Source organism: Eucalyptus grandis, chromosome 9, assembly GCF_016545825.1.
Source record: "Eucalyptus grandis isolate ANBG69807.140 chromosome 9, ASM1654582v1, whole genome shotgun sequence".
Taxonomy (NCBI): domain Eukaryota; kingdom Viridiplantae; phylum Streptophyta; class Magnoliopsida; order Myrtales; family Myrtaceae; genus Eucalyptus; species Eucalyptus grandis.
In genome coordinates this window covers 24,767,291-24,909,086 of record NC_052620.1, presented here as the reverse complement: position 1 = coordinate 24,909,086, position 141,796 = coordinate 24,767,291, and the positions used below count along the sequence as shown (strand labels likewise).

The 141,796-nt window shown below is 41.3% G+C and overlaps 12 protein-coding genes, 1 long non-coding RNA gene and 4 pseudogenes across 17 annotated transcripts; 12 read left to right on the top strand and 5 right to left on the bottom strand.

The window, feature by feature from the left end:
* Nucleotides 1–9,399: 9,399 nt before the first annotated feature.
* LOC120288474 lies at nt 9,400–13,471 on the bottom strand. Its single transcript, XM_039302470.1, has 2 exons — nt 10,236–13,471; nt 9,400–9,808 (listed from the first exon to the last, which is right to left on the bottom strand). The coding sequence occupies exons 1-2, from the start codon at nt 13,469–13,471 to the stop codon at nt 9,400–9,402; spliced, it is 3,645 nt and encodes a 1,214-aa protein (XP_039158404.1).
* An 11,126-nt stretch (nt 13,472–24,597) lies between these two features.
* On the bottom strand, nt 24,598–26,642 carry LOC108956694. The gene is made up of 2 exons (XR_001982994.2): nt 26,346–26,642; nt 24,598–24,890 (listed from the first exon to the last, which is right to left on the bottom strand). It is a non-coding gene; the product is annotated as an uncharacterized LOC108956694 (long non-coding RNA).
* A 1,322-nt stretch (nt 26,643–27,964) lies between these two features.
* Nucleotides 27,965–29,426, top strand: LOC104429051 (annotated as a pseudogene).
* Nucleotides 29,427–37,514: 8,088 nt separating this feature from the next.
* LOC104418713 lies at nt 37,515–40,411 on the top strand (annotated as a pseudogene).
* Nucleotides 40,412–42,586: 2,175 nt separating this feature from the next.
* On the top strand, nt 42,587–62,292 carry LOC104418712 (protein IN CHLOROPLAST ATPASE BIOGENESIS, chloroplastic). The gene is given in 12 exon segments (XM_010030127.3): nt 42,587–42,801; nt 43,586–43,669; nt 44,121–44,156; nt 44,159–44,194; nt 44,308–44,350; nt 44,440–44,497; nt 44,702–44,866; nt 44,949–45,011; nt 45,109–45,203; nt 61,381–61,462; nt 61,540–61,650; nt 61,778–62,292. Coding segments are annotated over 12 exon segments (1,044 nt in total). The 5' UTR covers nt 42,587–42,671; the 3' UTR covers nt 61,919–62,292.
* On the top strand, nt 52,816–56,503 carry LOC104418711 (O-acyltransferase WSD1-like). 2 transcript variants are annotated; one of them, XM_039302040.1, is made up of 7 exons: nt 52,816–52,891; nt 53,142–53,896; nt 55,232–55,304; nt 55,402–55,469; nt 55,542–55,754; nt 55,845–55,982; nt 56,099–56,503. In XM_039302040.1, the coding sequence occupies exons 2-7, from the start codon at nt 53,144–53,146 to the stop codon at nt 56,252–56,254; spliced, it is 1,401 nt and encodes a 466-aa protein (XP_039157974.1). In that variant the 5' UTR covers nt 52,816–52,891; nt 53,142–53,143; the 3' UTR covers nt 56,255–56,503. The 2 variants fall into 2 exon arrangements, with proteins under 2 accessions (XP_039157974.1, XP_010028428.2); XM_010030126.3 differs by having other exon boundaries at nt 52,854–53,896.
* A 126-nt stretch (nt 62,293–62,418) lies between the features above and the next one.
* LOC104418710 (probable E3 ubiquitin ligase SUD1) lies at nt 62,419–69,691 on the top strand. Its single transcript, XM_010030125.3, is given in 11 exon segments — nt 62,419–62,507; nt 63,183–63,732; nt 64,840–65,532; nt 65,677–66,438; nt 66,553–66,697; nt 66,700–66,763; nt 66,853–67,182; nt 67,750–67,907; nt 68,000–68,163; nt 68,260–68,406; nt 68,955–69,691. Coding segments are annotated over 11 exon segments (3,600 nt in total). The 3' UTR covers nt 69,453–69,691.
* Nucleotides 69,692–71,052: 1,361 nt separating this feature from the next.
* LOC104418709 (polyadenylate-binding protein 2) lies at nt 71,053–75,717 on the bottom strand. The gene is made up of 9 exons (XM_010030122.3): nt 74,994–75,717; nt 73,694–73,812; nt 72,925–73,581; nt 72,717–72,794; nt 72,527–72,616; nt 72,289–72,426; nt 71,953–72,129; nt 71,666–71,869; nt 71,053–71,343 (listed from the first exon to the last, which is right to left on the bottom strand). Exons 1-9 carry the CDS (start codon nt 75,226–75,228, stop codon nt 71,101–71,103), a joined length of 1,941 nt encoding a protein of 646 aa, XP_010028424.1. The 5' UTR covers nt 75,229–75,717; the 3' UTR covers nt 71,053–71,100.
* A 6,778-nt stretch (nt 75,718–82,495) lies between these two features.
* LOC104418708 (CBS domain-containing protein CBSX2, chloroplastic) lies at nt 82,496–86,513 on the top strand. Its single transcript, XM_010030121.3, has 8 exons — nt 82,496–83,041; nt 83,403–83,490; nt 83,576–83,640; nt 84,323–84,371; nt 84,905–84,957; nt 85,085–85,200; nt 85,841–85,898; nt 85,975–86,513. Exons 1-8 carry the CDS (start codon nt 82,823–82,825, stop codon nt 86,047–86,049), a joined length of 723 nt encoding a protein of 240 aa, XP_010028423.2. The 5' UTR covers nt 82,496–82,822; the 3' UTR covers nt 86,050–86,513.
* A 6,669-nt stretch (nt 86,514–93,182) lies between these two features.
* LOC104418707 (abscisate beta-glucosyltransferase) lies at nt 93,183–95,499 on the top strand. Its single transcript, XM_010030120.3, has one exon. It carries the CDS (start codon nt 93,237–93,239, stop codon nt 94,662–94,664), a length of 1,428 nt encoding a protein of 475 aa, XP_010028422.1. The 5' UTR covers nt 93,183–93,236; the 3' UTR covers nt 94,665–95,499.
* Nucleotides 95,500–98,465: 2,966 nt separating this feature from the next.
* On the bottom strand, nt 98,466–103,099 carry LOC104418705 (annotated as a pseudogene). Its single transcript, XR_005546546.1, has 2 exons — nt 102,176–103,099; nt 98,466–100,934 (listed from the first exon to the last, which is right to left on the bottom strand). The product of XR_005546546.1 is annotated as a scopoletin glucosyltransferase-like (transcript).
* A 5,472-nt stretch (nt 103,100–108,571) lies between these two features.
* On the top strand, nt 108,572–117,310 carry LOC104420510 (scopoletin glucosyltransferase-like). The gene is made up of 2 exons (XM_039302469.1): nt 108,572–108,674; nt 115,959–117,310. The coding sequence occupies exons 1-2, from the start codon at nt 108,572–108,574 to the stop codon at nt 117,308–117,310; spliced, it is 1,455 nt and encodes a 484-aa protein (XP_039158403.1).
* Nucleotides 117,311–120,416: 3,106 nt separating this feature from the next.
* On the top strand, nt 120,417–121,416 carry LOC104420509 (annotated as a pseudogene).
* A 2,871-nt stretch (nt 121,417–124,287) lies between these two features.
* LOC120288473 (UDP-glycosyltransferase 73B4-like) lies at nt 124,288–124,773 on the top strand. The gene has a single exon (XM_039302468.1). The coding sequence runs from the start codon at nt 124,288–124,290 to the stop codon at nt 124,771–124,773; it is 486 nt and encodes a 161-aa protein (XP_039158402.1).
* Nucleotides 124,774–126,552: 1,779 nt separating this feature from the next.
* On the bottom strand, nt 126,553–128,284 carry LOC104418704 (scopoletin glucosyltransferase). The gene has a single exon (XM_010030119.3). It carries the CDS (start codon nt 128,269–128,271, stop codon nt 126,721–126,723), a length of 1,551 nt encoding a protein of 516 aa, XP_010028421.2. The 5' UTR covers nt 128,272–128,284; the 3' UTR covers nt 126,553–126,720.
* A 7,964-nt stretch (nt 128,285–136,248) lies between these two features.
* LOC108955418 (DNA repair protein RadA-like) lies at nt 136,249–140,694 on the top strand. 3 transcript variants are annotated; one of them, XM_039301698.1, is made up of 5 exons: nt 136,564–136,664; nt 136,729–136,787; nt 136,911–136,981; nt 139,776–139,836; nt 139,925–140,694. In XM_039301698.1, the coding sequence occupies exons 1-5, from the start codon at nt 136,598–136,600 to the stop codon at nt 139,973–139,975; spliced, it is 309 nt and encodes a 102-aa protein (XP_039157632.1). In that variant the 5' UTR covers nt 136,564–136,597; the 3' UTR covers nt 139,976–140,694. The 3 variants fall into 3 exon arrangements, 1 of the variants encoding a protein (XP_039157632.1); XR_005546505.1 differs by lacking the exons at nt 136,564–136,664; nt 139,776–139,836; nt 139,925–140,694 and adding exons at nt 136,249–136,475; nt 137,399–137,480 and having other exon boundaries at nt 136,665–136,787; XR_005546504.1 differs by lacking the exons at nt 139,776–139,836; nt 139,925–140,694 and adding an exon at nt 137,399–137,480 and having other exon boundaries at nt 136,564–136,787.
* LOC104420507 (scopoletin glucosyltransferase-like) lies at nt 140,061–140,510 on the top strand. Its single transcript, XM_039302467.1, has one exon. It carries the CDS (start codon nt 140,061–140,063, stop codon nt 140,508–140,510), a length of 450 nt encoding a protein of 149 aa, XP_039158401.1.
* Nucleotides 140,695–141,796: the final 1,102 nt, after the last annotated feature.

Genomic DNA, 141,796 nt, shown 5'->3' with positions numbered 1-141,796 from the left:
TTATGTCTTACTTGATCAATGAAATAAGTTAGGTATTCCTCGAGTTCAGGATCTACCCACTCGATATTGGGCTCTCGCGATTGAATAAGGCAATGAAGAGAACTGACTCAATTGTCTAGCAAATAAAGCTAGGTTCATTAATATTAATTTGATGGGACAAGCTTTTGTTATTTGAATGTCCACTTATGTCTATATTTGATCACATCACATTAACATACATTTATATATTGATCTTGCATACCTAACATAAAAAATTATTACCTATTGTTTTTTTTTTTGTTACAATAGTCGTGCATTGACGATAGATGCCTCAATCGCTCCACGAATATTTTAATTTCTTTTCCATATTTTTAACAAAACAAGGTTCGACTGCGTGTGGCTTCGGAAGGGACTTTAGGTCTTCAATGTCTTTCAGCGAAAATTGTAGTGTTTTGGTAACAAATTTATGGATCACTTTGACTCAAAGCTAGCATTGGCTAAGCTTAGAGTCCAAGGCAACTCGTCCTTTCTTTGGCTTCTCAGTGTTCTCGATAATTTTCTTTTGACCGACAAAAAAGTGTTCTCGAAAATTTCTCTTAGGATCAGTAGATAATATTTCAAATTCCAATCTTTCCCTCATTTCTAGTGTTCTTCGTCTCTCTCAATACTAGTCACTCCAGTTCCGGTCAACATGAGCCCAAAGTCAAAGGTTATCGAGAGATGGTCTATGATCGGGAGATGTTCTTCGTTTGCGGGATTTGGATTCATCTTCTCCCTATCTAAGGCTCTATTTATTTCGCAGAAAATGTGACATTTCTGAAAAATATTTTCCAAAAAGTCATTTTTCAAGAAAATGTAATTACTTTTTGGTGTTCGGTATTTTGCGCTGTTTAGTAAGGAAAATTTTTTATCTCATGCAGTCATTTTCAATATTTTTTATTATTTTATTTTTTAAAATATAATTTAATTATTTTTTATATTTAAAAATTGATTTTTAAACTATTTTATATTCTTATTCTTATTTTCTTTTTTCTTTTTCTTTTCTTGTCGCGACCTACCCTCGGGGGGAGGGAACAGGTTTAGGGGTATTGCCTAAAGGACGGGCCTAAGGCCCATGATTAGGCGCGGCTTCTCCCAAGCCCATACCCGCGTGACATTGGGATATTTTCTATGAATTTTGCACAAAGGAGTCGCCACTAGCCTATTGGGGTTGGCTTAGAAACCAAGTGAGGTATGGGAGTATACCTCACTTCCTACGCAACCAGAGAATCTAGGTTCGGGGACTTGATTACACTAATTAACCAATTAGTGCCCTTTCGGTACCTAATCTTGTTCATTTTAACAAAATGATTTTTGACAGGCAGTTTGGATTAATTTTATACTTATCCACTAACATACGAGGTGATCATGCGGGTGCGCAATCATTAAAGTAATAATCATAACTATCAAGATCCTAATTGCCATAAAATTAAACACATGCAATCAAATATAATTAGATATGCAAATTAAACATACAACGTAATCAAAATACGAGCACATAAAGGTCTAATTACGCTAAAATGGCAATACATGGCAAGTCCTAATCAAACCCCATCATTTTTGGATTTTCGAAATTTTTAATTTTTTTAATTAATTTTTAATTTTTTAAAGAAAAATAACTAATTTCTAATTTTTAAATATTTTTTGGATTTTCGAAATTTCTTTTAAATTTTTTAATATTTTTAAATTAATTTTTTTAATTTTTTAAAGAAAAATAACTAATTTCTAATTTTTAAATAGTTTTTGGATTTTCGAAATTGTTTTAAATTTTTTTAAATTTTTTAAAAAGAAAAATTACTAATTTCTAATTTTTAAATATTTATTATTATTTTTTATTTTCGAAATTTTTTTAGTTTTTTTTAAATTAATTTTTTTGATTTTTAAAGAAAATATTTTTAAAATTTTAAATTAATTCTTTATTTTAAAAGGTGAACCGGGTCGGGTCGGTTCGACCCGACCGGTCAACGGGATCGGATCCGGTCTCCGAGACCGGACCCGGTTCGGTCCAAATGGGGGGCCGGCCGAACCGGCCCGACTAGCCTTGGTCGGGCCTTTCTTCGATTCGGATTGGGCCCAACGAGCGGGCCTAATCTAGTCCAATCTCTTTTATTTAAAAAAAATGAAGCCCACAACTCCCTAAACCCACAAGCTCTTAAATCCCTAAGCCCGCAAGCAAAAACAAACCAAGCCCAAACCAAGCCCAAATCGTTTAAAAAAAGAAAAACCTACATTTCGCGACCTGCACCCGATTCATGCGACCCGGCTCGTGGCCGAAGTCCTAGGGGCTCCTTGGCGGCGACGGCAAGCAACGGACTTGACAGCGGCGGCGACGCGGCGGGTGACAGCGGAGACGTGGTGGGCGATGGCGAGCTGCTGCAGGGCTCACAAATTCTGCAGGTGGAGGCGCGGCGGAGTAGGGGCGGAGTAGGGGCGGAGACGCGGCGGTCCTCGCGGTTGCAGGCAAAGCGCGGCGAGTCACAGGCCGGCGCGGTCTAGCGAAGGCAACGAGCGCAGGGGTCGGCGGTGCCGGTTCGGATGGCGTCGGGTTGAGGCCGGCTACGCGGCGTCACGGCTCTAGGCAGCAACAACGGCACGGACGGGATCGCGGGCGGTAGTGGCTCGGGGCCGGCGTTCCGACGCGGCGAGCGGGTGGTGGCGGCAAGAACGGCACGAACGACGGCAGTCTTCTTCCCGAGCTCGCTCTCCTCTCTGCTCTCTTTGTGCCTCTCCCTCCGTTACTCTTCGCTCGATTGGCGTCGGGAGCTGCGGTGGCGGGTACTATGGGTCGACGCTTGGAGGGCAGCGGCGGCGCGGCAGCTTCGGGCTATAGGCGTCGCGGGGGTAGTGGTGGCACGGTGAGGGCTGCCACCACGACTCCTCCTCCCTATGTTTCTTTCTCTCGTTTTTTTTCTCTGCGTTTTTTTGTGCTCGGTTCCCTCCGTTCTTCTCTGCCGAGCTCCCTTTTGTCGATCCTTCGGCTCGCGCGCGTGCGAATCGGGTCTGACCTCTCTTCCCCTTCCAATGCTCCCCGCCCCCGCGAGATGATGCTGTCTCCTCCGGCCTCGCCCCTCGCTTTCGGCTTCGCCATTTCCCTAAGCGAACAGCTGCTTTACGCCATTTGGTTCCCGTGCGATAAGTGACCGAGGGGAGAAGACAACGAGGTGGGCCGGGCCAGAGGGAAAAAAAGGGTTGGGCTGCGCGAAGGGGAAGAAAAGAAAAAGAAAAAGTAAATGGGAGGGTTGGGCTTAAGCCCACGCAGGGAAAAAATAAAAGAAAAAAGGGGTCGGGTCAGGCCAAGGCCGGATCCGGCCCGACCCACCTCACAACTCTTTTTTTTTTTTTAAAGGAAAGTAATAGTTGAAATTTTTGATTTTGACTTTTTTTATATTTGATTTTGATTTTGAATTATTTTTTTATTATTTTTTATACTATTTGAAAGATAAAAAATAGGTGTCAATCACTGCCCTCTTTGAATGTAGCCTCGGAGAGGTTGCAATCAAAGACAGATGACACCTAAATTATTTTTTACAATAGAAAGACCCTAGGTGCATATGCATGTATTAGGTCGACGAAAAGAACTCATAACTATGGAAATGCGTCTTGTCAATAAGGTGAAGAAAGACTTCGGGCTGCGAAGCCCATCGAGTCATAAGAAGTGAGGAATACTCCGGGATACAAGGCTCTCGGGTCATGAGAAGGGTGGAAGACTCCGAGGATACAAAGCTCTCGGGTCATAATAAGTGAGGAAGACACCGGGATACAAGGCTCTCGGGTCATAAGAAGGTGGAAGACTCCAGGATACAAAACTCTCAGGGTCATAAGAAGTGAGGAAGACTCCAGGATACAAGGCTCTCCGGGTCATAAGAAGTGAGGAAGACTCCAGGATACAAGGCTCTCCGAGTCATAAGAAGTGAGGAAGACTCCAGGATACAAAGCTCTCCGGGTCATGAGAAGTGAGGAAGACTCTAGGATACAAAGCTCTCCGGGTCATGAGAAGTGAGGAAGACTCTAGGATACAAAGTTCTCCGGGTCATGAGAAGTGAGGAAGACTCCAGGATACAAAGCTCTCCGGGTCATAAGAAGTGAGGAAGACTCCAGGATACAAAGCTCTCCGGATCATAAGAAGTGAGGAAGACTCCGGGGATACAAGGCTCTCCGGGTAATAAGAAGTGAGGAAGACTCCAGGATACAAGGCTCTCTGGGCTCTCCGGGTCATAAGAAGTGAGGAAGACTCCAGGATACAAGGCTCTCCGGGTCATGAGAAGTGAGGAAGACTCCAGGATACAAAGCTCTTCGGGTCATAAGAAGTGAGGAAGACTAAAGTCTCATCGTGTAAAAACGAGTTTTGACCGAGTATGATAGTCTCACTTTGTGTACGAACGGGTTTTCGGCGGGAGGCGGACAAGCGTTGTTTACGGATGAACCCACCAATCTTGGAAATGACATGGTTTAAGGTTAACCATAAACCTTTGGAGATGACATGGTTTAAGGCTGATCATGAACCTTTGGTTTTTTAGGGAAGCACCCACTAACCCCTTAGAAAACTGCATGGCTTCACTGATGAATCCTATCAACTCAACTTGAGCAAATGTCATTAGAGACGCCATCAAGAGACGTATTGGCAATATTGTAACATTAATTGAACAAAATAATCAAGCTAAGTCCGATTGCTTTAGAAAAACATCCGATGTCCATTAGCATCATGTGGCACAAAACTGTCATCTTGCTTGTGGATATATCATTAATCATCAAATTTTCTAGGAGGCAAGTTCTCATTAGAACGGCTACGACTCGAGAAAAAAGGTTCATTAAGCATGCCAAACTAGAGCTTCTTAGTCAGAAAGGGTTTCTCACGCACTCTCAATAAAATGGCTACTTGATCCCATCCATTCGTGTGGGAGATAATTGGTTACTGAAGGTATCTCACATAACCTACGTCGAAGGCTTCCGGAAACATTCGCAATGAGCACAATCTGATCGATCAAAAAGGACTTTTGAAAGGACTGCAATACGGGCTCGGTTAGGGCTCGCACAAATGAATTGTTGCTTTGAGACCAATAAATGAACATTTGTCATTATCTTCATTGGGTTTATAAGTCGAGAGCTTAGAAGATAAGACAAGATAGAATTACTTCCACTCCTTCAAGCAGTAGCTTCTTGGTGGTATTCTCATTTTCACTCAAATTATCCCAATCAGAAGAGGCTTTGGAAAAGGGTTATAATGTCGACTCGGGAAAGGCTCGAAAGGCTTAAAACTTTCAATAGGGTCTTTAAGAGTTGGTGATCATCATGGCATCATGACCAGGTCACTTGATCTTTCCAAATCATTTGGCTTTTGAAATATAACGCATCTCGAAAGTCCCTTGATTAAGCATATCTGCATGAGAGCTTTGCTTCTTTCTCTAATTTCCTTTGCACTCGCAATGATTTTTTTTTTTTTCGCTAGTTTGTCGAACTTTTCGCTTTTTGAACTTCTGGAGCTCTTATGATTTTCGAGATACTTTTCACATTGTTCTTGTAATTGTCAATTGTTTTTGATCAATTCTTATGCTTTGCCCAGTGAAGGGAGATGATCACCACTCGGGGTTTAGAAATGAATAATCGGGCCCAAATTGGTTAAAGCAATGGGTATCAATGTTTGGGTGGAGAATGAAATGCTCTTCTTCATATTGGGATGAGTCAAGATCTAATGAGAATTCCTTTGAAGCTATCACCAGAAGATTGATGCAAGTGAAAGTAATAGGATCTTTCCCAATCATTCGCTTTACAACACGATCGCAACCTCCTATGCTATCCCAATGTCGGGTCGTCCTCGACCAGGGTATTTTGGAGGATCATCTCTATTTGGCCCGAAGGGCTAGCAATATATCAGCTTGGCGTTTGGGATTGATGAAGGAAATGCCTTTATCATTTCGATCTTCACGCTCAATGCGAATGGATCCTCCGTCCTAAGAGAGGTTGTTTTTCACTCAACTCTTGAAAGTGTTCGAAGGATGTGTTTGGAAATGACTTACCTTTCTTCATCCTAAGCACTCCTTGTTTGGCATGATTAATGTTTCAACATTTTATCCGAATAAAATCATTCTTACGAGCTCCCCTCTTCGAGAATTACCGACATGAAGCATACATAGTGGTACCAGAAAAAAATAAGTGGTAGGAATGACGCTATGCCCCCCGGGTTTTTTTTTTTTAAGAAAAAGAGATATTCAACCATTTGTGTGGAGACTTGATGGGTCTTTTGAATCGACTTTTCCCTCATCGAACGGTAAGGTGCCTGAAACACAAATAGATATGCGTGTATGTGATATATGTATGATATCTATGATGCTATGCATGATGCCATGTGACTCGGTTGCGCATGAAGTGGTTCTTCGACCTTGATTTCAATCATGGAAAGTATTTTTGACTGCATCGAGTTTACGGGTCTAGGCAATTCGGTGCCATCCATTTCAACTAAAATCATAGCACCACCAGGCAGAATCTTTTTAATGACATACGGCTCTTCATAGTTCGGGGTGAATTTGCCACGAGGGTGCAGTATAATCGGAAGCACTTTCCTCAGCACCAGGTCATTGACTTCAAAGTATCTAGGACGCACCCTTCGATTGAAGGCTTTTGCAACTCGTCTCTGATAGCATTGACCATGACACACAGCTTGCAATCTTTTCTCATCAATCAAGTTTAACTGCTCATGCCTCTGTTGCATCCACTCAGTCTCATCGAGCATAGATTGGGAAAGGACCCTTAGAGAAGGGACCTCAACTTCAACAGGTAAGACTGCCTCCATCCCATACACGAGTGAAAAGGGAGTTGCCCCTGTGGAGGTGCGGATAGAAGTTCGATACGCCATTAACGCGAAAGGGAGCCTATCGTGCCAATCCTGATAATTTTCAGCAGTCTTTGACAGGATTTTCTTTATGTTCTTGTTTGCCACCTCCACTGCTCCATTCATCTGAGGACGGTACGGTGACGAGTTCAAATGCTTAATTCGAAACTCGCTAAGCAAACCATCCACAACTTTGTTGTTCAAATTAGTGCCATTGTCGGTAATGATCGCCTCCGGCACCCCGTAACGAGTGACAATATCGCGACGAATGAACTTCGCCACATTCCTGGCAGTAACATTAACATATGAATTGGCCTCAATCCACTTGGTAAAATAGTCTATTGCTACCAAAATAAATCGGTGTCCATTTGAAGCTTTGGGGTTAATGGGCCCGATCACGTCAATTCCCCACATTGAAAAAGGCCAGGGCTGAGACATTTGGTGAAGTTCGTTTGGAGGGGCATTTATCCTATCTCCATAAATCTGGCACTGGTGACACCGTTGTACATGCTGAATGCAGTCGGACTCCATGGTTAGCCAATAATAACCGAGTCGCATGACCTTTCTCACCAAGAAGTGTCCATTCATATGGGGGCCACACTCCCCTTCATGTATCTCCTTCATCAGATGGTCAGCTTCTTTAGCGTCGACACACCTTAGCAATGTCGAGTCGAAGGACCTTTTGTAGAGGACATCTCCACGGCGAAGAATTTCGATGCTAACTTTATTAAATTTTTCTCTCTGCTGCTTCACTTCCTTCGGAAATTCACCACTCTGCGAGATACTTCAAGATGTCATGATACCAAGGCTGTCCGTCCGGTTCTTCTTCAATCGTCATGCAATAGGCGGGGATTTCAATTCTTAATGGTTCAATGTCCAAGCCTCCAACTACTTGTAACATTGAAGACAAGGTGGCTAGGGCATCAAAGCAAACTGATTTTGAGACCTTAGCAAGTATTCAAATTCTATTTCTTGGAATTCTTCCGTCAACTTCCCCGGGAACTCATGATACGGAATCAATTTAGAATCTGTGTTCGCCATTCGCCTTTAGTACGTAAGATGATAAGGGTTGAATCACCATAAACTTGCATCTTTCAGATCTTCATGTCAATAGCAGCTTGGAGGCCGAGAATGCACGCTTCATATTCGGCAATATTATTCGTGCAAGAGAACGTCAATTTAGCGGCAACAGGGTAGTGCTGACCATCTGGGGAGATAAGAACCGCCCCGGTACCCGACCCAACTAAATTAACTGCACCATCGAAGTACATCGTCCATTTGTCACTTGATACAAGTAAAATTTGTTCCCCTGCATCATTATCCTCATCAGATGTCCTGGACCTCTCGGGACTTTCTGCCAACATGTCTGCTATGGCGCGACCTTTAACGGACTTCTGCCCCAGGCTCTGAACGTCAAACTCTGAAATTAAGATTTGCCACTTGGCCAACTTGCTAACCAGTGCCGGCTTCTCCAGGAGGTATCTGATGGGATCATTTTCGGTCACCAACAGGATTCGGTGATGGAGCGTGTATTACCGCAGCCTGTGCAAAACCAAAATCAAGGCCACGCAAGTTCTCTCAACTTCTGTGTAGTTCATCTCGGAAATAGTAAACTTCTTGCTCAAGTAGTATATCGCGCATTCTCTCCCGTCATTTGGTCTTTTATGTGCTAACATGGTTCCCAACGATTCATCATGTATGGTCAAGTACAAAATTAAGGGAATTTTAGGGAGAGGGGGTACTAAAACTGGTGCGTGAGTGAGATAGTGTTTTATCTTCTCGAAGGCACCCTGGCACTCGATATCCCACTCAATCTTTGCGTTCTTTTTCAAGAGCTTGAAGAATGGCCTTGCTATTTCAGACAACTGACAGATGAACCTTGCCACATAATTGAGCCGCCCCATCAAGCTGCGGACCTCCTTGGTGGTGGTCGGGGCTCGTAAATCACAAATAGCCTTAACCTTTGACGGATCAATCTCTATGCCCTTGTTACTAACCATGAACCCTAACAGCTTCCCCAATCTCGTCCCAAAAACGCATTTTGTGGGATTAAGGCGTAGCTTGAATTTCCGAAGACGTTTGAACAGCTTTTGCAAGACTCCAACATGGTCCTCACCACGTCTTGACTTTGCAATCATATCATCCACGTATACCTCGATCTCCTTGTGCATCATGTCATGAAACAACGTGACCATGGCCCTTTGATACGTTGCCCCAGCATTCTTTAGACCAAAAGGCATCACTTTGTAGCAGAAAGTTCCCCAAGGAGTTATGAATGATGTTTTGCTCCTATCCTCCTTCTTCATACGGATTTGATTATATCCAGAAAAACCGTCCATGAAGGAGAATAACTCAAATCCTGCCGTGCTGTCAACCAAGACATTGATATGTGGGAGTGGAAAATCGTCTTTGGGGCTTGCTCGATTTAGATCACGCTAGTCAACACATACCCTGACTCGCCCATCTTTCTTCATTACAGGCACGATATTTGCTACCCAATCAAGATAACGTGTCACTTCGATAAAATCTACTTTCAGCAGCTTCATTACTTCTTCTTAGATCTTCTTGGACAATTCTGGTTTAGTTCTCCTGAGTCTTTGCTTCTTGGGTGGCATATCAGGATCTGTTGGTAGAGCATGTTCCACAATTTCGAGGTCCAATCCCGGCATGTCGGCATATGTCCAGGCGAACACATCTTGATATTCTTTCAAAAGATTAGTCGTCTTTTCCGCCTCTGACTCTGAAAGACATGCCCCGATCCTTACTTCCCTGACATTCTCTGCATCACCTAAATTTATGGTGATTGTTCGCTCTTCGGTCAACAGCTTCGATCCTTCATATCGATTCCATTCGCGTTCAATCCCCTTCTGATCATCATCGTCAGTGTCATCGGAACCTGAGAGACTTTCTTCATGCACGTCCGAGTCATATGCGTCCTTATTATGATTATGCATAATGTAATGCCTGAGATGCGATAAAATGAGTTAGAGCAATGTCGACAATAAAAATGATGCATGTCGTTTTTCGAAGAATTTTTGAAGTATTTTTGTAAAAGTTTCAAGAACTCATCCTCATATCCTCGGATTTCCTCGTCCTTGCAAGGCAGTCAAATAAGGGAGCATGTGGAGACCTATGCCTCAGTGACCATCATAGGACTAGTTTGATGTGCCTCCACATGTCCTTAATAAAACATGTGTCTATTTTATTGAATGAGGAAAGATAAGGCCGTTTTTTAACACACACCACCCACAACCAATGGCTCAAGATCGGGGTTGACCATAGTTCACATTACAAATGACATAAACGGGAAATAAAGAAAGAAAAACTACGAGATCCCACGTAGGGGAGAAGACATAAAACAAAAGACTAGGCTAGATGAGAACCGCCCTACTTTGAAGGGACAACCATGACTTCGGAGGACTCAGCCTCCTCGCATGCTAGGATGGCACATATGACGTTTTCCTCGAATAGCTCAGTCACACCATAGATGTCCCCCTCTTCCTCGAATAACATCCTTGGAGGTCCTGGAAACGTTTCTTCCAACAACGGATGAAACGGGCCTTGATCGCCATCACCCTCCTCGGTTTGGGCAATACGTTCACTCCAATCTCTATACCCACCTCGACCTCCTCGGGCATTCCGGCCTCTCTGCCTTCCATGGCCCCCTCGGTTGCCACGACCACCTTGCTCGCTACGATCTTCTCGCCCCTCAACGTATCCTAGGCCTCTCCTCTTCGAGTTTTTATGAGCTTCAATGGGCTTTCGCACACCCTGACCGTGTGATCCAAGGCCCTCTCCAGGATTATACCCATTTGCCAACATAATCTTTCCGGCAGCTATGGCCAGCTTAGACAAATTAGGAGCCTTTGTGAAGGACCCTACAGGCACATGGACCATGGATATCAGCTCGAGGGTTTGAAAGCTGGATTCCTCGGTACACTCTGGCTCCACATAGGGGATGGCTGTCTCGTGATAGATCTTGAAGTCGGATTCTCCATGGACCGTGATAAGCCTGTTGTCCACCACAAATCGTACTTTCTGATGGAGGTTGGAGGCAACAGCGCCTGCTGTGTGGATCCACGGCCTCCCTAGCAGAAAATTAAAAGCACTTGGTATATCTAACACCTGGAACACAGCTTGGAAAAGTACAGGGCCAATCAGCAGCTCAAGCTCAATTTCCCCTATCACATCCTTCTTCATCCCATCAAAAGCCCGCACAGTCGACTTGTCAGTATGGATTCTCCCAAGATCAATGCCAAGACAGTGGAGAGTAGCCAACGGGCATATATTGAGTGCCGAACCGTTATCAATCAATACTCTGCAAACAAGAGTACTTTCATGTTTCACCGAGATATGTAGCGCTTTGGTATGATTAGGACCATCGGGGGGGAGATCTTCATCAGTAAAGGAAATTTGGTTTTTTAATAGAACGGCCCCAACGAACTCCTCCAATTGGACTTCATCAATTGACTCTCGCACATGCACCTCGTTAAGGACTTTTAGCAAGATGTCCCTATGCTTCTCAAAAGATTTGAATAATTCCAGGAGGGAGATTTGAGCCGGCAACTTCCGCAATTGATCCACCACGTTGAACTCACTAGACTTTACTACAGCCAAAAATTGCTTTGCCTCCTCCTCGGTCACGACCTTCTTTTCTATTCCCTTATCAGGTGCGTAACAGCGGCCTGATCGCGTGACAGCATCTACCTCATTTGTTCCGTAACCCCAAGGTACAGCTTTGGAATCGAATTTGGGAGGATACTCCAGCATTACCATTCTGTCTTCCTCCTGGGGAGGCAATTCAATCGTGACCGGCATTGTGGGTCCTCCCGTGACTTCGATTGTTGACATCTCTTCGACCATAAGGTCGATCACTGTGGGTTCAACAATTTCCAGCCTGATATCGCCTGCGAGCTCCTCATCGGACAATTCAATCACCATCGGGGTAATCATAGCTATCAACCCTTCCTCGTATAAAGTTGGGGTCTTCGAAATTCCATGCATAACCTTCCTCGCCCGAGACATACCAACAAAGTTGAAGAAAGATGAGCGGAATGATGATGGCATTGTCACGGATACAACATTCTCTTCCTCTTCTCCGCGTCTGATTACTCCCATGGTTATCATCCTACGGACGCGGTTCAATTTCTCTTCTAGGGTCACATCCTCCTGGCCTTCATAGTATCCCGCTAGCACTAGGGATTCATACAACTCAAAAGCATCCAATACTAGAGGTTGCTGACTCGCCCGTGTGTCCTCGGAAATTGAGTTCACTCCCCCTACATGATTTGGTAGAGGGTTCTGTTGCACGTTGGGCTGAGCTTCCCTGAAAGTCAAAATGTTCTTGTCTAGAAGCTGTTGAACTTTGTATCTTTGCATGTGACAATTATCTACATCATGCCCCATTTCACCCATGTGGTATTCACAGGTCTTGGTTATATCGAAACCGGCGAACCTCGGGGGGTTATCTCTAGGCACCTCCTTTGCGACCATCCTCTTTTCAAGAAGCATGGGCAATAACTTTGACAGCGGGCGTGGTAGTGGAGAAAACCCCTTTCGAAACGGCCTCTTGCCATTATCGTATGCTTGTGATGAACTACCTGGAACCATCGTAGGCTTGTGCGCGGGTGTTGCGGTTGGCCGAGGGAAATGGGGCTCTTGCACAAGCGCTACTTCAATTGCGGCCTCCTTATCTTTTCTTGCTGGGAATTTCTTCGCGCCTCCGGTTGAAATCTTTCCCTCAACCATTGCCCATTCAACTCCTTCACCTACCTCAACTAGCTGTGAAAATGTTTGGCAACCCGAGAATACTAACCCTTGGAAGTATTCAAAGGGCAATGTCTTGAGGAACAACTGCTTCATCTCCCTCTCATTCAAGGCCGGCTTCACTTGCGAGGCCATGGTCCTCCACCTTTGCGCGAAGGCCTTGAATGACTCATTCCTCTTCTTCTCAACACGAGTTAACTCTTCCCTCGTGGGGGCAAGCTCGGTGTTAAACCGGTATTGCTGCAAGAACTCATTGGTTAAGTCGTCCCAACTAGTGAATTCTTCAATGTCTAGTGCAATGAACCATGTCAAGGCAATGCCTTCCAAACTATCTTGGAATGTGTGTATGAGGAATGGCACGTTGTCAGCGTAGCGAGCCATTTTTCTCATGTAATACCTAAGGTGGGTCCTTGGGCATCCCGTTCCGTCATACTTTCTTGTGAACTCAGGCTCCTGGAAATTCTCAGGAAAGCTCATCATGGTGTATGGAGATAACCTATCAGCTCCTTTCAACTCATAACCTTGCAAGACACATAGTCGCTCTTCCATCTTTGCCAAACGTTTTTCACTCTCGTCACTTAGGCGAGGTGTTGGGTTTTCCTTCGGAGGAGGATCCAAATTGACGATGATTGGCGTGGTAGAATGAGCTTCTCCGGCAATTTCTTTCTTAGGGAGATCAGCAACGTGCGTACCTCCCGTCGACGGGGAAGCATGTCCTGATAACGTAGGAGTGGATGTTCCAGTGACAGCTACAGCGGGGGGCTCCTTAAGCTTCTGGCTTATTTCAAGCATCATTGCGGTGAGTTGGGCCAGCTGGTCCTCCATCTTTGCCATGCGCACGTTGGTGTCATCGTTCTCCATTCTGACTTTTGCGCAAGTGCGAATTGGGGATCTCCGCTTGGCCGTGTCGACGATCAGTAGAAGACAATTGATTGGTTAGTACCTGAAGCAAAGGTAGATAAGCATATATAAGTACAAGTAATAATTAGGCGGTCGGTCCACGACAAAGATCTAATCGCCACAATTTGCTCGTTTCATTGAAAGCCAAGTTGCTACATAATACAAGAAAAAACGCAAAAGAAAACCCTTAAACAACAAAGCTATTTCAAAGACGAAAAGACATTCTCCTAACTCCCAATTTTCAACATCGAGACTCGAGACAAACTCCATAATATTGCAACGTATGCGAATATGGTCCCGCTACATATCGCGCTCGACTCAATCTAACTAATGAGGATGGCTTCTGCTTGTGGCAGCTCAACTAACTCGGGTTAACTTCGAAGCACGCTCCTCGGCTTCCTTGAGCTCCCTCTTGAGGCGCTTGATCTCGGCTCGGTGGGTGATCTTCAATGGCACTTCAAGAATCTTCGGGCGGACGCTCTCTGGAATCCTGTGTCTAAGGATGTATTCTTTCGAGGCATAGTAAGTCTTTTCTTGCCCCTCCAACTCTTCTTCGGGCCAAATTAACTTTCGGGGGTGGCACATATCCCACATCGACTTGACCAATGCAACAGAGTCCTCGTGATCTTGGCATCCGTCAGGGAAGTCTATCCTGAGCGGATCTTCCTGGATCGCCGACGGAAGCTGCTGAACCTCTTGAAATTGACGGGTGACTCGAGTCGGGCAATATTCGGCGACTCCAGTGATTCCCAACAAAGGAATAGGTCCAGAAAGTCCACACACGAACCGCGCTTTTTGAACTCAAAGCCATTTGGCATGCCATTGGAAATCCTCAGGTCCGGGGTTGGTCATGAAAACTAACCACTCAGAATAATGATAATCAGGGGCAAACATTTTCCTATCTCTAAACTTTAGGATAGGGTGGTTAGAGTCAGAAATGTCATTCACGGTCATCAAATTACCGAACCCCTTAATGTGAGAAAAAAACCAAATTTGCAAGAGTTCAGGGGGAGCATAGAAAGCTTTGTTTTTGTTTTCTTTAAAACGAGTAAGGGAGAGAAAGGTTTCAGTTAGGACGGCATTAACAAAACCCTTTCCCATACATACCTCACGAACTACCCATGCTACGGAAGGGTTAATAGCATTCCTACAATGTGGGAATACTACAAACCCGAAGAAAGCTAAGAGGAAAATCCTATTCTTTTGAAAAGATTTGGCATTTTGAAAAAGCTCATTTAAGAATGAAAACGAGCAAGTCTTGCGGTTGGCTTTTAAAACTTTCCTCACGTCCTCTTTTTTAATTTTAAGAAAATCAGATAAGGTTGATGCATGCTCGGTCCCTACAAGTGAGCTAACTAACTCCGACACCAAGGGTTTTCCAATGGCAACGCCGTATTCTTCCAAGGTTGGAGAGAGTTCGTGATCACCGAGTATGAACATGCAAGTTGCGGGGCACCAAAAATGCGCTAATGCTTGCACAACACCAGAATGAGTTTCTATCTCCAATAGGGGAAGTAAACGTCCAATATACGATCGCACCCAATCACGGCCTGCTGGATCTAATCTATCCCACCACGCACGAAGCTCGGCTTTCGGGACGGAGATGATGTGAAGGTCGGGTACCCCCCATCGTATGATCAACCTAATTTGTCATGGACCGGCCAAAATGAAAAAAAAATAAGTAAATTGCGATGAAAAGAATTCAAGAAAACTTACCATACTCATTGAGCAACGATGTAAAGGTCATAGACATGCGCATGGACAGTGGTTCAATTTCTACTCTAGATGGCTCAAAATGAAGCCATGGGATCACAGGACTGAACCAACAAGCTCGTGGCTAGGTCGTGTTACCCATGACTCCGGCTTCATCAAAGGACTGACCCGTGTCGCATGCTCACAGACCAAGGTGAGGACCTTTGACATCAAGAAAGAAATTTTGGGGTTGAGATGGGCGACTCGTACTACATGCTTGTAGTCGGAGTGGTACCCACCTCAACACCATCCTAAGTGATCCTATGCGGCCCAGGTCCGGCGGCAGGTTGTGTGTGCTAAAGTATAGTGCAATGCAGGAGATACAGGCATGACAATTCATAAGCAATCAACACTTCATACATGGACAATAAACCATACATTCCTTCACCTCCCTACAAAACAAAGGTGAGCAAACACTTCCCCTTATACCTCCCATTCTACAAAAACATTTAACACCTTTAATGTTAGGGACTAACCTGAAATCCTCGCTGCCAAACAAAAATATTTTTTGAACAAGATTAATTTTGGCGTAAGTCCTCTAAGGTTCAAAACCAAGTCCCCAGCGGAGTCGCCAAGCTGTCGCGACCTACCCTCGGGGGGAGGGAACAGATTTAGGGGTATTGCCTAAAGGACGAGCCTAAGGCCCATGATTAGGCGCGGCTTCTCCCAAGCCCATACCCCGCGTGACATTGGGATATTTTCTATGAATTTTTCACAAAAGGAGTTGCCACTAGCCTATTGGGGTTGGCTAGAAACCAAGTGAGGTATGGGAGTATACCTCACTTCCTACGCAACCAGAGAATCTAGGTTCGGGGACTTGATTACACTAGTTAACCAATTAGTGCATTTTCGGTACCTAATCTTGTTCATTTTAACAAAATGATTTTTGACAGGCAGTTTGGATTAATTTTATACTTATCCACTAACATACGAGGTGATCATGCGGGTGCGTAATCATTAAAGTAATAATCATAACTATCAAGATCATAATTGCCATAAAATTAAACACATGCAATCAAATATAATTAGATATGCAAATTAAACATGCAACGTAATCAAAATACGAGCACATAAAGGTCTAATTACGCTAAAATGGCAATACATGGCAAGTCCTAATCAAACCCCATCATTTTTGGATTTTCGAAATTTTTAATTTTTTAATTAATTTTTTTAATTTTTTAAAGAAAAATAACTAATTTCTAATTTTTAAATATTTTTTGGATTTTCGAAATTGTTTTAAATTTTTTAATAATTTTTTAATTAATTTTTTTAAATTTTTTTAAAGAAAAATAACTAATTTCTAATTTTTAAATATTTTTTGGATTTTCGAAATTGTTTTAAATTTTTTTAATTTTTTTAAAAGAAAAATTACTAATTTCTAATTTTTAAATATTTATTATTTTTTTTTATTTCCGAAATTTTTTTAGTTTTTTTAAATTAATTTCTTTGATTTTTTAAAGAAAATATTTTTAAAATTTAAAATTAATTCTTTATTTTAAAAGGTGAACCGGGTCGGGTCGGTTCGACCCGACCTTGGCAATGCGGATCGGGTCCGTCTCAGACCGGACCCAGTCCCAGGTCAAAGGGGGGGCGGGCCGAACCGGCCCGACTAGCCTTGGTCGGGCCTTTCTTCAGTTCGGATTGGGCCCAACCAGCGGGCCTAATCTAGTCCAATCTCTTTTATTTTAAAAAATGAAGCCCACAACTCCCTAAACCCACAAGCTCTTAAATCCCTAAGCCCGCAAGCAAAAACAAACCAAGCCCAAACCAAGCCCAAATCGTTTAAAAAAAGAAAAACCTACACTGTTTCGCGACTCGTGCCCGATTCGTGCGACCCGGCTCGTGGCCGAAGCCCTACGGCTCCTTGGCGGCGCTAACGACGGCGCGACGAACTTGACGGCGGCGGCGACGCGGGTGACAGCGAGACGCGGTGGGCGATGGCGAGCTCTTTGCGGGCTCGCGGATTCTGCGGTGGAGGCGCGGCGGAGTAGGGGCGGAGTAGGGCGAGAGACGCGCGGTCCTCGCGATTGCGGGCGGGCGCGGCGAGTCACGAGCCGGGCGGTCTGGCGAAGGCAACGAGCGCAGGGGTCGGCGGTGCCGGTTCGGATGGCGTCAAGTTGAGGCTGAAGCTGCAGCAGCGTCACGGCTCCTGGGCAGCAACAACGGCACGGACGGGATCGCGGGCGTAGTGGCTCGGGGTCGACGTTCCGGCGCGGCGGGCGGGTGGTGATGGCAAGAACGGCACGAACGGCGACGGCGAGTCTTCTTCCCCGAGCTCGCTCTGTTTCTTTCTCTCGTTTTTTTTTTTTTTTTTCTCTGCGTTTTTTTTGTGCTCGGTTCCCTCCGTTCTTCTCTCTGCCGAGCTCCCTTTTGTCGATCCTTCGGCTCGCGCGCGTGCGAGCGGGTCTGACCTCTCTTCCCCTTCCAATGCTCCCCGCCCGCGAGATGATGCTGTCTCCTCCGGCCTCTACCCCCGCTTTCGGCTTCGCCATTTCCCCAAGCGAACGGCTGCTTTCGCCTTCGCTTGGTTCCCCGTGCGAAGCGGGCCGAGGGAGAAGACAACGAGGTGGGCCGGGCCAGAGGGAAGAAGAGGGTTGGGCTGCGCGAAGGGGAAGAAAAGAAAAAGAAAAAGTAAATGGGAGGGTTCGGCTTAGGCCCACGCAAGGAAAAAATAAAAGAAAAAAGGGGTCGGGTCGAGGCCAAGGCTAGATCCGGCCCGACCCTGACCTCACAACTCTTTTTTTTTTAAAGGAAAGTAATAGTTAAAAATTTTTGATTTTGACTTTTTTATATTTGATTTTGATTTTGAATTATTTTTTTATTATTTTTTATACTATTTGAAAGATAAAAAATAGGTGTCAACATTTCTTTATTTTTGTCTTCCTCTTCTTCGGCCAATTGCTGACCACAATGACGATCGACAACCAATTGAAGGCGAGCTTGAGCTCACCCGACGTCGGCAAGCGAGCTAGAGCTCACCGCTCGCTAGATCTACAAGCCAAAGGCTCATGCTCGTGTCACGGGCTGAAAGAAGGTCGACCCGAGAGGTTCCCTGGAGTCAACCGTGGCTCATCCATGGTGGACCTCCTATGCTCACTCAGATTCCCAATGAGCCTTCTCCCCGAAGTTTCTAGAATACTCTAGCTTCATTTATGTCGGTGGCTAGTAGTTGGCATTTATGTCTAGTAGTTGAATACTTATGTCGGTAGTTGAGGCAGTGCGATCTCGTCCGCCGATAGAATTCTAGATCAATGGTTGTAATCCGAGGCCCTCAACTATAAAAGGGGTGTCCTCCTTCATTTGTAAGCATCCACTACTTTCGCAATACAATACAAAACATCTTTCCAGAGCTCTTCTCTCTAAATCCTTTCTCTCTATACGATCCGGGTAAGGCGAGCGAGTGAGCGTTCGTGTGGAGCAAGGCTTGACTTAGGTGCTTCGGCGATCCAATCCGATCCTAAAGTGCCCGAGTCGCCACGCGGTCATGATCCCAATCGATCGACCCGTGACAAGTGATATTAGAGCTAAAGAGAGATCCGTTTCCAAGAGATTGAAGAGTGCCAATTGTTCAAGAGAATATCAAGCCAAGAAGTGGCTATAGTTGGAGAGGCTGTGCAAGTCAAGGAGACTCGCAAAGTAAAGAAAAGAGATACCTCGGTGGATGCTGTGGCCACGTTCGATGAGAAGATCAGGAAGGTCCGGAGTGCCGTGCTCGAACTCATGGAAGGTCTTGACGATGTGCAAGACCGGATCATGGAGGTTGAGAGCTCGCTCCGCGAAGACTTCACGACCAGCATCAACCAAGCCACGGCTCCGTTGTTCGACAAGGATGAAGCTCTCGAAGCATCGATCGATGGTTTGAACGAGCGCGTCCAAATAATCGAAGAGGTAAGCCCGTGTAGGGAAGAGGTTGAAGCCATGAAGGCGGAGATCCAAGAGCTCAAGACCGAGCTCGCCCTATGAAAGTTAAGCATCACGAGCGGTGCGGTGCCTACTCAAGCGGTGCCCAAAATTGAGGTGCCGAAACCAAAGGAGTTCAAAGGCAACCGATCCGCCCAAGAGGTGGACAACTTCATGTGGAGCATGGAGCAATACTTTGGCGCCATCAACATCCGAGACAAGTCGATCAAGGTTAGAACGGTTTCCATGTTCCTTACTGATACGACTATGCTGTGGTAGCGCAATAGGTGCGATGAAATTAGACGCGGCGCCGATCCCGTAAGCACATGGGACGACTTCGTGAGGGAGTTTCACGACTACTTTTTCCCCGAGTTCGCTCAACAAGAAGCCCGTAGCATGCTCCATCTCCTCGAGCAAAGAGGCGCGATCCGAGAGTACGTGAAGGAGTTCACGGAACTCAAACTCCAAATTCGCAACCTAAGCGAAGAGGAGGCTTTCGGAGCGTTCATGGATGGATTGAAGCCATGGGCACAACTTGAGCTGAAGAGGCGGGACGTGAGTAGCCTTGCGAGAGCACTAAGCATGGCCGAGTCTCTCGTCGATCCCACCAAGGTTGAGCAGAGGAACAACCGAGCAAGAGATTGGAGGTCAGATCGACCCGAAGACGATGCAAGAAGCACTCCCCGAGGCACGCATGATCAAGGCGGCCAAGCCAAAACATGGGGAGAAGGAACTTCTAAGCCGTCCTTCCAAAGAGGTCGACCACAGACGGACTACACGAGTAAGTTCGATCAACCTCCGCCATCTCCTTACTTTATTTGCAAAGGTCCGCACTGGACCCAAAAGTGCCCAAAGAGGGGTCGCATCAACGCCCTCCTAGCCATCGACGAGGTGGAGGAGGAGCCCAAAGAAGAGAGGAGGCAAATCCGACTTGGAGGCATGAAGTCGATCAACTCCGTCCAAGCTCGATCACCGCCCGAGAAAGGAATCACACCGAACACAGACATGTTCTTCGTGGAAGTCAAAGTGTGTGGCCGAACGCTTTATGCTTTGGTCGACACCAGCGCATCGAACATGTTCATGTCGACCGAGGTCGCAAAGGCCTTGAAGCTTCATGTGGAGCCAACCGGGAATACCTTCAAGCAGATCAACTCAGATGGTCTCCATGGCACAAGGTCGACTCCCGACGTGAGCGTCCAAATCGGTGGTTGGAAGGGCAAGCTATCATTTGAGGTAATTCCTCTCAACAATTATGATCTCATCTTGGGATTACAATTTTTCCATAGCGTGGGAGCCATGATCGACATGAGGACCAAGTGCATCTTGATCCCCGACTCCAAATCCCCGTCGATGATCCCTATGATCAAAGGGGTGATTGATACAAAGACCATCGCGACAATCCGGCACTTCGACAAAAGCTTGAAGGCCGTGAAGCGCATGGAGAAGCCAAAGGAAGAGTTGGATCCTACTCCAATTCACGCCATGTCGATTCAAGCACTCTTCCCCGAGGTTGAGTACGCATCGCATGCTCCACCCAAGCCAAAGATGGTGCCGCAGGCCAACCCCGATGTGATCATAGAAGGTTGCGGTCCATCATACGTGAGTGTCCGCACCAAGCGAGGTCAAAACAAGAAAGCTCGTGCCAAAGTCCGTGCTCATACCAAGAAGGCTGCCCGCCAAGCTGTGAGCGACGAGGATGTCGCTCAATTGAGTGGGGGAGAATGTCACGAGCCGAAAGAAGGTCGACCCGAGAGGTTCCTCGAAGTCGACCGTGACTCGTCCGTGGTAGACCTCCTACGCTCACTCAAATTCCCAACGAGCCTTCTCCCCGAAGTTTCTAGAAGACTCTAGCTTCATTTATGTCGGTGGCTAGTAGTTGGCATTTATGTCTAGTAGTTGAATACTTATGTCGGTAGTTGAGGCGGTGCGATCTCGTCCGCTGATAGAATTCTAGATCAATGGTTGTAATCCGAGGCCCTTAACTATAAAAAGGGGTGTCCTCCTTCATTTGTAAGCATCTACTACTTCCGTAATACAAAGCAAAATTTCTTTCCAGAGCTCTTCTCTCTAGATCCTTTCTATCTCTACGATCCGGGTAAGGCGAGCGAGTGAGCGTTCGTGTGGAGCAAGGCTTGACTTAGGTGCTTCGGCGATCCAATCCGATCCTAAAGTGCCCAAGTCACCGCGCGGTCACGATCCCAATCAATCAGCCCATGACACTCGCCTATCTAAGGAGGCCCGAGCTCGCTACTCGCTTGGCTCGCCATCTATCAGGTAAGTGGCAAGCTAGGCTCAAGCTCAAGGCTCGCTTGTAGCCGGTCGCCAACGATCGTCGTGGCTGGTAAATGACCAAGACAGAACTTTAAAAAAAAAAAAAAAGGAAAGGAAAAAGAATTAAAAATTCAATTTTTTATTTAGAAAAAAAAAAGATAAAAAGGTTAACATGAGTATGAGATAAAAGCAAGTGATTGGGGAAAATGTTTTCAACTTTCCGCTATCTTAGAAGACTTTTTTCCCTTCATGAAAAATGGTTTCCCCAACTAATTCATTTTCCATTAAACGAACAACAGAAAATCCAGAAAATATTTTATGCAAAACAAATGGGGTTTAAGTTCCAAATCTGGTTGCTAGTCAGACAATTGTGCTTGTCTCGCTGACGGTTGCCCAAAGTTAATGAGGATGGCCGAGGGTCGTCAAGGGTCTAGGTTCAATTGTCCATTGTAGGTCTTGATCGTCGATAATATGGATTTGTGAGGATCTGGAATGTTGAGGTCGTGCGACCCTCGACGTTGTCTCGCTTGGCTTCTTCGACGGGTCAATCATTGCCAGGGTTAGATTTGCCTCAACCGGTCTGCTTCCACGATGGTTGCGAGCAATGAATACTCTCACAATGAATACCCTTATTCTCTAGTTCTAGTTCAACGAGTATTCCTCTCTTGTCCCTATTTTATTTTCGCTTCAAAGCTATTCCGCAATAAATATATATTTATTTATATTCATCGAACCAAACGGTATTTATTTTAAATTAATGAACCATAAATAATTATTTTTTTGGGAAAAGAATTCAAAACTCTTCCAAAATTGCACCCTTAACGAATCATATCATTTGATGAATAAGATGACAATTGTAACATATAAAGACCTTGAATAATTTCTTTAAAAAAAAAAAAAAAAGAACAAAGACATTCCGAGAAAGATGAAACGCTTCACAAGAATCACACCAATGGCTAAGTTAAAATACCAACCGGCGGTTCCCAAGGGAAAAAAAAAAAATAGAGAGGGAAACGAGGAGGGTGAGTGTCACGTGACTCGTGAGGGCGAGCGGAAGTCGAAAGATTCGAGAGCATCGCGGAATTGAATGACTCGGACCGTGTCGCCACCCGCCCGGGGGTCTCTTATCCACTTCGAGGAATTTAGAAATGGCGATGGACGCAGCCGCAGGTTCATGTCCGAGATTGCAGAGCCAAAGAGAAGAAGAAGAAGAAGAAGAAGAAGAAGAAGAAGAAGAAGAAGAAGAAGAAGAATAATGAAGGTGGGAGTGCTTCATGGAGCTCCTGGCGCGACCCTACTTCCCCTGCCACGCGCCAGAGCTGCCGTCAAATGCTCTTCCTCTTCTTCCGGTACTCTCTCCCCCTTTCTCTCTCTCTCGGTGAAATTTTCCTTTTCCCCACTTTTTCCCGGTTAAATTACTCGCGGATAAAAGACCCATTTCTCTGTTTCGTTAAGCTTTGGATGGTACTGAAGTAATCTCAATGCGTTGATTGAATTTGCCAGATCCCGACGACTTAGTCGTGAACCCCCCCCGATTTCTTTTGGGGGGGGGCAATGCGGATGTGGTGATGCCTTTCGAGATCGGATTGAGTTGAGCTTGTCTTTCTTTTGAGTGAGTGTATTGGAGTAGTAACGTCTAGGGAGCACGTGCGATTGAATAACAGCACCTTTCATTCAAGCTGGGCTTTATGCTTCGGCTGGCCGACAATGAATGATGGATTGTGGTTAACAGAATGACTTAATTTTATCTGAGGCGATGTTAATTTGTTCAATGCCGACAGAATAGCGGCATGAAGCTGAAGTTCTAATCACTATGGTTAAGCTTTCATTAGTTATAGCATGTATGATATGCTCGCTGATGGTTCCTTCTCGAGGCGGGGCTCAAATATTTTCTGAAAGATTTGGTTTAGGCGATTGCGTACTCAGAGCTAAACATCTTCCCTATTGGGTTTGAAAACTGACATGTTTGCGGTGACATCTCGATGCTTTAGAAAATGATAAGCTCGTGTTATGAAATTTTTTTCCCCTTCCCATCGTTGGTTTTTTATTTTCTGTATTATTGTTGTTCGGTCCTTTTCATCCTTAAGCTGAGTTGCTTGGGAATTTGTCAATCAAAATGCAGGCCATTTATTATTCATCAAGGATGTGGCTGCCACTGAGCCTCCTAAGCATCTTCATTATTTGCTAAAAGTGCTTCAAACGAGAGGTAGCTTTAAGTCAAACCTTGCTCCCTTGGATTGATGATGTGTTGCTCACTGTACATTATATTTTATGCTTTGTGGAGAGGATGATTTCAAATATAGGGCATGATTTGTCTGGAGTGAAACTTGTCATGGCTGTCTTCATTGGTATTGACCAACCTTTGAGCAAGAAATTGTTGATATCCTTTATGCCTAGCATCCTAGTTATATAAGGAAGAGGTACTCATAAAAAAAAGTCATATGAGGAAGGGACGATTACTCTTTTCTGTTGCCAGCCGCCCTGTGTTCTAAAGTTGGACAGAGTTCATCACTTATTAGGTTAACATTAAAAAAAAAAATGGATCAAGCGATGAATGTTTTGACTTTATGGAAGTTAGGACTTTTAACATGGAGTCTAATTCTCCACATGTCTCTAGCATCGAGAAACCCTAAAAGGACCACACCATGGCCTTCGAAAAAATTAAGTTTTTAGCTAACATTGTCTATTCATTCTACCATATAGTTTTCAATCCTTAATCAAAATCAATGGCTTGCAATTCAACCCGAATATAAGGCAGAACAAGCTTTGATGCTCTAAATAGAAAATAGACTCACCATGACATTAATCAATAAATGCAATTTTATAGGGATTGGAAACCAATTCCATTGACCCACTCAAGAACCAAACTGGACTGGTAGTCAGTTCTCAAGTAGATCCATAGAACTAATAGGCGGATCATTCGGAACCTATACTTAGTGGGCAGTTCTCATATCCAAGATGAGAGCCGCCCACTCGAACTATACTCACCTCTACTGATGAGCACTGCCAGGGTTTGTGTCACGCCCCGATCCTCAGGCACGCATACATCCTTCTACTTGGTCGATTTTAGAATGTGATATCCCAGGATTATGTATCGCCAACCCTTTCATTTATTAAGCACATGCGGAAGCATTTATGAATCCCCAGACAACAAAACAATGGGATAGAAAAGCAGGCCATATTTTTCATATTGAAATCTACAACCGAACCTTTATACATGGCATTAGACAGAGCACTTCACAAACTATTCACAACTTCGAAGTCTCACTCTATCTACACATATACAAAGGGTTCACCAAGAGATGGGATTTCAATCCTCATCCGATTCATACTCAGGATCATCCTGATCCTCTTCTGACTTCATCATTCTTCGCTGAGCTCACATCCTTCAAGCTCTTCATCATTTTCCGACTCATCGTCCTCTTATGGTTCCTCCTCCACAGGCTCATCTACAGGCCTGAATGTTGTCCCACAACCGGGATGAGACTACGTCTCAGCAAGTTCTACCCCACCAAGACTCGATTAGGAAACCAATACGCTAACCGGGTTGCCTATGCACACATGGGTCAGAGGACTTACCTTGGCCTCAGATTCCACATGTATATTAGCACAGTTCAATAGGTACTCAAGTAATCACATCACATATCGATATCTCAATCAATCGACCTAGTTGATTTCATGTCAATCTGATCATTCCTCGGTCATTTCAGTTCAATCAATCAGATTACGACATCAGATCAAAGCAATGATCAATCGACCTAGTCAATTACATATCAATTGGACCATTTCTAGGTCATCTCACTCCACACTATATAATCTCCAATAGTACACTCAGTCACAGAGCTACAGTAATGGTATCGAGCGTCTATTCGCCAAGGTGATGTACAATAAACACTTTATGTGCATGCTCTTAGGCATTCCAATTACCTTCAGCCACACGAGCACAATACTCGACACACAGAAATACGGCCACGCAGACACGATCTACGCCACACAGACATGTTCTACGCCACACAGGCATGATCAATTATCGCCACACAGGCCTAATATATTATCGCCACACAGGCCTGATATATATTCAGCAATTTACGTACATCCTCTAAGGCATCCTATATGCCAAAGCGATGTAATAGTCGCCGAGGCACGTCACACAGCATTTCTTCTCATCTTTTATCATACTCAATAAAATATCGTGCGTAGGCACACGGTTGGCCTTAGCGAAAATATAATATTTTCCTTTCTATAACTCCCACATTTTCTGTAGTCCCCTCAAATATTTTTGGCATGATCAACCAATGCCCGGTTATTTTTCAATTAATAACCAAAGATTATTCAATTAAAGAATAATTTTCAATTTCACAAATAATTCATTTCAACACAAAATAAAGCTCAATTAAATCAACGGACTACGCCACGACAATCAACATAAAATTCCGGTCGCTAGCCATCCAAGTTGAATTTCCGGAAAATAAATAATTAATTAATTAATTTCGAAAATTAATAATTAATTACAATAAATCCAATTTAGCTCAAATTGGCGTTCAATTAAATAAACGGACTTCACCACGATCATCAGCATAAAATTTTGACCACCGGCCATCCCGCTGAATTTCTGAAAATAATTAATTAATTAAATTAATTTCGAAAAATAATATTTAATTACTAAAAATTCCAATTACGCCCGAATTGCCAAATTGAAGTCCGATAAGGGTTGGAAAAATCTCGAGTTACCTTCAATAAATAGTAGACCACGTCTACTTGCTAAATGCACACTCAATTCATCTAATTCGCATCACAATTGACTAATAACCGTTAATCCATACTAATCTAACCACCTAAACCTAATTAATTAAAATTAATCAACCATTAAGCATCATTAATCTACTAAGCAAGAATTAGTGAGATTACTCACCAGAATCGCACACAAATCGGACCAATCCGGGGACGGCGCGAGGAACGATAAACTCCAAAGCACGGCTCGGGTTCGGGGCCCGGAACGGCCCAAAGCGGGCCTTGAACAGTGCTGGAAACCCACTTTTCCATCCACTGTTCTTGGCTGGACGAAGCTCGTCCGGTGGCTAAGCTGGCAAAGCGGGGCCTGCGGAGGGTGAGGGGAGCTCTGGTGAGGCCGAACGGTGGCCGGAGGGGATCGGGCTGCGGAAGGCTGGGCAGAGACAAAACAGGGCTAGGGTCGCACGGCAAGGACGGCAGGACGGTGGAGAGGGCAGGCGGTCGCGCGGCTGCACGCGTGTGCGCGCGAGGGAGGGCGACCGGCGACGATGGCAACTCCGACTCTAGGCAGCGTCAGCTGCTGCTTCTGTTTCTACTTCCGTCGGAGCTTCACACGAAACAGAGAGGAGGAGGAGAGCTTCGACGACGGCTAAAAGGAGTGAGGGAGAGGCGGAGGTGAACGGCGAGCGGTGGAGTGCACCGGCGACACGCGGGTGGTGGAGTGTGGGCGGCGACAACGAGCTGGTCCGGTCTTCATCTTCTCTCGGTGGCTTATGTTCTTCCTCTGCTTCTGTCTTCGTTCGAACGGAGGGGGAGAGAGAGAGAGTGTCGAGAGAGGGAGAGAGAAGAAGAGATAAGAGAGAGAAGAGAGAAAGGATAAGTGTTTGAAAAGTCAAAAGAAAAGAAAAAGGGGAAGCAAAGTGGAAGCCAGCTAGCATTCGGTGGAGGGGGGGCAATTCGCATGAGGGAAAAGAAAAAGAGAGAGAGGGAGAGAGAGAAAGAGAGAGAAGGGTTCGGCCAAAAAGGGAGGGGAGAAAAAGAAAAGAAAAGGGTGTTTGGCCCAAAAAGGAAAAGAAATGGGAAATGGGAAGAAAGTTAAGAGAATTTCTTAAAATAGAAAATTCTCATCCCAATTTCTTTTTAATAAGCTCAATTAATCCCACAAGAAATTCCAAACTAGAGTTCTTGATCCCCACTTGCATTTCTGCATCCAAATTCCCTCTTGAATCTCTCTTAATTAACTCTCACAAAAACCAATTGATATCTCCATTATCAAATTGATTATTTTCCTTATCCAAAAATCCCTTATGCTTCTCAATTCCACAACCAGAATTAATCCGCGGCTTCAACTGAACGAAAATGACCCTAACCTGACTTTTTCCCAAAAAGTCTCAGTTGTCGGAAAAATCTTCTGAGACTGAGTCGTGGATTCTAGAATTTATTGTGACATGACAGAATTTTCAATTTCTGAAATCGAACTTGAATTCGCAGTTAATTTCCATTTGGCACGTTTTTAGCGTAACTTAGGCTACTAGGTGGTTTTCAGAAATTTTTAAGGCAAATGACCCATGGTCGATTTTCTTTGAACCACTATGAACCCATTCAACTCAATGGTGACTCTCGATTGTCGTGAAAATCCCAATGATTCAATTACGGACATAGGGTACTAAAACGACAGTAAAATAAAATTAGTGTCGGTCGACGAGAATTTTTCAATTTAGTGGAGTCACCCACGATCGGCCATACATTTCAGTCAAACAGACCTATCTCGATCTTAAATCGATTTTTAACTGTGCCGCAATGGCCTCTAAAGATAAGCACAGTCGAGAAGTCAATTCTTGATCGAATTCTCAAGTTTATTACCTTAAAATTTATGAATTACTTATCCAGACAGTCTAGTTATCTCAAGAGTGATCAGCTTTGAGAATAGCCCTATAAACGCATCAACGAAATGCCCGATTAATTCAGAAGAAAACAGGTTGAGAAATTCAGGATGTCACAGTTTGTACAATTCTCAATAGCGCAACTAATACTACTTTTATCGGTCATTTATCTTGAAAAGAAGAATTCTACATGCTTTTCTTGTATTTCATGACTATCAGTGCATTTTGATTCCATGCTAATACCAAATGATGATGAATATCTTTAATTGCTTCAAAAGCACACCATTAATGATGTTCTCTTCGGGATCATATCGGCTGGCTTGGTCAAATACTTGGACCACCGATTTCCCAATGGTAAAAAGGGAATAGCATTTCCGACAATTCACACGATTTTTGTCAATTCAAAGGCGACGAATCTCGACTGACTAAAAAGCTCATTTTCCTTTGTCAGCCGTGCGGGAAGGACTTAAATAACCGGAGTGGCAATGGTTAATCTGCGAGAACAACCCGGATTGCAGGTGATTCTCTCCTTTTTTTGGCCATCTAACTGAAGTTGATTGAATTGAAGTGTGGTGCTGGTATTATTCAGGAACTATCCAATTTGATGAAACACAACCTGGGTCTGCAGTGGGGCAACAAGGTCGGGATGCTCCCTCCTTCCTGTTCACTACCACAGAAGCTGCGGCGACCCTCTCGAATACCTGAGAAAAGCCAAGTCGATGATTGACTGGAAGAAGAAATCCCTGGAGGATCACTTCTCGTACAAAATCAGGGAAATGGTCATGCCTTATCTAGGAGCACATGTAAGGATCAGTTCGCGCTTCTGCAATTTGGGAAACAGAACGACAGTAAGCTGACAAACGCACAACCTGTCTTTGTTTTTGCTGATGCAGGCTGCGACCCTGCTCAACTACAGGATCTTCTGCAACACCACGTTCACCATCTCGAACATGTTCGGCCTGCACAAGGAGATCGCAGCTGTCGGCAACCACATTACGTACATAAAGGTGAACGTTTTGGGTTTACCCCACGTAAGGCTCCAAAATACTCGCGCCTCATCATTTCGCTCTCTTCCTTCTTTTTCAGAGGTATCTAGAATGAAATCTTTGTCAGGACTGATGTGGGGCGTTTGAGAGGCGATGTATGCAGGCACTCACATTGCACATGGTGAGCTATGCGGGGAGGGCGGACATGCAGATTCAGGTGGCCAAGAACATCATCCCGGACCCTGAATTTCTGGCCAAGTGCTTTGAGGGTGCTCTACTCGAAATGAAAGCAGCAGCTTCTACTGCCTTGAATTCAAAGAAGTAAACAGGGAAACATTCCTGTGATGTTAGGAGGAGAAATCTGTATGTTATTCTTATATGTGTGGGATTAGACACGGGGATCAAAAGAATTGATCCCACTTATATGATGTTCTGTTGGGACAAGAAGAACCATTTTAGGCCATTAATCCGAACTTCATCTCATGTCTTACTTGATCGATGAAGTTAGTATGGCGTTCCTTGAGCTCGAGATCTATCCACTCGATGTTGAGCTCCATGCAATTGAAAGAGAAATGAAGAGAATAAAGTTGATTGTACGACAAATAAAGCTAGGTACATTAAATTTTAAAATGATGGGACTGGTCTTCACTATTTGAATGTCCACTTATGTCTACGTTTAATCACATCACTTTAACACAATTTATACATCAATCTTGCACAACTAACATCGAAAATTATTCCTCGTATTTAGTTGGTTTACAACAGTCATGCATTGATGATGGATGTCTCAATCGCTGCACGCAAATTTTATTTATTTTTTATGTGAACAAATGTAGACAGAAGTGGACATTCAAATAAAAGAAACCTGCCCCATTGTTTTAAAATTTAATGTACCCAGCTTTATCCGCCATGCAACAGTCGAAAATTATATATCAATCTTGCGCATCAAACATCAAAGATTATTGCTCGTTGTCTTTGATTGGTTTATAGCAATCATGCATTGATGATGGATGTCTCAACCGCTCTACGCATTTTTTTCCCATATTTTTGTCAAAATAAACTTAGGCTGTACGTGGCTTCGGGAGGGACTTTCGGTCTTCATTGTCTTTTGAGTGAAAACTGTAGTGTTTTGGTAAATTTTTTGTGGATCAATTCGACTCAAAGCTACCATTGCCTAAGCCTAGAGCCCGAGGCAACTCCTCCTTGTTTTGGCTTTGCAATGTTCTCGAATTTCTTTTTTAGGGTCAGCAGATAACATTTTCGAATTCCTATTTCCTATCTTTCCCTCGTTTCTACCGTTCTTCGTCTCTCTCAACACCAGTCACTTTGAATTCCGGTCGACGTGAGCCCAAAGTCAATGGTCATCGAGAGATGGTTGACGATTGCCGAGATTCGAGTTTGCGGGACTTGGGTTCATCTTCTCCCTCGCTGTTCATCTTCTTCCTATCTAAGTCCCAGATTCGGTCGCTGGTTTGACCGTTCACTTAACGGTTGTGCTCGGCTCGCCAATGGTTCCCAGCAGTTGACGAGCGTGGCTGAGGGTCGCCAAGGGTCTGGGTTCGAGCGTTTGGGTCATCGATCGTGGGTCATGGTTGCCAAGCATATGGGTTCACGAGAGTCTAGGTTGCTAAGGTCGTCCAACCCTCAGTGCTGTGGCTTCTTCGACAGCTCGATTGTTGTATGATGCCGATCCGGCCTCATATATGACTGCGGACCAAGCACAAATATAAGTACGGCCTTATGCGAGTTTCTTTTGCACACGTAATCATCATATGATAAGTTCATCTTCTAAAACACCATTAGTAAGTTCAAGAACAATGCAAAAAATTTGTCCTTGCGGTTATAATTGGATTTGTTATGAGCGAATTTGGGGATCGAGTCAATCAAATTGTTACAAATTGTTATTCTCATACTAACAATAGACCTAATTATTTCATGAACGGTTCGAAATGACTCAACTTTTTCAGTATACATATAGGTGGAGATTCGTAAGTTTTTCGAATTATTAATAGTAGAATAAGTGTCCTTACCAAAAAAAAAATATATATATATATATATATAGTAGAATTAGTGTGCCTAATTTCTTGTAGGTAAGATACAAGCATTAAGTTTTGCCCTTTCTAGCGGCCCAGCCTTATTTGCATTTCAGGACTCATTTCGATTGTGATATAACTAGTAAGACAATGTTTGTTAGTCTAGACAAAAGTCATGGTAAAATAAAATATATCTTATTAGACGTTTGAATCCTATCTAATACAAGATAAAGTTAGATAATAAGAGGGATATGACTAGATAAAAATATCCCACAAGAAGATGGGATAAATATGGATATGATTTCCTACATCTATGGTACAAAAACAATTTTTCTTGAATAAAAAATTATTATATTAATAAAATCAAAATAATACTTAAATATAAATAATATTTGATTTCTAATATAAAAATTCAAAATAACTAAAAAATTATTATAACTTTTTTTTTTTTTTGTTTCTATTCGTAATAGGTATTCGAAATCTTAGTTAAAATATGGATTTGTTATTTGCTTTTCATGGAAAGGTACCAATTGAAGTCGGGGTTTATTAAAATAACAAATAGTTGAGCCAACTATTCAATGAGACGATATTAAGTATATTTCCCATCGCTTCTTCAGAAACAAGTAGGATATTTCTTTATAAAATTGTTCTCAATTTCAAATGTGCAAATTCAACTTAGATCTCTTTGTTAGCTAGGGGAAGAATTCACCCAAATCAGACCTTTTTAGGAACATATCGGAAGAGAATTTGATTTTTACGTATAAATGTATTTATATTTATTGCATATTTTGAATATATTAGTATAATTTATTATTTAATAATTTTTATTAGGTAACGATGGAAGGGATTAAAAAATAAACAGAATAGAAAAAAATTTAAAAATGGACAAATAAAAAAAATAAGTAAATAATAATGAAGTAGAAGAATCCAAATTTACAATGTACAAATTCAAACTTGAAAATTACTTTTGCCTCAACTTTTGCCTTGCCTTCTCAACTTGCCTTAGGCCTTGGCTCTCGCTCTCACGTTGTAGGCCTCGCGCTCTCACCTCGCCTCTCTGATTTCACCTTCATTGTGTCATCGTTGACCCTTGTGACACCCTAGATACGTCAAGCACTACATGTATCACATTACTTTCTTTCTTACTAATTTATTCACAAGCAAAGGCACAACAAAATAATTAAACAAGTCATATAATGACCTCACATACTTATTAACGTACAATGCATCACTTACAAATACCTCATAATATATAACACCCAGGAAGGGTTCAGTAACTCCTATCTCCACCACCAAACCCTTGCCCTCAAAAGCCTACTTGTACAACATCAATCCAACATCCAATGATCGATAACCTCCCCCAACATCAGCTCCTTGGCAATTTAACCAAGAGGACCATCAAAGCCTCTAAGCAATCCCAACCAATCACCATCGAAGATCATGTACCGTGTTACATACTAATGAGGAACCCATTTAGCAAGTTCTACGTCAACCCATACCGTAGTAGTACACTTGATATATATAAAACCATATTAGACAATACAACCTCCTCATAATCATACTCAATGTGTGATGGGACTCCAAAAAGCAGTGATGGGGCAATGGCCATCTTACATGTCTAAAAAGTAAATGAATGAGTCGAAGTCCAGCAAGTGAAATCTCTAAGTCTAAAATAGAAGTTCACTTTCACACCAACTCTACCATAACAATCATAAACATTTGGAGCAACGTAATGAAGGCAAGAACATACACCCTACCTTCTTTGCAGTACCTCACACGAATGCATGGTTATTACCTATTCAATGCACACGTATGGCATATAATTTCTTGATACATCGATATCATTTGGTTTTTTATTAACATGTATATATGTATATTCATGAGCATGCATCATCTTATTTACTCCAGCTCCCAGACACTTCCGAGTCACCCCGACACATGAGACATCTCAACATGGTTTATCCTTGCAAATATGTTTTGTTGTCGCAAATTTAGGGATTTTATAACTTCATGTGGATAAGTGTTCTAGATGATAGGGATTAGTGAATAACACAGCTTATTAAAACTGTTGTTATTTATTTTATTTAATTCAAAAATTGTAACCATTGACTATGGGTTACAAATAGCCACACCATATTCTTGCAAAAATCGCCCAAAAAGTCATAAACTTATTGTACAATAACTTTAGTTCTAAACCTTTTAATTATGCTAATTTAGTCCAAAAACTGCTTGACATTTTGCCAATTCAGTCATAAACTTTTCAATTGCACCAATTTAGTCCTAATCCTTTTAATGCATCACCAATATAGTTTTTCCGGCTAATTTTTGCCTGGAATTGTTGACCTAGCAGTCCAGTCAATGTTAAATGTCCTATGTGGCACCACTTGGCCTAACATGGACAATTTTTTAATCTTTTTAAAATGAAAAGCAAGAAAAAATTGAAAAAATCAATAAAAATAACAAAAAAAATTATATTTTAAAATTTAAAAATCATTCACATTGGCACCAGCCCTATCACGTAGGAGGACTAGCATTGACTAGACCGCTGCGTTGGCGATTTTCTGTCAAAATTAGCCAAAGAACTGTAATTTATCAAAAGCTTTAGGATTAAATTGGTAAATCGTCAAAAGGTTAGGATAAAATTGATATAATTAAAAAGTTTCAAACTGAATTAACTATTGTATAATAAGTTTGAAACTAAATTAACACAACCGAAAGTTTAGGATTGAATTGGCTACCATATATAAGTTTAGAATTTTTTGGAAAATTTTCCCCCTATTCTTTGTAAGTCCTAATCAATCAATTAAAGAACTCGATGCTCTTGCAAATTTATTTTCATTTTTACTTTTATAAGATCTATCTTTTCCGCTATATAAATATCTTTCAATTTTCGTACTTTAATTGTAGTTTATAGATCCTCGTCGTTGATTAAATTTTGATGTTGTATATTTATCATCGCGCTTTATTGTCAGTTAAATTCTGGCAAAACTTTTTATATCATCATATCAATGATTAAATTCCATTGAAGTATATGTGTTTTTTGTGTTCCATTGATACAACATTTGTCTGGAATCACCACAAACTCATCTCCTCTTAATAAAAATCAAAGATGAATTTCAGTGAAAGATATTTCGTCACGATCCAATTTCGAAAAAAGGGGCAATAAGAGTTATAAAAAAAAAAAACTATGCTCTTCATCTCCTTCTCTTCTGTATCTCTGAGTTTTGTTGAAACTTCACAATTCTTTCGTAGTTTTTGGATCATGTCAAAGCTCCATGAAGATGACAGAGAGAGTTGAAGCTCATTTTCCTCCATAACTCTTTAGTTCATGTTAAAAGTTAATGAAAGCAGCAAGGGAGCCGAAACTCATTCAACTCCTTAACTTTATGGTTCAAGTTGAAGGTGCACAAAAGTGGCAAAAGAGTCAAAGCACTATACTTTTTGGAGTCGCAAAGTTGAATGATCATGTTTCCTTTCTTACTAGTTGGCATTTGCTAGTAGAGGTACCGTGTTGATGTTACTGGAGCTTATTTATTTCTTATTATAGTTTTTTTTTTGTCAGTCATACTCTATTCCTATACTACACTCACTCTCAGACTTTTGCCCTACCTCTTGCAGGGCGTGGGAGTTGAAACCCACTCCTGAAACTTATGCGTTCCCATCCCATCCCCCCCTGAGAATGTGGAGATTTGAACCCCTCACATCCCCCTTCCATATTGGAAGAGTGGCCACTAGGGCGAATCCCAGTGATTTTTCTTATTATAGTTGAATGTGTGGATCTAGAATGCTACAATGAGCTCTTTCGCTATTTCATATTTAGATAGTACAATATTCATGGATTGATTGATAAAGCTCATTTACTGTTTAAGATTTAGATAGTAGAATAATTATGATGTGATGGAAGTTATCTTTGTTTGCACATTTGTGTTTTTTAAACTATGAATTGTGAGAGATTCTTACAATTTCCATTTATGTATTTTCAAGTTTGTACTAAATAATGGACATAATATAATATGAAACTATCCAATTTTATTATTACTATTAACCAAATAGCAAATAAGACATAGCAAAATATTTTATATCCCAGTAGTCTATTCAGTCCTATTTTGACTACAACTTCCAATGGCAAAATGCGGCTTTAATGATGACTATTGTGATCTGAAAAGTTAGTTGTTACGTACTGTCCTGTGCATTCAATACAAATCTAAGACTTGAAAACAAAAGAAAATCCTAAAGGACGAAAGGACAAGGTGGTTAGATCTTCATTTTGACTATCTACAATTGAGTATACGGCATCATTCATGTTATAGCGTATAAATATGCCTAACTAAAGCAAGACCACGAGAGATTACCGATATCCAAATGGTCCACTGGATACAAAATTCTAGATACAAAGAGAATGACATAGGAGATACCGAACAAGTTTTGACTTAGTGAAATTCATATACAAAACAATTGGAAAGCTAGAATCTTAGGGGCTGTTTAGCAACGTGCCAAACAGTGCCAAATTTTGATTTTCTGTTCTCAGGATCAGTTTGGGAACAGAATCGTGTTTGGTAAAATTTTTGTTCTCGGGAACAGATTTGGAGTGGAATCAAGAATAAATAAATAAAAAAGTTGATTCTTGTTTCGGGAACAAATTTGAGAATCAAAATCAACTCTTCTTCTTCTTCCCTTTCATCATCCTGCGACCGCCGTCCACCACCGCCTACCACCATCCATCGCCGACTGCCATCTGCCAATCCGACGAGCTCACTGAAGGCAAGCCCAACCACCGGCTCAACCTCGCCAATGGCCGGGCGGGCCTCACCCAGCCCCAGCGAGGCTCGCCGCCATTGGCGAGGCCAAACCTCGCCGGGGTTGGGCAAGCCTCGCGATGCCCAGCCCGCCGATGGCCGGGTGGGCCTCGACTAGCACTAGCGAGGCTTGCCTGGCCATCGGCGAGGCTCACCCAACCTCGCCAATGGCCAAGTAGGCCTCACCTAGCCCTGGCAAGGCCAGCCTGGCCACCGGTGAGGCTAGGCGAGCCTCGCCTAGCTACCGGTGAGGCTCGGCCAACGAGAGTCGACCTCACCAAGGGCCAGCGACGCTCCGATGAGGTCGCCGATCAGGCGACCGGCCACAAGAAGAAGAAGAAGAAGAATAATGAGAAAAGGGGGAAAAAAAGTAAAAAAGTAAAATATTTATTTAAAAATTAAAAGAAATTGATTTAGAACAGAATCAATGAGCACGGCACTAAACACAATTCTATTCCAGAATAAGAAATTTTGGACAGTTACCAAACGGCTTAAAATGCTCAAAATTTGTTCCCGGGAACAGAATAAAAAAAAAATCATTTCTAATCAGAACTATTTCCGGAAACAGAATCGTTACCAAATGTGCCCTTATCGAATGATTTGATCTTTGACTACCCCACTTAAAGGTTCACAAAGCAGACTTATTCACAAGCCGACGTAATCGACCTTTTCATGCAAGTGTTAGAGCCTCTTTTAGCTGTCGGTTTTTAGAAAGAGACCATCGACTTAATAAATGCTTGGCGAAATGATGCTAACACCAGCGGCTCCTGCTGCGTGAAGACAAACCGCTCGTGGATATCATTTCTCCCCGTCTCTTCTTCCAGTTAAGTTCTCTCAACAGGTGCAGCCAACATATTCTCAAGCAAATGCCCCGAGAGAGCCTCGCGCAACCTCGCCTGAAAATTCCAAATCCAATACTCTCGCACTCCTTCCCCTTTCCTACCTCACGGACAAAAGTTTCGATTTATAGACTACACCTTTAGATTCTGATTCGTGTGCGAGCCGCCAGCACTGTTGTTATTTTCTCACCATCCCAACCGTACTGAAGATTCCCTCCTTTTCAATCTTCACGCAGGCATGGGGTCCCCGGAGAACGGCTCCGACGAGCCCCTGACACCGGGAGGACGCCTGTTCCTGCAGAAGGAGATGAACCAGGTAATCTACAGCGCCATCGGCATGGCGCAACCCCTCGATGTTGAGGCCCTCAAGTCGGCGATCCAGAGCTCCCCCATGTTTACGCACCCTGGTTCCCGCGGCCTCATGGTGCGGGACTCCGCAGCCGAGAGCATTGGAGGAGGACCCATGTGGACATTAACCGCCATGTCGTCCCAGTCCACGGCCCCATCGCCGAAGGCCTCTCGACGAGGTAGCTGTCAACGAGTACCTCGGCGACCTGTCCACCGACTCACCGGGGCTCCTAGGCGACGACAAGCCCCGTGGGACGTCCACCTTCGATGGCCCACCGGTGCATGGTGTTCCCGGATCCACCATGCACTCGGCGATGGGATCTTGCTGATGTCAATGTTCCCGGCCTCGTGCCGGCAGTGGACGACCCCGGGCGCTGCCGACAATCGGTCCTCCGTCATCGCCTAAGAGGAGGACGGGTGGCGCGGCGAGTGGTGGAAGGCAAGTGAGTGGGGGTGTTGGGGGTGATGTGGTTCACATTGGTCTTTGTGGTGGAGTTCGTGCTACGAGCATGTGGATGAGTGATCGGAGGACGCCGGTGAGCGGTGGCGCAGGGGTGGAACACTGGCCGAGGAAGCTGGCCACGGCGAAGTTTTTGCTGGAGGACATGAAAGTGGTCAAGTCGGCGGTGGCAAATGCGGTCAGTTCCAAAGTTTTACATGTTTATCGCCCAAAAAGAATAATAGCACCACATATTCAATACTTTTCTAGATAAGTACTCAAAAAGTCCTAAAACTTATCATAAAAGTGTAATTAAGTTCTAAAATTTATAAATAAATAAATAATATATATATATATATATATATAATCAAGTTATAAAACTTATTAAATTGTTACAATCGAGTTCTTCTTTTAACTTATTTTATTTAGATTAACAGAAAATCTGACATTTGTTTTTTATTATTTTCCCCCTTCTACGTGGCAATGATGTGACTTAAATTATAATTTATTTAAACAAAATATTATTTAAATAAAATAAAATTGTATTTCAAAAAAAAAAGGAAAAAAATTTAAGTTATAGGCAAGGGCCCTTGCCATTGCTGGCCCCGAAATAAGAAAAAGGAAAGAAAAATTAAGTTATTGGCAAGGGCGGCAGACCCTTGCCGCCCCTGTCCCATTGGCCCTTTCTAGTGATGGGGTGGCCAGCAGCAAGGGCCTCTACCCTTGCCTTGGCTCTTATATTTGTGTTTTTCTTATAAATATTTTTTATTTTATTGAATTTAGCTTATGACTAAAAAAGTAGTATTAAATCCAAAACGACATTGTTTGAGCCTAGTGTTCTATGTTTTTGCCATGTCATCACCACATAAAAGAGAAAAATTATTTTAAAAAGTCACGTCATTATTTTCCGTTAGTTTAAGACGAAGTTAACAGAAAGACTCAATTATATTAGTTTGATGGATTTTAGAACTCGATTGCACATTTTGTAAGTATTAGGATTCAATTGCATTTTCGTGACAAGTTTTAAGACTTTTAGTAAACATATTCCATTTTCTAATATGTTCAATTTTTACTTTATGCACAATCATTTTTTTCAATGTGATCCCTATTAATATTTTTGTTCAAATTACAATTTTCATTAAAAAAAAGTATGACGGGCCAATAAATTGTAGTTAAAGGATGTAATGGAGACATGGCATGTTTATAATTTTTTTTAGTAATGCAAAACAATCATATTTAAAAGGATTAATACTACGAAAACTCCAAACGAATACAATTACGACAAATTTACCAAAACCCAATTTTTTGGCCAAAAAAACCCCAAACTATGATAGATCTATCTAAACTAATTTTTTAACTACTAAAAACTTTAAATTGATATATTTGTAACAAATATACTGTGCGTTAATTTCCATTAAATTGGATTCACATCACAAAAAAAAAAAAACAAAACAAAACAAAATTAGTACAACTATGACAAATTGAAGTAATCCTAATCATTGTTGGCAATTCCAAGGGCTGGCTGGGATTGCTTGAATGACCCCCAGGGTTGGCTGACCCTGGTGAGTGCACGACTCTCTCAGCTGGGATTTCTTGTATTTCATTATTACAAATGCATTTTGATGTACTCAGCTTCCAGATGATGAATCTCATTCATTGCTGCAAATGCAGACCATTAACGATGTTCTCTTCGGGATCATATCGGCCGGCTTCTTCAAATACTTGGACCACCGATGTCCCAACGGTAAAAAAGGAATAGCATTTCCGACGATTCACTCCATTTTTGTCAATTCAAGGGCAATGAATCTCGACTGACTCAAATGCTCATTTGCCTTTGTAAGCTGTGCGGGAAGGGACTCGACTAACGGGAGTGGCAGCTGTTAACTTGCGAGAACAACCGGGATTGCAGGCGAGTCTCAATTTTATTTTATTTTTGGCCTTTTAACTGAAGTTGATTAAATTGAAGTGTGGTGTTGGTATTAACCAGGAACTAACCAATTTGATGGAAGGCGACCCGGGACTGCGGTGGGGCAACAAATTCGGGATTCTCCTCCTCCCCGTTCGCTACCACAGAAGCTGCGGCGACCCTCTCGAACACGTGAGAAAAGCTAAGTCGATGATTGACCGGAAGAAGAAATCCCTGGAGGCTCACATCTCCTACAAAATCGGGGATATGGCCACGGCTTATCTAGGAGCACGTGTAAGGATAAGTTCGCGCTTCTGCAATTCAGAAAACAGAACGACAATATGCTGACTAACGCGCAATCTATACTTGTTTTTGCTGATGCAGGCCTCGAGCCTGCTCAACTACAGGATCGCCTGCAACACCACGTTCAGCATCTCGAACGTGTTCGGCCCGCACGAGGAGATCGCGGTCCTTGGCAACCCCATCACGTACATTAGGGCGAACACCTCTGGTTTTCCCCACGTAAGGCTTCAAAATACTCGCGCCTCATCGTCTCTCTTTTCCTTCTTTTTCTGCGGTATCTGGAATGAAATCTTTATCAGGACTGATGTGGGGTGTTTGAGATGCGGTATATGCAGGCACTCACGATGCACATGGTGAGCTATGCGGGGAGGGCGGACATGCAGATTCTGGTGGCCAAGGACATCATCCCCGACCCTGATTTCCTGGCCAAGTGCTTTGAGGATGCTTTGCTCGAAATGAAAACCGCAGCTTCTACTGCCTTGAAGATATAAACAGTGAAACATTCCTGCGATGTTAGGAGGGAAAATCGGTATTGTACTCTTTATGCATGTGTGAAAAATTGATCCCACTTATATGATGTTCTCTTGGGACAAATAGAGCATCTTAGACCATCGATCAGAATTTCGTCTTATGTCTTACTTGATCGATGAAATAAGTTAGGTATTCCTCGAGTTCGGGATCTACCCACTCGATATTGGGCTCCACACGATTGAATAAGGCAATGAAGAGAACTAACTCGATTGTCTAGCAAATAAAGCTAGGTTCATTAATATTAATTTGATGGGACGGGCTTTTGTTATTTGAATGTCCACTTATGTCTATATTTGATCACATCACATTAACATACATTTATATATTGATCTTGCATACCTAACATAAAAATTTATTACCTATTGTTTTTTTTTTTTTTTTTTTTTCGGTTACAATAGTCGTGCATTGACGATAGATGCCTCAATCGCTCCACGAATATTTTAATTTCTTTTCCATATTTTTAACAAAACAAGGTTCGACTGCGTGTGGCTTCGGAAGGGACTTTAGGTCTTCAATGTCTTTCCAGCGAAAATTGTAGTGTTTTGGTAACAAATTTATGGATCACTTTGACTCAAAGCTAGCATTGGCTAAGCTTAGAGTCCAAGGCAACTCGTCCTTTCTTTGGCTTCTCAGCGTTCTCGAAAATTTTCTTTCGACCGACAAAAAAGTGTTCTCGAAAATTTCTCTTAGGATCAGTAGATAATATTTCAAATGCCAATATTTCCCTCATTTCTAGTGTTCTTCGTCCTCAATACTAGTCACTCCGGATTCCGGTCAACATGAGCCCAAAGTCAAAGGTTATCGGGAGATGTTCTTTGTTTGTAGGATTTGGATTCATCTTCTCCTTATCTAAAGGCTCCATTTGTTTCGCAAAAATGTGACGTTTTTGAAAAACATTTTCCAAAAAGTCATTTTTCAGAAAAATATAATTACTTTTTAGTGTTCGGTATTTTACGTTGTTCGGTAAGGAACATTTTTTATCTCATGCGGTCCTTTTCAATATTTTTTATTATTTTTATTTTTAAAATATAATTTAATTATTTTTTATATTTAAAAATTGATTTTTAAACTATTTTATATTTTATTTCTTTTTCTTTTTCTTTTTCTTTTCTTTATTTTTTCTGCCTCTTCTTCGACTAATTGCTGACCACGATGACGATCGACAACCAATTGAAGGCGAGCTTGAGCTCGCCCGACGTCGGCAAGCGAGCTAGAGCTCACCGCTCGCTAGATCTACAAGCCAAAGGCTCGTGCTCGCCTATCTGAGGAGGCCCGAGCTCGCTACTTGCTTGGCTCGCCATCTATCAGGTAAGTGGCAAGCTAGGCTCGAGCTCGAGGCTCGCTTGTAGCCAGTCGCCAACGATCGTCGTGGCTGGTAAATGACCAAGACAAAACTCAAAAAAAAAAAAGGAAAGGAAAAAGAATTAAAAATTCAATTTTTTATTTAGAAAAAAAGAAGATAAAAAGGTTAACATGAGTATGAGATAAGAGCAAGTGATTGGGGAAAATGTTTTCCACTTTCCGCAATCTTAGAAGACTTTTTTTCCATTCATGAAAAATGGTTTCCCCAACTAATTCATTTTCTAGAAAATATTTTTCGCAAAACAAATGGAGTTTAAGCTCCAAATCTGGTTGCTAGTCGGACAATTGTGCTTGGCTCGACGGTTGCCCAAAGTTAATGAGGATGGCCGAGGGTCGTCAAGGGTCTAGGTTCGGTTGTCCATCGTAGGTCTTGATCGTCGATAATATGGATTTGCGAGGATCTGGATTGTTGAGGTCGTGCGACCCTCGACGTTGTCTCGCTTGGCTTCTTCGACGGGTCAATCATTGCCAGGGGTTAGATTTGCCTCAACCGTCTGCTTCCACGATGGTCGCAAGCAAAGAATACCCTTTTTCTCTGGTTCTAGTTCAACGAGTATTCCTCTCTTGTCCCTATTTTATTTTCACTTCAAAGCTATTCCGCAATAAATATATATTTATTTATATTCATCGAACCAAACGATATTTATTTTAAATAAATGAACCATAAATAATTATTTTTTGGGAAATGAATTCAAAACTCTCCCAAAAATGCACCCTTAACGAATCATATCATTTGATGAATAAGATGACAATTGTAACATATAAAGACCTCGAATAATTTCTTTAAAAAAAAAAAAAGAACAAAGACATTCCGAGAAAGATGAAACGCTTCACAAGAATCACACCAATGGCTAAGTTAAAATACCAACCGGCGGTTCCCAAGGGTAAAAAATAAAAAGTAAAAAAATAGAGAGGGAAACGAGGAGGGTGAGTGTCACGTGACTCGTGAGGGCGAGCGGAAGTCGAAAGATTCGAGAGCATCGCGGAATTGAATGGCTCGGACCGTGTCGCCACCCGTCCGGGGGGGTCTCTTATCCACTTCGAGGAATTTAGAAATGGCGATGGACGCAGCCGCAGGTTCATGTCCGAGATTGCAGAGCCAAAGAGAAGAAGAAGAATGAAGGTGGGAGTGCTTCATGGAGCTCCTGGCGCGACCCTACTTCCCCTGCCACGCGTCAGAGCTGCCGTCAAATGCTCTTCCTCTTCTTCCGGTACTCTCTCCCCTTTCTCTCTCTCTCTCTCGGTGAAATTTGCCTTTTCCCCACTTTTTCCCGGTTAAATTACTCGCGGATAAAAGACCCATTTCTCTGTTTCGTTAAGCTTTGGATGGTACTGAAGTAATCTCAATGCGTTGATTGAATTAGCCGCATCCCGACGACTTGCTCGTGAACCCCCCTGATTTCTTTGCGGGGGGGAGACAATGCGGATGTGGTGATGCCTTTCGTAATTGGATTGAGTTGAGCTTGTCTTTCTTTCGAGTGAGTGTATTGAAGTACTAACGTTCTAGGGAGCATGTGCGATTGAATAACAGTACCTTTCATTCAAGCTGGGCTTTATGCTTCGGCTGGCCGACCATGAATGATGGATTGTGGTTAACAGAATGACTTAATTTTATCTGAGGCGTTGTTAATTTGTTCAATGCCGACAGAATAGCGGCACGAAGCTGAAGTTCTAATCTCTATGGTTAAGCTTTCATTAGTTATAGCATGTATGATATGCTGCTGAACGCTGATGGTTCCTTCTCGAGGCGGGGCTCAAATATTTTCTGAAAGATTTGGTTTAGGCGATTGCGTACTCAGAGCTAAACATTTTTCCTATTGGGTTTGAAAACTGACATGTTTGCAGTGACATATCGATGCTTTAGAAAATGATAAGCTCGTGTTATGAAATTTTTTTCCCCTTCCCATCGTTGGTTTTTTATTTTCTGTATTATTATTGTTCGCTCCTTTTCATCCTTAAGCTGAGTTGCTTGGGAATTTGTCAATCAAAATGCAGGCCATTTATCATTCATCAAGGATGTGGCTGCCACTGAGCCTCCTAAGCATCTTCATTATTTGCTAAAAGTGCTTCAAACGAGAGGTAGCTTTAAGTCAAACCTTGCTCCCTTGGATTGATGATGCGTTGCTCACTGTTCATCGTATTTTATGCTTTGTGGAGAGGATGATTTCAAATATAGGGCATGATTTGTCTGGAGTGAAACTTGTCATGGCTATCTTCATTTGTATTGACCAACCTTTGAGCAAGAAATTGTTGATATCCTTTCTGCCTAGCATCCTAGCATCCTAGTTATATAAGGAAGAGGTACTCATAAAAAAAAATTATCATAGGAAGGGATGATTACTCTTTTCTGTTGCCAGCCACCCCATGTCCTGAAGTTGGACAGAGTTCATTAACATCGTAGAATGGTCAAAATGCACAAAATCAGTGTTTCAGATAAAAGATATCAACTAAAATCTAATGATTTTCTTTATTCCCTGTTTTGAGACATTACAGGACCTGTCCTTCTAATTATTAAACTATTTGCTTGCAGGTGAAACGATAGTGTCTCCAGGATCTAGGCAAGGGTTGATCCCCTAGTCATTCCTCTGGCGCAAAATCTTTCAGGTAGCATATGTAGTTTGTTTTAAAAGTGAGTACTTTGTGTCTAGGGCTAGCAACTCATGAAGCACCATCAGTTTCTTTTCTTTTTAAATGATGGAACTATTGGTCTGAATAAGGTGATGTTACTGGGTTGCTGAGGTGGCCAACAGCCCCACCAGGGTAAGAGACTGTAACTGTGGTCGACATTAGAAAGTTAATTGTAGGTCTTACCCCTTAAATTATCTGCAACTCTTTGCTATTCATCACAGGATGGAGATGCCGGTTGTTGAAGTCCGCAAGCATGGCGTGTGGCTATTAGCTAAGAATGTAATCCACTGAGCTGCAAGATTCACTTTATCCATAAACATATTGGTCACCATGTTGTCTCCAGCATCTCAGGGTTATACACTTCTTCTTATCGGTGCTATGTGCATGCAAAGCAGTCCATGAGTTGAGCTCTTGGTCTTCCCCTTTACCATAATTGTTTGCAGTCGGTGAAAGAAGCTTAGCTTTTTAGCTTCTGCAAAACAGGTTGATCAGTATATACATAGGATTCTTGTTGAAGAAGATGCCAATTCACAGAGGAGTAGTGATGAACTCTACCATGCTTCATCTGAGGCTGGTAAGGAACTTTACAACAAAGGTGATTTTGCAAAATCTCCGATGAAGAATATTGAGGCATATCTTTTGAAAAAGGTAACCAAATAAGAAAGTAAGTTAGCATTCACTTTACACTGAATGCATTTGATTCATTTTTTGCTTTTTTGTCGCTTTCCAGGTTGGTATGTTTCCAGATGTCTTAGAGCGCAAGGTGACTCGCCACTTTGACGAGGGGGATAAAGTCGGTTTCTCCCAATTTGTTCTTTTATTTCCTTTTCTTTTTCTTTCATATTGTCTGTCAATGGCATCAATGTGAACATCATAATCCTGTGTGCAAGGTTTCAGCCATGGTGACTGGAGAGTTCTATACAAAGAAAGATCTCTTTCCAGGATTTGGACGCCCTTTTGCCTTTTATGCGGAGATCTTACTAAGGTCTGTTAATTCTACTTTATTCTCATGCTACTTTCCTATTCTCTCTCTCTCTCTCTCTCTCAATTATACTAATTTGAAGAATTTTAAGACTTGATTGCACTTTTTGTAAGTAGGAGGATTCAATTGCACATTTATGATAAATTTTAAGATTTTTAGTAAACATATCCCCTTTTCTAATATGTTCAATCTTTACTTTATGCACAATCCTTTTTTTTTTCAATGTGATCCCTATTAATATTTTTGTTCAAATTAAAATTTTCATTAAAAAAAAGTATGTCGGGCCAATAAATCGTAGTTAAATGATGTAATGGAGACATGGCATTTTTATAATTTTTTTAGTAACACAAAACAATCATATTTAAAAGGATTAATACTACGAAGAACTCCAAACGAATACAATTACGACAAATTTACCAAAAACCAATTTTTTGGCTAAAAACACCCCAAACTATGATAAATCTATCCAAACTAATTTTTTAACTACTTAAAACTTTAAATTGATATATTTGTGACAAATGTACCCTGCATTAGTTTCTGTTAAATTGGATTCACACCACAAAAAAACCAAACTAATACACCTATGACAAATTGAAGTAAATCCCAAGCATTGTTGGCAATTCCAAGGGCCGGCTGGGATTGCTTGAATGACCCCAGGGTTGGCTGATTCTGGCGAGTGCACGACTCTCTCAGCTGGGATTTCTTGTATTTCATGATTACAAATGCATTTTGATGTACTCAGCTTCCAGATGATGAATCTCATTCATTGCTGCATATTTTGATGTACTCAACTTCCAGATGATGAATCTCATTCATTGCTGCAAATGCAGACCATTAACGATGTTCTTTTTGGGATCATATCAGCCGGCTTCTTCAAATACTTGGACCACCGATGTCCCAACGGTAAAAAAGGAATAGCATTTCCGACGATTCACTCCATTTTTGTCAATTCAAGGGCGATGAATCTCGAGTGACTAAAATGCTCATTTGCCTTTGTAAGCTGTGCGCGAAGGGACTCGACTAACGGGAGTGGCAGCTGTTAACTTGCGAGAACAACAGGGATTGCAGGCGAGTCTCAAATTTTTTTTTTTTTTCCTTTTAACTGAAGTTGATTGAATTGAAGTGTGGTGTTGGTATTAACCAGGAACTAACCAATTTGATGGAAGGCGACCCGGGACTGCGGTGGGGCAACAAGTTCGGGATTCTCCTCCTCCCCGTTCGCTACCACAGAAGCTGCGGCGACCCTCTCGAACACGTGAGAAAAGCCAAGTCGATGATTGACCGGAAGAAGAAATCCCTGGAGGCTCACTTCTCCTACAAAATCGTGGATATGGCCACAACTTATCTAGGAGCACGTGTAAGGATAAGTCTGCGCTTCTGCAATTCAGAAAACAGAACGACAATATGCTGACTACCGCGCAATCTATATTTGTTTTTGTTGATGCAGGCCTCGAGCCTGCTCAACTACAGGATCTTCTGCAACACCACGTTCAGCATCTCGAACGTGTTCGGCCCGCACGAGGAGATCGCGTCCGTGGGCAACCCCATCACGTACATAAGGGTGAACATCTCGAGTTTACCCCACGTAAGGCTCCAAAATACTCGCGCCTCATCATCTCTCTTTTCCTTCTTTTTCTGCGGTATCTGGAATGAAATCTTTATCAGGACTGATGTGGGGTGTTTGAGATGCGGTATATGCAGGCACTCACGATGCACATGGTGAGCTATGCGGGGAGGGCGGACATGCAGATTCTGGTGGCCAAGGACATCATCCCCGACCCTGATTTCCTGGCCAAGTGCTTTGAGGATGCTTTGCTCGAAATGAAAGCCGCAGCTTCTACTGCCTTGAAGATATAAACAGTGAAACATTCCTGCGATGTTAGGAGGGAAAATCGGTATTGTACTCTTTGTGCATGTGTGAAAAATTGATCCCACTTATATGATGTTCTCTTGGGACAAATAGAGCATTTTAGGCCATCGATCAGAATTTCATCTTATGTCTTACTTGATTGATGAAATAAGTTAGGTATTCCTTGAGTTCGGGATCTACCCACTCGATATTGGGCTCCACGCGATTGAATAAGGCAATGAAGAGAACTGACTCAATTGTCTAGCAAATAAAGCTAGGCTCATTAATATGAATTTGATGGGACAGGCTTTTGTTATTTGAATGTCCACTTGTGTCTATATTTGATCACATTACATTAACATATATTTATATATCGATCTTGCATACCTAACATAAAAAGTTATTACCTATTGTTTTTTTTTTTTTTTGGTTACAATAGTCGTGCATTGACGATAGATTTCTTAATCACTCCACGAATATTTTAATTTTTTTCCATATTTTTAACAAAACAAGGTTCGACTGCGTGTGGCTTCGGAAGGGACTTTAGGTCTTCAATGTCTTTCCAGCGAAAATTGTAGTGTTTTGGTAACAAATTTATGGATCACTTTGACTCAAAGCTAGCATTGGCTAAGCTTAGAGTCCAAGGCAACTCATCCTTTCTTTGGCTTCTTAGCGTTCTCGAAAATTTTCTTTCGACCGACAAAAAAGTGTTCTCGAAAATTTCTCTTAGGATCAGTAGATAATATTTCAAATTCCAATCTTTCCCTCATTTCTAGTGTTCTTCGTCTCTCAATACTAGTCACTCCGGATTCCGGTCAACATGAGCCCAAAGTCAAAGGTTATCGGGAGATGGTCTATGATCGGGAGATGTTCTTCGTTTGCGGGATTTGGATTCATCTTCTCCCTATCTAAGGCTCTATTCGTTTCGCAAAAAATGTAACGTTTCTGAAAAATATTTTCCAAAAAGTCATTTTTCAAAAAAATGTAATTACTTTTTGGTGTTCGGTATTTTACGTTGTTCAGTAAGGAACATTTTTTATCTCATGCAGTCCTTTTCAATATTTTTTATTATTTTTATTTTTTAAAATATAATTTAATTATTTTTCATATTTAAAAATTGATTTTTAAACTATTTTATATTTTTATTCTTATTTTCTTTTTCTTTTCTTTATTTTTTTCTTCCTCTTCTTCAGCCAATTGCTGACCACGATGACGATCGACAACCAATTGAAGGTGAGCTTGAGCTCACTCAACGTCGGCAAACGAGCTAGAGCTCACCGCTCGCTAGATCTACAAGCCAAAGGCTCATGCTCGCCTATCCGAGGAGGCCCGAGCTCACTACTCGCTTGGCTCGCCATCTATCGGGTAAGTGGCAGCTAGGCTCAAGCTCGAGGCTCGCTTGTAGCCGGTCGCCAACGATCATCGTGGCTAGTAAATGACCAAGACAGAACTTTAAAAAATAAAAGGAAATGAAAAAGAATTAAAATTCAATTTTTATTTAGAAAAAAAAAGATAAAAAGGTTAACATGAGTATGAGATAAGAGCAAGTAATTGGGGAAAATGTTTTCCACTTTCCGCTATCTTAGAAGACTTTTTTTTTCCATTCATGAAAAATGGTTTCTCCAACTAATTCATTTTTCAGAAAATATTTTTCGCGAAACAAATGGAGTTTAAGCTCCAAATCTGGTTGCTAGTCGGACTTTAGATCTTCGTCGTTGATTAAATTTTGATGTTGTGTATTTATCAGCGCGCTTTGTTGTCAATAAAATTTCAGCAAAACTTTTTATATCATCATATCGTTGATAAAATTCCATTGAAGTATATGTGTTTTTTGTGTTCTATTGATACAACATTTGTCTGGAATCACCACAAACTTGTCTCCTCTTAATAAAAATCGAAGATGAATATCAGTGAAAGATATATGCTCTCCATCTCCTTCTCTTTTGTATCTCTGAGTTTTGTTGAAACTTCACAATTCTTTCATAGTTTTTGGATCATGTCAAAGCTCCCTGAAGATGACGAGAGAGTTCAAGCTCATTTTCCTACATAACTCTTTAGTTCACGTTAAAAGTCAATGAAAGCAGCAAGGGAGTCGAAACTCATTCAGCTCCTTAACTTTATGGTTCAAGTTGAAGGTGCACAAAAGTGGCAAAAGAGTCAAAGCACTATACTTTTTGGAGTCACAAAGTTGAATGATTGTGTTTCCTTTCCTACTAGATTTGGCATTTGCTAGTAGATGTAATGTGTCAATGTTATTGGAGCTTATTTATTTCTTATTATAGTTGAATGTGTGGATCTAGAATGTTGCAATGAGCTTTTTCGCTATTTCATATTTAGATAGTACAATAATCATGATGATTGATGGAAGTTATTTTCGTCTGTACATTTGTGTTTTTTAAACTATGAACTGTGAAAGATTCTTACAATTTCCATTTATGTATTTTCAAGTTTGTACTTGTCGTGACCAAATTTTTTGGATGTGAATGGATTGTTAAGCCTAGACTTAACTCGGGCTCTCTCAAACCCTTACTAATTCGCGACTTATGTTTAAGTCTTTAACATGCGATTGATTTTCAATTAGGAGTCACCACTAATCTATTTTTGATGGGTCGATTAGAAACCCAAGTAAAATAACGGGAGATTTACTTTACTCTTATGAACTAGAGACTATAGATACGAGGACTTGGTTACACTAGATTCCTCTAATGCCCTTTTGGTACCTTTTTTTTATTTTGAAAAATGTTTGGCAAGCAATTTGGATTGATTTTAAATTTATCTCCCTAACATGTGATGTGATCATGTGGGTGCGCAATCCACTAATTTAACACCCAGATTAATAATAAATAAATTGCAAAAATTTACCTCAAAATAACGAAAGTATCTGCAATGTTAAATTAAAATCAACATCAACAACCCTAGATATGGTTTCTAATTAACACACAATTTTTTGTTTTCACTTAATTAATGAAAATCATGCGATATGCAATGCAATATTAACTAAATGACCTAATTCTAATGACATGTAATTTCTAATTAAATGGGCCTAACAAAAATACTAAATAACTAACAAAAATACTAAATGACATGCACCTCAGTGAATCTAACCCTAATGACGTACACATGACATTTTTTTTCCTAAAAGAATGCATTTTATCCTAAATAATAAAACTAATTTAACCTATGACATTTTTTTTTAGTATTTTTTCATCAAATTTGAAATTTGGTAAAATGTGAAAATTACCTAACTAGATTAAGATCCTATTTAATTTATATTAGGAATTAGGTTGAGCCAAATCCTAATTTAAACTAAAATATTATCTTAACCTAAATAATTCTAAAATGCAATTTATTTAAGAAAATACTTAAACACATAATAAATTAAGAAAAATATTATCTAAAATTAAACTAAGTGCAACATTACCCTAATATGCAATGACGTGCAAAATATTCTTTAACTCTACATGACATGTATATGACGATTTTTTTTTTGTTGTTTTTGTTTCATTTCGAAATTAATAATTGTCAAATAATTAAACATGCAATCCAAATTAAAAATCCAGCAACCTAAATTGATTGATTTGATTTTTTTATTTTTTTTTATTTTCGAAAATTCATTATAAACATAATGCTTAGCCTAAATATGCAAATAACCCTAAAACATGTAATATTCTAACTCAGACATATTTCAAGATAAATAAAGCAATCAAGTCTATTCAAAATTACCCAAAAAAATATCACACATCGTTCAGATCAAAAAATAATATTTCGCAGAAAATCGATAAATTGATCTTAAGCGCTTAAAGATCAAAATATCAATTTTATTCCCACTGATTAATTATTATTTCATCGAAAGTTCTTATAGATGAAATTAAAAAAAAAAAAAAAAACCCCCAAGACGGTTGCGAGGTTGCAAATCGCGGTAATATATTGAGATTTCCAATTATGCATGGAGAAATATTTCAAACAAAGAAACCAAGATATAAAAAATAAAATAAACCAGCCTAATAAAATAAAGCAAATCTACCTAATTCAATTTTTCTTTTTTTTTAATAATTAAAAAATCTTGACCACCGGTTCGGGGCTCTGGCGAAGGGTTCCGGCGAGGGCACGACGAGCAGCACGTCCGGCGCGGGGCAACGAGGGTTGGCGGAGCTGGAGCGCGGATCGTGGATCGCGGGTCGTCGGGTCACAGGCTTCGAACGGTGGGGCGCTGCAGGGACGGCAGGAGGCCTCGGGCAGCTGCGGCGAGAAGCTTCGGCGTCTGGATCTGGCTGTAGGGCGCGACGTCCGGTGAGAGAATCGGATCGGGGCGCAGGCTCCTGTGGATCGTCTCGGGCAGTGCGAATCGTGCTCAGGTCAGGGGCTATAGCAGCGTCGCGGCATCTCGGGGTAGATCTGCTGCGGAGGAGCGAGGGATCGGGTCGCGGCTTGGCGGAGCTTCAGGTTAGCGTCGGGACTGCTGGCGTCGCGTCGCCGCGGGTGGAGCAACGAGCAACGGTGGCCGGCGGAAGTGGAGGCGCGGTGGTGCGGCTGCGACGACGCGGTAGCTCGGGCAGCAGAGGAACACCGGAGGCAAAACCTACGAAGAAGAAGAACAGTGGTTCTTATTTTCTTTTTCTTTTCTCTCCTCACATCAACCTCACTGTTCACTCTCTGCCGCTCACGTCTCTTCTCTTCTTTTCCCTTTCTTTTTTTTTTTTCTCTCTCTCTCTCCTAAAACCGAAGAAGGCCCTCCTTTTGCTCCAAATTTTTTCGAAATTCCTCCCCTCCTCGTCCGTACGTGCACAATAAATTTAGATTTTTGAAGTGTATTTTGTTTCCAATTTTACTCGTGCATAATTTTCTGAATATATCATTGCACCACACGTGATATTTTCTTTTGTATTTTTCATATATTCTATCTAAAATTTTTCTTTTTGCTCAAAAATACATCATTTAGTGTATATTGCCTAAAAATACGAAAAACTTGAACGGAATATGTAAAAAATCTTCTCTTCACCGGCGGTCTAAAATAAAATAAAACAAAATGAAAATAAAATGTTTCTAAACTATATGCTATGTTTTTTTTTTAAATCAACCCCAAAAATTTAGGGGTCAACGGTACTAAATAATTGACATAATATAATATGCAACTATCCAATTTTATTATTACTATTAACCAAATAGTAGATAAGACATAGCAAAATATTTTATATCCCAGTAGTCTATCCAGTCCTATTTTGACTACAACTTCCAACGGCAAAATGCGGCTTTAATGATGGCTACTGTTGAGTTTGAGTTGGCTTGTTTTGATCTGAAAAGTTAGTTGTTACCTACCATCCCTGTGCATTCAATGCAAATCTAACACATGAAAACAAAAGAAAATCCTAAGGGACGAAAGGACGAGGTGGTTAGATCTTCATTTTGACTATCTACAATCGAGCATACGGCACCATTCATGTTATAGCGTATAAATATGCCTAACTGAAGCAAGACCATGAAAGATTACCGATATCCAAATGGTCCATTGGAAACAAAATTCTAGATACAAAGAGAATGACATAGGAGATACCGAACAACTTTTGACTTAAAAAAATTCATATACAAAACAATTGGAAAGCTGGAATCTTATCGAATGGTTTGATCTTTGATTACCCCGCTTAAAGGTTCACAAAGCGGACTTGTTCGCAAAACGACGTAATCGACCTTTTCATGCAAGTGTTAGAGCCTCTTTTAGCTGTCGTTTTTTAGAAAGAGACCATCGACTTGATAAATGCTTGGCGAAATGATGCTCACACCAGCGCCTCCTGCTGCGTGAAGACAAACCGCACGTGGATATCATTTCCCCCCGTCTCTTCTTCCAGTTAAGTTCTCTCAACAGGTGCAGCCAACATATTCTCAAGCGAATGCCAGAGAGCCTCGCGCAACCTCGCCTGAAAATTCCAAATCCAATACTCTCGCACTCCTTCCCCCTTCCCTACCTCACGGACAAAAGTTTCGATTTATAGACTACACCTTTAGATTCTGATTCGTGTGCGAGCCGCCAGCACTGTTGTTATTTTCTCGCCATCCCAACCGTACTGAAGATTCCCTCCTTTTCGATCTTCACGCAGGCATGGGGTCCCCGGAGAACGGCTCCGACGAGCCCCTGACACCAACAGGGCGCCTGTTCCTCCAGAAGGAGATGAACCAGGTGATCTACTGCGCCATCGGCGTGAAGCAACCCCTCGACGTTGAGGCCCTCAAGTCGGCGATCCAGAGGTCCCCCATGTTTACGCACCCCAGGTTCTGCAGCCTCATGGTGCGGGACTCCGCAGGCCGAGAGCATTGGAGGAGGACCCATGTGGACATTGACCGCCATGTCGTCCCAGTCCACGGCCCCATCGCCGAAGGCCTCTCTGACGAGGTAGCTGTCAACGAGTACCTCGGCGACCTGTCCACTGACTCACCGGGGCTCCTAGGCGACGACAAGCCCCCGTGGGACGTCCACCTTCTGATGGCCCACCGGTGCATGGTGTTCCGGATCCACCATGCACTCGGCGATGGGATCTTGCTGATGTCAATGTTCCTGGCCTCGTGCCGGCAGGTGGACGACCCCGAGGCGCTGCCGACAATCGGTCCTCCGTCATCAGCTAAGAGGAGGACGGGTGGCAGCGGCGAGTGGTGGAAGGCAGTAGTGGGGGTGTTGGGGGTGATGTGGTTCACATTGGTCTTTGTGGTGGAGTTCGTGCTACAGAGCATGTGGGTGAGTGATCGGAGGACGCCGCTGAGCGGTGGCGCAGGGGTGGAACTCTGGCCGAGGAAGCTGGCCACGGCGAAGTTTTTGCTGGAGGACATGAAAGTGGTCAAGTCGGCGGTCGCAAATGCGGTCAGTTCCAAAGTTTTACATGTTTGTCACCCAAAAAAAATAATAGCACCACATATTAAATACTTTTTTAGGGATATGTGCAATTAAGTCCTAAAATTTATATAAAAAATATAATTAAGTTTTAAAACTTGTTAAATTATTATAATCGAGTTCTTCTTTTAACTTCTTTTATTTAGACTAATGGAAAATCTAACGTGACTTTTTTAATATTTTCTCCATCCTACGTGGCAATGATGTGATTTAAATTATAATTTATTTAACCCAAATATTAATTAAATTAAATAAAAAAGTATTTAAAAAAAGAAAAAAAATTAAGCTATTGGCAAGGGCGGTAGGCCCTTGCCGCAGCTGCCCATTTGGCCCTTTCCAGTGACGGGGTGGCCGTCAGCAAGGACCTCTACCCTTGCCTTGGCTCTTTTATTTGTGCTTGTTTATAAATATTTTTTATTTAATTTAATTACGCTTATGACTAAAAAATTAGTATTAAATCCAAAACGACATTGTTTCAACCTAGTGTTCTATGTTATTGTCATGTGATCGCCACATAAAAGAGAAAAAAAATATTTAAAAAAGCCCCGTCATTATTTTCTATTAGTTTAAATAGACGAAGTTAACATAAATACTCAATTATACTAATTTGATGAATTTTAGGACTTGATTGCACTTTTTGTAAGTATTAGAATTCAATTGCACTTTCGTGACAAGTTTTAAGACTTTTAGTAAACATATCCCCTTTTCTAATATGTTCAATTTTTACTTTATGCACAATCTTTTTTTTTTCAATGTGATCCCTATTAATATTTGTGTTCAAATTAAAATTTTCATTAAAAAAAAAGTATGATGGGCTGATAAATCGTAGTTAAATGATGTAATGGAGAGATGTCATGTTTATAATTTTTTTTAGTAACACAAAACAATCATATTTAAAAGGATTAATACTACAAAGAACTCCAAATGAGTACAATTATGGCAAATTTATCAAAAACCAATTTTTTCGCCTAAAAAACCTCAAACTATGATAACTTTATCCAAACGAATTTTTTAACTACTAAAAACTTTAAACTGGTATATTTGTACCATGCATTAATTTTTGTTTAATTGGATTAACACCACAAAAAAACCAAACCATACACATATGTCAAATTGAAGTAAATCCCAAGCATTGTTGGCAATTCGAAGGGCCAGCTGGGATTTGCTTAAATGACCCCCAGGGTCGACTGGCCCTGGCGAGTGCACGACTCTCTCGGCTAGGATTTCTTGTATTTCATTATTACAAATGCATTTTGATGTACTCAGCTTCCAGATGATGAATCTCATTCATTGTTGCAAATGCAGACCATTAACGATGTTCTCTTCGGGATCATATCGGCCGGCTTCTTCAAATACTTGGACCACCGATGTCCCAACGGTAAAAACGGAATAGCATTTCCGACGATTCACTCCATTTTTGTCAATTCAAGGGCGATGAATCTCGAGTGACTAAAATGCTCATTTGCCTTTGTAAGCTGTGCGCGAAGGGACTCGACTAACGGGAGTGGCAGCTGTTAACTTGCGAGAACAACAGGGATTGCAGGCGAGTCTCAAATTTTTTTTTTCCTTTTAACTGAAGTTGATTGAATTGAAGTGTGGTGTTGGTATTAACCAGGAACTAACCAATTTGATGGAAGGCGACCCGGGACTGCGGTGGGGCAACAAGTTCGGGATTCTCCTCCTCCCCGTTCGCTACCACAGAAGCTGCGGCGACCCTCTCGAACACGTGAGAAAAGCCAAGTCGATGATTGACCGGAAGAAGAAATCCCTGGAGGCTCACTTCTCCTACAAAATCGTGGATATGGCCACGACTTATCTAGGAGCACGTGTAAGGATAAGTTCGCGCTTCTGCAATTCAGAAAACAGAACGACAATATGCTGACTACCGCGCAATCTATATTTGTTTTTGCTGATGCAGGCTGCGACCCTGCTCAACTACAGGATCTTCTGCAACACCACGTTCAGCGTCTCGAACGTGTTCGGCCCGCACGAGGAGATCGCGTCCGTGGGCAACCCCATCACGTACATGAGGGTGAACACCTCTGGTTTTCCCCACGTAAGGCTTCAAAATACTCGCGCCTCATCGTCTCTCTTTTCCTTCTTTTTCTGCGGTATCTGGAATGAAATCTTTATCAGGACTGATGTGGGGTGTTTGAGATGCGGTATATGCAGGCACTCACGATGCACATGGTGAGCTATGCGGGGAGGGCGGACATGCAGATTCTGGTGGCCAAGGACATCATCCCCGACCCTGATTTCCTGGCCAAGTGCTTTGAGGATGCTTTGCTCGAAATGAAAGCCGCAGCTTCTACTGCCTTGAAGATATAAACAGTGAAACATTCCTGCGATGTTAGGAGGGAAAATCGGTATTGTACTCTTTATGCATGTGTGAAAAATTGATCCCACTTATATGATGTTCTCTTGGGACAAATAGAGCATCTTAGGCCATCGATCAGAATTTCGTCTTATGTCTTACTTGATCGATGAAATAAGTTAGGTATTCCTCGAGTTCGGGATCTACCCACTCGATATTGGGCTCCACACGATTGAATAAGGCAATGAAGAGAACTGACTCGATTGTCTAGCAAATAAAGCTAGGTTCATTAATATTAATTTGATGGGACGGGCTTTTGTTATTTGAATGTCCACTTATGTCTATATTTGATCACATCACATTAACATACATTTATATATTGATCTTGCATACCTAACATAAAAATTTATTACCTATTGTTTTTTTTTTTTTTTTTTTCGGTTACAATAGTCGTGCATTGACGATAGATGCCTCAATCGCTCCACGAATATTTTAATTTCTTTTCCATATTTTTAACAAAACAAGGTTCGACTGCGTGTGGCTTCGGAAGGGACTTTAGGTCTTCAATGTCTTTCCAGCGAAAATTGTAGTGTTTTGGTAACAAATTTATGGATCACTTTGACTCAAAGCTAGCATTGGCTAAGCTTAGAGTCCAAGGCAACTCGTCCTTTCTTTGGCTTCTCAGCGTTCTCGAAAATTTTCTTTCGACCGACAAAAAAGTGTTCTCGAAAATTTCTCTTAGGATCAGTAGATAATATTTCAAATGCCAATATTTCCCTCATTTCTAGTGTTCTTCGTCTCTCAATACTAGTCACTCCGGATTCCGGTCAACATGAGCCCAAAGTCAAAGGTTATCGGGAGATGTTCTTCGTTTGCAGGATTTGGATTCATCTTCTCCTTATCTAAAGGCTCCATTTGTTTCGCAAAAAATGTGACGTTTTTGAAAAATATTTTCCAAAAAGTCATTTTTCAGAAAAATATAATTACTTTTTAGTGTTCGGTATTTTACGCTGTTCGGTAAGGAACATTTTTTATCTCATGCGGTCCTTTTCAATATTTTTTATTATTTTTATTTTTTAAAATATAATTTAATTATTTTTTATATTTAAAAATTGATTTTTAAACTATTTTATATTTTATTTCTTATTTCTTTTTTCTTTTTCTTTTCTTTATTTTTTCTGCCTCTTCTTCGACTAATTGCTGACCACGATGACGATCGACAACCAATTGAAGGCGAGCTTGAGCTCGCCCGACGTCGGCAAGCGAGCTAGAGCTCACCGCTCGCTAGATCTACAAGCCAAAGGCTCGTGCTCGCCTATCTCGAGGAGGCCCGAGCTCGCTACTTGCTTGGCTCGCCATCTATCGTAAGTGGCAAGCTAGGCTCGAGCTCGAGGCTCGCTTGTAGCCGCCGCCAACGATCGTCGTGGCCGGTAAATGACCAAGACAAAACTCAAAAAAAAAAAAAAAAGGAAAGGAAAAAGAATTAAAAATTCAATTTTTTATTTAGAAAAAAAGAAGATAAAAAGGTTAACATGAGTATGAGATAAGAGCAAGTGATTGGGGAAAATGTTTTCCACTTTCCGCTATCTTAGAAGACTTTTTTTCCATTCATGAAAAATGGTTTCCCCAACTAATTCATTTTCTAGAAAATATTTTTCGCAAAACAAATGGAGTTTAAGCTCTAAATCTGGTTGCTAGTCGGACAATTGTGCTTGGCTCGACGGTTGCCCAAAGTTAATGAGGATGGCCGAGGGTCGTCAAGGGTCTAGGTTCGGTTGTCCATCGTAGGTCTTGATCGTCGATAACATGGATTTGCGAGGATCTGGATTGTTGAGGTCGTGCGACCCTCGACGTTGTCTCGCTTGGCTTCTTCGACGGGTCAATCATTGCCAGGGTTAGATTTGCCTCAACCGGTCTGCTTCCACGATGGTCGCAAGCAAAGAATACCCTTTTTCTCTGGTTCTAGTTCAACAAGTATTCCTCTCTTGTCCCTATTTTATTTTCACTTCAAAGCTATTCCGCAATAAATATATATTTATTTATATTCATCGAACCAAACGATATTTATTTTAAATAAATGAACCATAAATAATTATTTTTTTGGGAAATGAATTCAAAACTCTCCCAAAAATGCACCCTTAACGAATCATATCATTTGATGAATAAGATGACAATTGTAACATATAAAGACCTCGAATAATTTCTTTAAAAAAAAAAAAAAAAAAAGAACAAAGACATTCCGAGAAAGATGAAACGCTTCACAAGAATCACACCAATGGCTAAGTTAAAATACCAACCGGCGGTTCCCAAGGGTAAAAAATAAAAAGTAAAAAAATAGAGAGGGAAACGAGGAGGGTGAGTGTCACGTGACTCGTGAGGGCGAGCGGAAGTCGAAAGATTCGAGAGCATCGCGGAATTGAATGGCTCGGACCGTGTCGCCACCCGTCCGGGGGGGTCTCTTATCCACTTCGAGGAATTTAGAAATGGCGATGGACGCAGCCGCAGGTTCATGTCCGAGATTGCAGAGCCAAAGAGAAGAAGAAGAATGAAGGTGGGAGTGCTTCATGGAGCTCCTGGCGCGACCCTACTTCCCCTGCCACGCGTCAGAGCTGCCGTCAAATGCTCTTCCTCTTCTTCCGGTACTCTCTCCCCCTTTCTCTCTCTCTCTCTCTCGGTGAAATTTGCCTTTTCCCCACTTTTTCCCGGTTAAATTACTCGCGGATAAAAGACCCATTTCTCTGTTTCGTTAAGCTTTGGATGGTACTGAAGTAATCTCAATGCGTTGATTGAATTAGCCGCATCCCGACGACTTACTCGTGAACCCCCCTGATTTCTTTGCGGGGGGGAGACAATGCGGATGTGGTGATGCCTTTCGTAATTGGATTGAGTTGAGCTTGTCTTTCTTTCGAGTGAGTGTATTGAAGTACTAACGTTCTAGGGAGCATGTGCGATTGAATAACAGTACCTTTCATTCAAGCTGGGCTTTATGCTTCGGCTGGCCGACCATGAATGATGGATTGTGGTTAACAGAATGACTTAATTTTATCTGAGGCGTTGTTAATTTGTTCAATGCCGACAGAATAGCGGCACGAAGCTGAAGTTCTAATCTCTATGGTTAAGCTTTCATTAGTTATAGCATGTATGATATGCTGCTGAACGCTGATGGTTCCTTCTCGAGGCGGGGCTCAAATATTTTCTGAAAGATTTGGTTTAGGCGATTGCGTACTCAGAGCTAAACATCTTTCCTATTGGGTTTGAAAACTGACATGTTTGCAGTGACATATCGATGCTTTAGAAAATGATAAGCTCGTGTTATGAAATTTTTTTCCCTTCCCATCGTTGGTTTTTTATTTTCTGTATTATTATTGTTCGCTCCTTTTCATCCTTAAGCTGAGTTGCTTGGGAATTTGTCAATCAAAATGCAGGCCATTTATCATTCATCAAGGATGTGGCTGCCACTGAGCCTCCTAAGCATCTTCATTATTTGCTAAAAGTGCTTCAAACGAGAGGTAGCTTTAAGTCAAACCTTGCTCCCTTGGATTGATGATGCGTTGCTCACTGTTCATCGTATTTTATGCTTTGTGGAGAGGATGATTTCAAATATAGGGCATGATTTGTCTGGAGTGAAACTTGTCATGGCTATCTTCATTTGTATTGACCAACCTTTGAGCAAGAAATTGTTGATATCCTTTCTGCCTAGCATCCTAGCATCCTAGTTATATAAGGAAGAGGTACTCATAAAAAAAAATTATCATAGGAAGGGATGATTACTCTTTTCTGTTGCCAGCCACCCCATGTCTTGAAGTTGGACAGAGTTCATTAACATCGTAGAATGGTCAAAATGCACAAAATCAGTGTTTCAGCTAAAAGATATCAACTAAAATCTAATGATTTTCTTTATTCCCTGTTTTGAGACATTACAGGACCTGTCCTTCTAATTATTAAACTATTTGCTTGCAGGTGAAACGATAGTGTCTCCAGGATCTAGGCAAGGGTTGATCCCCCTAGTCATTCCTCTGGTGCAAAATCTTTCAGGTAGCATATGTAGTTTGTTTTAAAAGTGAGTACTTTGTGTCTAGGGCTAGCAACTCATGAAGCACCATCAGTTTCTTTTCTTTTTAAATGATGGAACTATTGGTCTGAATAAGGTGATGTTACTGGGTTGCTGAGGTGGCCAACAGCCCCACCAGGGTAAGAGACTGTAACTGTGGTCGACATTAGAAAGTTAATTGTAGGTCTTACCCCTTAAATTATCTGCAACTCTTTGCTATTCATCACAGGATGGAGATGCCGGTTGTTGAAGTCCGCAAGCATGGCGTGTGGCTATTAGCTAAGAATGTAATCCACTGAGCTGCAAGATTCACTTTATCCATAAACATATTGGTCACCATGTTGTCTCCAGCATCTCAGGGTTATACACTTCTTCTTATCGGTGCTATGTGCATGCAAAGCAGTCCATGAGTTGAGCTCTTGGTCTTCCCCTTTACCATAATTGTTTGCAGTCGGTGAAAGAAGCTTAGCTTTTTTAGCTTCTGCAAAACAGGTTGATCAGTATATACATAGGATTCTTGTTGAAGAAGATGCCAATTCACAGAGGAGTAGTGATGAACTCTACCATGCTTCATCTGAGGCTGGTAAGGAACTTTACAACAAAGGTGATTTTGCAAAATCTCCGATGAAGAATATTGAGGCATATCTTTTGAAAAAGGTAACCAAATAAGAAAGTAAGTTAGCATTCACTTTACACTGAATGCATTTGATTCATTTTTTGCTTTTTTGTCGCTTTCCAGGTTGGTATGTTTCCAGATGTCTTAGAGCGCAAGGTGACTCGCCACTTTGACGAGGGGGATAAAGTCGGTTTCTCCCAATTTGTTCTTTTATTTCCTTTTCTCTTTCTTTCATATTGTCTGTCAATGGCATCAATGTGAACATCATAATCCTGTGTGCAAGGTTTCAGCCATGGTGACTGGAGAGTTCTATACAAAGAAAGATCTCTTTCCAGGATTTGGACGCCCTTTTGCCTTTTATGCAGAGATCTTACTAAGGTCTGTTAATTCTACTTTATTCTCATGCTACTTTCCTATTCTCTCTGTCTCTGTCTCTCTCTCTCTCTCTATAGAAATACTTTCACATTTGGCAGAGTTGGACGGGCCTCGGAAGCTAAAGATGCTGCCAGGGTGGCTCTGAAATCGCCATGGTGGACTTTAGGCTGCGGTTATGAGGTGTGCCTATTCATTATTATAAATTCATTCTGTTTTAGTGCCTCTCGTGCTCGTTGTGAGAATGTCGGGTGGTTCAGGAAGTCGCTCAAATAGCACAGTGGGAGGATGAACAAATAGAGTACATCAAAGAAAAAGTGTCGGAAGAGGGAAAACAAGAGGATATCAAGAAGGGCAAGGCACCTGCCCAGGTATCTCGGGTTGCATAGTTCATCCATCTCCAGGAAGAAAAGAATTACTGATTGTAGAAAGAGATTCCTGTTTGATTCGTCGATTTCAAAACCTGAGGAGTAAGCGATACTTTTCATTGTAATGCAGGTCTCTTTGGACGAGGCTGCTTTCTTGCTAGACTTAGCTTCTGTTGAGGGGACCTGGTCTGACTATCTCGAGCGAATCGCCGAATGTTACAAGGAAGCTGGACTTGATGAGATAGCCAGGTTCATTCTATACCGGGATTGAGAACGCGCTGGACGAGGATCATGACATCTTTCATCGACCCAACGAAGCCGTGATCTTTTTGATTCAAAGGTGGGTTTGACTGCGAGAAAATGTCGATGGTGATGCATATCGGGCCCCAAACCCAGGGAAAGAATGAGGAATAATTTGAAGCGATCCTAGCATTTCCTGGTGAGGGGTTGGATCAGATGCAGACTCATTCCGGGATGTCAATTTCTTACATGTTTTTGAAGCAGGGGTTGATGTATGTCTTCCATTTGATTCTTTGAGTGAATGTAAAGGCTGATCTAACTGGCGAGGCTAGTCTTGTAGATTTGATGTTTTCTGTGCAATGAGCAGGCGAGTCCTGTCCTGTCCTGTGAGATTCCGCTGTCAAAGTTGATACTTTGCGATTGGCCTCCATTCATAGCCTAGCGCTCCACCAGTAGTGTAGTTTGGTGGTGCATATGATTCTATAAAGCACAAACAACTAGGGGCATCTATATCCATAATTCGATCGTGACATGACTTGCCCTTTTTATCCGGAATTGCCTCCATTTTCAATACATGTCTCCATCGACGTGCACTTCACTATCCGGGCAAAGCGGGGACGGTGAGGAAAATTAGTGAGACCATAATTTGCATTCATAAATGACCAAAGTATGGGGCAAACTAAAAAGTTCTTACTTCATACGCCTTATGCATTACATTTATTCGCGAATCGTTAGCCATTCAAATTTAAACCGTTTAACGGTCTAATAAAAATTAGGATAATGTGAACTCACATATAAGGTAAACGAATTAATTATTACGATTATCTACTCGACGATATCTTCTTTTTCAAGCGATGTTTCCTTCCGTTTGATGAACTTTCGTAATTACCGCCATCTACTGAAATTACTATATTTTGGTATGCGTCCGATGTTCAAGATAACGGCACCGGAAAATTTCAAAAAATAGGATTAATGCGAAGCAGGGGCAGGGTAAATACTAGTTTAGCTTCATCGATGAAAATAGAGAGGTACAAGGGATAGTTTCATAAATAAAATAAAAAACTTATGTTTTCTAAAATGATATTCGATGGTTAAATTCATTTTTCTAAAATGGTACAGAATATTTCATAATTCCTCGATAAGGCAAGTTTGCTTTTCCCCATCCATTTTCGATGCGAAATCCCGAACGTGCCCCTGGCGTCCACGCGTTGCCATGGAGAAAAAAACTCGGGAAACCGCCTCTCTTTTTTTAAATCGACGCGGCTTTAGATAACGAGAGACGCGAGTTTTTAAAGAGCAACAACCCCGGGGGGACGATACCGTAAATTAACCCCTCGGTCCAGGGGCAGAATCGGGACGCCAGGGAAAGAACCTCCTCAATCACCTCCTCCCCCATCTCCACCATTTTCCTGGCAGCAGGGGCGAGGCTGCGAGCTCTGTCTCTCCATCACCGAAGAAGAAGAAGAAGAAGATCAAACCCTCCCGATCCCTTCCCTTCCCCCCCGAATTCCGCATGGAGATCTCGCCGGCGGCGCCCCCACCGCGCGACGGCGGCCCGGCCCCCGCCGCCTCCGCCTCCGCGGCCGCGGCCGCTGCTGCAGCCTCGTCCTCCCCGGCCTTGACTCGGCCCCGCGGCCGGAGCAGCCCGCGCCCGCGCCGGAGCAAGCGCGGCGCCTCAAGTACGACGAGGAGGAGGAGGAGGAGGACGTGTGCCGGATCTGCAGGAACCCCGGCGAGGCCGACAACCCGCTGCGGTACCCGTGCGCCTGCAGCGGGAGCATCAAGTTCGTGCATCAGGAATGCCTCCTCCAGTGGCTCGACCATAGCAATGCTCGGCAGTGCGAGGTTGGTTCGTTCGCGCGCGCCTCGATCATCATTTTGTCGAGAGAAGAGAGTTGCCGGAATTCGTTCGGACTCTCCGTTCGTATTTCCGTTTCGATAAAATTTAGGGCGTCTTCTGTAGTTTTGGCTCGTTTCGTTTTTTGACTGGGAAGGGCCAGAATTCGTTGTATTCTTAATTCGTATTTCCTTTCTGATAGAATTAGGGTTTCTTCAGTAGTCATGGATCGCTTCGTTTTTTTGACTGATGAGACCATGCGTTTAATGGAACCTGTGTCTATATATGTGCCGTTCTTGGACGTAAAATATTTATTTATTTTGAGATTCTTTAGTGAATTTGACTTTGTCATGCTTCGAACCCAATAACCCCTCATGCGTTTAACCAGTAATTGGAAGTTTCTCTGAAGATCAATTGCGAACAAATCTTCTGAAGGCATTCTTTTAGACATGACTAGTTGCTTTCATTCTCTTTTTTTTCCTTTTTGGGGAGGGGAGGGGAGAGGAGGAGTAATTGTGCCGGCTATCAAATGATGGGTATTGGTCCGGTGAATTTTGTGTATTGTTTCGGGTAATTATAACTTATTTGAGTCATTTTTTCATTAATGATATAGCGGTTGCTTAGTGAATGGATACATGAGTAAGCTAAATAGGCAGGTGATACTTTGGTAAGCTACTGCAACGATTCGTGTTAACTTGTCGTTTTTCATTAATGATCTTAGAGGTGGCTTGGCGGATGGATACATGTTGGTTAGCTTCTGCTATTATCCACTCCTGTTTAGCCAGTTTCTTCTCAGTGGGTACTAGTAGCTATCCTTTGTCATCACTCATTTGTAGTTGGGATGATTTTTGTGCATAAAAGTGTATGATTTGCAGCAAAAAAACTTCCGCTTGTTATGGTGTAGGATTATTCAAATTTAGGTATTGAGAATGTGGGAAGAGTGGTTCTGGACAAGATTGAGCGTATTACATTTTATTGTGCTACCTATTTCTACCGCAGCTGTCAATTCTGATCGCTGGGCCCAACAGTTTTCGTTGTTGTATCTTCCTATTGATCCTTGGGGTAGCTGGATTTTTTTGGTGGTGAGTATTTATCATTTATCTGATTTATTGCAGGTGTGCAAGCATGCATTTGCCTTCTCACCTGTCTATGCAGAGAATGCTCCAGCAAGGCTTCCTTTTCAGGAGTTTGTGGTTGGGATGGCTATGAAAGCTTGCCATGTTCTGCAATTCTTTTTGCGCCTTACTTTTGTCCTTTCTGTTTGGCTCCTCATAATTCCCTTCATTACATTTTGGATATGGCGGTTGGCCTTTGTGAGGAGTTTTAATGAAGCTCAGAGATTGTTTCTCAGTCACTTGTCGACAACAGTTATTCTCACTGATTGCCTGCATGGATTCCTGCTTTCTGCGAGTATTGTGTTTATATTTCTTGGAGCAACTTCTTTGAGGGATTACTTCAGGCATTTAAGAGAGCTCGGAGGTCAAGATGCTGAGAGGGATGACGAAGGGGACAGAAATGGTGCCAGGGCTGCAAGAAGACCTGTTGCACCACCTAATAGGAATTTGGCTGGTGATGCTAATGGTGAAGAAGCTAATGGTGCCCAAGGAATTGCTGGTGCTGGTCAAATCATTAGAAGAAATGCAGAAAATGTTGCAGCTCGATGGGAGATGCAGGCAGCTCGTCTCGAAGCTCATGTTGAGCAAATGTTTGATGGTCTTGATGATGCTGATGGTGCGGAAGATGTGCCCTTCGATGAATTGGTTGGCATGCAGGGTCCAGTTTTTCACTTGGTTGAAAATGCATTCACAGTAAGTCTCTTTTCTGCTCGGGTTATTTCCAATCTTTGCTGTCTGTGGCTGAGCTGAAGAAGTTTTGTTGTCTTTATGCTCCTTCTTTTGTTCCTTTCTTTTGCTTAATTCCCATATTGACTCATTGGATTTCTTCCTCTGCAGGTTTTGGCAAGCAACATGATTTTCCTTGGTGTCATAATCTTTGTCCCCTTCTCTTTAGGTCGGGTCACACTCTATTACTTATCATGGCTTCTTGCTAATGGCCCAGTATTGTCGAAAGTCATGCCACTCACAGATTCAGCTCTATCCTTGGCAAATATTACATTGAAGAATGCGTTAACTGCTGTTACAAACTTGTCTTCCGAGGGTCAAAGTGACAGTCTAGTTGGCCAGGTTGCAGAGGTATTGAGTGCAAACACAAGTGGATTAAATGAAATCTCCAGCAACATAAGCTCAAATCTCTCTGGGGATCTCTTGAAAGCAGCTCCCATTGGAACATCAAGGCTCTCTGATGTCACCACCCTTGCTATTGGATATTTGGTGATCTTTTCTGCAGTGTTGTGCTATCTTGGGATTGTTCTTTTGATTCGGTACACCAAGGGTGAGCCATTGACCAACCGGAGGTTCTACGGTATTGCCTCAATAGCAGAGACAATTCCATCTCTTCTTCGGCAGTTCTTGGCTGCTATGAGGCATTTGATGACAATGATCAAGGTTGCTTTTCTTCTAGTAATCGAACTTGGGGTATTCCCATTGATGTGTGGATGGTGGCTTGATGTTTGCACAATAAGAATGTTTGGGAAGTCGATGTCAAATAGAGTTCAATTCTTTTCACTTTCCCCTCTAGCAAGCTCATTGGTTCATTGGGTTGTGGGAATAGTTTACATGCTTCAGATAAGCATTTTCGTCAGCCTTCTCAGAGGGGTATGCACCTTTCTCCTACTTTCTTGATTGCTTAGTCATTCTATACGTTGTAAATGTTACCACATAGCTTTTTTGTTCATCTCTTTAATCTTTTCTTTTGGATATGTCTATCAGGTTCTGCGTAATGGGGTTTTGTACTTCCTCCGAGATCCTGCCGATCCAAACTATAATCCATTCCGCGATCTCATTGATGACCCCGTCCACAAGCATGCTCGCAGGGTTTTGCTGTCAGTGGCTGTTTATGGTAGTTTAATTGTGATGCTGTGTTTTTACCAGTGAAGCTTGCTATGCGGATAGCACCCTCCATCTTTCCTCTTGATATATCGTGAGATTGTCTCCTTACCTATATTTGCAGTTTGAGGTTTCTGTGTCATCTACTTTGCCAACACTTACAACTCACATGTTATCTTGCAGAGTATCTGATCCATTTACCGAAATCCCTGCTGACATGCTTCTCTTTCAAATCTGTATTCCATTTGCAATTGAGCATTTTAAGTTGCGGTCAACTATCAAATCCCTCCTTCACTATTGGTTTACAGCTGTTGGCTGGGCCCTGGGCTTGACCGATTTCTTACTACCTAGACCCGATGACAATGGCACCCCGGAAACTGTTAATGGAGAGCCTGCAAGGCAGGATCGAATGCAGGTAGTTCCACATGGCGGACATGATAGAGCTATGGCAGTTGCCAATGACATTAATGATGTTGTGGAAGAGTATGATCCCGATGAGCAATCTGACTCTGAGTAAGTTTATATTATATTCTGCAACTTTGATGCACATGCTTGGAAGGGTCATATATTTGGCACCACTGAATCTCTCTCTCTCTCTCTCTCTCTCTCTCTCTCTCTCTGCACAGGACTCTCGTTCTACTTTTTGGACGAGCTTTTTTCTTGGGTAAGTGTACTAAAAGTGCTAAAACTTGTCACGAAAATGCAATTGAGCCCTAGAGCTTTCAAAAAGTGCAATCAACTTTTAAAACTTGTCAAATTTTTGACAATCGAGTCCCTTCCATTAACTCCGTCAAACTTGACAAATGAAAACCGCTAACAAGTTTTAGAACTTGATTGCACTTTTTGATAGTTTTAGGGCTCAATTTCACTTTTGTGACATGTTGTAGGACTTCCAGCACACTTATCCCTTTTTTCTTCTCTCTATTCTTCAAAGAATTTCATAGCTCTCAGTTTTTTGGTGTTGCTTAAAGCCATATGTCATGTCTTCTCTGGTTTTATGGACTATATGATTCCTAAATCTTTCTGAATACAAGCAAAAACTTCAGTTGGATGACATGTCATTTCTATATATTGTAGCAGGTACAGCTTTGTCCTCCGCATTGTCCTCTTGTTGATGGTGGCATGGATGACATTACTTATCTTCAACTCAGCATTAATCATAGTACCTGTTTCACTTGGACGAAAATTGTTCAATGCTATTCCCCTTCTCCCAATAACTCATGGGATCAAGTGCAACGGTATGTGGTTAATTCAAATTGTTTTAGCTGTGATTCGTATCTTTAGATAAAGATTGATGATTTTGTTTGAACTGATATTCCATTGTTTGTAGATCTATATGCTTTCATTATCGGTAGCTACGTTATTTGGACTGGGATTGCGGGATCAAGATATACAGTTGAGCACATTAGGAGCAGGAGAGCTGCTATTTTGCTTGGTCAAATCTGGAAGTGCAGTTGTATTGTCTTCAAGAGTTCTGCTCTACTTTCGTTATGGGTGAGAAGCATTCTCTTCTTTGCCTGTAATGTTTAGTTTTCCTAGAGATAGCTATCAAGGGATGTTGCATCACTGATTTCTGCAATTATCATGCAGATTTTTGTCATTCCAGTGTTGATTGGCTTGCTCTTTGAACTTTTGGTTATTGTGCCTATGAGAGTGCCTACAGATGAGAGTCCTGTTTTCCTCTTGTATCAAGATTGGGCTCTTGGACTTATCTTCCTGAAGATCTGGACTAGACTGGTAAGTGTCTTATTTTGATTTAGAGGGACGAGTGTAAGCTGGTAATTCTTCATTTGGAATATACTATCTCCTCTTGCATACTTGGTAGTATGGAGGGGGAAAGGCAGCTTGGTTGCTCCTGCATACAAGCTTCCTTCTCCTATTTGACTAATCGTTTTATATGTCCCCAGTGCATTTATTATTCCACATTACCAATATAGCTATCTCACTAGAGTGTAGAGAGATCAAAGTGGTGGTTTGATAACGAGATATTTTTTACTTGGGGAATAACTTTTCTTCTGTAGTACTTCCATTTTCTGTTATTATGTGACACTGGAGCTTTTAAGTCACTATGCAGGGTGGTTATGAAACAAAGTCAGGCATAAAAACTTTACATTCTTTAACAGTTTGGGGTGTTTTTATTATTATCTCCAGCTGAGGATTCTAGATATTGCTATTTTATGTCTGTAACATATCAATTCTTCGGGTCATGCCATTTATTAATTGACTTTGGGAATCCCATCAATAATGAGTCTATCCATTTAAATCCCATACTGCTTCTTCTGTAGGTCATGTTGGATCATATGATGCCATTTGTTGATGAGAGTTGGCGGTTAAAGTTTGAAAGGGTGAGAGAGGATGGTTTCTCCCGGCTGCAGGGGCTTTGGGTGCTTCGCGAGATCGTTCTACCAATCATGATGAAGCTTCTGACTGCTCTTTGTGTACCTTACGTTTTGGCAAGGGGGGTGTTTCCAGTGTTTGGATACCCTCTAGTGGTTAATTCTGCTGTCTATCGGTTTGCGTGGCTGGGATGCCTTGGCTTGAGCATAGTATGCTTCTGCGCCAAGAGGTTCCATGTCTGGTTCACTAACCTTCACAACTCCATAAGGGATGATAGGTACCTGATTGGGCGCCGGCTGCATAACTTTGGAGAGGACACTGAAGTTAAGAAGCAAAATGAGACAGAGGCATCAGCAGATTCCCCAACCACTAGCTTGCCAGGAACTGGTTTGGTTCATCGGGACATGGAAGTCGATGTGGGATTGAGGCTGAGGCGTGTTAACTGACGGTGATGCTTGAAAAAAGGGAATTGAGGAGGTTTTGGTCCTATGTATTTAAATGTTGGTGCCTAGCTGTGTGCACCCTTTCACCTTTTATTGCTCGTGAAAGTTCTAACGCAAGGGTCAGGCTTATGTTACTTTAGCTAGTAGAATCGTTAGGATCTTATACATGTGTAGCACATAATTCTGTTGAAACTCAGCATCTTTGATTGCGAGGGAATGCAACTCATATGTTTTACCCAGTATGTGTTCATTGTGGCTACCGATCATGTGGCAACTAATGGCATACCGTCTTAAGTGGCGTCGTAAATGTGCCCAGGCCAAACCTTTTGTTTTGTCATCGTGTGTTAAATGTGGTTACGCTTTTGCGATTATAACAGCTAATTTAAAAGTTTGCGAAAGTAAAACAGTGGCGTCAATTATCGTTACCATGAACGACATGCTTGATTGCATACCCCGTTATAATAAGAACCTGGAACATTGCACACGGAGGATGCTCCCCTGGAGATAATTTGAGATAGGTGATCATCATGTAATGAGACTAACCAGCAAAACCATGCTTCCACAGACTATGCTCTCGTTAGGGTTGAGCATGATTTCAAGTTTTACCTGAAACCTCAGAGCCCATGAAATTTATCCAGTTCTAGATTTTAAAGTATGCAAATTAAGTTCCAATTTTAAAATATTGAAAAACCTGTTTGATGGATAGATTTCAAGTTTTGAGTTGATGGAATTTGAAATCTAGAATCTAAAATAATAAGTTTGAATGTTTTTCTTATCTATATTTTCATGTAATTCTACAGTATTCCATAACATGAATTACAGTATTCCATAACATTTATCATTTGATAATGAATGTATAATCCGAACTTCCCCTCAACTTTTACTTTATTAATCTATCATATTTTTCGTTCTATCATATTTTCCGTTCGTCTAAATATAAAAAATTTATGTTTATTAAAGATGCTAATTCACTACAATCAATAAATAATAATGACAATACCTCAAGAGATCCTAAAATCAACCATGAAACCTATACCAAGATAAGTTCCATGTTTCGAGAAATATGGGATAAATTCTAGGTTTCAACAAATGAGCAAGCGAGGCACCTATTCAAATAGATACATTCCAAGTTATAAGTAAAATCTGTACGGAATTTGAAACCTCTCACCATGATAACATGCCCATCAATGGATGACAATCACTCACACATAGAAACATTATAGAATAATTTAGGTGCAACTATCCAGTATTCGCTCGAGATGTGTATAGTCGAACCTGCCTACTTCGAGCCGACAATGCACTATAACGAAGTGAGGTAGCTCGCTAAAAATGCCCTACTGTTTTGGCTTTAGATGATAGCCAAACCAACTGCAAATGACAAAAAGAACCAATTGGGAATGGAGATCATTGTATGTACGCAGGATAAATCAAGCAAAACAAAGCGTGCAATCACACTCAAAATCAAATCTCAAGCCAAAAATAAGAGCGAAATAATCTTCTAGGTCTTTCCCAACTCCTCAAACTCCCGGAGGATACGCCCACATAGCAAACCCTATATCTGCCTACCAAAGGAACTCAATCAGTCTCAAAGCCATAAATAGAACAGCCACGAAATCCAGCGTCCCAAAATGCGCAAGCTTGTCTCCAGCACTCAGTTAACGAGGTTGTCGTTCAGAGAAAGAGATGCCAGCTGATCGACGGCGCCACTAGCCTGTTGCTGCGCAACACTCCTAAGGACCTCCATTGCTTCAGCTACTTTTGCTTTCAGGGCATCTGGAGACTCCAGCAAATGCAGGACCTCAGTCTGATCCATTTCCAGAAGCATGCCAGTGACTTTGGCTGCCGCATCAGGCTCCAGCTGTTCCACCAGCGGATAAAGACTCTCGCCCAGCATCTGCAAGAGTTTCCCCCACACATGATTAATAACAAGTCCAGAGTCATTTTAGTGGACACGTGAAGAGATATTTCACCCTAAAATCCTCCGACATGAGCTTCTGAGTGGTCACAGAAAATTCACTGAGACATTCAAAGAATCTTACCACCTAGCGCTCATCGATTCAACAAAGCAATGATATATGTATTTTTGTTTTCTGGCCCACTAACGCTCAATACAGTATTAAGAGGATGTACCCATCCTTAGATCTGTGGTTAGGTGGGGACAGGGAGAACAGGAAAAGCGTAAAACGTCGGTTAATTTAAGGCATCATAGCTCCTACCGTTCTCTGCTGATCTGGACTAGCATTTGCTAGGGCAGAAGCCAGAGCTGTTATGGGAAGAGGCTGAGAAATTGGTGTATCACGTAGTGGCATTCCACCCATGTCATATGGCATAGGCATCATTCCTCCTGCCACACCAGGCACTGACATATCAGGCAACCCACGTCCAGTAGGGTATCGATAAACACGTCCCCTCGGAAGCATCTGTCATTCAAATATAGCATAAAAAGCTTAAAATGCATGCTCAAAATATGTATTAGAGGAAACATCAAAGCAAAAGCACCAACCTGCTGTTGCATCATTGGGACTGGCTGTTGGGATTGCTGAACAACTCCTGCACGTCTCCCACCTGGTCGCTGACCTTGTTGCCCCTGCTGATGAACCATAGGCACCAGGAAATTTGGCATGGGACCTGCACCAGGTCTCATACCGGGAACAAGCTGCTGTTGATACCCGAACCCAGGCTAACCAAAAAAGCAAAAAAGGTAACCACAATATTAATGGTTGAAGACTTGGAGTAAAGCAAAGAGCTATTGACCATTGTTAACCAGAGGAACTAGCACATAACAAAATGTAATCTCCCACCACGTGCCTGGAGAAAACTAAGTATAGGAGAAACTTACCTGGGGAGGCATGACAGCAGGAGGGGCTTGACCATAGAACAGCTGTTGGCCAATACCTGGTCCTCCAGGTGGATAAAATGGCATGCGAGGAGCAATAGTGGGTGCCATTGCAACTGGCCTCATTTGAGAAAATTGAGCCTGCACAACACGTCAGATGCCCATCATATTCCAGGACCTTCACCAATACTACATACTCCAAAAATTTTAAGAAATTGCAGGACATCAAGAGGAAGCACACCTGCAACCTGGCTCGTCTGTCTTCTTTTCTTTGTGCATGTGCAACATACAGAGGCTTGCTGACAACCATTTTGCCAAGCATCTCAGAGAGCTAATTAATAAGGAGAAAGAAACCAGGTGGTTAAGAAAAGAACCATCATCTTCTAGGAAAATTTATAAATGCAAATCTGAATGGACAAGTAATTACTTACAGCTCTGGCTGCCTCTTCAGGAGTTGAGAAAGCAACAAATCCCGATCCTCTACTAATGCCATTAGGATCTCGCATAACCTGTTGAAATGAGAAGCACCGCCAACAAAACGAAATCAACTAAATGCACAAAATAAAGAAATATGAAGGTCAATACTGGGCACATAAATTTCAGCACAGATAGAAAATGCCGAGTAGAGATGAGAATAACCTTGCACGATGTAATGTTACCAAATGGAGAGAACAGCTCCTTAAGCTTCTCATCGTCTATGCTATCGTCTAAATTCTTTATATACAAGTTCGCCCCTTGAAGTTTATCAGCTGCTTCCTTCATACTCTGCTCAAATCGAAGCTTCAGTTCAACTTCCCTTTCAGATTTCTTTTGAGCTTTCCCAACATACCATTCCTTATCATCAAATTTCTTCCCATTTAGAGCCTCAACTGATCTAGCAGCATCATCCGCATTCTCAAAGTTCACAAAACCAAAACATTTGGATTTACCATCCGGATCCCTCATCACCACAACACTAGTAATTGGTCCATATTCTCCAAAAGCTGTTCTCAACTCTTCTTCAGTTGTCGACTCTGATAGGTTTTTCACATACACATTGTTAAATTTTGTCTTATCCTTAGCACTTTCTCTTTCCTGCTTGCGAAGGAAGGGTCCCACATACACTTGCTTGTCATTCAATAGCATGCCATTCAGCTTCTCTATAGCTTTCTGGGAAGATTCCTCATTTTCGTATTGTACAAAGCCATAGCCTTTAGACTGACCCGAAGAATCTGTAGCAACTTTGCAAGAGAGGATAGTCCCAAAAGTAGAAAATGTATCATATAATGCTTTCTGGTCAATTCCCTTGTCCAAATTCTACAAAATCAAAATACAGGCAAAATGGTTGACTAGCTAATACGTAAATCGAAGATACGTGAAAGCTGGAAAGAGAAACCAGTGTAAAAGAATAAACAGCAGACCAGTTTACCTTGATAAATATATTTCCAGCTCCACTTTTACGGTTACTAGGATCGCGCTGAGAATACATTATCCGAATTGACTTCTCATTAAGAGGAGTATAGTTCAGATGCTCCATAGCCCGAGCAGCTGTTGCGAATTTTTTTTTAGCACATCGTAGAGAAAATAGAGAGGAAAAGTAGGAAACAAGAATGCCAACTGAAATAACAAAATATGAAAGAAATTTCTGGTGTCAATTGAATTACTAATGGTGACCCATAGGTTCAACATGTTTAATGACATCCTGCACGATTGCCACAGGACAACCCCGCACATCTCTGACCAGTAAAGACTAAAAGAAAAACTAAAAGTTCCTCTGGAAAGCAACTTAGATGAAGCAAAAAACAATAGCTTACTACAAAAAACTTTGACATGAGGGGTCAAAACAAACTAGACAATAATGGGAACAATTAAGTTTCAAGGTAGGCAGGACCAGCTGTCCTTCCACCTCAATTTACCAGAGGCACATCCGACAATTCCCAGAAAAAATAACAACAGAGAAGAAACCTCTGTTTATCAGAAACCAAAAACTCAATTACTTAAGATAGTTGTTTATTCAACTGAGAGCACACATGATAAAATATCCAGTCATTCCTATCTGGCTGAAGGAAGACGCCTAATCCCTTTTCCGAAACTCCAAATTATGCAGAACATGTCAATCCACAAGAACAAAAAGGAAAAACTTTAAAAAAAAAAAATAATAATTGAACAAGGCATATGCAAGCTTGATTACAAAAGGCTTAAATAAGAAGGAACAAAAACAAACAACAATTTCTTCAATGCATGTAAATTTCTCGCAAGGTCAGGGCAGTACACCATAAACGAATTGCTTGGTCCAGAAACAGCTGATCACCCTCTACAACCAAAACAAGCAATCCAAAATCCACACAGTACGGATTTTATTTATTGTCGTGACTTGAGAAAAAAAATTAGATGTTCATCAAGTAATCTTAACATCACGACATTAGAGGTCGAAGAAGACACCAAAAGTTGCAGTCCGGCCCATTTAAGCACTCGTACAAAAGGCAATATCTACTCAAGCTATGGCATTTATGGCAACGAAAACCGAAACGTTTGACCGAATAACATCATCAGGTGGGTAAAACCCTACTCAATCGTCGATGATACCAAGGCGAAAATCTCCGCAACAACGCAGACAAGAAAGCATCTCAAACCCACGATAGAACGACAAAACCCCAAGAAACTCCCGAAATCGGACAGGCAGCAATTACTTTTCCAGCGACGAAAAAGATATCGAATTCGCAACTAACCATCCACTGGGTTGCTGTAATTGACGTAGCCATAGCCCAGGGATCGCCGGGTGGTCAGGTCCCGGCAGACGCGGACCGACACCACCTGGCCGACCTGGTTGAACAGATCGTAGAGCTGCGAATCGGTGACGTTGAAGTCCAGATCCCCGACGTAGAGCGACGTCGTCGCGTACTGGTTCGGCCCCGCGTTCACTCCGGGCATCGCATTCTGAGGCTGAACCTGAACCTGCGCCATTCTTCTTCTCCCGAACCTACAAAAATCTCCCTTTTTTTTTGCCCTTTTCTCTGTACCTGAAAACCTTCGAAAGAACCAAAAAAAAAACCCTATTTTTTTTTGTGGCTTTTTTTTCAGATACTCTTTCTTCCCTCTCCTCTGATTATTCGGATGCAAAACCCTAGGAAGACGACGATAAAAGAGGATAACGATACAAAGGGGGGAAACCCGGAAATGCACGCGAAATGTTCGACGAAAGGGCTCCCGGGAAAACGGAAGGGACAAAAAAGGCTGTTTCTTTTTGGGTTTTCGTTCGGTGGGTAGAGGAAACAAAATGGAGGAGAGGGAACGAAAGAGGAGGGCCGGGGGCGGGGATAGATAACCGCCGGCAGCGACGGCGGGCGGCGGGCGGCGGCGGCGGCGGTAGAGAGAGAGAGCTAGAGAGAGAGAGAGAGGAGGGATGGATTGTAAAGGAGGGCAGCAATGAGACTGCTCTGAAAGAGGAGTGACGTTTGGAGGCTGTGACGGATCATATACCCACCACCATCCCTCTCTCTCTCTCTCTAGGGTTTCCTTTCATCATCGGATCCTTACCCTCCAATCTGGGCCGTTGATCTCCTGTCCATGTTTTGTGCCCGGTCTTTTTTATTTTTATTTTCCCAAAATAATAAAATAAACAACTTTTTCTTCTTTTTTTTTGCTCTTTTATCTTTTTCCAAAGATAAGTCAGGCCGCGGAAGTTAACCTAATGCCGAGGGAAATATAGGGGGAAATGGGGGTCGGTGACGTCATTAATTTTCTTTTCCAAATAAACAATAAATAGGTTTTTTTTTTCCTCTGTTTTCCTAGGAGGTAGAAATAGTCATACCGCGGAAATTGATGCCGAGGGACGTAGGGAAAAATTGATCGGTGACGTCATTAATTTCAATTTTCTAAATAAAAGATAAGTAATTCTTTTTCCCTCTTTTTCCAGATAGGGAGAAATAGTCATGCCGTGGAACGGTGGAAGTTAACTTAATGCCGAGGGAAATAGGAAGAAATCGATCGGTGACGTCGTGAATTTCCTTTCTTCCTAAGTTTAGTTTTTCTGATGTTATGCTTTTTTTCCCTTTCCCAGAACATGGGCAGCATATCCTTTTCGGATAGTTAGATGACGAAGATATAAATTATAATCAATGTGTTCAACTTGGGTTTTAGTTAATCATTTTCTTTTTTGGTCGGAGTTAGTTATTCTTTTTAATCAAGCTATACATAGAAGATGACTTATATTCACGAAAATATCTCTCTCTTTTTCACTAAAATTGATGCCCTTGGAAAAATTTTATGCTTTTTGCAAAATAATTTCTCCTTGTTTTTTTCATTTTGTATTCTTGACGTTAATAGGATAAGATCTCATGCAGTTGAATGTCTTTCGCTATGCAACAATACCTTTTTTATTTTACCAAAAAAACTCATTTGTAAATGACTTTATCTAATGGTCTTTAGTCAAAATGAGTGACCTAGAACTTTTGAATATGATAACTATGAGATAGATGTAATTATTACAGTTCATATTTTTCAATCTATATGTCTTGAAACTTGCTCCTTCAATATCATTCAACTCTCTCTTTAAGAGAGCATCATCCACAAATTCTTCGGTAACTTCCGACTCCTCCTTATGCCGATGCAAAAGTTATAACGAGTTTTTACACAAATTTGGGAAATCCACATAAAACAAATTTAACAAACATGTAAGAAGAACATATGATAAGCACAAGCTATGGCGATCTAGCATTATTCCCTAAAGGAAGGCGAAAAGTACGTTTAAAACCAGAAGAAACAGAGGAAAAAATTGCTTGATTGTTGACAGGAGCGGAGAAGTCCGAGTAAAGCTCTTGAATGATTTGGCTATGTCAAGCTCCTAATACAATAAGAATCTTCTCGACTCGGGCGAGCTCTCTCTTCCCAAGTGGGGGTAGTTTCCCTTAAATCCTAATTCGTTCCCAGAAATTTGGTTTTCTGGATCAATCCACTCCATCTCGTTTCTTCCCCTGAAGTGATCTTGTCCATGTGGACTTGGGCATGATCTTATCCATGTGGACTTGGGCATGATCTTATCCTTAACCCCTTAAATCCTTGTCTGTAAGTTCCAGCTGTACTACGCTTCGACCCTAGGCCTTACGCTCTGCCCCTCTGCGTTGCCGGGTCTTTCTTCCATCTCGGAAGCTGATCATGGAGGAAGACGAGGTCGAGGGGCGATGCAATCTGACGGTTCTCTACAAACGTTTAGGTAATCTTTGGTCGGATTAAAAAATAGCATTTCTAGATGAAGTAGGATCCCTCAAAAAATTAAAGGAATGCCGGCTTGCTCCTTTTAGAAAGACATGGAAAGTAGACAATGTGATTGTTGGGTCTCTGGACAATGGCGTTTATGCTATAATAACGTTAAGAACAGCAGTAGAAAAGGACAGAATTCTTCATATAGGCCCTTGGTCTTCCTCCAGTCACTTCGTCATTCACCAACCAAAAGGTTTTGCTATCTAGAGAAATGGGAAAGCTCGAGCGACTTAGGATGCATTTGGTAACGTTTTTATTCAAGAATTGTTTCAGGGAATAAAAATAGAAAAAATTATTCTATTCTAAACAATTTTTGAATAAAAGAACGCGTTTAATAACTCGTACAAAATTTATGTTCTAAAATAGAAAAAGAACAGAAACAAGTTTGGTAAATTTATATAATTTTTTTTGTTTCTTTTAATTTTTTTTAATTTTTCTTTTTTTTTTTTTTTTCTTCCTTTTAGCCGATTGCGGGCCTCGGCCATGGTCGACGACCAGCCGACGAGGGCCGGTGACCTCGCCCACCATGGCGAGGCTCGCCGGGCCCTAACGATGCTTTGGCGAGGTCGTAGGCCCCGACGATGCTTCGGCAAGGTCACCGGCCAAAGAAAAAGAAGAAGAAAAGAAAGAGAAGAAAAAAATATGAGAGAGAAAAATTGTTTCTCGGAAGTGTTCCCGGGAACAAAAAAACGAGTTTTTTCTATTTCTTGTTTCTGTTTCAAATCTGTTCCCGGGAATAAAAGTGTAAATAAACACGTTTATGTTCTTTTTTTATTCCCCGAAACAAAAAAACATAAATTGTATTCCGAAGAACAAAAAAAAGAACACAAACAAACAGGCCCTTAGGATCTAGCCAACTCCCTGCAACTTAGGACTATTTCATGAGGTGGAGGAAAAAAAATTTGGGTGGATTTCGAGTATGAGAGGAAGCCTTATTTCTGCCATGCTTGTGGCAAAACAGGGCACTACTCAAGATTCTATTAATAACTCACTTTTTATGAGAATAAAACGGAGGAATGCCTCTATGGACACTGGTTAAAAGCTAAAGCTAAAGATACAGTTCATTTTGGAAACAATTCTGTGGAAAGCTATGAGAGGATGACGTGGAAGAGAAATTCATCCCTAAGGCCCTGCAGGATACCGTCCATATTTCATCTTACACCATGGACTTCCATAAGGTGGCACCTAAGCAAAACACAGCTCAACAACAGAAAGGAAATGAGACATGGCTAAAGGGAAAGAGTCCCACAAAACAATGAACAATAGAACCTTTTCAATTGCGTTTCAGACTCTGTCTCCAGTGCCGTCTGGGCAATGAGCACCTCTAGCATTGTAATCTACAGCTGAGTTTGAAAAGAAGAAAAGTAAAGATTCCAAGTCCCTTTCGAACAAAAAGAAAGATGTTTGCAGTCCTTGTGCAAATTCAGGAGGCACATCAGAATGTTCTAGATGAGTCAAAGCTGTGGGAAGCACCAATTCAAGTGATAGTGGAAGCAAGCGAGGACTTTGGTGTCTAGTCCAAATAAGCCACTAAACTAAATATGAGGCTTATATTCTGGAACTGTTAGGGATTAGACATACTCTTGACCGTCCAAGCACTACAAGCTCTTATGACTCAGGAAAGGCCCAGTGTTCTTTTCTTGATGGACGCTAAGAGCCAAGACCAAATTATCCATAAAATAAAGAGGGCACTTCAATTTTAGGATTTTGTTATATGGAATCAAATGGGAATAGCAAGGAGATAGAAATTCTTTTGGAATGAAGAGGTTTCCTCAACTACCAAGTCCTTTTCTGAATATTTTATAAATGTAGCGTGTCTTGTTGAGGACAAAAAGGTAGATAAGAGTCACCTTTGTTCATGCCCAATCAATATTTCACAAAAGGACGTTATTGTAGGACCAATCGCATAATATTAGTCTCTCCAATTACCTACCATGGTTATGTATTTGTGGCTTTATTGAGATTTTTTTATCATTGAAAGAAGGTAGGAAAATTGATGGCTGAAAATATAAGCTCAATGTATTCAAGGATTTCCTAAACTCTCGTACCTTAATGGGTATGGAAAGTAAAGGTTCTGCTTTTACGTAGGCAAATAATAGAGATAGGAAAACTTTTATTAAAAAGAGATTGAATAGAGTTTTATGCATTAGGAATCGGAGAATCATTTTCCCAAGGAGGAAGCTTTTGCACTACTAGCTATTGGGTTAGATAAATATCCCATTGTGCTGGCCTTCTCTCAAGAATTAGTTAAGAGGAGAAAGGAATTCATATTTCAGACATATAGCTAAAAATGAAGAATATGGACAGCTTGTCAAGAATACTTGGCACTCTCTAGAATCAAAAATGTGGATTTATCAAAAAATTACTTGCCATTAAAAAAGTCTTATCATTTTGAAGTAAAGGAAAAAAATGCAAATGCGCGAAAGTATAATAGTGCAGGTAATTACTAATTCCCTAACCATAACCCACAATAGAAATAATAGTACAACTCCTAGAAAAGGAGGTAGAGAAGAGATGGCGGCAAAAGAAGATGTATTGGAGGATGTTGATCTAGAATTTACTAGTTAACGTGGGGGAAGAAAACACCAAATGCTTTGATGCCACCACAATTTAGAGAAGGTAGAGGAACAATATTTCCTTGCTAAGGGACTCAAATGGGTTCGAGACTTGAAGTAGTTGAAACAGGAAACAATGCATTTCTTCATAGAGTTATGTAGTTCTGTGGGCCCCATACAATTGCGTCCTATTTTGGAGTGTTGTCTTCCTTTAGTTAGAAAGGAGACGAATTGGGTTTTGATTGTGAAAATCACTCTAAAGAAAGCAATGAAGGTCACTCTAAAGAAAGCAATGAAGGCTACTTGTCAATAGAGATCTACCAAAGCACTAGGGTCTCATGGCTTAAGTGGGCAATTCTATCATCAGAACTAGGAGGAATTCCAGCAGATAGTTCTTAAAGAAGTGAAGAATTTTCTTGATTTAGGGAAGCTCGATCATGAGTTGATTAGAACACATTTTGGTCTTATGCCACAAACTCCAAACCCACAAAAGTTGGACCAATTCTGACCCAAAGGTTTGTGTAATTTTGCCGACAATATCATTTGAAAATCCTGGCTAAAATATTGAAACCTTGGCTACCAGAATTAATTTCTGAGAGGCCAAAGTGTTTTTTGTAAGTGGAAGAAACATCCAGGATAATATTTTGGTAGTCTAAAAAGTATTACATGAGCTCTTTTTTTGAAAGAGGAAAAGCAAGGTCCAAGTGGTGCTTAAATTGGAAATGGGGAAAAGTTCCGTGTGAAAGAAGATAAATGGCTTCTTAGAAGAGTCATGGGGGGTCCAGGAGATGGAAACAAACGTCAAAAAGTCATAGATCTGATAGACATGAATTAAAGAGAATGAACGGGTACTTATGATATGTTTGAGGAGCAACTAATTAGGGAAATTCTTACAATTCAGAAATGACTTGACTGGAAGGATGACATGATAGTATGGACTAACACAAAATTTGGCATTTTTCCGTGAACAGCGGCTATGATAGATTAAGGGAAGATTTTTAAAAACAGAGTCAGATTGCAGCTTCAACATCGTACCAGACCCCTGGACAGGGATTTGGAAGGCTAACACATCTCCCAAAATCAAGTTTCTCGTATAGGGAATGTGCCAAAATGCGTTACCTTGGATAAACTATTTAGGAGTAGCATAGCTGAAGGAAATACCTGTGACCCGTGTCGTCAGCAACCGAAAACGATTGAGTACTTGTTTCTGCTCTGCCCTTGGACGCATAATGTTTGGTCAAATCATGCCTCTGCAGATCAAGATTTCAGGTCAAGGACTCACCAGAGTCGAAGATTGGCTACTGAGATTCAAACATACCTCAATAAGTTTTGATTTATTCACGGTGGTGGTTTGGCACATCTGGAAAGCCAGAAATAATATTATCTTCCGCAAGCAAAAACCTTACCCACAGCAAATCATAACCTTCGGTTTGTCCATGCATAGCATTAGCCAATGGACTCAAATGGAGAAGGAAAAAAGCTCTGAAGGCGACGACTTACCTCAGACGTGGAAGAGCCGCGAAAGAAACTGCCCAAAATCTGTGGCCCATTGCAATAGAGAGTTAAATAAGGTGAGGACTGGGCTATAAAAGCCCAAAGAATGAAGGCCTTGCCGCAAAATTGGCTGTTCAATCCCCCTGAAGCCCTTTAGACCTTACTTTGCTTTGAATATTCTATGATGTATTTGCACTTTGAACAAGTAATTGACAAGTCTTTTTTTTTTTTTTTTTGGTTAAAAAAATAGACATTAAACTTGCACTTAACAAAAATATTATGTTTGTTAGTAGAGAGTAGAAAGGAAGAGAAAGAGCTGTAAAAATATAATCATGTTTGGATGGAAGGAAAGAGACAAAAAAATCGATTAAGAGAGATTAAGAGGAATTGGTCCGGTCAATTTCATTTATAAGTTTCTCTTAATCTCTCCAAATATTAAGAAATTTATAAAAATTAGAGTATTACTTAACTAAAAAATTTCATTTCTCATGTATACCCTTATCTTATAATTTTTCTTTAAATGCTTAGGATAATATTTATATCAGAATGCAATATTTCTTCCATTTCTTTACCCTCATTAGCATGCCCACAGCATCCTAATCCATTCGAAATATTTCTCTTATTTACTCTCATAATGATGTAAATCCTGGTAATAATCAAATTTGCAAAGGACGAGAATAAAAATTAGACAGTTCACATTGAACTCGTAGCACAATCAGATCTACTTCCAGAGCACCTGATATTTCACCCTCAATGACATATAATCTCAGTGGAAGGTAAAATTAGAGAGGGAGAGGAAGAGAGAGAGGGAGAGAAAATTGATGGAGAAAGGCCAAGAGAACGAAAAGCAGAGCCTTCAATCACCACCACATATTTTGGCCACCACCACCACCACCACCCAACCAACAAAGATGGCACCATCACATTATGGTGAAGGTCCACCGCCTCCAATCCTCGCAGGACCCTTGATTTTTGGCGCGTCACGGTTGCCATCTTTCCCTTTTCGGTCAAATCTTCAGTTAACATCACCATTCAGCTTCCGACCCTTTCTCGGGAAAATTCGCAGCATCTGTTTCCTCTACGGAACCCTCATGAACTTTCGTCCGAAGCCTCCTCTGTTTTCTCTCTGAATTTTCGTTGGCACTCCCTCTCGAGTCTCTCACGTCTCTCTGTTTCATCAAATCCTCTGTTTTGGGTCGATACAGATTGATGTTATCCATCCATAAGCTGCAGAGAAATTGGTGAAAAAAATGGGATCTTTTTCTTTCGCAAGTTCTCTCCACTCCACGCAGCTTTCAGTCGTTAACTCGTTTTCTAACAAAAACTGTGAAGTGCCCCGTTCTTGCCTCGCTTATTATCGCTGCAATAGAAGGTCTTTTGATTTTCCTGGTGGTAGTCTCTCGAGAAGGGGATATCGCCAGTCTGTCACCGTTGCAGCTGCGGGAGCAAGTGTGACAAACTCTGTACCTGTAAGTTTGGTTGGATTCTTCCTTTTTCATTTTTGTTTTTGCGCTTTACTTTTGGAGATTTTTATTTTATTTTATTATTTTTTTTGTTGTGGGGGCAGATGAGATTTATTGAGATTTATTGTTGACCTGCTTTGTTAACTGTTGTCACGGAGGGAGATGTCGCATGAACTGATGAAATTCATTCGTTTGGTTTCTTAATTCTTTAATAAATCCTTCAGAGAAACTGTCGTAGGATGTGTCTTCTTATATGGTGGAGAAAAGGGTGATTTGTCACTATTAAGTTTTGACTCTTTCTAGTTTTAGATTATCTTTGCACAAACGGAAATATGTTCTCAACAGTTGTTCGGTTTTGTGGTTACAGCCGAGAAATGGGTCATACACCGTCGGCGATTTTATGACAAGGAAAGAAGATTTACATGTTGTCAAGGCCACAACAACTGTAGATGAAGGTATGTTTGAGCATCCCGTTTGTGTGGGTTGTCATTTCGTGAATTACATGTTGATTTATGGATACTTGTTACCAAACCATTACAGCTCTAGAGATGCTTGTGGAGAAGAGAATAACCGGCTTCCCTGTGATTGATGATGAGTGGAATTTGGTAATTTTCAGTATCTCTTCACCTTAATAAGCCGTATAAAGGATTTGTTTCCTAAACAATCGCAAATTGATTGATTTACTCAATTTTCACTCTAGTGGTTTGCTGACTATAGGGTAGAGTTCTGTCAGGCCATTCATAGCTTAAGTGATTCTGATGCTGCTTTCTTTAAATGACATTAACCTATCATCTCTGCAATATGTGGCTTGTGATCTGATACCATTGATTCTCTACATAATGATATTCAAGCTACAGGGACGGGCCATAGGAATAGTCTGCAGTAATTCCTTTTTTAGCTCATCTTCATTGAATAACCAACTGAGACCGACAATTTTTCACTTTAATGATGTGGGATAAACTTTGTTTAGTCAGTGACTTTTGTGCTAATCCTGTAGCCTCGATAACCCTGCACAATGCAAACAGAGGATTATCTTCAACTTTTATGTGTTAATTATGTTTACTAAGATGGAAAAGGAGGTTAATACAACTCCGGTTTCCCTGATGGTGTTTACTTCTAACATGGATGATTTGTACTTGCAATTAGTAAAATATTTCAACGCCATTAAGATAACGAAATCTTGTTGCTCATATGCATCATTTGGATCCCTTTTTAATTTATCTTAACTCAGGAGAATCCTAGTGATTTACATTCTCTGTGAAACTGAACAAAGATAATCTGTGGCAGGTTGGTGTTGTTTCAGATTATGACCTTTTGGCACTTGATTCTATATCAGGTATTGTACATTGCATGGATGACTCCGTATAAAATTTCCATTTTTGCTTAGGATATTTCACTTGCACCATGATTTCCTAGCAGGTAAAGTGAGAGTTAAGTAAGTCAACTAACTCATCATATGAAAAACTTTTTAAAACAACTCAGCTTTCTTTTGATTCTTTCTTTTGACTGTATGATTCAAGTATGTGGCACACTTTCATCGTCGGTGTGATACCTTAACCATTTAGGTCTAAATGATCATTTTAGCTAACTTTCCCTCTCTTTTCATCAAATCATGCAAATCTTTGTTTGAGTCTCTCTTATCTACCATATAAGAAAAAAGAGAGAGACGCTTCTTTTGGTTGTACTATCATCCTTTTTTAAACAGATCTGACACTTCCATTCTGGTGCTAGAATGAAGCTGGTCTTTCATCTTGCATCATTGAGTTTTTCAGCCTACGGCCTTATGCTTGATTATTTTAGCAGGCTTCCATAGCACTAATAGTCTACTACACTACATCTTTTGGTGATTATCCTTCTTCTGTGTACCAGGTGGTGCTCAAGGGGATGCAAACATTTTCCCTGATGTCGATAGTTCTTGGAAAGTATGTAGGAGGTCTTCCATTCTATTCTTTTCTTGGCTATTGATTGTTTAATCTGTTTTCTGTTCCATGGGAATCTAAATTTGCATATTGCCGTTTATCCTTCCACTGGTTCTGGATATCCGAGCAGGCTTTCAACAGGATACAGCGATTGCTAAGTAAGACTCACGGAAAAGTTGTCGGTGACTTGATGACACCTGCACCACTTGTTGTTCGGGAAACTACCAATTTGGAAGATGCTGCAAGGTATTATTTTTGTCTTAGTAATGCTAGATGTCTATATGGGATTTCAATGAACTTAGTTTGTTCATATGAACTCCGAAGTGCTAGTAATTGGAGGGTGAAAGCACCGAACTCTTTGTTTCTCAAACTTGTCCATTAGTAGTAATAATCTTACTCTCCTAAAGTGCTCATAGTTTGGGGTGAAAGAACTAAACGCCTGGCTTTTTTTTTTTTTTTTTTTTTTTTTCTGTCACGGAAAAAATTTTATGTTTCTAAAATGTTTATAATTCGAGGATGAAATAACTGAACGCTTCTGTTTCCTAAACTTTTTCCATATGAACATTTACGTGCTCCTTAAGTGCTCATAATTCGGGGATGATTAGAACTAGCAGTTTTGCTTTTTTATGAGTCTCCATTCTCCACTGGGAGTAAGGTTACCTTTAAATATTTTCTGCCACAGTCGGTAGTTCTATCTTGCTCATCTGTTCTCAATGCAGATATTTTAGTCTCTACGTTGCGTTAGGACAAGTTTCCTTCGAGATTAAGTGTTATCCAAATTATGCTTATGTAGTGATAATGCTATTGAAATGCACACAGTCTCTGCTTTGAAAGTTTTTTGTCTAATAAAGTTGGGGCCATCATTGGTGCTGGTTTATAATGATAGGTTATTGCTGGAAACGAAATACCATCGATTGCCGGTGGTAGATGGCAATGGCCAATTGGTGAGTTAATTCTTTCTGGATACTTTTGATGTCTGCTTAGTGTTTCCTATTCATGGACGATTTTCCTATGTTTCAGATTGGAATCATAACAAGGGGAAATGTGGTCAGGGCTGCCCTGCAGATAAAGCGTGCGAACGAGCATTCTTCTTGATTTTCAGTAATTAAAGCATTACATACTAATGCGGAAATGGAAATTTTTTTTGTCCGACCTGATTCTAGTAGATGAGAAGGTTGTGGGAGCACACGAATTCATGCCCCATGCGAAACAGGCAAAGTATCGATGAGAGTTGATTGTTTGGCATCCAATCTATTGGAAAATTTTCCAGGACATGGCATGACAGAAACAGTGCACCTGTTATGTCCTGTTAGTTGTTTATAGGATTTGATCTTATTGATCCAGCTGGTAAAGTCTAGGATTGAGTCCGCTGACAGAAACGGTGCATCTGTTGCCAAATAATTGTCCCAGGCTTTCTCGTACTTAGAATGCTGCATGACACTTGGGCGAAAATGGTCGGTGCGATTAAGCATACTAGAACTGGTGAGCATCATTCTCTTGTTCTGTATGTAAGATACTGCTGCTCTTTGGTATGGCAATGGCTGCTTTTGTGCTATTTATTATTCTGTATGAGTGTTTTCAGAACATGATGGTATCAGATACCGTGCTGCTTTGATTTATCATTAGGATTTTCATCATATCCGTGGCTTTTCAGCTCCTACACGACTTTTTATCAAGCGAAGCGAATCAAGCTAGGATTAAAATGCAGTTCCGATGTGCGTTACTGCTTCACATATGGAAAAACAACTTGACTTGGTGAGTTACTAACACCAAAACATGAAAGCGACTAAGTTGAAATTGGCAAGGTATGTGAAAATTTATCATCATCAATTGAAATGTCGCCAGTCATATTTGAAATATTTGCTATCCCGGTTCGCACTTTCTTGACTCATCTCCAACTAGATGATTTTATAAATTTGCGATTCCTAGGCTTTTAGAGAAAATTACCAATCAAACAATGAAAGTCAATAACTCGAGATTACCACCATATACGAAAAATTACCATTAATCATCTTTGAAATGACCAGTCAAATCTGAAAAAAAAAGAAAAGAAAATCGGGGATTCTTGTTTACATTTTCGAGACTTAGTTCCAAGTGGATGAATGATATATTCATGATGTACTAATGGTTCATGAAGTTACTTACTTGAAATTACAGATATGTACGAAAATATTGCTAATACGTATAAAAATTACTATCATCAATTAAACATTACCAATCCTATCCTAATTTAGTAATTTCGGTTTCATCATAGCTCGTATTTTTACGACTTATGCCTAATTGAACGATTTAAAAAAATTCATGATTTACTAATTGAAAAGGTGCGGGCCTACAATTGAGGGGTATCGAGTCAAGCTGGAATTACCAACACATATGAAAAAAAACTTAGCAAGGAATAAGAACAAATACTGTCATCATCTGAAATTTACACATTACATTCGAAAATTTGTTACACGGACTCACAAGTTTCGAAAACTCTCCCACCTCTATTTCGAATTATGCCCTCAAAACATGGGAAATTTTAAGATACACCAGCGCATCGTAGCACCGATATTCTATGGTTGTTTTATTTTTGATCACGACTAATTACTATATTATCATAAACTAATTTCACCATGTTTATTTACCTGATAACAGTGAAGTGTTAGCAAGGTTGTAAATAGATCCGTCAAAATGGGTCATAAACTCATTTTAAACCCATATTTAACAAGTTGAGTCATTATATAGATTAGTTATGTTTAGTAAATGAGTTTAAAATGAAAATTCAAAAAATATGTAAGTGTTAAATGGTACACAATTTACTCAAACTCATCCCATACTTATGATTCTCGTTTCACCGGTTAAGAGAAAATAACGAACTTCTTGAACCATTTCCAATTTAGAGAAGTTTTGATGGGCTCATAATGGGCCCGACTTCACCATTACTATATATATTGAGAGTCCTTCCATTAGTTATTGGAGTATATCTTTTATTGATTGCATTTGACACTATTATTTTTATGTAATATTCTAATTTTAGTTATTGTCATTGCAATCCATGGTTAGCATATATCATCCTATTCGATATTTACATTCCATTTAATTAAAATTTCAGTTCCTTCACATTATTTGTTGCGGTAATTTTATAAACTCACTAACAAATACTAAGTTGATCTGATTATGCATTGTTAATCAATACAAAAAGTGGAAAATTATATACAATGTTGAAAGCTAATTCTTTATTATCTTAATGTCAAAATAACGATTTTATCCAAACAATATATACACGTGAAGAGCTTAAAGGGGGTTAATTAGGTGGATATGGATTTTCATAAATTGAATTAATATGGAAATATTTTAATAAAACGGGTTGGGTTGAGTTGGGTTCAAGTATGGTGGGATTTGATATGATTCATTAGATTTTAATTGCATATAAATGAATGAAAATGTGTTGAGTGAATTTAAATGGATCATTTTCAATTTGACCCAAATTTGACAACCTTAGTTATAAGATGTGAACCCTAAAATTGTTCTCTCAAAACGGAGAAAATATTAGGTACATAAAATGTGTCAACTTAACAAATTGGAAGCCTATTCATTTAGTGACACATGTCCCTCATAGGCCCACTTGTCAAATCTTTCAACCATGGCCGGCAACCGACCATAGGCCAAGGTTGCCCTCACCAAATTTGAAGAGGGAATTCAGTGAGGATCACTCATGCTAGGTCTAGCAAGAATCGAGCCCTCCTCAAATGTGGAAGCTATGAAGGGAGGCGACAACTCAAAGTGCAAAGGATCTCAAGGATGCAGGGGCTTGAGCTTATTGGGCTTAGGTGAGAGAGAGGGTAGGTAAACAACATTGTTGTGCCCCATGCAGGTGAGGGAGAGGGTCAGAGGGAGGAGAGGTGTCACGCTTCGAACTCGTGTGTGCGCACATCCCTTGGTGGTTGATAAAAATGCGATGTCTCAGGAAGCGTCGCCGACCCCTTTCATTTTAATGCACATGCGAAAGCGTAATAAAATTAATCCCTAGACAACACTCAGTATGTGATAGAAAAGCAGGACCACAATGTCACAAAACCCTTTTTATAAAACAACTAGTTTATACACAAAGGTCAATACTAAGGTTTATATACAAGATGTCTATCTCTAAAAAGAACTACTGAGCCACTTATACTCTTGACCCTTCCACCTCAAGCTCCGAGTTTTTCACACTAGGGACTTGAAAATAGTAACTCACGACGGGGTGTAATATAAATCTCAGCGATTCACGCCATAAACCCCAATTAGGAAGATAATACACCTAGGAGCATCCTAACCACATAGCCACACAACCACACAACCACACAACCAATGAGACTCACCTCGCCTCAATCTCTTCCTGCACGTCAGTACAATTCATATCACAGATACATATAATAAATGCACACATTAATTGGGACGTCTCACACAGCTCAATCAATCACACGTTCCAATTGATTACTCACGATCTACTCGTCACATAGTGGTCTTTCAACGTAGTTGGGCGTCATCTCCCACCATCGAGCACGGCAATGTCTACCTCAATACGACATTCCACATAAGAGCACCGGCCCAACCTCTACTACAACTGTTATATGTTGTCAATGGCTTTCCACATAAGAGCATCAGCCACCCGATGCACATCGGGTGACGGGGTATCATAACCAGCACACGACCATCCAATCTCGGCCAAGGATATCGTGCATTACACTCAAATACCTCAATTAAAATGATGTGCTTGGCCTATTTTCTTCGTATTTAAAACACTCAGTAAAAATAATCGTGTGTGGGTACACGGTTAGATCGAATCTTAAAAATTGATATATTTCCTTTTAAAAATCTCACTATTTAATTAGTATTTAAAACCATTTGTGGTGTCAAAACTCGACACCTGATATTTTCTAATTAAATACCAAAATTTTCGATTTTTGAAATAACAACTCAAAATCACAATCACCACTTAATTTGCACGAATTAACATTCAATTATATAAAACTGAGCACACCGTTGCAATCAGTATGAAATTCCGGCTATCGGCTATCATGGTATAATTTTCGGAAAATAATAAATAATTAAATAAATTACAATTAAATAAATAAATTGCAAAATATTTAATTTAAAACACTCAATTAAATCAATCTAAGCCAACCGGGCTAATAAATTGAACTAACTAATTTACCTAACCGTTCTAACTAATTTAATTTAACATACTAATTGAATTAACTAATTAAACTAACTAAATCAACTAACTAAGTACCTAACCACCTAGTTAAGCTAACTAAATTATCTTAATCAACTAGTTAGGCTAACTAAGTCTCCAAACCTTAATTAGCCTAACCCGAACCACTAAGCCACCCCTAAACATCATTAACACCTTAATTAGAGTTTAGTGCATAAACTCACCAGTTTAGCGCGAAAATCAGTTCACGGCGACAGTGGCGCGACGGCGGCCAAAACTTGGGCCTAAGGCGACGCCAAGGAAGACCAAACTGAGGCCGAAAAAGCCTTCAAGGCTCACGGCCAAGGGTTGCCCACGGTTCAGATCCGAAGGGGCTGGTCACGTGGAGAAGTTGACGCGGCGGAGTCAACGAAGGAGCAACTCCAGCAGTGCTGCTGGGCTCGTGGGACGGTGAAGCTGCAAGGGGGACGCCGGCGTATGGGTTGGGTTGTGAAGTGGTGAAGGAGGAAGTAGATGGGCTGACATGGGCTGGGTTGCAGGTGTGACTTGGTCGAGCAGATGAAGAATTTCTGATGTGGGCATGTGGCAGCAACGTGGGGGACTAACGAGTGGAAGTGTTGGCGTCAAGAGGGGAAATGAAAAGAAAACAGGAGCATCGAAGGAGGGGGAGTCGAGCTTGAAAGGAAAAAAATGAACGAGAAGCAGAAACAGGAGGGGGATCGGGGGAGGCAAACATTCGAAGAGAGAAAGAGAGGGAAGGGGTGAGGGAGAGAGGGACAAGGGGGAGACAATGGCCTCACAAGTCAATTGCAAAAATCTGTGTTACCCTCACTCTTATCCTTAGCCCAACTTCAGCCAACAATAATCAATAGGTCACCCATGGCTAATTTCAACACAAACTTGCACCAATTGAAGCCAAGATGAAGACCAAAATATGACAGCCCTTCTCGCCTACGAATTTCATCAATTTGGACTTCAATTCCTTCAAATTTGGTCCCCAAAAATCTTCATGTTAACCTACTTGGTTCCCACTTACTTTCTTGCACATAAATTCCCACAGATAACAAGTCTTGGACAGCAAAAATGGTCACTCTCTCTCCCATCCGAATGCTTTTTCTTTTTTCGATTTATCCGAAATTCGATTTTTTCGCAAAATCCCGACTCGACGAAATTTCTTCGAAAAATGAGACAACGTCCTATAAATGAATTGTGATATGCTTGAATGTCCGATTCCCGAAACCAAATTCAATTTCGTAATTAATTTAGATCGAATGCGATTTTAACATGACCTAACCTACTGGGTAGTTTTTGGGAATTTTTAGTGTATTTGACCCATGACCGATTATTTTCGATCCACGTCGTGCATCTTCGACTCATAAGTGACTCTCAGTTATTGTTAAAATTTTAAGATTTCAATTACGGGTACCGGGTACCAAATCGACAGAAAATTGGGTTAGTGCCATTCGATGGGAAATTTGCAATCAAGTGGAACCACCCACAATTCAATTGCGTGCTTCCGTTGAATAGACCTATATCCAATCACTAATCGCTTATAACGGTGCCGTATTGACCTTATAGATTAGTACATTCGAACAGTCGATTTCTGATTGAATTCTCAAATCAGTCACGTTTATATTCCTTAACGGCTTCACCTAATAAATTAGTTATCTCGTGAGTGGACAACTTAAAGAAAAATGATATAAACGCATCGATGAAAAGCCCATTTCATTTCATCGAAAGTAGGGTTGAAAATCAGGATGTCACAAAAGGAAGATCATAGAGGAGAGAGGTTATTTGTGGCTTATAGAAAGAATGAATAAAGTAGCGAGAGAAGATAGACGGGGGTAAGAAGAAAAAGAGAAAAGTCTGACAAATGGACCATTTATGAACACATATCGCTCAATTAATGGATTTTCAATTTGTTACGTCGATACAATTGGTGCGGTCAATATTTTTCGAAGGTAACGTGGTCCATTTCAAGTGGGAATCAAGTGGCTGTCAGATGACGTCACCGCCTAAGTCAGCTGACGTCACCGCCTTAGTCAGCAAAAGCTATAGTATAGCTGCGTCGGGGCCAGCGCAAACAGTGAAAGTGCGGCCATTGGGAGGAAAAATCCAAAGCAAGTGACGTCACAGTGGCCATCACCCTGATGTGACGTTTTCCTTATCATCCGTCATTTCGCTCGTTATTTTATCACGATTATCGCGAAGAAAAAGGACGACCTTCTCTGCGATTATCAATGAAAGATGTCATGTGCGCACTCTCCAGTCTCAACGATGTGAATGCTCTCTATAAAAGTCCTTCAAAATTTCTTTTTTGCGGGCTGCGTGCCCGGCCGCAATCGGCCTCTTTTCCCCCGTTTCCACTTGAGCTGCAGGCGGTGTTAAGATACCGGATAATCAGTTTTTAATCCTTCTCCATCCTGTTATTAAATTGAGCATCGTATCGACTAGGACCCTGCGTTTTTTAAGGATCTTGGAACGGTGATGCGTTTGTAGATCCATGGATATATAAAAAATGCTGAGCATGTTTTTGAAACGTCTGATTAAATAAATAAAAAAGTTAAAATATTTTGATATGATTTTTGTTGGCATAATGAAATTGGATATGGTTAATGAATTTTTGAAGACATTTGTTGGGAAACTAGTCAAGCGAGCTGTTGAGTTTGGAAGTACTAATTTTTGATATCACGTAAATTGAAGCTTGTAAGATCTAATTTTCTTTTTATCACAGTTCGTTAACGGTTGGTCGTCAAGCAGTTAAATAAAAAATACTTATCACTTTCAAAATTTCTTTTTTTTCTGATGCTTAAATCGAAGACAAAATTATTATCTTACTTACTACAATTGATAAGTGCACTGAGGGTACTCGTTGATAAGATTTTTTTTTGGTTAAGCATGTTCAATAATTTCTCATTGAGATGATGACCATTTAAGAATTTGGAGTATGTGCATTAGAAAGGAAAAGAGAACTGAAAAAATAAACATGAATTCCTGTAACGTGCCTATAAAAAGATGGGAGAATCAGATGTTGACTCTCAAGCTGCTTGCACCACATCCTAAATCCTCTCTCTCTCTCTCTCTCTCGCTGGTGCATTCATCAATGGCGGACGAAGTGGAGATGTTCTTCTTTCCCTTCATGGGAGGAGGCCACCAGATCCCCATGATCGACATCGCCCGCCTCTTCGCCTCCCACGGCGTCAAGTCCACCATTGTCGTCGCCCCTAACAACGCCCTCTCCTTCCAACGCTCCATCGCTCGAGACCAGGACTCCGGTCGACCAATCTCCATCCACCCCCTCGACTTGCCCCCAGGCTCAAAGCCGCCTAACTCCGACATGTCGGCCACCCCCTTCACCGACACCTCCATGCTCCAGGAACCCCTCAGGCTCTTGCTCATTGCAAGGCAACCCGATTGCATCGTCGTCGACATGTTCCACCGGTGGTCAGCCGATGTCATTGACGCGGTAGGAGTTCCCAGGATCGTGTTCAATGGGAACGGCTGCTTCTCTCGCTATGCTCAACAATTGATGCGGATTTACGAGCCTCACGAGAAGGTGCAATCCGAATACGAACCATTTGAGATCCCAGGCCTGCCGGATAGGATCGTGATGACGAGGTCGCAGCTTCCGCATTTTCACAAGAGTCAAGGCGGCGGGAAGCCGCGGGGTCGGATGTGGAATTCGGAGGACAGGAGTCTCGGGGTTGTAATGAATAGCTTTATTGATCTGGAACCGGCCTATGTGGAAGGTTTCAAGAAAGAGATGGCCAAGAAAGCTTGGGTGGTCGGACCAGTGTCGCTGTGCAATAGGAATGTGGAGGATAAGGCCGAGAGAGGGCAGCAAGCTGCCATTGACGAGCAGAGTTGCCTGAGTTGGCTCAATGCTAAAGAAACCAACTCTGTCCTTTATGTTAGTTTTGGGAGTTTGGCCAGGTTGACCCCGAAGCAACTTCTTGAGATTGCATACGGTCTTGAGGCTTCGGGCTGTTCGTTCATTTGGGCAGTCGGGAAAATCTTCAAGCCGTCCGAAAATGGAGAGGGAAGCCGAGAGGATTGGCTTCCGAGTGGCTTTGAAGAGAGGTTGAAGGAGTCCGGGAAAGGGTTGATTATCAAAGGATGGGCGCCGCAGCTATTGATTCTCGAACACCCTTCGGTGGGTGGGTACATGACACACTGCGGGTGGAATTCGACCCTGGAGGGCGTGAGCGCTGGCGTTCCGATGGTCACTTTCCCACACTCGGCCGAGCAGTTTTTCAATGAGAAGTTGATCACTGATGTGTTGAGGATTGGGGTCCAGGTTGGGAGCATGGAATGGACATCCTGGAACGCAGAGCCCGGCCCGCCAGTTGGTAGGGAGAAAGTGGAGGCTGCTGTGAGGAAAGTGATGGACGGAGGAGAGGAGGCAGCGGAGATGAGGAGAAAAGCCAAGGATCTTGGAGAGAAGGCCAAGAGAGCGGTCGAACAAGGTGGTTCGTCGTATGAAGATGCCGAGGCCTTGATTCAAGAGCTCAAGTCTCGCAAGAAGGTCTAACTTTGAAGTGATCTAGTCGGTAATATATCATCTCGGTGGACAACATGACCTCAGCGTTCCGTGAACGGCAAGGGAATTTCAAACTTGTAAAAAATAGACGCAGTAGCTCTGCCTGTGACCTTTCGCACTTGTAAGTTTTAATGACTAGCAGTATTGAAATTATGTAGTTTCAGATCTGTAGTTACTAGCTCCAAAGGAAGGAGAAGAACATTGCTCAGGATGTCTAAAAGACTTTCGGGTCTATCAGGGTCGGGCAACATGAAAAATTTTGGGAATTTTTACATTTCAACCCAAACCACCCAACCCTAACCAGAGCCTAATGAATATGCTTCAGATCCGGGAAAAGAAAGAAGCTTTTCAAAACCACCTCCAAATCATCGTCTACTCTCACGAGAGCTGCAACAGTGGCGAGCTAAGACGGACTTCATTGCCTCGATGACGTCGTTGCTATAGTGAGTGAGGGGAGTAGAGATCGCCACAGCTGTTGCCGCCATGTGAAGGCTTGAGAGAGCTTCATTGCCTGTCAAGCTGGAAATCATCAACTCTAAAGTCATCGGCTTTCTCTGCGGTTCCATTGCCAGTCCTCGCTGACAGTTCCTTTCATTCCTTCAACTTTGCCCTTGTCCCCTCCTGCCAAATGGATTGCTTTGTTTCTGTAATTTTGTGAACGTGTTCATCGTTGCCTTCGAAATCTTGGGTTGAACTGAACTGAACCGAACCTTCATCAAACCTTTTAACACCCTTGGCTTTTTTGTATTCAATGGCTGCAGGAGACAGATTGTATTATCTCCCCATTTATCATTATTAAATCAAGCCCCTGAAATTGCATCTTTAACCACTCCAGAACTCTTTGTTATAGGGACTTGCAAAGACGAATAAAAATGAATTGGTGCCTCTAGCAATTCTTACAATTTAATAATCTTACGCCTGAAAGAAGAGAACTACTCAGAAAGATGTCCTATGTTATTGGACTTGAAGTAACTACCAAAATCATAGTGGTGCCTCCACCAAGGATCAGGATGGACCGATGGGGACTGTAGATGGCTTGGCTTGGAGGAATATGTCATTGGAGAAGCTTTCAGGTGGTCCCAGATCAGGGAAAGTAGAGAGGACAGGGAAAACTAAGTGCGAATCACCATCCTGGTTTGCCTAGTCTTAACTTTCTGAGTAAACTCGAAAACTTATCACTATTTCTCCGAGTAAGAGAATATGTTTCTATGATAATGATATTTTTGTCATAACTGGCCAATCCGGTTACAGAGCAGCATGGATTCTCTGTAAGATTTTGTTCACTTCACAGTCAGACAACTTTTCTTGTCACCAAGCTTGAATAAAAATTGTTCTGTTGTTGAAGCCGCTGTTTATTTTTCTAATGCTTCCAGACAGATGAGTGCGAGAACATGTGAAGTCTGGACACCGACCTGCAGATACAGCTTTGCTTATCCTCTGAATATGTTTGTCCTCCTATCCGGGCTATCCTCATCTGATATCATTGTGAAAGGATGGACATGGGGAATCATTTATCTTGGTCATCCTCGAGAAACTCTCTTCACAGCTGAACGAAACCTTAGGTTCATCTCTTCCTCCTGTCTTTTCTCAGGTGTTAGATCACCCCATCCGAAAATTTCTACGGGTTGTGAAATTTATCAACTTCACAGCTTCTTCCCGTCACTCATGGCTCATCAGCCGCAAATCCACTGATCGAATCGTGATCAGGAATCAACACATGGGGCGCCCATCCTCTTACGATTAGGCCCTTCCCATCCATTATTTCTTCATTTTTATTAATTTTCACAATCCATATGAAATCTTGTTGAGATGATGCCTCCGGCCCCTTCGTGATTTCCACCAGCTGTTGAGAACTGAATTTGGTCAAGCCGCAGAAATACGCGTAGATAACCGAGTTGGGCCTTTTCGAATGTAGCGATCTTAAGCATTCACACCTGCTGATAGATGTTTCCCTCAGTGCCTTATCTACAGAATCTCTATTGCAGAGTGAGACCGGACCATGTGCCAGGCTTTCCTTCCCAAGACATTCCTGTAATAATCAGCATAATCCTCTTCAAGTTCGTAGAAGCTGTTAAAAATGCTTCCATAGCTCTTTTATCTCTTATTCGACCAGGGAAGTGCGGTACAAGGAAAGTTTCTAAATCAGATGAAACTCTCTTGTGCGGTTGATTTGGTCACGCCCCCAACTCTACAATTATGGAGGTGATGACACGGCCTCAAACATAAACATCATCAACCTGTTATCAAAATATATACATTTATATGTATTTGATGAAAGAGTCATCTGGTTATAATATTAGAATTTTGAAAGATATATACATTTCCATCAGACAACTAAACTCACACGTCCATCTCAAACTTAAACGATTACCCAAAAATCATTCTATCAAAATGGCATCTTAATAACGTAAATGCTCTTATCTTACTTGCGATTAGCTGAAAAACCTGAAAAACAAGTAAGATGAATAAAATGAGTAATCACGGCTAAGTGAGTAGGTACATCATTTCTAAGCAGGTAAAAAATTCACTATGCATTTTTATAAATTGATATTATAATTCATCAATCCCAAATTCAGTATGCAATATACGTAAAATATCAAAAGTTGATGATATCTTTCCAACAAACTTTTTATGTATAAGATCAATAAACAATATCAATTCACAATAACAAATCAATCATCAACATCCTATTTCACTTATCAATCTCAATCATGTCAAACGTCAATAGTCTATTCTATTGACTAAGTTAATGCTCAACATTCAACTATGGTAATGTTATGCCCGTGAAAAAGGCAACATTCTTCCAGGATATGCAAGATCGGATCCTGTAGCAAGCTAGGGACCTTTGAGAATTTACCCACCAATTCCGGCTGATTTTGGCTCGGAATGACTGCATCTGATAGATTCTCTCGATTTGCCTGGAAACGGAGAGGGGTAAAGATGATGGTGACTTTTGGGCCTCAAGTTGCAAAGGTCCTGGCCACGTCCATCATGGGTATTATGTGGCCTTGAAGCACTAATGGCAGAAAGAAAATAGGAAGTCGGTTACTTTCATTCTCCACAGAGAGGGGAAAAAGATTGATCCAGGCGTTGCTTCGTCTATGCAGATTGAAGGGTTTTACGAAGCTGGCTAACGTACTTGTTTCGAAACATATGTCTATCGCCATACATTGACATGCGCACCACAAATACAGGAGAAAGAAGACGGGTCCTTGATAGGATAAGCTAACTTGTTTCTAAATTTTATCACGAGAAGGGCAGTAACATATTCGGAGTCACATGTCCTCAGGTACATATCCGGGAGGAAGCACCAGAAATTTCTGCAAATCCTTCATATTTAAGGTGCCCAATCCATGAATATGACGTGCGTTAGGCTTCTCATTGTGTGATAGTTTAATGTCCATAATATTGAATTGCTGATCTGGTTTTGGCCGCAAAAACCTCCAAACCCAAAGAATGATCATAAGGAAAATTGCCGTGAGGACCAAAGGAATTACCTGTCTTTTCTCTAAAATTGTTGCTGACTGCCAAGTTATAGACATCTAACTGCGCCAAAAAAGAGAAAAAAAATTATACATCTCACAAGATCATGCAACAGGCGAATGTCATTAACATTTGACGACTGACAAGGTTGAGTTTGTCATCCTCTTCTTGTCTTTTTAATTTTTGCCCTTCTTTCTTTCCTTTTACTCTCTGTTGATGTGGAATATGAAGTTGCAAAGGTCTCTTCACCTGCTGAGTCTCAAGGACAGACTATTCAGCAAAAGGAAAAGTACGCAGGGCATCTCGCCATTGAGATTGTAAACCAGGAGACGGACTTTAATTTCATCGGCACAAAAGAATTCGAGAGCTAAATAAACGAACTCACATCCTACACATTAAATGATCATAACATTGCTGGAATAAATCCCATGAAAAGAAGCAGCAAATCCAGCATTTCTCTCTACTGCGAAACCACAACAGAAACAGAAAAGAAGACTTCCATTTCTTCAGTTGTATTCTCTTGAAGCAAAAGTTCAAGATTGATTGCTCCAGGTCATGAATCAGATCTTCTTAGTGTGAGCCAATCTGTGCGATTTGAGCTCTTGAATCAGAGCACCCAAATCAGACCAAGAAGACCCACCTTCTTCCACGGCTCCTCTCGCCATCTCTGCAAGTGCTTTCGCTCTCCTTCTTATTTCCTCTGCTTCCTCACCCACCAGGACTCTCTTCACTGCCTCCTCCACTCTCTCGCTTTTCACGCTGTCGCCAAACGGGATGACCCCCTGCTTCACCCCAATGTCGACCCCAATCTTGAGCACTTGGGTCACGAGCTTCTCATTGTAGAATTGCTCTGCTGCAACCGGCCATGTCACCATTGGCACACCGGCTGCGACCGCCTCCAGGATTGAGTTCCACCCGCAATGTGTCACAAACCCCCCAGTCGCCTCATGATCGAGAATCAGCGCCTGAGGAGCCCAGCCCCTGATGATGAGGCCCTTGTTTCGGATTCTTGATTCGTACCCATCAGGCAACCACTCTTCTTTGCCCTCTTCCGCATTAGGGTCCTTCTTTACCACCCAGATGAACTGTTGCCCTGATGCTTCTAGTCCGACAGCGATCTCGTGGAGCTGAGCAGCATTGAAATTCGTCATGCTTCCGAAGCAAATGTAGATCACTGAGGTGGGTTACTTCGAGTCAAGCCACTTGAGGCACTTGTGCTGGACAATGGATGCTTCGTTGCCTCTATGTGCTTTGTCCTCAGTCTCCTTATTGCACAGCGAAAGCGGGCCGACAAACCAGGATCGTATCCCGAGGAATGTCCTGTAATGGTCAGCGTAAGCCGGCTCGAGCTCGTAGAAGCTGTTCATGACGACTCCAAAGCAAGTCTTCTCCGAATCCTTCATCACGTTGACGAACTTGGTTAACTCGTTCTCTTCATTGACAAAGTCCTGCATTTGCATCCTGCATAATGTGATTTCTCCGGGGAAGTTGGGGATGATGAAGGGCTCTGAATCGCAGGACACCTTCTTGTGAGGCTGATAGAGCCTCACACATTCTGTCCCCGCCATGGAGAAGGCACTCGTCCCATGGAAAACGAGCCTAGGAATGCCGAACTTGGCTGCGGTCTCGGTTGTCCAGGGGAGGAATATGTCTGAGATCAGACAATCGGGGGCGAGTTTCTCTATCAGCAGCTCGATCTGTCGGTCGAGCATCATGACAGCTCTTATGAACGTCATGCGCATTTCCATCGTAGTGATCTTGCTCAGACTGCCGCAGTCTTCTGGCAAGCCGACGTCTTTCAGGGGCAATGTCACCGTGACGACATTGATGTCAAAGCCCGAATCCTTGGTTTTCGCGATAGATCTCAAGAAGGTGGGCTCGTCATGGGGGGTGGCGATGAGGGTGGACTTGCAGCCTCTCATGGCGAACATTTTGGCCATGTCGATCATTGGGATCATGTGGCCCGGAGCCATGAAAGGGAAGAAGAAAATGTGAAGCTGATGGCTTTCACTACCCATTTGGCCACACAGGAGAACTTTCTGCAAACAAGAACGTATATAGGAATGAGGCCGGTGAAGCGCGAGAAAGATTTAGTAGAGACGCTGTTGACTTTTGAAAGCTGAGGTTTGTTTAAAGACTTCAAAGCTGGGACAAATATATAAGGAGGGGTTTTGGGGGGGACGAGAGAAAGACAAGTTGGATTTCTTTCCACTCAAATATTGCTTATATGGCGACCCGAAAGATGAGAGGAATAGGTACGTCTTCTAGTCGAGATTACATGATCTCTTACGTCTTCGTCAAGCCTGCAAGCTGTAGGACCATCATTGAAAGAGGCAATTTAGTCACTTGTCGACTTCTGCAGAAACGTCATGCATGACCACTTGCACAAAGATGGGCCTTCCTTTAGGATTGGCTATGCGACATCCAATGTAAAAGGTTCCTCACTTTTTTTGTCACGCCTCAAACTTGAGCGCGTGCCCATCTCTCTCTGGTCGATAAAATTTTATGACTTCCCAGGATGAGTCGCCGACCCTTTCCATTTTTTTGCACATGTAGAAGCGAAAAAAAATCCCCTGACAGTAATCATCTAAAGATAGAAAAGCATGATACGAATTCACGAAACAAACATGCTTTTATATATACATTGAGTCATGTACAAAAGTTTATCGCTAAAAGACTACAAAAGACTAGCCTTCCAAAAGAAGCAGTCCTAAGTGACTTACGCTTTCGATCACCTCCTCTCAGCTCCAGGTCCTCTAGGTCCTCCACTCGACGACCCTGAAAATATTATCCCACAACGGGGTGTGATAAAATCTCAGCGAGTCTAAGCTCTAAATCCCAATTAGGAGGGAAATACGCCCAGAAGCGTCCTAACCACGCAATCATACAATTAGCATAGAGGACTTACCTCGCCTCAATTACACCCTACAGGTCAGCACAGTTCATATACATTATATATAGAATCAATACATTCAACAATTGAATCGCATCACTCAACTCAATAAATCACAAGGGTCCAAATTACAGGGTCAAATCGTTATGACATGTCCCATATCATGTCACACAATTTTGTCCCATAATCCGATGCATCAAACTCAACCATCATGCGTTCCAATTGTTAATTACACCCCTCAAGGGTACAACCAACTCTATTGGCGGTCTTCTGGCATTACCAAGCATCGTCTCACCTCCTTTGAGCACGGCGACGTCTCTCAATTAGACGGCTTCCCCGAAAGGGCATAGGTCTAGAATCTACTACAACCCGAGTCCCAATGAATGAGTAACATCCGGCTTAACAGCCAAAGATGGTTTCTCTTAACCAACACACAACCAATCAATCTCGGCCCATGACAGTATGCATTGCACTCAAATGCCTCCATTAAAATAGTGATCCTGGCCTATTTTCTTCGTATTAAAAACATCTCGAAAATAATCGTGTATGAGTACACGGTCAATTCGAACTAGAAGACTGATACCTTTATTTTTCAAACCCCACTATTTGATATAGTACTTAAAATCCATTTTCGGTATTAAAACTTGACACTCGCGATTTTCTAAATAAATATCAAAATCCACCAATTTTGGAATTAAATACTCAAAATTCCAATCAGCACTCAATTTGCACAACTAACACTCAATTGTAGAAATTAACCACACTATTGCAATCAATACGAAATTCCGGTCACCGGCTATCCCGACCTAAATTCTGGAAAAATAATTAATAAATAATTAATTTCGAAAATTAATAAATTAATTCAATTTAATTTCTAAAAATACTAACCTTGGCCAAAAGTATTAAATTAAATACCAATACAGACCCGGAAAATTCCTGAACCCTACTAGATAAACAGTACAATTTATTTAGGCCTTAGCTAAACCATGCTAACCACCTAACATACTCGATTAAATAATTAAATTTCTAATTTAATCTAACTAATAACCTAATCCATAATTAAATAAATCTAAACACCCTTTAAATGTCATTAATCTACTAAGCAGAGTTTAGAGTATAAACTCACTGGTTAATTGTGGAAACCGGTACACCGCGACGACGGCCGAAATCCGAATTTTCAGCGGCGTCGGCGAACACTCGGGCCGGGCCTAAAACGGGCCCAATAAATCTCAGCTCAAATCTGAGATTTGTTTTTTTTTTGAAACGGGCCGGGCTTGAAGCGGCTGACCTCGCGGGCTTGGGCTGCTGGATCTGCTGGAGATGGACTGAAAATCACTGGGCTGAAGAATTCGCTGGATCCGTGGGCTTCAAAGGCTGGACTACTGGGCCGAACAATAAAAGAACTGCTGGGCTTCGCTGACCTCTTGGGCTGCTGACACGGGCCTCAAATGGACTGGAAGTTGGGCTGCTTCGGTGGGATGGGCCGAACAAGAAGGCGTGCAGGAGCTGCTGGTGTCGCTCGAGCGTGGACGACGTCGCTGGCGTTTACTTGCCGAAGACACGAGCTGGATTCGAGGACTGAAGATGCAAGGATGATGGAGAGAGAGAAGCAGTTTCGGGCGATGCTGGCAGTAAAAGATGGAGACGCGAGACTGAGGAAGACGCGTGGACGAAACCGGCTACTGTAGGGTCAACAAGAGGCTTCGTGCATAGGTTTGTTGACCGGAAGAGTGTGCTGGTGACAAGAGTCGGTGGAGTTACTTCGGTGTGGCAGCAAGGTGGAGAATTGGTGGGGTTTTGGGGTCAACAACGTGGGCACAAGTTGCCATAGTTGATCGGCGGAAAGGAAAACAGGCGTGTGGCGTTGAGCGAAGACTTCGGTGGAGGTGGATTCCTGTGAGTGGGGGAAGGAATTGATGATGATGCTGGCGAAGGATGAAGACACGGCAGAGAGAAAAATCGAATGAAGAAGGAGCTGCAGCTTCGGTTGAGGAAGGCGGTCGCATACGAGAGAGGGAGAGAGAATGGATAGGGACGAGGAAGAGACGTGCGAAGAAGGTTAAGGGAAAGGAAGCAAAAATCCAAATAAATATCTAATACTCATCATGATTTTGGCCTCAAAAGCCCTCAAGCCTATCTACTTGGTCTCATAATACTTTTTCAACATTTTAATCCCACAATTAATCAATTTTGATGCCCAAAAGTTGCATTTCCCATCATGCTCCGAATTTCCTACATCTTAGGCTTCAATTTCTTTATCAAATTTCCCAAATTTGATGTCCAATGATGTAGAAGAAAAAGGCCATACCATTTATGCAAGTCCTCGACACCCAAAGACTTGGTAAAGAGGCCAAAAATCCAATCAATTTGGTCGATCCAAATTTTCGCTATTTTCCGCGACGTTCGAAACGGCTTTTCGTAAAAATCTCAGAATCTCTGAAAAATCTTCAAATGATGAGTTGATGTTCCTAAAATAGATCGTGACATGACAGAACTTTTGATTTATGAAATTGGGTTTAAATTCGCAGTTAATTTCAATCCGGCGCACTTTTAGCGTGACCTAGTCTACCAGGTAATTTTTAGGAATTTTTGGTGCAATTGACTCGTGATCGTTTTATCTCGAGTCACATTGTACATCTTCGATACATTGACGACTCCTGATTGTTGTGAAAATCTCGATGTATCAATTACGAGCACCGGGTACCAAAACGATAGAAAAATTGGTCTAGTGCCAATCGACGAGTATTTTGCAATCATGTGGAATCACCCACACTTTGATCATATACTTCAATCGAATCAATCTATCTCCGGTCTCTGATCGATTTCTGATAATACCGTAATGACCCTTGCGGATCAACTCGGTCGAGCGATCAATTCGATCGAATTCTCAAATCTATTGCGTTAAAATTCCTTAATGATTTCACCCAATATGTTAGTTATCTTGTGAGAGGGCCTCTCAGAGAATAAGGTCATAAGCGCGTTGATGAAAAGCCCACTTTATCTTATCGAAATCAGACTCGAAAATCAGGATGTCACATTTTTTGTGCATGGAAATCTCACTTCGGATAATCAAATACGTGGTCGATGAAGCTTGAAACTTGCTCCTGTCTCGTTCTAATTGCAGCGGGAAAACGCGGCATCACCTTCAAAATTTGGCGTGGCTTGCCGACTTCACTTAAATGAATGTTTTAAGAAGTTTTTGTATTAAAGCGGTGTTTATAAAGTTTTGGAACTGAATTTATCATTTACAAAATGTTTTGCTCTTAATTTAAAAAAATCAGAAATTTGACGAAAGAGCGACATGAACCAACAGCTAAAATCATAAAGTAAATGTTCCAACTTTGCCATTATTTTTCTTTGTTTTGCTGGTCTCAAAAGCAAAATAATGGAGCAAACTTTCTCTCCAAATACTTTCCTTAAAAATTACGAAAATCTACATATTTCCCTAAAAAGAAAGAGAAGTAGGTAAAATTTTCTTCACCTCTCGTAACTTCGCCTTTGTTTTCTTTTGGGATTGAACAACAGGGATTGGGGTCTTGTGGAAATGGACTACTTCTATAGTAGAAAATGGATGGATTCTGTGATAGTCTTCGGTACATAAATCATGCGCCGCACAATTTTAGATTATCTTTTGCATGAGAACTTAAAAAAAAAAAAAAAATCATTTTAGTGCTAAAACTTATGAGAACAATTTAGTCCCAAAACATTTTGGTAAGTCACATCAAATTTTTCGTCACCACAATAACTTAAGTGATCACTATAAAACTTAAATGATCATTTGAAAAGTTTTGATATTAAAATGAACACTTTACAATAGTTAATACTGTCCTTATCCTGTATGCAGGCCTCCAATCACATTTACCCAATTTCAAGAGTGGAGGTAAGTTACTTTATGCTACAAAAACAATTTTTAAAATTGTTTGTAGTTTCACATTCATTCACGCAGAGTGTGAGAACACTTTAATCATTAAAGGTAATGCGTCACGCACCAAGGATGGTAGGCAACAATGCAAAAAAAGAACATTGTGGCACTTCAAGTCCTCATCCTCAATCACGGATCAATTGGAGTGTTCGGACCCATTGCAAGTGGAACTCAACATTGGAAGGAGTATGTCACACCCCAAATTCTATGTAAATGAGGGAGTGACAAAGCCATATTTTCCCCAAAAGACGCAATCTCACTTATATACCCAAAATATCCAACTCCCAAAAGTTCACGCGATAACACTCTTAGTCTTTTACTATGACGGCCACTAACTGAAGAGCCCGAAAAACATAATAAGAAGAAGGAATGAGTTACCATGACCCAGTGAGTAATACATTTTTTTTAGCAGATCGAATAATCGTTATGCACATTTAAAAATCAGACATGACTCACTTTCATCAAATCTAAAATTTAACAAACCTTCAAAACCAAAATTTGATATTTCTTACTTTAACATAATATATATATATATATATATATATATTTTGGTAAAGGTACAAATAACATAATATATTCATAATAAGAATACTTGAGATAATAAAAAAAATCAAACACCAATGATTCAGCCCATTGGTTGATCTCATAAAAATATACGTTAATGGTCCATTTCATCAACTAAACTTATGTTCATGTATCTAGCCATAATCACGCATAATACCCTATGACAAGGTGACCACGATTCTCCCTTGATTACATCTCCACTTATTATTAATTGATAGCTTAGCCCACAAGGATAATATAGACTAATGTGCGTATATCCACAAGCCCCTTACCGGGCTCACAGCAATATTGAGCACCCAATCATCATTCTTTAGCCCTAGAAATCTAAACCATAAACAATCTCACATATCATAATACATTTCATAGATCAATCACCAAGAGCTTTTGCAACTCAACTCATCCTCCATAAATGCTTTTCATAAAACATTCTTAAATCATTTCAAGACTCATCTCATAAACTGATTTATAAATCGAATCAAACCAAATGCATGTCATAAAACATTTCACACACACACACACACACACACAATATTTCTCAACTTTGTTTATCAGACATAATATATATTTTCACCAAATAATTCTCACATCATTCACAAATATCAAAACGTAGTAAATACTCGATCTAAATTTTATGCAACAGACATGTTTATTCATAACTGATTAAATATAAAATTTTCATTGTTTTGATGACACGAGTTTAAAAATTCTTAGGAGAATTAGTATCATTCACCTTGGAAAAGCTGAAAGCCAACCTACAACGGTTACTTGAGCCGACACATTCGCATTCCTATCAATTAATCAAAAAATGATATTAAGATATAACGAACAGCTAAGCCACGTTCAACTGTCAACAAATTGTCCTAAGCGCTTTGAAGAAGCTTGGTGCAGTTGCCTTTTGTTCTTACATGTATTATTCGTTACGCTTAACTCACATGCAAAACTTTGGAATGTCGTTCCAAACAAACCATACTTTGAAATTGACTTTCATCAAACCCCACTGCTTCACAACGCCCCCACTACTTCACAATGCCCTAGACTACAATTTCCACAAAAATCGCAGCTTGAAAAACTCCTTAATCAAACCTCGTAGTTCAAAATTTAAATAACTCCAAATTTGTGCCTTAACTTCCAAAATTACTTCCATTAGACGAAACATTGGCTTCAATACTTACTAGGCATTGCGATTCGTAGTTACTTTGGCTAGTCGAGGTGTTTGGATTGGCTACGCATGAAATTTTTTCCTTCTTTTCTCTTCTTCCCCTTTTTCCTTCTTCACGGTCGAGATTCTCATTTTTTTTATTTTATTCTTTTGCTTCTTCTGTCCACTGCCTTGACTTCACGTGTGATAAGTGGCGAAGATTCAATGAAGATGGGCTGAGATTGTCTATTAAGACATGGGCCTGGTCTTGATGGGCCCGTATCATCTGAGCAGTTCTATAGCAACGAGTTGGTGACCGATGTGCTCAGGGTCGGATTGGCATAGGGGTTAAACTACAGTGGTTGGAGATAACTTGAGAGGAGACGCTGTTGAGAAGGCAGTGAGGCGAATTATGGTGGGTGAAGAGGCCGAGGGAATGAGAAGAAGGGTAAAAGTGCACAAGGAAATGGCAAGAGAGGCTGTCGAAGAAGGTGGATCATCCTACACAGACTTGACTTCTTTGATTCAAGAACTGAGATTAAATAGAGCAGCTCCTGAACAAAAGTGGTGGCCTCCTGCTATGTCATGTTCGTATTATCATGAGATTGGTCAAAGAGATGAACACGTTCTTGATTCACAAGGACGCGATAACTGGCCGTTCATGTGAATATGTTTCCCTTCTGTCCTGAACAGCACATATTCCTTCCAGCAATGTGAATATATTTGCCCTTCCTACTGTATATGAGAGACAGATTGCTAATTACTTGAGTACGTGCATAAACGAGGGGAAAAAACAATTTACGTTAACCAAAATTTTACTATAGCGAATGAAGCCTGTAGGAATGTTCGTGCATCAGATTATATTATCTTCTGGAAAATGAGTGATAATTCCTTCTACAATTGGGGAGCAGATTACTAATTACTTGAGTACGTTCTTAAACGAGGGGAAAAAACAATTTACATTAACCGAAATTCCTACTGTATATGAGAGGCAGATTACTAAAAAACAATTTATGTTAACCAAAATACCAATGTAACTTTCGACTGGATTTTTCGTATTGCATCTTCTTATTCTCTTGTCAAACTTAAGTAAGAATTTATCATCTTATGGGTGCTACAAACTAAGCCTTCTATGCTCCTTACCTTGTCTATTAGACATTAATTGAATTTTGTAGTCAATAGATTTTATTTATCATTTGTCAGGCCTGCGATTGTTAGAACTGTTTTTCTTCTATTCTTTTAAATTATGGGAAATTTGCTGCTGAGAAATTTTCTCTTGTTGTTGGAACTGTGTCGAGTCAAAATGTCAATACATAAATCATGCATTTTCTAGCACTCCACACATAGGCAGGACACGCTGATGGTGATAGAGTGAGGCCTGACTACTTTTGCCCATTTTATATCCTTCAAGACTGAAAAGTCCCAGATCAGAAAAATGACGTAAAACAAGCAAATGATGTTCACAAATCATGCAGGCTTCTCTAGAATTCAGGTCAGCCTATAGAAACTTCAATGCCTTCTTTCTCCTCATTATAACTGTAGAATAAAAATATCCTCGATGAAGATTCTTTTGAAATGCCTGACCAGCCACTTAGCATGGATTGCTATGTTCCTTCTGGTCATACCATTAATCTGTATATTTCCTTCATTAGGAAACATTATATTCCCTTGCTGGGTAAGAAATTTCTGGTGCTTCCTCACAGATGCGTACATAAGGATATGTGATTCTGAGCAAGTTGGCTGATTCTTTCAAGGACTTTTCATCTTATCCTGTATCCTGTGATGCTTTCCTCAATGTACGGTCATAGACACATACTTCAAATTGAAGTACGTTAGCCAGCTTCATAAAACTCTGCAATCTGCATAGACGAAGCAAAGCCTTATCTTTTTCCCTCTGTATGGAGAATGAAAGTAACCGACTGCATATTTTCTTTCTCCCATTGGTGCTTCAAGGCCACATGATACCCATGATGGACATGGCCAAAACCTTTGCAACTAGCGGTGCTGATGGATTTAATTGGTGATGGGCTTAAGGCCCGTCCGCCCATGCTGGGCCCAAAAAGCCCGGCCCACGGGAATAGGGCCCGTGGATGGGGGAAGGTATAAAAGGGAGGAGAGAGAGAGATGGCATCGGTTGGAACGTACGTACATCTTCCCTTCTCCCGCTCTCTCTCTCCCAAAAAGAAGAAAACAGTGAAGCGCAAACAGCGACACCGTCTTCCCTTTAAGGCGAATTGACATCATCGGATCAGAATTTCTCTTCCTCTTATTGGCATTGGTATCTAATCTGTGGCTAACAAGGTACGCTCGAATCCGTGATGTGCTTTAGGATCGGTGATACGTGGTTTTCCCGGGCTTCGCTTCCGCATTGATTTAGGGGTTCGATTTAGTGTCGAATCCGGTTTTCGGGGATCCGTTATTCCCAACATTGGTATCAAAGCCCTAGTTCACGTTTTCCCGACCTGTTTGATGCTTTTTTCATTGATTTTTTCGCGAAAACCTTCGGCCGTACGGATCGGGGAGAAAATCCCGACACCCGAGCACTGTTCGGCCATTTTTCTGAGTTTTCGTAAGTCGAAATCAAATTCTAAAGGCACTGGGAGAAAGGGTTCGTCGAGACGAGTCCAGCGACATGTCGTGCGTCGCCGGATGACGCCGCACGCGCCCACACGCGCGGCCACAAGCCGTTGCGTGTGGGCGCCACGCGCGGCCACAAGCCGCTGCGTGTGGGCGCCACGCGCCCGAAGCGCTGGCATCGGCCAGCGCGTGCGCCACACGCGCCGGCGGCGAACCGGCGCATGGGCGCCGGCGGCCGGTGAACCGGCACGCGCCGGTCGACGGACCGACGCATGCTGACGTCACCCAACGGTCAGTAACCATTGGGGTGACGTCACCGATGATGTCAGCAATGACGCCGGTTGGCGGGCGGTCACCGGCCGGCGACCCGACCCGACCCGACCCGAACTGCGATGCCCGGCACGTGCGGGATAACGTCTGCGTGACGTCAGCTCGCGCACGCGCACGGCACGTGCGGGCGGTTCGAGCAAATCGGCCCGACCGGCCGGACGGCCCGACTGGTCTGACCGGTCCGACGACTTGACCGTTGACCCATTGACCGACCGTTGACCCGAAAAAAAAAGAAGAAGAAGAAGAAGAAGAAGAAGAAGAAGAAGAAGAAGAAGAAGAAGAGGAATTTGTTTCTTTTCAATTATGTCTGTGTGAGTTATAGGTAATCCATTTTTTATTTTGCATTTGTTGCATGAATCATGGAAAATTATGTATTTTCCATTTTGTTTATTGTGGATTAAAAGTGATCCATTTTAGTTCTGCATTTGTTGCAGGAACTATGATGCGTTATGCACGGATATCTGCAATCCCGAGAACGGACGAAGGAAGAGGTAGACTGAAAACGCTGATGAAAGAGTTAGCTGATTATCGGTGGTTTGATGGTGATTTAGTATCACACATGGTCAAGGTCAATCAGATGATACAGGAAATCATCTGGAATGGTTATCTTATGCCGGACTTTGAGAAGGTGCCAGTTTTGATGAACACTCTTCCACCTGAATGCCAAGCATTGTTAAGATCGGCTATGGGAGGTCAACGTGGTCTCGGATTACAGGGGGTTAGTGGAAGCTTTTGTAAGAGAGTATTATAGGATTGAGTTGGCCAAAACTTCAACCCTTAGATTAAGCGCCACATGGCGTAGAGTAAATGTGCCTTGGTGGCGACATGAGAGCTCTCTAAAAGTTTTTCCATGGTTGGCAAATGTGCCTTCAGTTTTCTCAGATACTTTGACTGATAGATTAGAAGGGACTTTCCCTATTTATTTCTTAGATTAGTTTGAGATGTTATTGAGTGTGAATATCTTTTTCTATGTTGATATTTTCTTCTGTGTATATTACTTAGTGTAATGGATTGTTGTATTATGTGAAAGCATAGTTATTCTATTGGATATTAAATTGTTTGTTGCTTTATGTTATTGCTAGTTGCTGTGGGTAATTAGTTGTGGGTAGTTTAGAAGTTTTTGTAGCTTCATAGAATTGATTTTGCATATGACAATCATATTAATGATAGTTTTAAGTTAGGATTTTTGGAGGATGATTGGAAACGTAGTGACCTTTTGATTCTGAAACCTTACTTGAAATTATTCATTGATATGATGGGTCTGTGCAAATAGGGATGCATAAATGATAGGCATTAATTATTCGTGCATGTATGTCTGATGTGTTCAGATCGATGTTTTTAGCAACTAAGAACGTAATTGCTGATATAAACGGCAGCAATTGTGAAATATTGAATATGAAGATTCAATATGTGCTGAAAAAGCAAGAAGCACTAGAAGCTCTTGACCATGTTATGGAAGATCTTATAAATGATGTGCGCCACTTTGAGCTAGCTGAGGACCGACTAACAGCATTTGAGAAGAAAATAGATATTTGCAATGCTGGTTCTAGCTCAGAAAGGGCTTTGTGCTCTAAGCGCAAGCGTATTGATTCGTTTAATATGTGGGAATGCAAATGATCAAGTCCTTATTGCAAGAAATCAAGAGTTAACCAACACAAGAGAGGAAAATGTCCTCAAGTAAAGAAAATGTCAAGGGTGAGGTGTTACAATTGTGACAAGAGAGGTCACTATGCTCGCAACTGTTGTGAGCAAAAAAAAAAGATAAACACCTCTTGCACATTTGAGAACTTTGCTTATGTGTCGAGTTCTACATTATTGGCTGAATCCAATCCTTTGTGGACTGTAGATTCAGGAACGACAGACCATGTAAGGAAGGATAGAGGATCCTTTGTAAAATTCCGACGATACCAATTGGAACTATGTGGATCTATGTGGAAAATAATTTCAGAGTTGAAGTTAAAGGGATTGGCACCTGCCAATTGAATATGCGTGGTGGACGCACCTTGTTCCTACATGATGTCCTATATGCTCCAGAGATTCGTCGAAATTTAAGTGTCTGTTTTGATGTTGTTTAAGCTTGGTTTTAGTATGAACTTCCATAATAGATGTGTAGATTTGTATTTGGATACAAACTACTATGATTTTGGTCACTTTCTGGATGGTTTTATTGTACTAAATGTTGACTATGGTGATGTCAATATGTTATTCTCTTGTTTCACGTCTTCTACTTTATATGATAATGATGTGAATATGGTGGCATGCTAGACTTGGTCATATGGGCCAACAACATATGAAAAGACTAGCCAAAGAGGGCTTGTTGGGCAATATTGAAAAAGTCGATTTGCTCATATGTAAGCATTGCCTAGAAGGGAAAACGACAAGGAAACCATTTGAAAAAGGTAAAAGAGCTGAATTTCCTCTGCATTTAATCCATTCTGACGTTTGTGGTTCAATGAATGTGAGAGGAAGGCATTGGGCTGTTTATTTCATCACTTTTATAGATGATTCTACTCGATTCGGATATGTCTATTTGATTTCTCATAAATCTGAAGCATAAGTTGTTTCAAAATGTTTATGAACTTGGTAGAAAATCAATTAGACAAGAAAATAAAAGTATTTAGATCCGATCGATGTTGAGAATATTTATCGATGAGTTCAGAAAATTATGTGATGAAAAAGGAATAGAAAGACAATTATCTATTCTATATACTCCTCAACAAAATGGTGTTGCAGAGAGAAGAAACAGAACCCTACTGGAAATGGTTAGGTCCATGATGGCGCATGCTAACTTACATATCACTTTTTTGGAGTGATGCGTTGTTAACTACTGCCTATATACTTAACCGGGTGCATTCCAAATCAGTTAATTCCACTCTATATGAGTTATGGACAGGTAGAAAAACCGGACTTAGGTTTTCTTAAATCATGGGGTTGTGCTGCCTATAATGAATCCTCTCACAAATTTAGGAAATATGGTCCCAAATGAAAGAAGAGTATTTTCATGAGATACTCCGAACACTCGAAAGGGTATGTGTTCGTAGGTGAGCAGGAAAGTGGGAGTATAACTGAATTTGAATCACAGGATGTCACATTCTTCGTGGATGAATTTCCTAAGAAGGGCGAAATAAGGGAATATTACTCCCTATTTGAAACATTGGATCAAGATAATGATATTAGTGGAGTTCGTCCAAGCAGGAGTAATATGAGAAGTGATGAATTGAATTCAACTCATTCTCAATTACAACCACATGATGAGATGGTATCGTCATTATCTAATCCGAGTGGGAGCATAATTGAGAATGATGTGCTAAGTGTACTATCTCCCATACGGCGAACAAGTCGCCACTTTTATAATTGCTCCACAAGATGAGGATGAGCCAAGAAATATTAATGAGGCTTTGAATTGCCCTAGTAAGGAAAAATGGATTTATGCAATGAAAGAGGAGATGGAGTCAATGAAATCAAACCAAGTCTGAGAACTGGTTGATCTTCCAAAAAGGACGCAGAGCTATTGGGAACAAGTGGGTTTTCAAAATAAAGCAAAAGGCTGATGGCTCGATAGAAAGGCATAAGGCTCGCCTTGTGGCGAAGAGGTATAATCAACAGGAAGGAATTGATTATTAAGATACATTTTCTCCTGTAGTAAGATTTACCTAGATTCCAATTATTCTAGCAATAATGGTTAGTATGGATCTTGAGTTACATCATATGGATGTAAAGACTGCTTTCCTCAATGGAGAATTAGAGGAAGAAATATATATGGAACAACCTGCTGGTTTCATAGTGAAAGGCCAAGAAGAAAAGGTATGTCGACTTTGGGGGTCGATATATGGCCTTAAGCAGTCGTCAAGACAATGGTATATACGTTTTCATAATGACATAATGGCATATGACTTTACAATGATAGACAAAGGATCATTGTGTATATATCAAAAGATCCAATGATCAATTTGTGATCATATCATTATATGTTGATGATATACTGATTGCCGGAAGCAATATGGAGTTTGTTAATACTGTAAAGAATTGGTTATCTTCCAACTTTGATATAAAAGACATGGGTGATGTTGCATACATTCTTGGAGTTAAGATTTCAAGATTGCGAACCCATAGACACTCCTATTGCAAAAGGTGAAGGATTGAGCCATAGACTGTGTCCAATGACTCCACAATAGAAGGAACAAATGAAGCATGTTCCTTATGCTAGTGCTATTAGGAGCTTGATGTACGCTATGATGTGTACAAGACCTGACATATGTTATGTAGTTGGAATAGTGAGTAGATACCAATCCAATCCAGGTCAAGAACATTAGAAAGCCGTTAAATGAATACTAAGGTATCTAAAGGGGACTGCTGATTATACGTTGAGTTATTATGGAAATGATCTGCAACTCAAAGGCTATTCTGATGCTGATTGAAGATGAGATTTAAATGAAAGAAAATCTACCTTTGGATTTGTTTTCTTACCGAATAATGGCACCATATGTTGGAGTAGTAAGAAACAAAAGTGTATAGCCTTGTCCACGATGGAAACTGAGTTCGTGGCATTATCAGCAGCAATAAAAGAAGATGTTTGGCTTAAGAGATTATTGGATCATTTAGGTGTTATTTGAAGTGCTGCAGATTCATTGTTGGTTAACTGTGATAGCCAAGCAGCAAAATCGTACACCAAAGATCCAAAATATCATGGCAAGACCAAACATATAGATACCAAGTATAATTTTGTCAAGAATATGATTGCACGAAAAGATGTGAACTTACAGTACATGTTACGCATAGAATGGTAGCAGATCCTTTGACAAAGCCAAAACCTAGAGATGTGTTTTGTGGCCATGTAAAATCTCTAGGATTGCGTAGAGTCTGATGTACTAGATTGTAATTTCCCTGAAGTGTTCACATTTGATGAATTTGTGTTTTTCATCATTAATGCCTATGAATCTTTATTTGATCTTTATGTATCTTAATGCTCAGTGCATTATTTTAAGTTGAGAAAATATGTCGGACAGATATAAGATTAGCCCACTCACACGGGTAATCGCCTCTATTTACTGTGTGATAAATAGAGATGAGACTGTTTTTAAGCTTATTATCTAGGTGATAATCGAGAGCTCAAGCTTAAAATACGCATGTCGCCTTAACTAAGTGCTAAGATGAGGACATAATACTTACTATGTCCGAAAGTAAAATACCCCACATATTTTACTTTATCTGTCTATGATACCAGATGTGAGTTCTGATGAATTTTATGATTGAGTAGATACGTGAACTCAAGTTAGACATTGGGTATGTCTGAACTATCATCTGTACGGTATTGAAAGTGTAGACATACGCTCCATGGGAAAGGAGTTAATACCATAATACGTATTTCATACTACGTATGCATGAGACGACTAATAAGAGTGGCAAAAGTTTGATCTCAACTTTTGATGTCGTGTGAGACTCTTGAGGAAAAGAGTTCCTCAATTCATTTGTCCCCTCATGACTCTTACTTATTCTCAAGATTTCTATTTAGTGTTTGCTATCTTAGGGTGTTGCCAATGGTCATGAGTTGATTCGATCTAATGGGATATTTCTAGAAAAGCAAGCTGAACTGAAATTGAGAGTTTGAAGGGAAGGGGAAGATCGAATTTGGAGAATCACATTGTAATTTTGTATTTACCGGTTAACCAATTATGACTGTCTTTGTGATAATCATAATTGTGAATATAATATATATATCATTGTTTAAAAGAGATTAAGAGAGATATAAATGTGATCGATCGATCTAGGGTACTGCATACTAAATCTACTCGGAGTGTGATGCCCATTATGAGCTGCTATATATTCCTAACGAGATGTATGGCAACGAGCTCAAAAGTATACTTGTCGCACGGATTATTCACCGTATGAATGTTGAAGAGGGTAAAGAGAATCTGTTCGGCCCACCATGTGCGAGTGGGAGATGATGGTTTTAATTGGTGATGGGCTTAAGGCCCGTCCGCCCATGCTTTGGGCCCAAAGGCCCGGCCCACGGGAATAGGGCCCGTGGATGGGGGAAGGTATAAAAGGGATGAGAGAGAGAGAGAGGACGCACCTTTTGGTGCATAACGTACGTATGTCATCTCCAACGCTCTCTCTCCCTCCAAAAAGAACAGTAAGCACAAGACCACTGTATTCTCCCCTTCAAGGCGTCGTCGGATCGAATAGGATCAAACAAGGGACAAATTCTCTTCCTCTTATCGGCATTGGTGTCTAATCTGTGGCTAATAATGTACGCTCGAATCCGTGGTATGCTTTAGGATCGGTGATACGTGGTTTTCCCGGGCTTCGCTTCCACATTGATTTAGGGGTTCGATTTAGTGTCGAATCCGGTTTTCGGGGATCCGTTATTCCCAACAGGTGCAAAAGTCACCATTGCCACCACCCCAATCTGTTCGACCCTTTTTTCCAGGCAAATTGAAAGAGTCCATCAGTTGGGTCTAGATTTCAACATCCAAACGGTCAAATTAGGGTTGCCAGAAGGTTGGGAGAATTTGGATGCAGTCACTTGGAGCCAAAATCAGGTGGAATTGTTGGATAGATTCTGGAAGGCCCTGAGCCTGCTCCGGGAGCCGGTCTTGCATATCCTGGAAGAACATAGACCGGATTGTCTAATAGCAGATTTATTCTTTCCATGGGCTACCGATGTTGCTGCTCAGTTGAAAATTCCCAGGCTAGCCTTTGGAGGGACAAGTTTCTTTGCCATGTGCACGATGAGAGTCATCGCACTATATCAACCACACAAGAGAGTTTCATCTGAATCGGAAACTTTCATTGTGCCTCACCTCCCCGGAGAAATAAAGCTGACAAGGACTCAGCTACCGGAATATTTAAGGCAAGAACTTGATACCGATTTTTCCAATTTAGCAAAAGAAATAGTCGAATCAGAGCTAAAGGGCTACGGAAGCATTTTCAACAGCTTTTACAAATTGGAAAAGGATTATGCCGATTATTACAGGAATGTCTTGGGAAGGAAGGCCTGGCATATCGGTCCTGTCTCACTCTGCAATAGAGATACTGTAGATAAAGCACTGAGGGGTATGGAAGCATCCATCAGCCAGCACGAATGCTTAAAATGGCTAGATTCGAAAAAGCCCAACTCAGTTATCTACGCATGTTTCGGCAGCTTGACCAAATTCAGTCCTCAACAGCTGGTAGAATTGGCAAAGGGGCTTGAGGCATCTCGACAAGATTTCATATGGATTGTGAGGAAAGATAAAAATGAAGAACAGGATTGGTTACCCGATGGTTTCGAAGAAAGAATGGATGGGAAGGGCCTAATCATAAGAGGGTGGGCGCCCCAAGTGTTGATTCTCGATCACGAGTCGGTCGGTGGATTCATGACTCACTGTGGATGGAACTCGATAATGGAAGGAGTATGTGCTGGTGTGCCAATGGTCACGTGGCCGATGTTTGCTGAGCAATTCTATAACGAAAAGCTGGTCACTCAAGTGCTACAGATCGGGATTGGCGTTGGATCTAAACAGTACGCCGATTTTGGAATTGGTGCAGATTTTGTAAGCAGAGATGACATTGAGGTGGCAGTGAGACGAATTATGGCTGGTGAAGAGGCAGAGGAAATGAGAAGAAGGGCGAAAAAGCTTGGCGAAATGGCCAGGAAGGCTGTTGGAGAAGGTGGATCATCTGACTCAGATTTGACTTCGTTAATCGAAGAACTCAGGCAGCACAAAGCTGCTCGCGAATCAAGATGAAGCCTACTGTAGTGTACCGTATGTTCTCGTCCTGAATGTTTCTTCCACTCTGTCGATACGTCAATGATCGACCGAAAACATGTCGCACCATGCTTTCATTTTAGGAGTTACTGCCGTTATGTTCAATTCCTGCATTGTTGCCTAACATTCTTGGTGGATGATGCATTATTATCTTTACCAATAAAGACTACATGCATTTTGGGCGAGAAACATCGCGTTCTGGCACTCTGCGTGAATGAATGTTTTATTAAAAAGAAGAAAAAATTATTTTTGTAGCTGAGAATAGCTTATCCTACAGACAAGATAAGGACATATCAATATTATAACTATTATAAGGTACTCACTTTGGTGCCAAAACTTTTAAATGACTATTTAAATGTCACTGTGATCACTTAAGTGACTCAGGCAATGAAAATTTTACATGACTTATCAAGATGTTTTGGCACTTAATTGATCTCATAAAATTTTGGTACTAAAATGATAATTTTTGACACAAAATATTTTAAAATTTTGTTGCGCAATTTATGTACCAAACAACATCATGGAATCCATCAATTTTCCAGTTGAGAACTTGTTAAATTTGTTTCCAAATGTTCCCTCACATTGATCCTCGCAATTGATCAGGAGAAGTAATCCATTTCCACGAGATCCCAAGCTCTGTTGTTCAATCTCAAAACAGAAAGAAACATATGCGAAATAACAAGAGGTGAAAAACATAGGGAAATGTTTAACTAACGGTCACCGTTATTATTGCATGTAAAGGTGGCATGTAAGCCACAAGATATAATTGATAGAAATGCAATTGATGTTATGCTAGCATTATGATGAAAAAATTTCCTTCACTCCATTACAGCAGGTGTTAAGCTAGCATTAAAACTAGTGGCTTCTTTCTTTTAAGGAAAACAAATAGATTTTTTGTGATTCTAAATAAAATTATTTGGAGAAAATGTTTGTTCCATGATTTTTGCTTTTGAGACCAGCAAAAAAAAAGAGGAAATAATTGGAATATATATTTTATGAATTTTTTTTTGGGTTCACGCCGCTCTTTCGTCAAAAACTTCTCAATAAATCCATTTAAGTGATTCTGGTGAGCCACGTCATATTTTCTGACAAATCAAATCACCCAAATCATTCAAGCCATTGTTTTTCAAAAATCATAATACTTAAATAATCGTTTGACGATTGTTAACTCCAAAATTAGTGTCATGTAATGGTTGAGGCACTCTGATGCTGCATTTTACCAGCTGCAGTTGGAAGGAGACGTGAGGATGTCTCAAGCTTCATTGACCATGTATTGATTATCCAAAGTGACTTTTCCATGCGCAGAAAGTAGGGAACCTTCCAAATTGGATGTCCCGTGGCCAATTCTGATGGGAAGCCCCGTCTTTGTGCAAATGGTCACGCATGACGTCACTGCATAACTCGACAAGTGAGTGAATTGCCTCTTCCGATGATTGTCCTATAACTTGCATGCTTGACGTAAGATCTTGACTAGAAGACATGTCTATCCCACTCACCTTTGTGGTCACCATTTAAATAATGTTCGACTAGAAGAAGTCAAACTTGACTTTCTCTTGTCACCCCGCTCTTTACTCCCAAGCCCCTCCTTATGTATTTGTCCCAGGTTCGAAGTCTTTAAACAAACCTCAGCTTTCAAAAGTCAACAGCATCACTACTAAATCTTTCTCGCGCTTCACCGGCATCAATCCTGAATACGTTCCTGTAGCAGAACACTCTCCTGAGAGGCCTAATGGGTAGTGAAAGCCATCAGCTTCATATTTTCTTCTTCCCTTACCTGGCTTGGGCCCACATGATCCCGATGATTGACATGGCCAAAATGTTCGCCATGAGAGGCTACAAGTCCACCCTCATCGCCACCCCCCATGATGAGCCCACCTTCTTATATCCATCGCGAAACCCAAGGATTTGGTCTTCGACATCAATGTCGTAAGTGACATTGCCCCTGAAAGAGGTCGGCTTGCCAGAAGACTGATAATCTGAACAAGGTCACCGTGGAAATGCGCAAGCAATTCATGAGAGCCATCATGATGCTGGACCGACAGGTCGAGCTGCTGATAGAGAAACTCACCCCCGATTGTCTAATCTCATACATGTTCTTCCCCTGGACAACCGAGTGTGGCATTCTGAGGCTCGTTTTCCATGGGACAAGTGCCTTCTGTTAGAGAAATCTTTCTGGAATATTTTGAAGCTGACAAAACGTTTCTATCAGTCTAGTATAAAGTTTTGCAGACTCTACTATTAAAGTCTGAAGACCTCCGGACTACCAGACTCAAAACTCAAAGTCTATTCTCATTGACAGTTTCTAATCCGTTGAAGATCTCTTCATTAAGGATTTGACATTATCGACTGGAGAAGATCTCTTGGCTGGAAATGACATAACGGATTCCTTTATTCAAATCAAGAATGATTAAAGATCCGATGATTGGCGAAGTATTCTTGGAAGGTTCTACTTATGGAAACCAAGATCCTGATTGTATGGGTGAGCAAGATTGATGGGCTATCGACATGTTCCTTTAATAGCTCGAATAATCTTCCTAATTGATTCTGTCCAACGGGAGGATTGTAAGAATTCATTTGGTAAGTGTCAACGGGTATAATGGCACAAAGGAGTATAAAAGGAAGACGTTCCAGGTGTTCGATGAGTGTACGATAGAAGAATTCTAAGGTCTGAAGCTATTTGATTCTTAGTCAATTCATTTGCTGAGCGAAATCTTGTACGCAAAAGAGAGTCTGAGATACCTTGAGGAAGTGTAATAGATCATCTACACTGTGAATCAAGGGAAAGTATTGCTGTAACATTTCTTTTGTTCATAGTGAAATCCAGCCGGTGGGCTGTCAGTGCAGAATAGTGGATGTAGGCTTGAAATAAGCCGAACCACTATAAACATTGTGTTCAATTTTCTCTTCCCTACTCTCTGCTTTACTTTGTGTTCAATTTTCTCTTCCCTACTCTCTGCTTTACTTTGTTAACTAAAGGAGAGCTTTCTTTCTATTGTTTGCCTAGTATTGCTTTCATATCTCGAGAAATTATTTAAACACCTATTCACCCCCTCTAGGTGCTATTACTAGCCATATCACCTTCTCCATGGCAGGCCAAGGATGCGTGAAGCTCTATGAGCCTCACAAGGTGTCCTGCGATTCGGAGCCCTTCGTCATCCCCAACTTCCCTGGAGAAATCATTGTCCAGGATGCAGTTGCCTAACTTTGTCAGGGAAGAGACCGAGTTCACCAAGTTCTACAACATGGTGAAGGAATCGGAGAAGAGAAGCTTCGGATTCGTCATGGACAGTTTCTACGAGCTCGAGTCAGCTTACACTGACCTTTACAGGACATTCCTCGGGAGACGATCCAGGTTTGTCGGCCCATTCTCCCTGTACAATAAGGAGATTGAGGACAAAGCACACGGGCAACCAAGCGTCTATTGACCAGCACGAGCGCCTCAAGTGGCTTGACTTGAAGCAGCCCAACTTAGTGATCTACATTTGCTTTGGTAACATCGTGAATTGCAATGAGGCTCAGCTCCATGAGATAGCTGTCGGACTAGAAGCGTCAGGGCAACAGTTCATCTGGGTGGTGAAGAAGGACCCTAATGTGGGAGGAGGCAAAGAAGAGTGGTTGCCTGATCAGTACGAATCAAGAATCCAAAACAAGGGTCTCATCATCAGGGGCTGGGCTCCTCAGGTGCTGATTCTCAATCATGAGGCGATTGGGGGGTTCGTGACGCATTGCAGGTGGAACTCAATCCTGGGGGTGGTCACAGCCGGCGTGCCAATGGTGACGTGGCCAGTCACTGCAGAGCAATTCTACAACGAGAAGCTCGTGACCCAAGTGCTCAAGATCGGGGTCGACATCGGAGCAAAGCAGTGGGTCCTCCTGTTCGGTGACAACGTGAAGAGAGAGAGAGAGTGAAGGAGGCAGTGAAGAGAGTCCCGGTGGGTGAGGAAGCAGAGGAAATGAGAAGGAGAGCGAAAGCACTTGCAGAGATGGCGAGAGGGGCTGTGGAAGAAGGTGGGTCTTCTTGGTCTGATTTGGATGCTCTGATTCAAGAGCTCAGAATGCACAGATTGTCTCACAATAAGATCTGATTCATGACCCGGAGCAATCAATCTTGAATTTTTGCTTCAAGAGAATAAAACTGGAGAAATAGTAATCTTCCTTTCTCAGTTTCTGTTGGGGTTTAGCAGTAGGCAAAATGATGGATTTGCTGCTTCTTTTTCATGGGATTTATTCTCAGAATGTTGTGATCATTCGATGTGTAGGATGTAAGCTCATTTCTTTGGTGGTAATAGGCAAAGTATACATGATCTTGAATTCTTCTGTGCCGAGGAAATTAAAGTCAGTTTCATAGTTGCAATTTTACTGACAAGATGCCCTGCATACTTTTCTTTTTCTGAGTAATCTGTGCTTGAAATATTCCATAGACTTGTATTTGCACGTTAACAGACATGTAAAAGGAAAGAAAAAGTAAAAGACAAGAAGAGGATGATAAACTCACCCACGGCAGTCGTCACAGGTCAATGTTGACTAAGTCAAAAGCCAACAATTACGTGTTGTCATATTCATAGATTAGGTACTCTGGACACAAAAAAATGAAATCGATGAGTATAAAGCATGGCGTCAACTACGAGTTGGTCATCAATGAGTTACTGATAATGGAAATACTTATCGATGACCATGGAATACGTCTGTTGACCTACGATGGCAATAGGTGGACGACTATTACTTAACGACATTGGCTAAGTGTTGGACACAAGATATGAATAAAGAGAGCAAAGTAAAAAATGCCAATTTAAGATGAAGATACCGATTGACAGTTTAGTCAAGTGTCATTCAAGAAATTGTAACTGCTTGCGAATAAGGCACCTGGTGAACTCAATTCACCAAAAAATCAAAAATCAGTCTTTGCTGAAAGGTATTTCGGTAATTCCTAGTGAAATAGTTCCCAGTAAGAGAAATTTCTGGTGCTTCGTCACAGATGTGTTGAAGATATTTCCCGAGTTTGAGGCCAAACGAAAGCCGACTTAATGTGTTGTGTGGATGCTTGACCATCTGAAAGTGAAAAGAAAGAACAGAGGAGCAGATTAAATGAAGATGGACAAATTTTCTGCACATGCATGCCACAGAGGATTGTGGGCGCCGCATATCTCTTCCCTTCTTTTGGTCATCTTTGTGGATTCATTTGTTTTTTGTTAATACATGCGGAAAGAGAGAAGGAGAAGAAATAAGGAGCTAAGAGCTCTTGGTGCATCAAAGTCAAAAGAAAAGGGAAACCATCATGAAGAGAGAATAAGAGCGAAGAAGACTTTCTCATGCTGCAGTAGACGATGAGAGACTCTTCTTGGTTATGAAAAGAGGAGCCTTCGGCGTTAAAGTGCGCCAAGTTCCTTCGGTGGTAGAGAGAGAGAGCGCTCTGAGACTATAGAAGAGAGCAGAGGGTTCTCCTTGTGAGGGTTTATTTTGTTGTAATTGCACCAAAGTGATTTAGCCAATTAAATTTTCTTGATTAGAATCTGTGTAATTCCTTAAGTAAGATTTTACTAGGAATTGTAAGGAGCTAAACATTGTGTGAGTTATTAGGTGTAATTAGAGCTGGAAAATACCGAGAGAGAATGTTTGAGTACATGAGTGACTATAGTTTCGATTGTATCGTTTGTTTTTATAGTGGAATCTCATACTTCTCTCCCGTGAACGTTAGGTTCTGATATTTAGACCGAACCATCCGATTTCCTTTCTTTTCTTTCGACTATTGTATCCCATTTGCTTGTCTATATTCGCAGCAAGATGTGTACCTGAGGATATGTGATTACCAATTTCTTACCGTCCTTCTCGTGATAAAAGTCAGAACAAGTTAGCTTGTCCTTTCAAGGATTTGTAAATTCTGCGGTGCGTATACAATATATGGTCATAAACATATTTACGAACAACGTTAGCCGGCTTCGTAAAACTCTGCAATCTGCATAGACGAAGCATCTATCTTTCTCCCTCTCAATGGAGAGTGGAAGTAACCAACTTCGAATTTTCTTTCTGCCATTAATGGCTCAAGGCCACATGATAACCATGATGGACATCGCCAAAACCTTGGCGATCCGAGGTGCAAGAGTCACCATTATCACCACCCCTCTCTTTGCCACCGTTTTTTAGAAACAAATTGAACGAATCAATCAGCTGGGTTTGGAGTTCAACGTCCGAACCGTGAAGTTCCCATCAAGTGAGGTGGGGCTGCCAGAAGGTTGGAATTCGGATGCAATCACTTGGAGCCAAAATCAGGCGGAACTGTTGGGTAAATTCTGGAAGGCCTTGAGCCTGCCCCAGGAACCGATATTGCAGATCCTGGAAGAAAATAGGCTGGATTGTCTAGTAGCAGATTTATTCTTTCCATGGGCTTCCGATGTCGCTGCTCAGTTAAAAATTCCCAGGCTAGTCTTTGGCGGGACAAGTTTCTTTGCTACGTGCAGCGGGGGAGGTATCGCACTATTTCAACCGCACGAGAGTTTCATCTGATTCAGAGAACTTCCTTGTGCCTCACCTCCCTGGAGAAATAAAGCTGACAAGGAATCAGCTGTCGCATTATTTAAGACAAGAAGTGGAAACAGATTTTTCCAAGCTAGCAAGAGAAGCGGTCGAATCAGAGCAAAAGAGCTATGGAAGCAGTTTTAACAGCTTTTGCTAACTTGAAAAGTATTATGCCGATTATTACAGGAATGTCTCGGAAAGGAAGGCCTGGCATATCGGTCCTGTCTCACTTTGCAACAGAGATACTGTAGATAAAGCCACTGAGGGGGTAAGGAAGCATCCATCAGCAGGCTCGAGTGCCTAAGATGGCTAGACTCGAAAAGGCCCAACTCGGTTGTCTGTGTGTTTTGGCAGCTTGACTAAACTAAGTTCTAAACAGCTGGTGGAAATCGCGAAGGGGCTTGAGGCATCTCAACAAGATTTTATACGGATTATGAGGAAAGATGAAGATGAAAAAGATTGGTTACCGGAAGAGTTCGATAAAAGATTGGACGGGAAGGGCAAGAGGGTGGGTGCCCCAAATGTTGATTCTCGATCACGAGTCAGTCGGTGGATTTGTGACTCACTGCAGATGGAACTCAATATTGGAAAGAATATGTGCTGGTGTGCAAATGGTCACATGGCCAATGTTTGCCGAGGAATTCTATAACGAAAAGTTGGTCTCTCAAGTGCTAGGGATCGGGATTGGAGTTGGATATAAACAGTTGGCTGAGTTCGGAATTGGTGCAGATGTTGTGAGCAGAGATGACATAAAAAAGGCAGTGAGACGAGTTATGGCAGGTGAAGAGGCCGAGGAAATGAGAAGAAGGGTGAAAGTGCTTGGCGAAATGGCCAGGAAAGCTGTTGGGGAAGGTGGATCATCTGACTCAGATTTGACTTTGTTAATCGAAGAACTCAAGCGGCACAAAGCTGCTCGTGAATCGAAATGAAGCTTAGTCTAGTGTACCGTTTTGTTCGAGTCGTGAATGTTTTATCCATTCTTTCATTGCGTCGATGACATGTGCCATGCTTTTATTTTAGGAGTTTTAAATGGACGTCCTATCTCACTTGGAGCGGAGCTCCTCCTCCTCTTTGTAACACCCATCGTAATAAAAGTCTCTTCCCATAAAGTCTTGGGAAGTCACTTCCCCTAATACTAGTTCCTTCGCTTCCCGACTATTCCACCAAGCTCTCCCTTTACAAAAACCAATGAACTAACTCTTTCTCCAAATCCCACATATAAACCAACATAAACTAACATCTTGAGATGTTATAGTGTCTGAAAGTGCTTCCTTCTACTTGTAGCTTTGCATCTACAGTTATAAGCAATCCTCGCTACACTTAACACTCTCTTCTTTGATTACAAATGCTCAGACTTATACAAAAGAACATAATTTTACAAAACTTCTGTGCACAAGAACAGATGAAAACTTTGAGCATAAACTAGTTTTTGTCCGTTTGACCTTAACTCTACTACTTCTAGGGTTGAATTTACAGTCATGAGACCTCAAATGACCATTTGAAGTTCAAATCCCATGCGTAACCATTATTCTGCCTTGTGCAATCACAAAACATCACTCCAAGCTCTGTAGTGACAAGTTTGCAAAATAGCTAGTTATACTTCTGCAGTAGTCCGTTATCCTCAATTGCCTGCCCAAATATGGTAAACTGTTCTGATCTTCTCCGGTCCGCTTTTAGTAGATTCCAACACCTAAGTCCAGCTAAAAAGCACCGATTCAAATTCAAACAAAATTGATAAAGACAGTGGATTTTCTCTTCAAAATTGAGACCCGACTTAAAGTTTTTGCTTTTCATTGAATTGAGCTGACTTCCAACTGAAAAATAGGAGAAAAAAAAAGTCGGAGAGCTTTTATCTTGACCGTTCATTAGCTTAAAAGTAGGGAAGTACCCAAAAATGCTCAAACCAGCACAAACTAATACATTCTGATCCTCAATAATTAAGATGTTTTATTTGCCCTTTTTTTATACTAATCGATAATACAAGTTTTTGTTTTTTTGGTCGTACAATAATACAAGTTAGGTCGGCTAAGATTTTATATATCTCTTGCATCAAGAAGATAATAGTTATGGCATGGCATCCAACATGATTGACAATTTTATAGTGTTGTACCGTAAAAAGATCCACAACCTCTTCATTTAGATAATAATAAAAAAAAGGTATTATTTATGACAATTGTACCATTGATGCCAAAAAAAAAAAGGATAATCATTTTTAAAAGACATCTCGCTTTCCGGTGATATAATAAGGAGGGGTTTGGGAATAAAGAAAAGGTGACGAGAGAAAGACAAGTTTGGTTTCTTCTATGCTTTGGATGTCTTGTAAAAATCGTGAACCGAACGGCGACCAGATTCCTTGTTCGCCAAGAACTTTGGGATAGCAAAAGAGAACAAAAAAGCTAAGTCAAATATTTGGAGGGATTAAGAAAAAGATGAGTGGAATGCGTCTGTCTTCTACTCAAGATCGCATAATCTCTTCCGGCAAGCGTGCAAGGCATAGGCCAATCATCGAAAGAGGTAACTAGTTTACTTGTCGAATTCTGCAATAACACGAGAGAACCTAGCTCATTGGAAACCTTAAAGTTACAAGTAGAGACGTCATGCATGACCTATTTCACAAGATGGGCCTCCCATTCATGTCTCCTTCCAACTGCAGTAGCAGCAAGCTAATTCTCACCCACATAGCATAGTGTCTATTATCGGTAAAGGTGTTGCATCAAGCACCAGGGACGATAGGCCATAATGCAGGAATTGAACAGTACAGCAGTAACACGTAATATGAAAGCATGGCGCGACATATTCTTTATTGATCATCTAACACAACAAAAGAAAGGAGAAAAGATTCAGGACGAGAACATAACAATACGCTACACTAGGCTTTATTTTGATTCGCAAGCAGCTTTGTGCTGCTTGAGTTCTTCAATCAGCGAAGTCAAATCTGAGTCAGATGATCCACCTTCCGCAACTGCCTTCCTGGCCATTTCGTGAATCACTTTCGCCCTTCTTCTCATGACCTCTGCCTCTTCACCCGCCATAACTCGTCTCACCGCCTTGTCAATGTCATCTCTGCTTACTAACTTGGCACCTTCTGCAAATATGGCGAACAAATTAGATCCTACGCCAGCCCCGATCCCTAGCACTTGAACAACCAACTTTTCGTTATAGAATTGATCAGCAAACATCGGCCACGTGACCATTGGCACACCGGCAGATATGCTTTCCAGCGTTGAGTTCCATCCGCAGTGAGTCACGAATCCACCAATTGACTCGTGATCGAGAATTAACAGTTGGGGTGCCCACCCTCTTATGATTAGGCCTTTCCCATCCATTCTCTCTTCAAACCCTTCTGGTAGCCAATCTTGTTCTTGATTTTTATCTCCCTTCACAATCCATAAGAAATCTTGTTGAGATGCCTCAAGCCCCTTCGCGATTTCCGATAGCTGTTGAGAACTGAATCTTGTCAAGCTGCCAAAACACACGTAGACAACCGAGTTGGGCTTTTTCGAATCTAGCCATTGTAAGCATTCGTGCCTGCCGATGGATGCTTCCTTACCCCTCTGCACTTTATCTGCAGTATCGCTATTGCAGAGCGAGACTGGACCGATATGCCAGGCCTTCCTTCCCAAGACATTCCTGTAATAATCGGCATAATCCTTTTCGAGTTCGTAGAAGCTGTTGAAAATGCTTCCGAAGCTCTTTAGCTCTGATTCGAGCGCTTCTCCCGCATGCTTGAAAAAATCATTTTCAACTAGTAGTCTTAAATGCTCCGGCAGCTGATTCCTTGTCAGCTTTATATCTCCAGGGAGGTGAGGCACAAGGAAAGTTTCTGAATCACACGAAACTCCCTTGTGTGGTTGATGTCGTGCGATAACTTCCTCGGCGCACACAGCAATGATGCTTGTCCCTCCAAAGACAAGCCTGGGAATTTTCAACCGAGCGGCAACGTCGGTAGCCCATGCAAAGAAAAAATCTGTTACTAGACAATCCGTTCTATGTTTTTCCAGGATACGCAAGACCGGTTCCCGGAGCAAGCTCAGGGCCTCACCGAATTTGGGCTGATTTTGGCTGTAAGCCGTTGCATCAGTATTCTCCCAACCTTCTGGCATCCCTACCTCAGTCGATGGGAATTTGACGGTTTGGACGTGGAATTCCAAACCCAACTGATTGGCTCTTTCGATCTGCTTCGAAAAAATGGCCGCAAAAGCAGGGGAGGTGATGACGGTGATTTTTGCACCCCTGGTCGCAAAGGCTTTGGCGATGTCTATCATCGGTATCATGTGGCCTTGAGCCGGTAATGGCAGAAAGGATATATGAAGTCGGTTACTTTCAGTCTCCATAGGGAGGGAAAAAGAACGATCCGGGCTTTGCTTCGTCTCTATGGAGATTGCAGAATTATAGTGAAGCCGGCTAACGTGTTTGTTTGCGAGCATATGTCTATAACCATATATATAGACTTGGGCACCCATCAGGATACAGGATAGGAACACCAAGTCTGACTATTATCAAGAAAATCCTTGATAAGGCCTGAAATGATACTTGGTCTCCAAGATATTTGACTCCTTTCTGACTTTTACCGTGAAAAGGGCCGAAAGGGAACTTGGTCTCCAAAGAATTTGACTCCTTCCTATTAAAATTGATAAATGGATTAGGCACAAACAAATTCTTTTGACTCCTTCCTATTACCCGGATAAGTTTCTAAGTAAAAATACACTTTGATAACCTTATAAAATTCATATTCCTAAAATAAAATTTTTTTTTATAACAACACAAAATTTCTTCATCTCAAGTGGTAGTGGAACATATCCAATAGCCGGCAGGCAACTGGTGGCTAGCGGCCGGCATCCAATGTCCGGCAACTGGTGATCGGCCACGGGAGGTGGGTGGGTAGCATCTAATGACCGGTGGCCGGCTATGGGGGGCAGGGGGCGGTTGGGGAGGTGGTTAGGGGCAGTGATCGACTATAGGCAGCTGACGGTCAGTGGTGGGTGACCAGCGGAGGGCATCCGACGTCCAGCGGAAGGTGGCAGTCGGAGATGGGTGGGCTACAAGTAGTGACGAGAACAAACGATGAGAAAAAATTTCATTTCTCACTTTTGTTTTAAAAATAGAAAAGTTAAAAATTTTAACTTTTGATTTCTAGTCCAAATCTATTTCCTGAAGTAAAAATCTATTTCAAAAATAGAAAAATGAAATTGTGTTATCAAACGGATTTTTGTTCCAAACACATTTCGGAGAATAGAAAAACAAAGAAATAAAGAAATAGAATGATTATCGTATGCGCCCTAAGTTTTCATCTGTTCTTGTGTGTAGAATTTTGTAAATGTGATTATATTCTTTTGTAGAAGTTTGAGCATTTGTAATCAAAGAAGAGAGTGTTAAGTGTAGCGGGGATTGCTTATAAGTTTAGAAGCAAAGCTACAAGTAGAAGGAAGCGTCTTCAAACACTGCAACATCTCAAGATGTTAGTTTATGTCAGTTTATATGTGGGGTTTGATGAAAGGGTTATTTAATTGGTTTTTGCAAAGGGACAGCTTGGTGGAATAGTTGGGGAGCGAAGGAACTAGTATTAGAAGTGACTTCCCAAGACTTTGTGGGAAGAGATTTCTATTATCGATGGATGTTACAAAGAGAATGAGGGATTCTGCTACAAGGGAGACATGAAGTTCATTAAAAATATTTAAAAAAAAGATGTTTTTCAAATTTTTTTGGCATTCATTTTACAGAAAATGAACTTATTACAAAAAAAACATTTTCCTTCAACACACGTATTATTTTGATTTTCAAGTTCTCACTCACTGTCTTTTATTCAACGCTGTTGTGCAGCCCAGGCAGCTCCTATCTCTTTTTTTTTTTTTTTTTTTTTTTTGGTCTTTTAAAAAAGTCGAATTTTAAATATTTTTTTCCCTCTTTCTCGACAAGTCGCTGGCTACTGCAAATATTGACTAACATACCTTTTTCACAACTTCCAACAACAGGCCACTCTTCTTGTCTGGACCATCCGCCGCCTCAGACTTTTACAGCTGGCATTTCTTGCTTCCCACGTATGACAGTGACTTCAACACCATTTCCTAGAAACTTAAGTCTCTTCTGCAATTCGTTGGTAGAAGATATTTTTTAATGCATACGCACGATTGAACAGCACCAGCTCATATTCTAGACGCTCTGCATTATTATTAAGGAAAAAGCTTCACGTGGGTTTGACCACCGAATTTACCCCTTCATAATTGTTTGTGCCTAATCCATTTATCAATTTTAATGGGAAGGGGTCAAATATCTTGGAGACCAAAGGGGTGCATAACAACCCAAAATTTATATTTCAGACACTTTTTTCAAAGAGAAATCCATTTGATAAATCTATTCAGTTTTTCTATTTCTGAATAGATTTTTATTCCAAAAATAAGTTTGGAAGAGAAATCGGAAAATAAAATTTTATACTTCGATTTAATGAATAAAAATCGAAATAATTTCTCTCACTAAACCCTAATTTCAGTGAGTTCTCCCTCATCTCCTCTACGTCTTTGCCTCCTCCTCTTCCTCCGCCTCTCCTCATTTTATTAAAAATAAAAATAAATTTATTAAAATAAATTATTTTTATTTATCATTTTATTTTTAGTTTCTTAAAAATAAATTTATTAAAAATAATTTATTTATGATAAATAAAAATAAATTATTTTTATTAAAAATAAATTTATTATTATTTGCCTTGAGTGTTTTGCCAAATCAATTTTTTTTATTCATTTTAAAATAAATTTATTCATAAAATAAAATAAAATAGAATAAATAAAATAAAATTTATTTTGATATTTTTATTTTAAAATAAAATGATATTTTTATTTTATTTTTTATGATTTATTTTATTTTATTTTTATTTTTTATATTAAAGGTCGTCGGTCGTCGCCACCGCTGTCCGAAAGAAAAAAATTTTGTGTTGTTATCAAACGAATTTCTATTTTTAAAGTAAAAATTTTGTGTCGTTATCAAACGATTATTTTTTCTTAGAAACTCTTCTAGAAATAGAAATAGAAAAATCTATTTCTATTCCGTAAACAATTTCTGTTCGAACAGAATGGTTGTCATGCGCGCCCAAGTATTCTTTTAGCCCTTTTCTTGATAATAGTCGGACTTGGTGTTCCTATCCTGCATCCTAATGCTCAGAAACAAACACGTTAGCCGGCTTCACTATAACTCTGCAATCTCCATAGAGATGAAGCAAAGCCAGGATCATTCTTTTTCCCGCTCTATGGAGAACGAAAGTAACCAACTTCGTATATCCATTCTGCCAGCACCGGCTCAAGGCCACATGATACCCATGATAGACATCGCCAAAGCCTTTGCGATTCGAGGCGCAAAAATCACCATCATCACCTCCCCTGCCTTTGCGGCCATTTTTTTGAAGCAGATCGAAAGAGCCAATCAGTTGGGTTTGGAATTCCACGTCCAAACCGTCAAATTCCCATCGACTGAGGTAGGGATGCCAGACGATTGGGAGAATACTGATGCAGTGGCTTACAACCAAAATCTGCCTAAATTCGCTGTGGCCTTGAGCTTGCTCCGGGAACTGGTCTTGCATATCTTGGAAAAACGTAGACCGGATTGTCTAGTAACATATTTTTATTTTGCATGGGCTACCGACATTGCCGCTCGGTTGAAAATTCCCAGGCTAGCCTTTGGAGGTCAAGCACCATTGCTGTGTGCACCGCAGATGTTATCACACGACATCAACCACAAAAGGGAGTTTCATGTGATTCAGAAACTTTCCTTATGCCTCACCTCCCTGGAGATATAGGTGCGTTTGGATGGGCATTTAGAAAGCCCATCCAAGCCCCAAAGCCCTTTCACCCTAAGCTAACAAGGAATCAGCTGCCGCCTCATTCAAGACAAGAAGTTGGAACAGATTTATCCAAGCTACAAAGAGAAGCGTTTGAATCAGAGGCAAAGGGCTTCGGAACAATTTTCAACAGTTTTTATGAACTCGAAAAGGATTATGCCAATTATTACAAGAATGTCTTGGGAAGGAATGTGAAGATGAACAAGAAGAACGAACACTAAAGAAAGATTATGAAACTTTCTTCTCTTTTGTATTTTCTCAGTATATGCAATACAACGCAGAGCCCATTTCAATGGTGTGCTCTCCCTCTGTTCTTTTCTTTTTCTGTTACATCGACTCAATGAAGAAGTAGAAGACGAAGCTCTTCTATATGACTCGGAAGCTAAAGGAAAGAACCAGCCATTATACAAAACAGAACCACCAAAAGACTAAAAGAAGAAAAGAACTATCTCATCTATTCTGTTATACATCGAAAATTGAACTAATTACAAACTTCTCTTCTCCCTTTGAGCACGTGGCACGTGTTATTTACACCGACTTATTTCCATCGCATTGTGTAGTCACGACTGATAACATCCCTGGCCTTGACTTGTGCACTTCGCTTCTTCTGACCTTTTTTAATGACACCAGTCTCTGTCTCTGCAATGATTTCATTCTCTGCCTTCGTTAACTCCATAGCAGCATAATAATCTTTCTGAGTTTGTGTTCTCATGTTATGAACACCCCCCCTCAAATTGGGAAGGGATAAGAATCACATACCCAATTTGGTGCGAAGAGTAGAATGAGCAAAGTGCGACAAAGACTTTGTAAAAATATATGCAAGTTGATGGCTGGGAACATAGCGAACACTGAGTGATCCTGAGGAGACTTTCTCTCGAATAAAGTGAAAATCGACTTCGATATGTTTGGTACGGGCATGTAGGATTGGATTAGCTGTAAGAGAGATAGCAGACTTGTTGTCACAAAATAAGAGAGTTGGAGACGGAAGAGCTATACCAATATTGCGCAAGACAAAACTGATCCAAGTAAGATCAGCAGTAGTGGAGGCAAGAGCTCGATATTCCGCTTCTGTGGAAGAGCGAGAGACAGTTGGTTGCTTTTTAGCTGACCACAAGAGAAGATTTGAGCCAAGATACGCACAATATCCAATTGTGGATTGCCTGGTGTCACTACACCCAGCCCAGTCAGCATCTGAGAGGCCATAGAGGGCTATTGAGCTATTAGAATGGAGGAAAAGGCCAAGATGAGTGGTGCCTTTAACATATCGAAGTACTCATTTCAATCGATGAAGGTCTGCAACTGTTGGATGTTGCAGTTTCTGACACAGAGTATTCATTGCATAAGCAAGATCAGGACGGGTAATTGTTAAATATTGAAGACCACCCACGAGACTTCTATACTCAAGTGGATTAGAGAGTAGAGCAGTATCATCTGTCATAGCAACTGATCGAAGTTGAAGAAGAGTTGATACAGGTTTGCAATTGGTCACATGAGCTTTGGTCAGAAGATCAATGGCATACTTAGTTTGACAGAGAAATAAGTCATGAGAAGAACATTTGGCTTCAATGTCGAGAAAGTAATGAAGATGGCCCAGATCTTTCATGTGGAAATGAAGACTTAGTGACTTGATTAAAGTAGTTAGTAGCTAAGCTGAGCTACCTATCAGCACTATATCATCGACATATAGTAGTAATAATATTGTGTCCGAGCCAGTGTGAAGCACGTAGAGAGAAGGATCAGTGGTACTACAGAAGAATCCATTCTCCAGGAGAAAGTTGCTGAATTTATCAAACCATGCTCGTGGCGCTAGGTGAAGCCCATATAGAGACTTCTTAAGAAGACACACACAATGAGACTGTTGAGGATCAATAAAGCCAGGGGGCTGCTCCATGTATACTGTCTCATTTAATGTACCATGGAGGAACGCATTTTTAACATCAAGCTGATGTATGGTCCAATTCTTCATCATTGCAACAGAGAGAACTATCCGAATAGTGGCATGCTTAATGACAGGACTAAATGTTTCAGTAAAATCAACCCCTGCTTCTTGATGAAACCCCTTCGCAACTAAGTGAGCTTTTAATCTATCTAGACTGCCATCGGGTGTTAGTTTAGTTTTAAACACCCATTTACAACCTATAACATTCATCTGTTTAGTTCTAGGAACTAATAGCCAGGTCTAATTTTCATGCAGAGCATCCATTTCCTCCTGCATGGCTTTGTACCATCCTTTATCAGCTAAGGATGTTTTAACTGATTTTGGTTCCAAAGGTACTTTACAGTCAGCCAAATATGCATATTTGGGGTTTGGTTTGATGATGCCCGATCTCAGTCGAGTTTGCATATGATGAGCAGAGGAAATACCTGAGGAAGTAGCTGTTAAGTTTGGTTGCTCTTGATCAATGTCAAGTTCAGCTGGTTCGACAATTGTAGACAGAGGATCTTGTTGCTCTGTGGTAATAGAGTCAGACTGTAGCTGTGGGAAATATGATATATGTGGCACACCTTCAGACTGTGATGTATGGGTGTGATCAAGTTCTAAAGGAGGTGGTAACTGAAAATTAGTTGTATGGTTATTGGAGTGACTATCCACTGAGATTGTGTTTGTGGAATCAAGAAGATTAACTTCTTCTGCCCATTGTTTATACAGAGTTGTGTACTGATCATAGTCAGATGTTACCTTATTTGTAAAGGGAAAGAAGGTTTCATCAAAGACCACATGGCGACTAATATTGATACGACCATCATTAGGTACAAGACAACGATACCCTTTATGTCGTTCACTATAGCCCAGAAATATACAGGTAAGAGATCTGGGGTTGAACTTATGTTGTGCATAAGATCGAAGACAGGGATAGCAGGCACACCCAAATACCCTGAGATATTCATAGCTAGGCTGCTGATTATGAAGTTTGTAATAGGGAGAAACAATTTGCAACTTTGGTGTAGGAAGAATGTTGACAATATAGTTAGCTGTTATGAAAGCATCTACCCAGAATTTCAATGGAACTCTAGAATGATACAACATAGCTAACCCCAATTCGACTATATGGCGATGTTTCCTTTCTGAGATTCCATTCTGTTCTAGCGTATGAGGGCAAGACATACTCCGCTTTATACCACAATTCCGCAAATGATTCTGAAATATGTTACTTATGAACTCTCCTCCACCATCACAATGAAACATTTTGATTTGATGATCAAATTGCTTCTCGACTAGTTTCTAAAATATGATAAAAATATCATAAAAGTCTGACTTCAACTTCATTGGATAGATCCAGCTATAGCGAGAGAAATTGTCTACAAAGATGACATAGTATTGAAAGTTCTGAAAAGATCTCACTGGTGAAGGACCCCAGATGTCACAGTGTATCTTTTCTAAGGGTATAGTAGATGTAGAGTCTGATAATGAAAAAGGTAAAGCTGTACTTTTTGCTATTTGACAACTGCTACATATAGATTCAGATTGTGCATTACAGGAAATCAAGTTTTGACTTTGTAAATGCTTCACTATTTTCAAGTTTGTGTGAGCTAGTCTTTGATGCCACACATCTGCTGCTATCATTATGTGTCTTCGAGTAAAGTATGCTGCTGTAGTTTGTGGATCCACACAGTAAAGTCCTCTAATTTTACTTCTGAGCATCTCTGTTTTGTTGGTTTGGTTGTCCTTTATATAGACCCCAATTTTATTAAAGACAAACGAACAAGGATAGTCATCTGTCAGTTTTGAAATAGAGAGAAGGTTCTTTTTGATTTCAGGAACAATCAAGACATCGTTTAAAGGTAATGTGTTGTTTTCTGTATTCAACTGAGTATCACTATGGGTGAGCACGGTTCCCGGGTAGAACCGGGAACCGGGGAACTGAACCGGAGGGTTAGGTTCGGTTCCCGGTTCGAAAGACACCGGTTCCGGTTCCCGGTTCCATTTTTCTAGGAACCGGCGTTCCCGGTTCTGGTTCCGGTTCCTAGAAAATGGAACTGGAACCGGAACCGAACCGGTCATAATTCTTAAAAAAAAACCTAGCTTCCCCCACATGATTTCCCGCCTCTGCGATTCTTCCCCCTTCCTCTTTTTCTCTCTTTCTCTCTCTCTCTTTCTTTTCTCCACTTTTCACTCATCACGTCACTTCTTGCCCCCCAACTTTTTTTCTTTTCTTCTCTCTCTCTCTCCTCTTTCCCCCTCTCTCGGCCGAAACCCCACTCCTCCTCCTTCTTCTTCTTCTTCTTCTTCTTCGTCGTCTTCTTCTTCCTCTTGCTGGCTCTTTGCTTCACCCACCACCACACCGCCGCCCCACGCCCTACTCACCACCATCTCTTGGCCACCGAACCACCACCACCCACCGCTCGTCCGACGAGTCATCTCGCCGTTGAGCCCGACGATCTGTCGTGCCGTCCGCGTTACCCCTCGCCGCCGTGAGCCGCCGCCGCCGTCTCCAAGCCACCATCACCACCTCTTGCCGCCGCTCGCTCCGCCGTCCGAGCCGTCGTTGCTTCGAACCGCCACCGCCTCCGCCAGAACCGAGCTCTTCCCCCCCTTGGCCGTGGGTTGAGCCGCGACCGCCGCCATCTTCGTTGCGCCGTCCGTGTCGCCGTTGGTGTCGTGAGACTCGTGTCTTCGCCGCCTTCGCCGTCGCCGCGTGCTCGCCGTCGCCGGACCTCCCTCGAAGATCGATCTGGCTACGAACGATTCGATGGCGAAGTGCCGGTGGCCGAGCTTCGCGAACCTCGCTCGCAGCTCGATGAATCGGATGGCATGTCGTCCTAATTCCTTAAAGTAAATGATCTCTTGGGGTGCTTGATGTTTAGGTATGGACCCTTTGGAGAGGAGGTTTCGAGAGTGCTAGGCGGTGGTCTTGTGCCGGTTCGACCTACTTTTTGCTTTGTATGGTCCGCACGAATCTGCTGCATTACTTGAACTTTCACTTGAGATGTATGGAAGTTTGAAGATTTTAATTTTATCAAAGCTATTGATTTTGCTGCATTGTGGCTCTAAAGGTTCCTTAATTTTGGTGGGAGGTGATCTTGGTGTTGGCAAGAGTACCCTATTGTGGCTTTAAAGGTTCCTTAATTTTGGTGGGAGGTGATCCTGGTGTTGGCAAGAGTACCCTGTTGCTGCAGGTAATGAACTTAGATAATACAATAGAAATTCATAAAATATTTTAAGTTCTCGTATATATCTACCTCCTGTCTAACCATTGTGCCCTACCTTGTCCATCTCTCATATATTAATACTTTTGGAAGATGGCTGCAATGATTGCTGAAGGGCATGATCTTGGGAGATCGGCTCCAGTAGTATATGTCTCTGGGAAGAGGTAAATGGATTTTCATGTTAGCCTTCTGCTGGTCTTTGCTGTCATGCATATTCATTCTTGTTGCCGATCAAATTTGTTATTGCTTTCGGATAGTTTTTCTTGTTTGTAAACATAGGCTCTTGTGCATTTTCTGTCTTAGGATTTCTCGGCTTGTACCTTAAGAATTAGCCACGAGACAATTTTACTCAAGGAGTCTTGATAGAAATGAGGATATAGATTTTCTACGATAGGCATGTCTTTGTATGTGTTGCTTATCTTTTTTCTAGCCAACCCGTATGTATCGTTGTCATATGACACTCAGAATCTACCTTTTCCCCTTATGAGGAATCTCTTTGATTTTGTATTAGAGTGTGGAGCAAATTGGAAGTAGAGCTGACCGTCTAAATGTTAAAGATTTACATTGCTGTGTATTGGCAGGTACCGAAAATGGAGGGCCAATATTGAATTATTTCGGCTTTCGGATATTCGCGCTCACTACGAAAACGAAACCAAAAAAAAAAGAAAAAAAAAAGAACCTGTTGGAACCTGGAACCGACCTCGGAACCTGTGACAGGGTAGGTTCCAGGTTCTCGGTTTTGACGGGTAGGTTCCAGGTTCCAAAAATTGAGGAACCTGTACCCGAGGGTAGGTTCCAGGTTCCAGACGGAACCGAACCGGAACCGGGAACCGCTCACCCCTAAGTATCACCAATATAAGCAATAGGTAGACATGAGCCATTACCTATTATGACTATATCGGTTCCAGTATATTGAGTAGAGTTGAGAAGAATACTAGGATCAGCACTGATATGTACTGTTGCTCCACTATCAGGGTACCACTCACTTTCTCTTGGATCCTTTAGATGTACTGCTGCCAAAGCTGTTGGAATCTCTTCAGCATGATATGAATTATCGAATTGATACCAGCAACGAAGAGCATCATGTCCCGGTCGCTTACAAATTTGACACTCTAATCGAGTGTTTTCTATTGTTTTCTCATCCTGCAAGTGTTTCTAAGGCATTAAGATTGGAGTTGGATAAGATTTGGTGTCTTGATACCTGTGTGAATAACTTGCATATGGTCAAAACCCTTGTCGAGGACTAGAATAATCAATCCTTTGCCTGAATTGTTGATCTACTCGATCCTGATTCAAGTTGTTTGGTCTGTAGTGCTGATTTCTTCCTAAATAGCCATAACTACGGCCTGCATTGTTCATTGCACAACCTCGACCAAAATTACTTCCTCCTCTGTTACTGCCTCTTTGACCTCTAAAACCAGAATTTCGAAAGCTATATTCTCTTTCAGAGTTCCCTTTCTGGTGTGTCTCAGAATTTCTTTGTCCAAAATAGGCTAGATTAGGGTTAAATTGATTCATCGAATATGTCTTTAGCGTTGTTTCAAATCGTTCAAGCTGTGCTATCACTTCATCATAATCTGGCTGGGATTTCAGGCAGTAGATAGTAGTTCGAAAGTTCTCATACTCAGAGCCTAGTCCTTCAAGAACACCAAACATTTTGGTTATCTCATCTATAGGTTTTCCAATCGTATTCAGCTGATCATAGATGGACTTATACTCTCTTAGATAAACAAAAAGGACTCGATCTCGTTTCTGACATGCTTGCTGTTTTCCTCTCAGTTCAAACTCTCGAGCAACTGATTTCTGAGTAAAGCGATTGAGAAGTGTTTGCCATACCTTGTAGGAAGTTTCTAAGCCAATGATCAAGCTCAGAATATTTTCAGATACAGCTCCACTAATCCATGATGATACAAGCTAATCAGTTCTTGTCCAATCTATGTAATATGGATTTATGGCTCCAGTTTCACAGTCTTCAGTTTCAGCTTGTAATGTTTGAGGAGGTGAAGGAATTTCACCACTAATGAAACCAAAAAGTTATTGATTTCGAAGAAATCTGTGAAACTGTACTTGCCACAATAGGAAATTATCTTCAACAAGTTTGATTGTGACAAAATTAGAGATGTTAACATGTATTGGAAATGGATACTTCTGTGTTCTTGCTGCCATTTATGTGTTCGCAAAGGTTTGATGATGAAGAAAAACGACTCTGTGACTGAAATCATGATTACCTGTTGATCTTACATGAGGACGTTCTATTCATGTCACTAGCAATGTTAAGATCTTAACAGAGAATAGTTGAATCGAATGCAAAACACTTTGAAATCTCCAAAACAACACACGAGAATGATCAACAGCTACTTTGATCTGCTGCGATCATTGAAGTTCAGAGGCCACTTCGATCTTCTGCATCTTCAGCACCTTCAATTTGATTTCACGAACGATCGAGTATTCACGAAAACTATTCAACACGGATGATCGACCATGCTCTGATACCATGTGATGATGAACAAGAAGAACGAACACTGAAGAAAGATTATGAAACTTTCTTCTCTTTTGTATTTTCTCAGTATATGCAATACAATGCAGAGCCCATTTCAATGGTGTGCTCTCCCTCTGTTCTTTTCTTTTTCTGTTACATCGACTCAATGAAGAAGAAGAAGAAGACGAAGCTCTTCTATATGACTCGGAAGCTAAAGGAAAGAACCAGCCATTATACAAAACAGAACCACCGAAAGACTAAAAGAAGAAAAGAACTATCTCATCTATTCTGTTATACATTGAAAACTGAACTAATAACAAACTTCTCTTCTGGCCCTGACTTGTGCACTTCGCCTCTTCCGACCTTTTTTAATGACACCAGTCTCTGTCTCTGCAATGCTTTCATTCTCTGCCTTCGTTAACTCCATAGCAGCATAATAATCTTTCTGAGTTTGTGTTCTCATGTTCTTAACAAGGAAGGCTTGGCATATCAGTCCAGTCTCGCTCTGCAATAACGATACGGCAGACAAAGTGCAGAGAGGTAAGGAAGCATCCATCAGCAAGCACGAATGCTTAAGATGGCTAGATTCAAAAAAGCCCAACTCAATTGTCTACGTGTGTTTCGGCAGCTTGACAAGATTCAGTTCTCAACAGCTGGTGGAAATCGTGAAGGGGCTTGAGGCATCCCAACAAGATTTCTTATGGATTGTGAAGGGAGATAAAAGTCAAGAACAAGAATGGCTACCATAAGGGTTTGAAGAAAGAATGGATGGGAAAGGCCTAATCATAAGAGGGTGGGCACCCCAACTGTTGATTCTCGATCACGAGTCAATCGGTGGATTCGTGACTCACTGCGGATGGAACTCAACGCTGGAAAGTATATCTGCCGGTGTGCCAATGGTCACGTGGCCGATGTTTGCCGATCAATTCTATAATGAAAATTTGGTTGTTCAAGTGCTAGGGATCGGGGCCAGCATTGGATCTAAATCGTTTGCCATGTTTGGAGAAGGTGCCGATTTAGTGAACAGAGATGACATCGACAAGGTGGTGAGACGAGTTATGGCGGGTGAAGAGGCAGAGGTCATGAGAAGAAGGGCGAAAGTGATTCGCGAAATGGCTAGGAAGGCTGTTGCGGAAGGTGGATCATCTGATTCAGATTTGACTTCGTTAATCGAAGAACTCATGCAGCACAAAGCTGCTCGTGAATATAAATAAAGCCTATTCTGGTGTCCCGTTATGTTCAAGTCGTGAATGTTTTATCGATTCTTTCATTGCGTCGATAATATGTGCCATGCTTTCATTTTAGGAGTTTTACTGCTGTTATGTTCCGTTCCCGCATTATTTCCTAACATCCTAGGTGTATGATGCAATACATTTAGCAATAAAGACTAGATGCTATTTGGGCAAAAAAAGTCGCATTCTCGCTCTATGCCTGGATGAGTGTAAACACAAACAATTTTGTCGTTGAAATTGTCTTTGTAGCCGAGAACGGCTTACTGCGGCTGTTGGAAGGAGATATGAATTTTCTAGCCAAAAATAAATAAATAAATAAGACATGAATTTGAATGTGTTACGAGCTTCATTGACCACGAATTAATTATCCAAAACGACTTTTCCTTGCACCGTAAGAAACGAAATTCCAAAACCAATGTTCCCCAATCAATCCTGATGCAAGTTTCATCTTGCGCAATTGGTCTTCAATGAACTAGGATCTATCGTTGTATTGTAATGTTTAGACAGTTACCTCTTTGAATGATTGGCCCGTAAACTTGCCACTGACCACAGCTCGAAGGATAATAACGTGGATGGGCTCGTTCTAGACGAGCTCACCTCAAAGTTCTCTCTATGTTAGAATATTTAAATAGTAAACCATGTTTTCATCTAAAAACTTAAGTTTTTTAAGCAGTTAGCAATGATCTTACAAATTCTCACATAATATCATAGAAGAAAGTTCTAAATTCAAATCTTTTCAGGCCCCATTTACTTTCCTAATTAAATATTTTCACGCTTATTATTAGGCAAAAGATTAGATTAAGCGTGAAAGGAAGCATTAAAATATTTAAATAATAAATCATGTATTCATCTAAAAATTTAAGTTTTTAAAATAGCTCGTAGTGATTTCATAAAATCTCACTAAAAGGAAGATTCTAGCATGCTTGATGTGAGAGTGTCTAATCTTTGACTAGAAGACATACATTCCACTCATCTTTTTCTTAATGCCTCCAAATCCAGACTCAGTTTTTTGTACTCTTTTACGATCCCAAAATTCTTGGCAAACCCGGAATCTGGTCACTATTTGAATGGGAACTTTTACAAGACATCTAAAGCGTAGAAGAGATCAGACTTGTCTTTATCCTATAACAGACCGCGGCTTTCAAAAGGCCACAGCATCACAACCAAACCTTTTCTTGTGCTTTCCTGAATACGTTCCTGCTGCAATAGTTCTCCTGAGAGGCCAAATGGGTAGTGAAAGCCATCAGCTTCACGTTTTCTTCTTCCCT

Coding starts and splice junctions, on each gene's coding strand:
- LOC120288473 (XM_039302468.1), top strand. CDS start 124,288: ATGAAGATGAAAAAGATTGGTTACCGGAAGAGTTCGATAAAAGATTGG.
- LOC108955418 (XM_039301698.1), top strand. CDS start 136,598: ATGTATGGAAGTTTGAAGATTTTAATTTTATCAAAGCTATTGATTTTG. Junction 136,665..136,728: donor GCTGCATTGTGGCTCTAAAG/GTTCCTTAATTT, acceptor GTGGCTTTAAAG/GTTCCTTAATTTTGGTGGGA. Junction 136,982..139,775: donor GTATATGTCTCTGGGAAGAG/GTAAATGGATTT, acceptor TTAACAAGGAAG/GCTTGGCATATCAGTCCAGT.
- LOC104420507 (XM_039302467.1), top strand. CDS start 140,061: ATGGATGGGAAAGGCCTAATCATAAGAGGGTGGGCACCCCAACTGTTG.
- LOC104418704 (XM_010030119.3), bottom strand. CDS start 128,271: ATGCTCGCAAACAAACACGTTAGCCGGCTTCACTATAATTCTGCAATC.
- LOC104420510 (XM_039302469.1), top strand. CDS start 108,572: ATGGAGAATGAAAGTAACCGACTGCATATTTTCTTTCTCCCATTGGTG. Junction 108,675..115,958: donor CAAAACCTTTGCAACTAGCG/GTGCTGATGGAT, acceptor TATTCCCAACAG/GTGCAAAAGTCACCATTGCC.
- LOC120288474 (XM_039302470.1), bottom strand. CDS start 13,471: ATGGAGAACGATGACACCAACGTGCGCATGGCAAAGATGGAGGACCAG. Junction 9,809..10,235: donor GTCATGGTTGTCCCTTCAAA/GTAGGGCGGTTC, acceptor ATCGCATCTCAG/GCATTACATTATGCATAATC.
- LOC104418709 (XM_010030122.3), bottom strand. CDS start 75,228: ATGGCGCAGGTTCAGGTTCAGCCTCAGAATGCGATGCCCGGAGTGAAC. Junction 72,795..72,924: donor GTAACATTACATCGTGCAAG/GTTATTCTCATC, acceptor TCATTTCAACAG/GTTATGCGAGATCCTAATGG. Junction 71,870..71,952: donor TCCCAATGATGCAACAGCAG/GTTGGTGCTTTT, acceptor TTTGAATGACAG/ATGCTTCCGAGGGGACGTGT.
- LOC104418708 (XM_010030121.3), top strand. CDS start 82,823: ATGGGATCTTTTTCTTTCGCAAGTTCTCTCCACTCCACGCAGCTTTCA. Junction 83,491..83,575: donor CACAACAACTGTAGATGAAG/GTATGTTTGAGC, acceptor AAACCATTACAG/CTCTAGAGATGCTTGTGGAG. Junction 83,641..84,322: donor TTGATGATGAGTGGAATTTG/GTAATTTTCAGT, acceptor AATCTGTGGCAG/GTTGGTGTTGTTTCAGATTA.
- LOC104418711 (XM_039302040.1), top strand. CDS start 53,144: ATGGGGTCCCCGGAGAACGGCTCCGACGAGCCCCTGACACCAACAGGG. Junction 55,305..55,401: donor GGACCACCGATGTCCCAACG/GTAAAAACGGAA, acceptor TGCCTTTGTAAG/CTGTGCGCGAAGGGACTCGA. Junction 55,470..55,541: donor GAGAACAACAGGGATTGCAG/GCGAGTCTCAAA, acceptor GGTATTAACCAG/GAACTAACCAATTTGATGGA.
- LOC104418707 (XM_010030120.3), top strand. CDS start 93,237: ATGGCGGACGAAGTGGAGATGTTCTTCTTTCCCTTCATGGGAGGAGGC.